The 144,179-nt window shown below is 41.1% G+C and overlaps 1 protein-coding gene across 4 annotated transcripts; it reads right to left on the bottom strand.

Annotated features, from left to right (window-relative positions):
• Positions 1-27,184: 27,184 nt before the first annotated feature.
• Positions 27,185-137,223, bottom strand: CHRDL1 (chordin like 1). 4 transcript variants are annotated; one of them, XM_046673562.1, is made up of 12 exons: positions 136,845-137,223; positions 133,124-133,272; positions 110,309-110,421; positions 107,606-107,699; positions 69,534-69,679; positions 68,021-68,114; positions 52,263-52,330; positions 45,048-45,216; positions 40,908-41,102; positions 34,597-34,764; positions 32,777-32,866; positions 27,185-29,552 (listed from the first exon to the last, which is right to left on the bottom strand). In XM_046673562.1, exons 1-12 carry the CDS (start codon positions 136,994-136,996, stop codon positions 29,422-29,424), a joined length of 1,569 nt encoding a protein of 522 aa, XP_046529518.1. In that variant the 5' UTR covers positions 136,997-137,223; the 3' UTR covers positions 27,185-29,421. The 4 variants fall into 4 exon arrangements, with proteins under 4 accessions (XP_046529518.1, XP_046529516.1, XP_046529519.1 ...); XM_046673560.1 differs by having other exon boundaries at positions 40,893-41,102; positions 136,845-137,222; XM_046673563.1 differs by having other exon boundaries at positions 69,534-69,676; positions 136,845-137,222.
• Positions 137,224-144,179: the final 6,956 nt, after the last annotated feature.

Here is a 144,179-nt window from a genome sequence, read left to right as displayed (position 1 = left end):
AACATCTATCACCTTACATAGTTATCATTTTTTTCTCGTGATAAGAATTTTTCAAATCTACTCTCTTAGCAACTTTCAAATATACAGTACAGTATTGTTAGCTGTAGTAGCCATGCTGTACATCACATCCCCATGACTTATTTATCTTATAAATGGAAGTTTGTATCCTCTGACACCCTTCAACCATCTCCTCTGCCGTACACCCACTGCCTCTGGCAACCACTAATCTGTTCTCTGCTTCTATGAGTACAGTTTGTTTAGATTCTGCATATAAGTGAGATCATACAGTACTTGCCTTTCTCTGTTTGACTTATTTCACTTAGCCCTCAGGATTCATCCATGTTGTCACAAATGGCAAGATTCTCTTTTTTGTGGCTTAATAGTATTACATTTTATATATATATATATATCTCACATTTTCTTTACCCATTCATTTGTTAATGGACACTTAGGTTATTTCTATGTCTTGGCTATCGTAAATAATGATGCAATGAACATAAAGGTGCAGATATCAATTCAAGATTACATTTCTTTCAGATACACACCCAGAACTGGAATTGCTAGATCATACGGTAGTTCTATTTTTAATTTTTTGAGGAACCTCCATACTGTTTTCCATAGCGTTTATACCAATTTACATTCCCACCAACATTGCATCAGAGTTCCCTTTTCTCTGCTTCCTCACCAGCACTTGTTATCTCTTGTCTTTTTGGTAATAGCTATTCTAATAGGTGTGAGGTGACATCTCATTGTAGTTTTGATTTGCATTTTCCTGATGATTATTGATATTGAGCACCTTTTCATGTACTTGTTAGCCATTTGAATATTTTCTTTGGGAAAATGTCTATTCAGATTCTTTGTCCATTTTTAATTGGATTATTTGTATTTTGCTATTGAGTTATATGAGTTCCTTTTATATATTGTGCGTATTAACCTCATCAGACATGTGATTTGCAAATATTTTCTCCCATTCTGTAGGTTGCCTTTTCATTTTGTTGATTGTTTCTTTTGCTTTGCAGAAGCCTTTTAGTTTGATGTAGTCCCACTTGTTTTTGCTTTTGTTACTTGAGCTTTTGGTGTCAAATCCAAAAAAATCATTGCCAAGATCAACATCAAGGAGCTTTCACCCTATGTTTTCTCCTAGGGGTTTTATGGTTTCAGGTCTTACATTTAAGTCTTTAATCCACTTCAAGTTAATTTTTGTGAGTGGTGTAAGAGAGGTATAGTTTCACCTTTTGGCATGTGAATATCCAATTTTCCCAACAGTATTTATTAAGACGAGATTGTCTTTTTTTCATTGACTATTCTTGGCTCCTTTGTCAAATATTAGTTGACTGTATATTCATGAGTTTATTTCTGAGCTCTCAATTCTGTTCCGTTTGTTTATATGTGAACATCTTAACTAAAGGCCTGAACTCTGAACCCTCCTGGATGACAATCATATAACAAAGTGAGCTTGAAAGCAGATCCTCCCCCAGTTGAGCCTGAGATGCTGCCATTCTTACAAGCAGCTTCTCTGCAGCCTAATGCGAGATCCTGAACCAGAACCACCCAGTTAAGCTTCTCCTGGTTTCCTGACTCCCAGAAATTATGAGGTAATAAATGCTTATTGTTTGCAGCCACTTATTATGTAGCAATAGATAACTAATACAGGAGTTAAACAAGTAAAGACTTATAGGTAATAATACGGAGAAATTCTCTAGAGGTGAGGTTGTAGGTACTCTCTCTCGCCCCTGAGTAGAGAAGGTCCAAACTTGGCTGATAGTAGGATGTGGGTGTCATCTGCCTTCTGGCTCCACTTGACTTTAGGTTGGTGTTATAAGTGTTCATAGTGCCATTAGGAAGTAATATGGTCAAGAGGAGATAGCTTGTCCAGGCACAGAAAGTTTGGAATGGGTGAGTTAGGTTTAGGGAGGCAGTGCATTGTTCCAAAGTTCTCAGCTTTCTAAACTATTCCTTCTGGGTAGTCCTCAAGACTTTGTGGACAACCTCATCAGATAAGGTAGACATATCATCATGTCAATAAACATATGGTCATTTTATTTCCTTTGGTTTCAATTAAATAGGGCGATTGATTTAACAAGAATTATGAACCATTAATAAAACTTTCTTATGAAGTCTCTTTGTATAGCCTTATAGAACGACATCTAATATCAAAATTCCTGGTGTTTTTAAGGCCATTTTGAGGTAACTCAAAAGTCCTTTGGGTCATTGAGCAGATGAAAACCAAGGCACAGCACATGCAAATGACTTGCAAAAGGATACAGACTCTGGGGGAAAAAAAAAAAAAAAAAGGATACAGACTCTGGAACCATACTGCCGAGTCCAAGATCTGTGACTCCTCATCCATAGTGAATATTGAATATATTGTTCACATGAATACATTGAATATGAATACATATGAATATGTTCAATATGAATACATTGAACATATGATTATTGTTCTTCAGATTTTTATCATTATTATTACCTTTTTCTATTCTAAGTTTTTTTAGTCAAGAGTGTGCTTTATACAAGCAGCAAATAAAACACAAGGGTAGTTTAACAATACAAAATCACCTGTGTAAATAATTTTTAAAAAGTACTTTCTCCCAAAGTGATCTACAGATTCAACGCAATACTAACAATGTTTTTTGAAGAAATAGAAAAACTTATCCTAAAATTCACATGAAATCTCAAGAGACCCTAAGTAGCCAAAATAATCTTTAAAAGGAAGAACAAAGTCGGATGTCTCATATTTCCTGATTTCAAAAGTTACTAAAGATATGGTAATGGAAACACAAGGCACAAGGACAGACATATAGATCAATGGCTTATAACAGAGAGTCCAGAAATACACCCTAGTATATACAGACAAATATTTTTTGACAAAGGTGCTGAGACTATTTAATGGAGAAAGGACAATCTCTTCAACTAATGGTGTTGGGAAAACTGCAAATCCACATGCAAAAGAATGAAGACAGAGTCTTACCTTGCACTATATATAAAAATTAACTTAAAATAGTCCAAAGACCTAAACAAAAGTGCTAAAACTATAAAACTCTTAGAAGAAAACATAAAGGAAAAGCCTTGTGATATTGGATTTGGCAATGATTTGTTGGCTATAACAGCAAAAGCAGAAGCAACAAAAGAAAAAACAGATAAATTGGACTTCATCAAAATTAAAAATGTTTATGCTGTGAAGAACACTATTAACAGAGTGAAAAGGTAACCCATGAAATAAGAGAAAATATTTGCAAATCATATGTCTGATAAGGGGTTAGTATCCAGAATATATAAAGAACTCCTACAACCTAACAACAAAAAACAAAATCCAATTCAAAAATGGGCAAAGGACTTCAACAAATATTTCTCTAAAGAAGTTATACCAATGGACAATGAGCACATGAAAAAATACTCAACATCACTAATCATTAGAGAAATGTGAACCAAATCACAATGAGATTCCACTTCACGTGCATTAGGATGGCTACAAAAAAACCCAGAAAATAATGAGTACTGACAAGTTGGAAGAGTTGTACAGTACTGGTGGGAATGTAAAATCATGCAGCCATTGTGGAAAATAGTACAATGGTTCCTCAAAAAAATTAAACATACAATTACCATATAATTCAGCAATTCCACTTCTAAGTGTATGCCCCAAATTAGTGAAAGCTAAGATTCAATGTTTGTACATCGATGTTCATAGCAGCATTATTCACAATAGGCAAAAAGTAGAAGCCACTCAAGTGTTTGTCAATGGATGAATGGATAAACGAAGTGTGGTGTATGCATACAGTGGAATATCATGAAGCCACAGTGAGTTATCTACATGTTTTTATAATGTGCACAAGCTATTCTTTTTGACCCCCTTCCCCAATCTTTCTGGTAAGCTTCTACTTCATCTTCTAGTTTCAGTTCAAGCAATATGCCTTTGAAGAAACTTCCTTCTGTCTCATCTGCTCCTGTTTCTCCCTTCCCAGACCAGGACAAGTACCCCTCTGTTGTGCTCTCCAACCCTCCGCACTGCCTTCCAGCATAAACCTTATCACAGTCTCTGAATGTCATGGCTCGTACAATGTGCCTCTTTACCCATAAGACTGTACATTGCCTGATGTCAGGGACTGTATCCCCAGAGCCTAGAGTGCTTTCTGGCAGATTGTATGTTCTCAATAAAGGTGGAATGAATGAATGTTTAGAGCTTCATCTCCTTGGTCCTAAGCCTTTTGGCATACCATTTGGCACAACAAGGTGCCTGGATCAGAGAAGGAGATGAAGCTGAAACCTGATCGCCACTGTGGGCTGAGAGGTTCTGGAACAGGCCTAGAAAGGGAGGGTATGGCATTTGAAACTTGAGCTTCATTTGTGAGATAATACTGGGACACATACTTCCTTGGGTGTGTTAACTGGGGTTAATGAGGAAAAAATGGCTATTCAGACAGTTTCATGTTCACTAAGTGAAGAGTGCCATGGAATTTAGACTTCTTCTACAAGCTCTGTTAAGGAGTTTCTAACAGCCAAAAGATACATGATTTGGAGGTAGAGTTGAAATTGATGTTCTGAACTCTTGTTGTTTTGGGTTTTAGAATTTCCTTTGCAAATTGGACATTAGACATCCTGACTGTGCTTGCTCTTAGCTAGGGATACAGATGTGCCCCTCAGGGCATTTGTTTGGGACTCTTTACTAGAACTTGATTTGTCTCTTAAGTAACAAAGAGCTCACCTCCAAAGGAAGCACTTAAATAAAATGAAATCTATGAAGAAGTGCTCAAACTCTTTAGTAATTAGAGAAATACAAGTTTAACTAAACAGCTCTCAGGTTGGCAAAAATTAAAAAGCTGATATTGTGTTGATGAGAATATGGGATATAAAAACCGTTACGTTCTGCATAATGTAGACTGGTTCAGCTGTTCTGGAGAACAATTTGATACCACTGTATTCATTCAATGAATATTTATTGAGTACCATCCTTGTGTCAAGTGTCGCTCTACATGTTTGGGATACAAACAGTGAGAAAACAAACAAAAATCTGTTAAAATCTTATTTCAATAATTATTTATTATAAGATAATAAAGATAACATAAATTAATTTATTGGATAGTTATAAGTGCTAAGCAGAGAAATTAAATCAGGAAAAGGGGATATGAAATGTTACATGGGTTGAAAGTGAAGAAAGATTTGCCAAGGAAGGCCTCACTGACTTGAGGATCATACAACTAACTTAGACACATTAAATATACACATATCCTATGACCTAAGAATTCTGTTCTGAGCATATATATCTAGGAAAATCCCCATACAAGCCTATAGGGGGACATATATGAAGATGTTTGCAGACGTGTTATCAGTAGTGGTGGAAAGTTAGCAGAATCCTAGTGGCAAACCCTGACTGAGAGAGTAGATCGGTAAAATATGGTGGATACATGCCATGCAGTAGTATGCAACAGTTGGCAGTAACAGATTAAATATACACACAGCAGTATGGATTGAGCTAAAAACATAATGGCGAAAAAAGTAAGAAACAGAATAAGTTATATAACATAGTACCACTTATGTAGATTAAGAATGTATGCACACAAAACAATATACAGTTTGAAAGAACACACTCAAAAAAAAAGCTACATGTTAAACATATTAGAATGGCCATGGAGATGGGGAGAAAAAGAGGAATGAGAATTGGTTATGGAGTTAAAAAAATAAGATAAAATGAACACAACCCAATATATGGATTGGTGTCTAAAGAATCCAGATTTCTACAGCCGGAGAGTCAATTATCTCCAACACTATGCAACTTTGCAGACTTATCCAATTCACCTGACTCATTTGAGCTTCAGTTTCCACAGCTATATGAGAACAATATTTCCAGTCTTAGCTACCTTCCATGGTTTTTGCAAGGTTCTAGTGTGCTAATGGACAGGAAAGACTTGGAGAAGTTTAAAGTGAAAACCCTTATCTAGTATAAGCAACAATTACTGTTGCACAGAGTCGGCCTTTGTTGTTTGCCTTCCCGCCATGCATTTCCACTTTGTCTTTTCCCACCAATCCTGATTCCTATTTTGGGCCTCCTGTAGTTTTGAGGCAACTGACTCTTTTCCAGGTAAAACACATGGCCTAGGATAAGCCAGTCACTCATTTCATCCCCTGGCCATAGTGATTGGTTTGGGGTGGGCAAAATGACCCGAGATGCTGAAATCAGACGAAATCTCAAGACTTTGGCTGGGCATACTGGGGAAAAGAGGCTTGCTTCTTCCTTGCCTGATATGAATGGAGTAGTATGTGGCCCTGGAAGTAGCAGCCAAATCCCTCTTTGGACAAAGAAGGGAGAATCTACCTGAGACTGGTGCCCTCATCAAGGAAGTGGAGCTGAGAGATGGAGAGAGAAAGAAAGTGAGAGACTGGGTGAGCAGAAGAAAGCTCACCCGAAGCTGGATTTGCTCTTGAACTAGACAGTTACGTTGGCCAATAAGTTCCCTTTTTGAGGGTTAAGACAATTTGGATTGGGTTTTCAGTGGCTTGCAAACAAAGAATACTATCCTAACTGATATATTGCTGTAGTTTATTTTCATCTGGTTCCTTACAAATGCACGTGAAACCTCTTAAAATCCTACAAAGTGCTTAGCAAATTAGTGGGTCCTGAGGTTGGATTGGTACACATCTCTACACCAGATGGAAATGTTCCTCAGAAAGCGTCCTGAAATGGATTGTTAAGGTTTTCAGCAGTTCCATACTGCAAGTGATGTCATCTGCTCCTACTTCGAATGAGAAAAAAAAGATATCTGCTTTCATACATTTGTTTCCTGATCCATAATTGACAAGAGAAAGAATCTTGGAAATAAAATTGTTTCAGGTGCCTGATGGTTCCAATCCTTTAGCCACACGTAATGAAATGGAGATAGTTTGTAATGAATGTCCCACTGGAGGATCATGGCCTTCAGAATTGAACACCACAAGAAAGCATGAGAAGCCTCAGCCCACAGCGTCCTCTGCTCAGCACAACTTCTTAGATTCCCAAGACTGAGTCTGTGGAACAAATGCTTTTGAAGTGATACAGCAGCCAAAATGCTAACAAAGAGAGTTATATTCATCATCCAAACTGCCGCTTTCCCTCAGTGGCCTTGACTTCTAGACAGAATGCTTTAACACCCCCAAGCATTCTTTGTATCGCTGGTTTGTGAAGATTTTCTCTGAAGTGGGGTAGCCAGGCAGAAGGAGGGAAGAATAAGCTTCAAGAATGGCAGTTCTTGCCTGTCACAAACATCATCAGACTTGTCCAGGATGCCTATCATGCTTGCCAGGCATGATGGAGGATACAGAAATTTAAGACTTGCATCATGCCCTCATTCAACAGAGTGCTTCATTAGTAAGACAGGAAATACAGACTAATTCATCATGCTCCTTCAAAAACATAGGTTCTGCCTAATTTGCTCCTCCTTATCCTCAGCTCAAATATCATTTCCTCAGAGATACCTTTTCTGGTCAAATCCCAGTAAAACAAGCTCTCATAGCTCCATGTAAATCTGCTTTGTAGCGCTGATCACAGTTGCATTTTGCATTTACTCGTTTTTACATTTACTTGTGTTTTAGGTTAAAGTCAGTCTCTCCCACTAGACTCTAAGTTCCCCGGAGGCAGAGATGGTCTAAATCTCTGTTGTTTAACAAACACACATATAACTTTTACTATGTGTCAGGCAATTTGCTCAGCAGTTTATAATAATTAAATCATTTAATTCTCATAGCAACTCCATGAGGCATTATTATTGCCATACATATGGGGGAAACTGAGACCAGAGAGGCAGAGTAGCTTGCCCAAGCTCACAAAACTAATAAATGACAGTGCCAGGATTCAAACCCAGGCCGGCTAGTTCCAGGGTTCATGCTCTCAACCATTTTGCTATGCTGTTTTGCTCACCACTGTATCTCCAGTACTTAGCACAATGCCTGACACATATATGCTCAATAAACACTTTTGGGATGAATTAATGGATCTTGTCCTTTGTAACCCTAAGTCAGGTAACCAAAAAAATAGCCTAATAATCATACATTGACCTATAAATCATATATATCAAATTTATACTTTCTTTATGACAAGATGGTTCTAGCCCCCTTTGTGATTTTGTGGCGTTCTTTTAAGTTTTTTCTATTTCTTCCTTTTTCAATTTCATTAACTTGAATTTCTTTCTATTTAGTCAATTAATGTGAAGTATCCTAAAATGAATTAAATAAAACAGGCAATATTATATAGAGGAATTTCAACTACCCGTGTGGCCAATTAAGCTTCTATTAGACTTCACCCTCTTGGAAATAATAGACTACAGTTTGGCAAACTGGCCTATAGGCCAAATCTAGCCTGCCACTTGTCTTTGTAGATAAAGTGTTATTGGAACACAGCCATATCCATTCATTTATATATTTTCTATTTCTGCTTTCATGCTATAATGGCAGAACTGATTAGTTGGGACAGACCACATGGTCCACAAAGCTTAAAATATTTACAATCTGGCCCTTCATAGAAAAAGTTTGCCATCACCTGCTCTAGAAAAAATGCAACAAATAATGACACAAAGGCACTGGTGAGTGAGCCAAAGGTATTGACACTTGGAAAAAGGGAAGATAGGGAGTAGGTTTCCCATTTTTTACCTATTTTAACTTAAGCTTAGGCCAAAGAGAGGATTGTGTGAGGCAGTTAACACTCTGATAGAAAGCCAGCAGTCTTTCAGCCTGAAGAATTGGAGGACAGAGTTCTTAACAACCATAGCCACTGGAAAGTTAGGGGGAAATTCCAGCAAGTAGAGAGCCAGAGATGAGGAGCATCAAACTCTTCCCAAGTCTCTGACTTATCCTTGAACCATGCATGTAAGGGACAGATGCAAAACAGCCCAGCTAAATAATCAGAGTTGGCAGTTTGAGTTAATTTACTGACAACACAAAAATATCAATAGTCTTCAGGGGAATATATCAGAATCTCAGAGCCTCTACAATCTAGCATTCAGAATGTTGAGGTTACAATAAAAAACTGCTTGACATATGAAGAAATAGGAAATGTGACCCAGCCTCAAGACAAAGAGATAAGAATGAAAACCATCCAAAAGATGACCATGATGTTGGAAATAGTGGACAAGAATTTTAAAACAGCTATTACAACCATGCTCAATGAAATGAAGAAAAATATGCTTGCAATCAGTGAAATGATACAAAATGTCAGCAGAAAATATATATTATAATTTTTAAAGAACAAAGTGGAAATTCTAGAATCAAAACATACAACATAAAATAAAAATTCACTGGATAGGCTTAATAGCAGAACAGAAATGGCAGGGGAAAGAATCTGTAAACTTGAAGATCAAGTAATAAGAATTATCTAATCTGAAGCAAAGAGAAAAATGAGATTTTAAAACTCTACAGAGTTTTAGAGACTTGTAGAGCAATACCTACAGGTCTAACATAAATGTAATTGGAATCCTAGAAAAAGAGACGAGAATGGGGTAGAAAAAATAGTTGAAGATATAATGGCCAAAAATGTCCCAAATGTGGTGAAAAATTCAAGAAGCTCAGGGAACCCTAATTAGGTAAATACAAAGAAAACCATGCATAGACACATCATAGTCATATTTCTGAAAACCAAAGATTAAATCTTGAGGTGGATAGGAAATCATACCAAAGGGAAATTGGGATCTTTGAGGAGGAAGGGAGAGCAACAGAAATGGTAAATATCTGGGTAAATATAACAGACTGTACTTCCCTTAAGTTTCTAAAATCTGTTATGATGGTTGAAAACACAAACTCTAACACTGTCTGATGGAGATCCCAATGTGTGTAAATGTAATACATATAATAATGGCTACACCACACAGGAGGGAGTGCATAGGGACCCACATTGTGGTAAGGATTCCACATTTCACTGGACTTGAAAAAATATTAACTATAAAACTAAAGTTGGGAAAAGTCAAGGATGTATATTTTAATCCCTAGAGCAACCACTACAAATATAAAGAAATTTAAAATTCAATAGATAAGTTAAAATGGAATACTAAAAATATTTAAATGACATAAAAGAAAGCAGGAGGGGAGAAACAGAGGAACAAGCATAATTAAATAAAATTGTGGACCTAAATCCACACAGATCAATCATTACATTAAACGTAAATGGTCAAAAACACACTAATTAAAAGACATAGATTGTCAGAATGTATAAAAACACAAGACTCAACTGTGATGTTAATTTTATGTGTCAACTTGACAGGCCACAGGGTGCCTAGATTAAATGTTATTTCTGGATGTGTCATTAATGGTGTTTTCATATGTAATAAGCATTCAAATAAGTGGACTCAGTAAAGTAAATTGCCCTTCACAATGTGGGTGGGCATCATCCAATGAGAGAAGGCCTAAATAAAACAAAAAGTGAAGGAAGGAGGAATTTGTCCCTTTTTTCCTGGCTCACTGCTTGAGCTGAAGCATCTTATCTTATTTTCTCTGGCCCTCATACTGGGATGCACATCACTGGCTGCTTTAATTCGCAGGCCTTTGAACTCAGACTGAATTACACCACCAACTTTCCTGGGTCTGCAAACAGCAGATTTTGGGACTTCTCAGCCTCCATAATTGCATGAATCAATTCCTCATTTAAATAAATAAATAAATAAATAAAATATCTCCTAAGAGAAAAGTGTATATCATAATGGTTCTGTTTCTCTGGAGAATCCTGGCTAATACAGATTTTGGTACTAAGAGGGGTCCTAGAGAAACAGAATCTTAAGGATGTGTTTCTGGATTGGTTCTGGGGTTCCTAGAATTGGATCCCTAATATGATTAGATTTAAAGATCCTGATGACTCTATTTCCAGTAGTAAAGTGAGCACTGATAGTCCATATCTGCATGGGATAGTCCTAATCAACTACTTATAAGAGGCAAGGAGCTAAGTGACTGAATATAGTACTATCAAATATTTTTGGGAAACTAACAAATATAGTGATGTTGGTTGGTTGCTCCTAATGTTGCTGGAAAAAGTAGTGAAAGAAAAAGATGAGTTCAGGGATTTGAATTCTCAGCTCACTCACCACATAAATGACCTAAGAGCTTCTATGTATGCCGTGAAAGATACCCTTAACTCCTGTAGCCACGGGGCTGAAATTGCTGAAATCAAACATGGAACCTTATCCTGCAACTGGCTGAATTACAATTCAAGTTGAACTCCAAGCCTCACAAGGTGTTTACTACTAAAATGAGGGCATTGATCAGGAAATAATTAGATCCTATAAGTTGGGTTGGGGACATGTGACAAGACCCTGATGAAGCTGGAGATATTGAGCTCCTAAATTCTGATGATTCTACTTTACCCGTGGAAGAGGTCTCCCTACCCCAGTGGAAGTTGCCTCCTCATCCTTAAAGGAAGTGTCCTCTCCACTCAGAGAATTATTGGCCTTTCCACCTCCATCTGAGGGGGTTAACCCTGAATTGGAAGAGGAAAGTATAATGGCCTCGCTTGAGGCAGTTGCCATGCAAAACAATGCTGATTCTCCTCAGAGTTCACCCCCACTACTCCTTTTAGACTTATAACTAGACTCAAGTCACAGCAGGTTCCTAAAGGTGAGGTACTATGTGTGACCAATAACGAGATGCATTACACTCCAAAAGAACTACCTGAGCTTTCTGATTAAATATACATAGACAGATATCTGAGGACCATGTGTGGGAATGGATTCTAAGAATGTGAGATAATGGTGGAAGAAACATAAGGTTATATCAGGCTGATTCTATTTATATGGGCTCACTAAGCAGAGATTTTGCATCTAATGTTGTAGCTTGGGGAGTTAGAAAGGGTTCTAACAGCTTGTTTGGTTGGTTGGCTGAAACGTGGACCAAAAGGTGGCCCACCATGAGCAAATTGGAAATGCTGGACATGCCTAGGTTTAATGTAGAGAAAGAGATTCAAAGGCTGAGGGAGATTAGAATGCTAGAGTGGATTTATCATTTAAGAAATACTCAATCACAACGGGAGAGTGCGGAAGATCACCTTTTACCAATACTATGAGAAATAAATTTGTAGGGGGAACCCTGGCATTCTTGAAGAGCTCTGTGATTGTTATTCTCTGTAGACCAGACCTTACAGTGGGAAACACAGCCACTCAATTGGAAAACCTAAATACAATGGGAGCAGTTGGATCCCAGTGTGGCAGGGGTCAAGTTGTAGCCCCCAACCAGCAAAGGCAAGGTTGGCATGTTTACCATAATAGACAGCACAGTCAAAGCAGCAGTCAGCATAGTCTGACTCATACAGATGTATGGTATTGGCTGATTGATCATGGTGTTCCTGGAAGTGAAATATACAGGAATCCTACTAAATTCTTGCTTGATCTGTGTAAGTAGAAATATAGGTCAAATGAACAAAAGTCTAACCTGAATCATAAAAACAGAGTCACTGCCTCTCAATCAATTCCCAGACTTCAGCCAGCTTACAGACCCAGAACCCCTTGAATGCATGGGAAGCTTGGTACCCTTGAGTAGGGACCCAGTACACTACTGCGAATTTATACTGGTAATCTTTCTCCCAGCCTTCCTCAATGGGATCTATGGCCTTTTACCAGGGTAACTGTACACTGGGAAAAAGGAAATAATCAAATGTTTCAGGGACTACGGGCTACTGGTTCTGAACTCACACTAGTTCCTGGAGACCCAAAACATCACTGTGGCCCACCAGTGAGAGTAAGGGCTTATGAAGGTCAAATGATCAATGGAGTTTTAGCTCTGATCCAACTCACGATGTGTCTTGTGGGTCCCTGAACCCATCTTTTGGTTATTTCCTTAGTTCAGGAATGCATAATTGGAATGTGTGTAGTAAGGAGCTTGTAGAATCTCCACATTGGTTCCCTGACTGGTGGAGTGAGGGCTGTTATGGTGAGAAAGGTCAAGTGGAAGCCACTAGAACTGCCTATAGACAGTTTTAGGAAAAAAAAATAGTAAATCAAAAGTAAAATCCTGGAGGAATTGCAGAGATTAGTGCCACCATCAAGGACTTGAAAGATGCAAGGGTGTTGATTCTCCCCCATATTCCAATTCAACTCTCCTATTTAGCTTGTGCAGAAGACAGATGGATCTTTGAGGATGACAGTGGATTATTGTAAGCTTAACCAGATGGTTACTCCAATTGCACCTGCTGTACCAGATGTGGTTTCGTTGCTTGAGTAAATCAACCCCAGTACCTGGTATGCAGTTATTCACTTGCAAATGCCTTTTTCTCCATCCCTGTCAGTAAAGCCCACCAAAATCCATTTGCTTTCAGCTGGCAAGGCCAGCAATACATCTTCACTGTCCTACCTCAGGGGTATATCCTCTTCAGGCCTATGTCATAATTTAGTTTGCAGGGATCTTGATCAACTTTTCCTTCCACAAGTTATCATACCGGTCTATTAAATTGATGACATTATGCTGATTGTATCTAATAAGCAAGAAGTAGTAACCACTCTTGCCTTATTGGTAAGACTTTTGCATGTCAGAGGGTGGGAAATAAATTGGCTAAAATTCAGGGCCTTCTACCTCAGTAAAATTTCTAGGGGTTCAGCGGTGTGGGGCATTTTGAGATATCCCTTCTAAGATGAAGGCTAAGCTGTTGCACCTGGCCCCTCCTACAACCAAGAAAGAGACACAATGGCTAGTGGGTCTCTTCAGATTTTCGAGGCAACATATTCTTCATTTGGGTGTGTTACTCTGGCTCATTTACTGAGTGACCCAAAAAGCTGCTGGTTTTGAGTGGGGCCCTGGACAGGAGAAGGCTCTGCAACAGGTCTAGACTGCTGTGCAAGTTGTTCTGCTACTTGGGCCATATGATCCAGCAGATCCAATAGTGGTTGAAGCGTCAGTGGCAAGTAGGGATGCTGTTTGCAGCCTTTGGCAGTCCCCTATATGTGAATCATAGTACAAGTCCTTAGGATTTTGAAGCAAAGCCCTCCCATCCTGTAGATAACTGTTTCTCTTTTGAGAAACAGTTCGTGGCCTGCTACTGGGCCTTAGCAGAGACTGAAAGCTTAACCATGGGCCGCCAAGTTAACATGCAACCTGAGTTGCCCATCATGAACTGGGTATTGTCTGAACCACCAAGCCATGAAGTTGGGTGTGACCAGCAGCATTTAAAATGAAAGTGGTATATATGTGATTGAGCCCAAACAGGCCCTGAAGGCACAAATAAGTTATGTGAAGAAGAGGCCCAGATGTCCATGGCCCCCATTGCTGTTACTCTGCTTTTTCTCTCCCAACCTGCACCTATGATCATAGGGGAGTTCCCTATGATCAGGTGACTGACAAAGGAAGAGAAACTTGGGTTTGGTTTATAGATGGTTCTGTATGACATGCAGGCACCCCTTGAAAGTGGACAGCTGTAGCACTACAGCCCCTCTCTGAGACATCCCTGAAGGACAGTGGTGAAAGAAAATCCTCTCAGTGGGCAGAACTTCTAGAAGTGCACCTGGTTGTTCACTTTTCTTGGAAGGAGAAATGGCCAGATATGCGATTATATATCAATTCATGGGCTTTAGCTCATGGTTTAGCTGGATGGGCAGGAACTTGGAAGTACCACAATCATAAAATTAATGACAAAGAAATTTGAGGAAGAAGTATATGGATAGATCACCCTGAACAGGTGAAAAATGTGAAGATATTTGTGTCCCATATGGATTCTCACCAATGGGTAACCTTAGCAGAGGAGGATTTTAATAATCAAGTGAATAGAATGACCCATTCTGTGGACACCAGTCAGCCTCTTTCTCTACCCATTTCTGTCATTGCCCATTTGGCTCATGAATAAAGTGGCCATGGTAGCAGGGATGGAGGTTATGCATGGGTTCAGCAATATAGATTTCTACTCACCAAGGCCTATTTGGCTATGACCACCACTGAGTCCTCAAATTCCCAGCAGCAGAGTTGAACACTGAGTACCTGATATGGCACCATTCTCAGGGGTGATCAGCTAGCTACCTGGTGGCAGGGTTGATTACATTGGACTGCTTCTATCATGGAAGGGGCAGAGTTTTGTTCTTACTGGAATAGACACTTATTCTGGATACAGATTTGCCTTCCCTGCATGCAATACTTCCACCAAAACTGCCATCCACGAACTTATAGAATGCCTTATGTACCATAATGGCATTCCATGCAGTATTGCTTCTGATCAAGGAACTCACTCCACAACAAAAGATGTGCAGCAATGGACCCATGATCATAAAATTCACTGATCTTACCATGTTCTTCCTCATCCTGAAGCAGCTGGCTTGATAGAATAGTGGAATGGCCTTTTGTAGACTCAGTTACAGCACCAGCTAGGTGGTAATATCTTGCAGGTCTGTGGCAAGGTTCTTCAGAAGGCTGTATATGCTTTGAACCAGCATCCAACATTCAGTGCTGTTTCTCCGATAGCCAGGAGCCACAGATCTAGGAATCAATGGGTAGAAATAGGAGTGGCACCGCTTACTATTAACCCTAGTAACCCACTTGCAAAAATTGTGCTTCTTGTTTCAGTAACTTTATGCTCTGCTGGCCTAGAGGACTTAGTTCCAGAGGGAGGAATGCTTCCAGTAGGAGACACAACAACGATTCCATTGAACTCAAAGTTAAGACTGCTGCCCTGTCACTTTGGGCTCCTGCTACCTCTGAATCAACAGGCAAAGAAGAGAGTTATGGTGTTGACTGAGCTGATTGATCCTGACTACCAAGGGGAAATTGGACTACTATTCCACAATGGAGGTGAGGAAGTGTGTGTCTAGAGTACAGGAGATCCCTTAGAGAGTCTCTTAGTATCACCATGTCCTGTCATTAAGATCAATGGAAAATTACAACAATCCAATCCAGACAGGACTACTAATGGCCTAGACCCTTCAGGAATGCAGGTTCGGGTCACTCCATCATGTAAAAAACCATGACCAGCTGAGGTTCTTACTAAAGGTAAAGGGAATACAGAATAGGTAGTGGGAGAAGGTGGTTATAAATACCAGATAGGACCATGTGACCAGCTACAGAAAGGAGGACTAGTTGTCATGACTATTTCCTCCTTATATCAAGGAGAAGAGCTATAATTGCTCAAGGACTTTACCTCCTCTTCTGAGAAAGAAATTAGTGCATTTTCATTGGTGTGTGAGATAGTTGTATTATGTTCTGCAGAATTGTGACTCAGCTATTGTTCTTATTTGGAGATTAAGTATGGTTTAAGTAGATGCATATGAACGCCAAGTTGACAAGAGGTAGACTTGTGATGGTTAGTTTTACTGGCAACTTGACTGGCCATGGATGGGTTCCCAGATTAAATATTATTTCTGGGTGCGGCTATGAGGGTGTTTCCACATGAGATTAGCATTTGAATTGGTAGACTCAGTAAGTTTCCCTCCCCAGTGTGTGTGGGCGTCATCCAATCTGGTGAGGGCCTGAATAGAACAAAAGTGGAGGAAGGAGGAATTTGCCCCCTTTTTCCTACCTCACTGCTTCAGCTGGGTCACCTCACCGCAACTTCTCTGGCCCTTGGACTGAGATTTACACCATCAGCTCCCCTGGTTCCCTCTCTCTCTTTCTATATACATATAGATAGATAGATGTATTCTATATATATTTATATATGCACTGTATATATAGAGAGAATATATATTCTCTATATATACATATATAAGTATTCTATATATATATTTTTATATATATATATATATATAAAATATCTAGCATCCAATATCATCTATCTATCTATTTGCCATCTATCTAATTCATCTATATCCATATCCTACTGGTTCTGTTTCTCTGGAGAACCTGACTAATACATCAACTACATGTATCTATATGAAAGCCACTTTAAGTATAAAGACACACATAAGTTAAAAAGTCAAAGGATGGAAATGATATTTCATGAAAACACTAAACAAAAGAAAGCTGGAATAACTATGTTAATATCAGACAAAGTTGACTTCAGAACAAGGAATATTATCAGAGATACTGAAAGACATTCCATAATTATAAAGGACTCAATTCTCCCTGAACATATAACATTTTTAAATGTGTATATATCTAAGAAGAGATCTTCAAAGATCTGAGCAAAAATTGATAGAAATAAGGAGAAATAGACGAATCCACAATTATTGTTGGACTTTAACACTCTTCTCTCAGCCACTGACAGAACAAGTATATATAAAATTAGGAAGGACACAGAAGACCAGAATAACACTATCAACAACTTGACCTAATTTCCATTTATAAAACACTTCACCCAACAACAGAAGACTACACCTTCTTTTCAAGTGCAAATATAACGTAAAGAGAAAGCATACTCTGGCCCACAAAACAAATCTTAATAAATTTAAAGGAATAGAAATAATACAATGATCCTAACAGAATTAAACTAAAATCCAATAATAAAGATACTTAGAAAAATCTCCAAATATTTGGAAATGAAAGAACATACTTCTACATAACCCATGGGTCAAAGAGAAAGTCTCAAGGGAAATTTTAAAAAGTATTCTGAACTGAAAAAATGAAAATAAAAATACAACATGAAATAGTTGTGGGATGCCATTAAAGCAGCGTTGAGAGAGAAATTTATAGCAATTAATGCTTATATTAGAAAAAAGTAAGATCTAAAATCAGTAATCTAACCTTATACTTTAAGAAACTAGAAAACTAAGAGCTTGCTTCCTTCAAAGCAAGCAGAAGGGAATGATAATAATAAGAGAAGAAATCAATGAAACTAAAAACAGAAAAGCAAGAGAAAATCAATGAAACCAAAATCTGGTTTCTTGAAAAGATCAATAAAATTGACAAACATGTCCAGATTGACCAATACGGAAAGAGGTAAGATACGAATGATCAATATCAGTAGTGAAAGAGGGGATATCACCACAGAACCCACAAGCATGAAAAAGAAAATAAAGAAATACCACAAAGAACTGTATGCTCATAATTCTGCAACTTAGGCAAAATGGACCTTGAAGAGTCCTATAAGCATTTAGGAATTGAGCACACAGTTAAGAGGGCATAGTCCAGGGTGGCCAGAGATAATTTATCAGAAAGAATTACACTATCGAGGTGGTGACTATGAGTCCTTCTGTTATTGATATCTCACTCAAGAACTGACATTTTGCTAACTAGCAGATTGCATGTCAAATCTTTTTTATTAGTGAAACTAATGTCATATTATTATGATGAATGTTAGAAACGGGCTCTTATAAAATTAAAGGTATTCAATATATGTGGATTAGCAAAAACAAATTGCAGACATACCCTATGTTTGCATGAACAGGGGATAAGAATCCACCGAGGCTTTTACCCTATACTCCATAGAATAGCATGAGTGACCTGATCTCAAATGGGTCCTGTGCTTAGTCATTAGGTTAGGAGGATTTCTGACTGTATGATGCCAACTAGAGGTTGTGTGCTGTATCTTTCATAAGGATGTGCTCAGCGCACTTAAAAGGACAGAGATCTGGGACTTCATCAAGCTTACAGAACAGGTATTATGATGTAGTGTGCCTACTTTGCTAATGAATAATACTTGTATGAGGCAGAATTTTAGCTAAGCCTTTGTTTTGATTATAATCTGTAGGGAGAGCATAGAGGAGTAGCTAGATCTCATTGTCTCAAGCTTCTTTGCCAGCTGTCATTATTTACCAAATAATAGCTGTGTATTACCAAATGGACTTAGGTCAGTTTGCATCAGCTAGGTATTATGCTAAGCATTTTGTGCTCATTAACTCATTTATTTCTCACAGCAATGTTAGGAGACAGGAGCAATTAGTACGATCAAACAGTAAGATGAGGCTCAGAGAGATGAAATGACTTACTCAAGGTCATATAACAAGGACAAGGACACGGGCTCTCTCAATTCAGTGCTGGTCTTTTAACCACACCACTTCACCACCTGATGCTTTTGATCACATCTGCTCAGAATGTACAAAGTCAAATAGATGATATCAAAGGAGTCAGCCTTCTGTGGAGCTGAGGATAGCCCAAATTCACAGACCCTGGATATTGGAGGTATGAGGGGCTCAGCTATGGGGAGCTTAATATAGCAACTGTGATGACCTCAATACTCCTGGTGACAGTTGTCATTGAGTTTTTTTTTTAAATAGCACCTCGAGATATAATTCACATACCATAAAATTCACCCTTTTAAGGTGTACAGTTAAGTGGTTTTTAGTATATTCACAGAGTTGTGCAGCTCTTCTCCATTAGCCCGTTTGGGGAAATTAATTTTTTTCTATTCATGACAGTAGTCAAACTTCGATTAATGGCTTATTGTTTGGCCATCTCTGCTCCCAAAAGTCAAACCCTGAATGTTCCATCAGCTTCCTCCAGCTTTGGTCTTTGTGGAAGTCATTCAAATGAGCATTTAGGGTGGCTCCCTGAAACATGAGCATTCTTTCATTTTTCTTTTGTCAGCTATTAACTAGCCCTGCCCAGACCTCCTACGGAAAATACATCTGTGAGGTACATGGGCAAGGCTCCACCCTACCCTGCTGGCACAAAAGCATCTTCAGTACGAAACTTTCAAAGAGATTAAACTTCCTGCTTCAATCACTTCTTCTAGTTAAGACAGTTGTTCTTAATCTGAGGCCACAACCCTCAGGTTAACCAAGGAGTTACTGTGAGGGACCTGCAAACCTGCTTGTGAACAAGGCGTTCCCTTTATTTTGAATAAATATGCCTTAAACATATATTTACTACTATTTCTCAAACATACATGGCTGTTGTGATTAAAAAAGCACACAACCTTTTAAACATGTGTCTGAATTCCTAGTAACTTTTTTCATTATATATTTTCTCAATGAGCAGATACTAAAAATACAACGATTATGTGAGATAAACAAAAAGAGAAAGTTTTGATTGACAAAAGAAGTCATGTGGACGCAAAAAAGTTTAGGAACCACTGAGTTAAAGACAGACCCTTCTACATAGGATACAAATTGTTCATTTGGTAGGGCATCAATTTATCAGCAGCCATTAACACAATAGTCTGAATTAATTGGATTGCTTCAGGGTAGGCCATTGAACAATTCCATACTAAAGGCAGAGTAGGGATCAGAAATGGTCCCAAGCAGGTCTAATGGGCTAAAAGGGTCAGCCTTTGGGGTGCTACATGTGCTTGGGGAAACTGATTCCTTTTGTATTTGTGACAGTAGCCAAACTTTGATGGATTATTGTTTGGCTGGTACCACTCCAAAGAGCCAAACCCCAAATGTTCTCCAGCTTTTTCCAGTGTTGGAAGAAGACACTCAACAGGAAACAAGAGAGTGCTGAGCACCAGGGATGGAGACTGAAAGGGAGGAGGGGGCTGCCAAATACATGAGCAAGACCAAATCTGCCCCCTTCTTAGTTTGTTGGGAGGACAATGGAATAGTAATGTTTACCCCAAAACTTTAGTGGACTACTTTAAACTTCCTTTCCTTTTGAGCTTCTCCCTCCCCTTTGTTCTTTCCCACAATCTCCTTCCCCTATACTTGCTTGGAAACCTTCCCCATCCCATCCAACCCAGAGTCCCACTTTCTATCCAAAGTCATTCAATCAGCTCGAATTGTCTTGTGTTTTTCTGGAGGGGTTCCCTCTCCAAAGTTGCCAGAATGTCTCAATATTCTTGGAGCTTGTCCTCAGTTTCCAAAACTTCAGGGCGTCCCATAGGCCGCAGCTCTGCCTTCAAATGCACACTGACCTTTTCCTTTCAACCAAACACCCTCCTCCTTCCATGTTGCATTGCATCAGAGCCTTCTCAAGCCTGTTGTCTTGCTCCAGGCATCCCCCTGCCTGCGGCTTGGGGTTAATATCTGGTCCTTTCCAATCCCACCCCATGTGATTGTGTCTTTGTTTCAGATCCAGGACAGTAATTATACTCAGACTGGGTCTCCACTAGCCAAAGCGAAAGAGACATTTGAGGAAACAATTGGCCAGTCCCTGCAGAAGAGGTTGAGTTGCCTGACAACCAACTGATTGCCTCAATTCTCCTCTCTGCCTGACATGACCTCAGGGCTCATAAGTGGCTACTTTCCTTGGCACTATCAAGGCAAGTGTACAATGACTTCAGTTGCTTTAGAAGAGGCGATATCCCAACAGGTACTCCAGAGAGCTGATTTTCTTAGAATTACAAGGCTCCTGAGAACTGGGCTGAAAATTTTGTGTCTGCTTTTCTCCAACTCCAGTCTGACTGCCAACTAGTGGCAGGGGTGGGTGGAGGGTAGGAGTAGTCCACAGGGTGCAGTCAATAAGTAGGTACATTCTCTGTAGAGAACTTAAAAACAATAGAACTCACTAAAAATTGGTCAGACATTTATTATCACCATGCTCTGGCAATTCTAAACAATGTCAGTCATAAGATACTTCTCACTTTGGTACACCACTGCCTCCACTCCAGCACCCAAGTGGTTGCCTCATCCCCTCTGGAGAGTCATACTTAAGGCTGACTTTTCAGGTTCATATCCCTTCCCTCCATCAAAATTTTCCGGTCTTGTGTTTGATCCCCTTAGGGCTCTGCTCTTTCCTTTCCTTGGTGGAATCTTTTTATAGGGGAAGACTTATCATGAGTACCCAGCTCTCCCTACCAGGAGCACCTACGGTGTAACAGGAGTCACCTGAAAAATCAATGCTTTGGTCAAATGCTTGTTCAAACTCTTAAAGCAGTGAAACCCTGTTTTCAAACAAAATATGGTGTGGAGTGCCAACTCCTAAGTCTTCTTTAAGCCTCATCTTCAATGTCATTTCCTCAGGGACATCTTCCTTGTCCTTCCATGAGGACAAGTCCCTATGACCTACACTCTCATAGCACCTTGGACTTGCCCTTTCATACCAATCACCACACTTGCAATTACTCATCCAGTGTCGGTATTCCCTGGGAGACTATAGCTTCTGTGCAGGCTAATACCAGGTCTGTCTTGTTCACCGTTGGAACCCCAGAACCAAGCATAGTACCTGGTTCTCTGTAGGTGTTCCAGAAATGAATGAATGAATGGAAGCCTTTCAGTTACTACAGCCTATAAGTAAATGAACATTGGAAATAGCCATGTCATATGTCACACTGTGAGCTTTTATTGAAATTATGGTCAACAACAACCCTCAGATCATTTTTCAGAACCAAAAAGGTGGTCACCCAGGTTTTCCCACCTTGTAGTCTTGTGATTGCATTTCAAAACTAAATGCAATGGCCACAATTCCCAGTTTCTAGTGGGTAGATTTATTCTTCCTCTCCTTGGCACTAAATCAGGTCCTCGCTCTTACTAAGACCCGGCTGAAGTCCTGTGGGGACATCCTCTCTCCTTTTTTATACTAGGACCTCCTGCTTTTAGTTATCCCAGGTTGACACTTCCTTCAAAACCAGGCTCAGGTACCACTTCCTGCCTGAAATAATCCAAGCCCAGACTGCTTTCCCCCCTTTTTAAACTACTAGAGTTCAAGAACAAACGGTTCACTTAATTAAAAAAAAATGGAATTTACTGTGCACTTGCTATGTGCCTGTCACTATCACGAGCCCTTTACATTATCTCATTTAAGTCTCACAACCACCCTATGAGGAAGGGGTTATTCTTATCACATCTTACAGATAAGGAAACTGAGATTAAGAGATGTTTTTCTGTGGAGAAAGAGAACGAAATGTGAATTGTTGGCATGCATTAACTCCCTGTCTTCTCTTGGTTTCCTGATGGGAGTGGACTCCTCACTAGGTTTGACCCCAAACTTATTTTATTTTGCTGATTCTTTGAACAGAGGTGAATGTCTTGATCACAGGACTGAAAAAGGCTAAAGCCCTTCCACAGTGTTTCCTCTTCCCCTGATTACCTCTTGATGAAGCCATTTCCCTACACGGATACATTCCTGAGTTTCAGAATGCCTTTCTGAGCCCCCTCCTAGGGCTAGCCCAGGGCCATGGCCAGGTGGGTGCCAATGCACAGCCGCACAGACAGTTCTCAACACTGGTAGACAAGCAGCCCCTCCTTCCTCACTAGGGCCTTTGCTGCCATGGAAGCTGCCGCTTCCCACTATAAACAAACCCAAACCTGGGCATTTTAGAGAGGTAGCAGGTTCGGAAGTGAAAGAAGGAGAAAGCTGGAAAAGCAGGAATGGCATTAGTGCTGTTTACAAGGGGCAGAGGCAGGGATTTCAGGTACTCAGGCAGGACAGGTAGGGATGGCTTGCTTACTTGGTGCTGCCTACTTCTTCCAGCTTCCCCAATAACAAACCCCACTCGCCACCCCCAACACACACACACACCCCTCCCTCCTACTGCCTCCATTGCCAGAGGTTGCGCCCTCTGTCTGTAATTTTGTAATTGGGGAATTCATTTTGAGGGTAATAAAGAGTAATAAAGTCTTTAAAAGTGAAAAGTATCTGAGGGTTAAGCAACTCTCATTCACTTCACTAAACCTGCTTCCTTCCTAAGGCCCAGAGAGCTGCCCCAAAGGGACTCAGGTTCTAATTGTTAAGTGAGCTGCAGAGCCTGGGGGTTTTGCAGAGCAACGCAGGCTTGGGTCTGGGAAAGCTGGCTGTGAAGGGTGGAATGACAGCACCAGGGACCGTAGAGTGCGTGATGAAATGGAGAGAGGAGGCTGTTCAGTACCAACTTTGTCTTCTTTGAGATTTTGCCTAGAGCCTACCCCTCACCCCTCTCCCACCCATCCGACCCAGAAAAGTGAAAGGAAACTCCCTGCCCACTCCTCTCTCCTCACCACCTGCCCTTGCCCCAGGACCAAGCTTAAGCAGGTAGTAATTAGTACTATTTATAACTTGGCTCCACTCAGGGTTCAAGAGGCTTGTGTGGACTGGCCTGGGAATCTGAGCATCAAATGGAATGATGTTTCTATAAGAAAATGTATGCTGAATCCTAATTTTTTGGCCAATACTTCATTCCTAGATTGGGGACTACTTATACGTGGGGACAACTCAGAACTCCTCTGATCTATATTAACATAAAGCCATGCCTTGGGTCTCTCATATCATCCACTTTGTGAAGGTTCCACACACACGATGTTGAAGCCTAATGATTCACACACACACACACACACACACACACACGGACAGATAGAGATATAAGTATTTTAATATGTACTACAGCTATTCTAAATATTACATTACAATATAGATAGTATATGTAGAAATAGAAATACTACTTATCATCCACAATGTTGAAGTCTCAGCAAGAACTCGTCACAGCTGAGTGTTGCTGTGAGACCTATGCCACAAACGCAGAGACACCGTGCTTTAAGCACACACAAAAATCTACGCGTAAACCCAATACTTATCAGTTAAAAGACATCTCATGGCAAATCATTTGCCAAGAAAACAAGCATTTTTTCATTTGTATTTGTTAACCCAGATTTTATTAGTTTTCCTTGGAGTGGGGTACAGAGAAAATGTCCTGAAGGACTGCCTAGCCCCTGGATATTTAAGTAATCCCTGAACTTCTTTCTTTCCCAACTTGAGAAAGAATCTCATCAGATTGACTATTCACTTGGAAAATATTTATTGAATGTCTGGCAGTGCTGGGCACTGGGTCCCTGCCCTTTCAGAGCTCTCTAATCCAATCAGGGAGACTGTGGCTGAGCAAATACTTCACATTTTTACATATAATGTCATGTAAAAGCCATTGTCGTCATCAATGTCCTCATCTCTAAAATAGGGTCAATAATGGGACCTACCACATAGGGCTGTTGTGAGGAATAACTGAGAAAACATGCATGTCAATTGATTACTTCAGTGACTGGCACAGGGTATGTGCTTTGGTTGTTATTTCCTAGGAGCATGGGGGAGAGAACTAACCGCACCTGAAAGAGATGGATGGGGTCTGAGATGAGCAATGTGAGTTTTAAAAAATGAGTAGATGTTCATTGAGTAGAGACATCAGAGGATGAAAATTCCAGGCAAAGGAAGCTGTGTGCAAAGGCAAAAAAGTACTAAGGACATGGTAAGTTCCAGGAGCACAGAGTTGGCATGGTTGGAGGATATAGTACATATGGAAGAAAGGGAAAATGGCCACAAACTCCGAGGGGAGGAGGCAAGGCTCCACAGAGGAGGTAACACTTGGACTAGGTCTTAAAGGATGAGTAGGAGTTTGCCAGGTGAAGAAAAGGGAAGAACATTCTAGTGGTGGGAGAAGCATATAAAAAGCAAAAAGTTGTGAATGCGTATCAAATGTTTCGGAGGCTGTGTGCTGTGGCTGGAGCTCTGCCTTCAAGGAGGCATCTTCTCCACTTGGAGGTTTCAGAAGTGTCTGAGCTTGTTTGGCAGACTGGTGGGGTGGGCCCCCTCAATTTGCATGAGGGATGTGGTGGGGAATGGAAGCAGTACATGTGCACCAAAGGAGAGAGGGATGAGGAGGACAGTCTCATGTCTGTCTTGGAGGCTTATAACCAGCACAGCCTCTGCATACTAGCAACTGAGCCCTGAGAAAAGAGCTGGAAGTGGAACCTGAAAAACTGGTTTCCACGAAAAACTCCAGGAGACTCTGGGGCGCAGGAAGACCCTGCTTTGGTGCATATAATATGCGCTCAAGAGCTATGTGTTAACTGGCTTAATGTAAGGTGGCAAAATGGAACAATATGGGCCGGGAGGGAGTACGGTATTCTCTCCACTTGCGCACAGGATACGGTGCCACGGGGGAACACTGAGGATTCCAGAGCACCACCACCATGGTGGCACTTCTAGGTCAGCAGAAGGAGCACTCACCAGCAATATCACAGCTGGCAAGAGAGGTGACTGTCAGAAGTGTGGTGATGGAGGCAGTCGATGGCTGTTTTTTCTACCAGTGCCTATCATAGAGGAGGGCCAAAGCAAGAAAGGAATAAAAGGGTGGGTAACATGTGGTAGCAGGCAGGACTTGTCCTTGAGCCCAAATGGGACGATCTTTGGGGCTTCCTGGGAATCACTGGGGGGTGGAGACCATAGAAAGGAAAAGATTCTGCAAGAGGGGATAAGAGCAAAAGCCAATAAACATGGTCTACATTTAGGAGACCAAATCGATAGGACTTGCTGAAATCTGGATGTGGGGGATCAGGGAAAAGGAAGAGTGTGGATGGCGCTGAGGTGTCTGGTTTGAGTTATGTGTGGTTCCCCCAATGGAGGTGGAGTAATATTGGGATTTATAGCCCACCATTCCAGAAGAAAGTATGCTGGGTGTAAAGGGGGACCAAGCTAACAGAGATGAGGGGAACTAGGCACAGCTAATTCACTGTAAGGGGTTGGCAACCGAAGGCCAAAATTCTGTCCTGGTTGTGGGTCAACTATTGTGTTTCAAGGCCTCAGCATGGGGGCACGGCTTCTCACGAATCTCACTCAACAGGCTAACCCTTTTTTCCCCATTACCTTCAATCTTTTCTTTTATGTAGGAGTCCTCCCTTCAGTATTCAGATATGGCCAAATATCTCCCATATTTAAGACAAAAACTTTCCTTTGACCACATATCCTCCTCCAGCTACTTCCTTCACCTCTCTCAACTCTCTGTAATTAAGCTCCTCCAAAGAGTTGTCTCTAACTGCTGTCTCCAATTCCTCATCTCCCCACTCACTTCTGGCCTCTGCTCCTATCACTCCCCCAACATTTCATCACCAATGACTTGTGTGTGCTAACACCAACGCATACTTTATTGTCCTTATATAATTTGACATTTCTGCTCTCTTGTATCAAGGCTTCTGTGATAGCACAAATCTAGCTGGTATTAGGGGTTTGAGGGAATTCAGTTTGGATCAACGTATGCGACAAAACTCTCACCCCGCCCCCTATACAAATCTGCCACTGAGCCGCAGACCAAAATCGAGGGCCTCTTGAAACCCAAGTCTGGCCTTCTGTCCCCAATCTCTTAAACGTTTTGGCCTAAAGGGAAGCCAGAAATCAATGGACATTTTCAGTGCCATGCCATCTTTGAACATCCATGGTCGTAATCGACCACTCACTATGCACCAGACACTATTCTAATGACTTTACATGCATTGACTAAATTAAATCTCACTGCAAGACTGCAAGCAAAAGGCAATAGTACCAGTAATTATCCCCATTTCATACTTGAGGAGACTGAGAAACACAGCTGGTAAGTACAGAGCTTGGATTAAAACCCCAGGTAATCTGACTGCAAAGTTCCCACTTTTAACCACGATGCTATAGTGTGAGAAGTGTGTCAGGCTGAGTGTCAAACAGTGAGGCCCCCCATCACCTGTTACTAGTCCAAGGTCCATATTGACCAGAGAGTCAATCACTCACACATTACTGCAGATGATTTTTCAAAATTAATTTTTTTATTAATTTAAAAATCCAGAAGTACAGTGACTACATAAATAAGTACCATATTTAGGTACATGTCCTGTAAGGAGAGTGAAAGGGTAATACTGTTATGTTACTCTTACTTGTTTACATGAGTTAACTACAAATGACTACAACTGCTAAATGGTGCTGATGGTCTTTGTTGTTCCAAGTGTTTATGACACAAATAAATACACAAGAAGAACCACATCCATTCCTTGCTACCAACTACAGGCTGCTTGGCCTCTTCTCCCTATGTCCTACTCCCTACACAACACCAAGCACTGGAGGGTTTCTACGTTGGCCTAGCACAGCTCCCTAGCTCCTGCTTCACACAGTACTTTGTAAAGGTGTGTCCTAGCACCTGGGGGCAGGAGTCTATCTAGGGAAACTCTCTGGGTGTTCCCTTAAGGTTGAGCTTTCAGAGAACACCTGGGTGGGAAGGCTTTGGGGTGAGTCATCTAGAAGGGGAAATCAGCTTTTGCTTCAGGATCCGGTTATTCCCACACTATGGAAATACTGCCACCTCGGGGCGGGAGGCAGCAGCTACTTAACACCCTTCCCCCCAATAATGCTCCGTAGCCTTTCAACCCTGGATGTCCTACTTCCCTTTCCCAAGGAGAATGGGTGTGAGGGAGTGAGAGGCTTGTCCCATGAAGGGCCTGGCCACAGGGCTCCAGTGTCTCCTTTATGAGAACAGACTCCTTTGTGCCAGGTTGCCATAAAGACTGTACCTTTTACATTTTTCCCTATTGGTGTCAAATACTCGAGGAAAAAAATGTTCCTCTCACCTATGGTCATGGAGTGGGAAATACAGGAATTCTGGGTCCTTAATATTTCTAAATACTAGACTTCATTCACGCTCCTCAGAGGAGATACATCTAGAAGGTAGGCTTGAGATCCTTGCTGTGGAAAATTTATAGTTGTCCCACCAAGATGATTTCTAAAGCCAGGCCACAGAATGAATAATTTATGCTCTGGTATTGGGCTGCAAATAGACATTCTTTGGAGCAGCCTTCTCTAGGATCCATGATTCAAATCTATGCTTGGTGGATGACAAGAGAATGGTAGGAAGGCTTAGGATAAAGATCTTCATCAGAATTCCCATCTCCCCAAAAGAGCAATACTTCTCCTAACTAAAGAGTCAACATTCAGAAGCTTGTGAGGACTGAGTCCCTTTGCAAAAGTAAAAATCAACTCCTATGCTTGGGGAAGAAGGGAAACTGCCCTTTTAAGGAGCTTCTAGAATTTAATCATTAAACCTAAGTGTTTGGACTAGAAAACTACGGCCCCAAGAAAATTAGTGAATATTGAGCTATTAATTGGTGAGTTTTATTGACTTGAAAACACAAAGATGGCCTTGTTGACTTCTATCAACTCCTTTCTTCAACAATTATTTTCTTATATGGATTCAGTTTCTGCAAGTTTCATCCAATATTAACTTCTTGATGGCAGCCCCATTGGTTCAGGAAAAAAAGAGGAGCGGTATCATTAGGGAAAAGTTATTTACCACTTCAAAGTGAATGCAGCCATCAAATGGTGTTCTTATTCTTCACCCTGCCACTATAGGTGGTGACTTCAACAGTTACACCAAGACCCCAGGGCAGAGCCTTCTGCTCACAATTACTTATTTATCTTCCTGGGTGCCAACAACCTCCAAGCTACTTGGGAGCCAGACAAGGGAAAGAAAGGGAGAGTCTACACTAGCCTTGCCTCAGAAGGAAGGCTGTAGTTTAGTGTGTGTCTGTGTATGTGAGGATGGGGAGTTAATTTTTTAAAAAAACACAAAACATTCTAAAATTCAAAGAGTATCATTTCATACAAATATTTTCTCTGTACTACAGAACTCCTACTAAGCAATTCCCTTCTCTTTCTTTCATTGGAATAACTTTCTAGAGAGAAACCCTGGGGTTTTGTTTACTCTTTAACCTGCAAAGAAATGTGATTCGCCCAGAAACTAGAGCAGTGTTGTGGTGTTCTATCCCTCTTCCTCCCACAAATAATTCAAGACTCTTCTAGCCTCTTTGGAGGAGATGTTTAAGGGCTGACACACCACTCCACATAAAGGAGCAAGTTATGCTGTGCATAGCGTGAATAATTAACTGCATTTGAGTTTGGGGTTTTAGGGCACTGTTGACTTAAGCAAAATAAGCCTGCAGTCCAGCTGCAGCTAGAGTTTTCTTGCTTTACCCTATCCAATACTGTCTGTCTCGTCTAACAGTGGCCCTTTTCAGACCTTTCCAGGTACAAAACCTTGACCAAATCTTCGAGCTCTGTTCTGCACACACGACTTGAACACATTTGGCTGATCTGAGCTTCTCCTTCGGTGAAGATCTTCCACTGGCCTATAAGGCAAACACAAAGTGGCCCAGAGATGTAAGAGGAGAACAGAGCAAATTAGGAGTATCACCAATATACCCCATCCTTATCCACCAACTCACGAACCCACCAGGGGAGTTGGAATACAAATATAAGGTGGTTTCAGCAAAGCAGCCCCCAAAACACTTTTCTGGGGACAGATATGGAAAATGGGCCATGGAGTTTTCATTTCAACAGACAGCAATTTGTAAGAATCCCAGGAATAATACATAACTGCCTCCTCATGAGTAAAACCTAAGCATTATTCTTGGAATTTTTAAGTATATTTAGCATTTGCAAAATGCTCCATTATCAGGTTGTTAGCTATTTAGGTGGCTCACTCGGCCCCAATTCAGAGAGGGCACTTTGGAAAATAGTACTTGCTGCATACCGGGGCTTCGCTTACTTTGGGGCGTCCAAATATTGGTTTGGGTTATTTGATTATTTACTGCTCTGCTCTCTTCCTGCTACCCTTTGTTAAAAACTGCTCACCTCTGCTTTCTCCTATGCCCACATACTGTCTTTCCACCCTCTTTAGCAGCCCTCAATTCCCTCCTATGGCTCCTTATAGAATTCCATTCTCATATCCCCAATGTGCTCCCTTTCTACTCTGAGTGAACACGGCTGTATCTCTTCCCTTCCCTGTCGTCTCTGTTCGTGTCCCCTTCCATTCCCTGTTTTCTCTTTTCCCGCCATGGACTCTCCACACTTCCAATGTGTCCTTACCAACTTCTCTATTCCCCATTCTGTCATGCTAACTGAGCATTTTTGAGTGCACACTCTGTGCTGAGCACTGGAAACCACCCCATGTCCCTGGACCATCCCTTTTCTAACTTTCCTGGTCCTTGAGTGGCAAGATCTTCCTTCTCCTGCCCTGTTAAATAACCTGCATAACAAACTGCCCACCCTAGATACCCTCTTTAGGCTTTTTATTCCTGCTCTCATGGTGTTGCAACCTGGAGAACTCCTAGTCCAAGGTCAGCAAGCTCCTCTTAATCCAGAACCTATTTTGAACCTCTTTTCTTTCTCTAGCCACATGAGAACATGACCCCCTTCCTTATGGACTCAATTTCTCTCCTCCTTTCTCCTTTGGATTCTTCACTTTCTCCTATTCTCTCTGACTCGATGGGAGAGGAAAGAAGAGTTGGGCAAAGAACCGGCTTTTACTGAAGCCCTCCTGTGTGCCAGGATCTGACAGGCACATTAGACAAACGGGTCAGGCTTCTTCTTCTTTGTCCCCAGGTGACCCTGAAAGATCATCTCATTACCCAGTTCCTTCAGTTGCACACAGTCAGAGGCAGACATCATCTACTTCTGTTACACACCCCAGATCCTAACTGCTATGGGCAGAGAGTTTGTTTAAATCATCTTTCAAGTCCCTGATGCCTAGAGCAGTGCGTTGATAACAGTACAAACAAAAATACGTTCTTTGAAATTAATTGTTAATTTAAAAAGTTACATCATTGATCCTGAGATTCTACACTCTGCCTCTTTTATTCTCTATTCACACGTAAGGACTCCTGACTCCTCTATTTGAATTCTCCTACTGTCCAGTTTATTGTCTATCAGTCTCCTGCAGAACAACTCACCTCATCAACCCTATTTTCAGCAGCTTATTGGATAACTCTGCTCAGATGGCCCTTAGGCATCTTAATCTAAACATGTCTCAAGTGAAATTCATTTTTTTACCAATCCCTGCTTATTCTCCAGAATTTCCCATCGGTGAATGGTATTACTATTCACCCAGTCTATAAAGCTGTTAATATTGGAGTCATTCCAAACTCATTTCTCTCTTTGATACTGATCTTGATGATTTAACCTCAGAGATGTGCCTCATGTCCCTCACAGTGACCCCTCCTCCCCTGTCTAACCAACTTAATACAGTAGAATAGCTTCCTAATTCAGACTATCACCAGCTGCCTCACTAATAATCCACCTTTCACTCACACAGCAAACACCTCTTTCTAAGAAACAGATCTGAATGCATCATTCAGTTGCTTGAAGACCGCCACTGGGGTTCCCTGGTCTGGAGATCAAGTCCAACTTCTTTGCATGGCATATTGGGCTCTTCCGAATATGGCTTCATCAAAGTAGGTGCTTAATAAATCCATCTGACAGCTGAGAGACATGTTTCCCACAGCACCATTTTGATATCACTACGCTGATTGTAAATTTGCAGCAAGTACCAAGGCTACCTGCCTTCTATCTGAACTTCTCTCTGGCTTCTTTCAGGCACTCTGACTACTTCCTACCTCCAACTCTTCTTCTTTCAGTGCACCCTATGTGGCCTTTGTAATTGTTCCTCACCCACACCCACCCACCCACCCACACCTACATTTCTTGTTTGCTCCTGTCTGAGTCTTCTCTTAGGCTGCACCCTCTCCCTGGACTGATTTCCTGACCTGTTGCCCAGTCACACCCTTCTCTTTCAAAACACACCTCCTCCCCGAAGCCTTCCCCGACTAAGCCCACCTGGCTCTCATCTCATTGTTCTTTGCAGATTCCCCTGAGCACTTAGGTATTTAAGTCCCCAGAACTAAACTAATTCATAGTGGAGGCATTTTCATGTTCTGTCTCGCCCATGAGAATTCCCTGTGGATAGAAAGTCTGTGCCTTTTATTCCTTCAGAAGTGCTCCCCCCACCACCCTCCAGTGCCTAGCAGTCCCTAGGCTCCATCTAGCGTAGAAAGTGGGACAGCTGCAAGTTATGCTTGAGTGCCTGAATGCTTTTAAAGAAACATGACCACCCAGGGGCAGTTTCAAAGAGGCAAACAGAACTTTGATACAGCACGGGAATTGATATGCATCCATTTTCTGTCTCTCATCCCCACCACCAAAGGACATATCCTTCCAGATATGAAGTCTCCACAAATGCACCAGACCTAGAATCTTGTAAGCTTTCTCCAACCCTCTTGAGACTCTGGGTTTAGCAGTTTAATTAAAGATGTTCAGGAAACTTTGACGTGAGGTGGCTTATGCTCAGACTACATCTGGATTTGTATTCACCAGGTCCAAGCTTTTAAGTTCCCATTCAGACACCCCATTCACTGCTAAGTCACCCGGAGAAGAGACAAAACAACCTCTAATGTTGATATTGAGCATTGATAATGTGCACTGAGAATACAGAGGGACTTTATTTGGGGCTACGCTATATTGAAAACTGGATGCATTTTCCAGGGAGGAGTAAAGAAAGAGAGGTGGTACCACTTACTCAGGGTTGTCCTGGTCACCAGCTTGAAGTGATGGAGCTCCTCAAACATCCTCTTGGAGATCTTCTCAATATGAAAGTGCTGGAGGATGCCTAGGGCCAAGCAAAAAGTGGGGCAGGTGGTCAGGCACTCTCTATCTGGAACCACCAACTCTTTTTTTCTGCTTGGGCTGAGCATATCATCTCATTACTGGGGCTTAGGAGTATCGAACTGGGCTGTGTAATGTGCTTAACCAGGAACTTGGATGGCTCAAGGGTTATAATTGACTCCATTTGTTTCCTTGGCTCACTGGCCTCCCCCTGGTTCTCCAGAGGATGGAGATAAGGGAGACAGTGCTCCTGACCATGGAACCCACTCCTAGGGAAAGCCACATAGAATCAGGCACGGGTGCTGGCTGAAGCTTCTGTAGCCAAACACAGTATTAGAAATTCTGCCCTTGCCCCAAGTCTGGGTAGGCTATGTCCCTGCCAAACCACTGGGCTGCCCTCCTGGCTAGGCAGTGAGAGCCAGCAAGGGGATTGCAGGCAGGTTGTTTGTGTAAATGGAGAAGCCATCCCTGTTCCTGAACTCACCCAAAAGCCATATTTTCCTTTGGGAAATATTCACAGCTCCTTTAGCTTTCCCTTATAAAAAATGAGGAGAGTTAAAATGATGAGGCTCCCATAGTCTCAACTTTGCCTGAATAGCTTTTATCAGAATAACACAAACAACTGAAAACTGCCTTGTAGTTAAGGAGCAACATGTTACTAGCCCACTTCAATAATCCCCAAGAGGTCTACAGGGAGCAACATAAATGAAGCCTGGGTTTTTCTCTGCCCACCACGCACAGACCTGGATTACGCAGCACCATGAACAAGTGGCTATTTAGACGCTACACTAGCAAGTTGAAAAACATCCACACATCTCTGTGGGGTGAGAGATATGGGGCAATGAATAGTGGGCCAACTGCAAGGGAAGCCAACAGAAGAGCGCTTAGTCCTAAGTGACCAGTTACAGAGGAGCTAGGGAGTTAGAGATGGAAAATCAACATTCCTAGGCATAGAGCAAAAATAAACATTGTGAGAAACATATGTGTGTTCCAGCATATTTTTTAAGGGGTGGGGAAGAGCTCATTCTTTCGAGAAAGAAAAACTGTTGTGAAAAGAGATGGAAAATAGCCCCACAAATACTAGGGCAGTTGGTTCTCAAAGTATGGTCCAAGGGCCACCTGCATTAGAATCACCTGGCTATCCGTTAAAAATGCAAATATTCAGAACCCACCCAAGGCCTACTGAATTGGCATCTCTTGGCTAAGGCCAGGTAGCTGTGTTCTAAACCAGCTCCTTGTGTGATGCTGAAACATACTAAAGTTTGAGCTCTCTTGAGCCTTATGAGGGAGTCAGTAGAAGAGGATGTGCTTTATTTTCCAATTGAAATCTCACCTTGGATTCCTAGAAAACTTGACCAGACTAGATCAGCACTAGGCTGGTATCTATGGGATGGTTTGAACAGCTGTAGGGTGGCAATGAACACAATGTGCCCAGGCATTTAGTATTTTGAAAACCCAGATGATTCTGATGTGCAGTCAGGGTTGAGAACCACTCCTCCAGCCTTTGGTGGTATGAGAAAGAGAACAAACCCAAGGGTCAATACTTACTTTATAGCCCAGGCCATGATTAAAGTTAAAGGCTATAATAACAACTGTGTTACTCCTGCATTAGCTTCTAAGCAATCAGGAGAACTTCTGATGCAAACAGAGGAATAGGTGAAGCAAAATTAGGTGAGTCTTCTCCTCCTTCCCTGTGCCCCCTTACAAAAAAAAAAAAAAGAAATTACTGCTCACCCTTTCGAATGGTCCAAACATGGACCTCTACCTGAGGTGGTCTCTCGGTCTCCAGCGCTATTTTTCTGATGGTCTCCCCATCCTCCATGAACACAGACTCATATACAGGCATCGTTTCTTCTCCACAAAAGTAGCTTTTGTTGTCAAAGCTTTGTCCTGGAAGTTCTTCTGGAATCAGGAAGCAAGTAGAGTTCTGTCATGGTTTTCCAAAACTGGAAGCAAACTTCTGCATTTATGTATCTTATTGTTCATAACACCTCACACTCATCAAAAGTGCACAATCAACAAGAACATTCTTACAGAGATAGAAATTCCACCCATATTTAATTGGCTCAGCTTAGGCTGCTCCTATAACAGCCATCAAATCACAAAGGAGCACATGACCTTTATTTTAAGTCCATGTGATAAGAGAATCCATAGTTCTTCAGAACACTGGTCCACAAACTAAACTGGATCCACCCACCACCAAATAAGTGGACCTTCATGAGGAGGAAGAATGTGGCCAGGTACAAATCTCTTAGGCACTTAAGGGAACATGGGATTTTCCATACTGCATCAGGATCACGGTCTGTCTAGCTCAGTGTTACCAATAGAGACCCAGGGAATGGGCTGACAGAAGGTCTTGGTTAACTTCCCTGACATCACTTAGATATACTTTGAAAACATTTATAACACTCATTTATGCACATATACTTGCCCAACGGATCTATCCAAATTGGCTTGACATTTCTGAATGCTCACTGATATGTTTGTAAGGGGGACGATAATATCAGATCAACACCAGTGCCAAAACCTAGATGTCAGATTAGTCGTATGTATTCTATGCCAAACGAATGGTTGGGAGACACAAAAAAATTGGTCAAATCCCTCAACTATGGATCACTTAAATTATGAACTGTTGGATTTCACTTCCAGGTATAAAGGTACCAACCCCCTGATAGTCTCCACTCTGCTCCACCACCACCCCTTCCCTCAGCTCCCTACCAAAAAAAGTTTCTCCTGGTTTGTTATCCATGAGTTAAATTTCTTTGCTGGCCTTGTAATCAGCACCCTCTTCAGTGGTGTATTTAAAGTGGACACTCAAATCAGAAACAACAACGAGAAGCTGTGGACACCCTGGAGCCATCTGTTGAAACTGTTGAGTGTTGAGTGCTTTGGATCTGTGACTCTGATTAGGGAGACTCAGCGTTAGCCAATCAGATGCCTTGGACCAGATGTAATCAAATGGCTATTTCATGTCTCTTGCCGACCTGATTAGCCTTCAAACCCCCACCACCATTTTGGCACTGTAAGGACAAAATCGATGTCTTCTCTTCATGATTCCCAGTTGGATTACTCAATTTGTAGATTATCCTAGAATCAAGCTTCCTTTATCCTTTTGCCCTTCTTTTTAGTGATTTAATTACTCAGTGGGCCAGTCTTTTTTGGTGATGTGTTAGGTAACTAAGGGATGTGTGCTAGCACTTTTCAAATGGTTAGGTGGGTGGGAGGTCACTGAGTGTACCTCTGTGTATTTAATTATCACCTTTAGAATGAGAGCTGAGTTCATTTATAAAATTTTGCTCACCAGCTTAATATTGGCTATGGCTGTAACTACCATATGAAATCCATGATGGCACTGGAAGTACCTGTAACATGCTAAAAGTCCTCCCAGTGTCCTGAAGAGTTATCCTGCACCACCACCCTTTCCCTCTAAGAGCTTAATTTACTCACCAGAAGGGATCTACAAACGACAAAATCCAGTAGTGACTCAACCCTGGCTGGCACTTGAAAATATTAAGAGCAAACAAAGTGTCTTTCAAACTACCTACTTGGCAACATCCTCCTCATTCCACACCCTCCACCTTTCTGCTCACTCCACGTTCACCTACTTTCATTTCTCTTGGAGGAAGCATGCCATCCTTGAAGTCATTTCTGGCCATTCCCACTTCCCATGAGAATGCTCCTGTCCTGAGCCCTCTAGAACTAAGAAATTGAAAAATCATTTCCTTATGAAGTGGTGATGACTGATGAAAGAGATGTATTACCCCAGCCCAGGGAACTTTTAAGTCTTCACAGGGGCTTTTTATTATATAATCCAAAAGGAGTGTGTAATTATGGGAACTCCAAGTACTGGCGTGGTACAGTAGGGGAGAGAGGTGAGTTGGGGAACCTTCTGGAAGTGGAAGTCCTACACAACCCTATAAGTGGCCACTGATATGCAAGGCAAAGCCAGCCTCTACCAGAGCAACAGGCAAGAGAGAGAGGTGAGACTCATACCCTTTATTTTGGCCCTAGTTTGTTCCTGGAGGAGCCTGTAATCATTTGTTATAATGAAACTTTTGGCTGGATCATCAGTGAATTTTATTTCTCTCTTTTCCCTTCTCAACAAGAATAACTGAATTTACTGCTCTTTTTTTCCCCCATCCATCTTCTTCCCTCCTCACCTCTTTGTTCCTTTTCCTCTGTGTCATGTGTTATTTTCTAAGAGGCCGATGATGTCATGATCTTCCCATTTCTCACCCCTTCACATCGTTCAGGACTCTACCCAAATATTACTTCTTCAGAGACGCCTTCCCTGACCACTCTTTTGAAAGTGCCCTCCCCACAATTCACTATCATCTGATCCTGTTTGTTTTTTCTTCACAGTACTTATCACAACCTAAAATTACCTTATTGGTTTGTGTTCATTATCTTCTCCTACTAGAATGTAAGGACCACGCTGGCAAGTAGCCTTTGTCTGTCTTGCTCATCTCTCTATTCTCAGTGCCTGTAACCATGTCTTGCACACAGTAGGCACATAGTACATATTTCCAGATGGAATGCATAAGCGAGTGCATGTCGCTTGATGCTCGGAAGTTTCTGAGTACCCAGAGCAGGTGCCCGTCCTTTTTGGAGAGTGACTCTTGTTAGGCAATGTGACTATGAAGAGTCGTTAATTTTGCAGACACCCATGTCTGGCTCACTGAGAGACAAGTATACAGAATGGAACAGAAACTCTGTCCTTCCACGTTGCCCAATAAGTCCTCTATCTCCACACACCTGAGCAGGGTGAGGAAGCAGCTGTTCCAGAGAAACAGGTTTGGTCAATCAGACTCTTGGGTACATTGCCAATTGGATTCTGGAGGGCAGTTTTTTAAATAATAACTTTTATTATTTTTTTTCTAATTACAAAAGTAATATATATTGTTGAAAATTTAGAAAATACAGATAAACAAAAAGAAGAAAATAAGAATTACCCATAATTCAGTCACCCAAAGATTGCCACTATTAACATTCTGCTATATGCCTTTCCAGTCTTTTTTTTCTCTAAGTGTATTATGAACGCTGTCTTTTTTTAACATAAGAAGTGAGATCATAATATACATATTCTTTTGTAGCTTGCTGTTTGTACTTAATATATTGGAAACATCTTTACATGGCATTAAATCTTGGTCTGCAATGGCTTTTACTGGCTGTATAGTATACCACAGTACAAATATACCATAAGTATTTAACTATTCCCATATCGGTGGACTTTCAGATAGTTTTCAATATTGTAAACAGCATTACAGCAAAAATCCTTGTTTGTATATTTTTGTATCTCTCTGATTACTTTTTTGGGATTCCGAGGAGTGAAACTGCTTAGCCAAAAAGTATGAATGCAAAGGTTTTAATAAATACAGTCATGTGCCACATAATGATGATTCAGTCAACAAGGGTGGTCTCAAGATTAGTATCATCTAGCCTAGGTGTGTAGGAGGCTATACCATCTAGGTTTGTGTGAGTACACTCTATGATGTTCGCACAATGATGAAATTGCCTAATGATGCATTTCTCAGACTGTGTCCTTGTCGTTAAGTGATGCATGACTGTATAACCAACCTGAGAGGCCAATTATTTAAAAAATAATGCCATTTTTGGTGTCCTGTTCTGACACCTTTTTGGTTCGTTCACTTCTTATTAGAATCACTTGCATGAATAAAATCCTAAGCACACAATGAAATGGGATTTTGTCTGAAGGTCTGAGATTCAAATTGGAATATTATATAGTGGAAGGATTGATCTCACCTGGGGTAGTGTAGGTAACTTTTAGTTTTTGTCTGAAATTACCATGCTGTATTACTTATATGACCAGAGGCTTTAGACTCTTGACCAAAGGGAAAATTGTGTTTGTGGAATTACTCCTAAGGGTCACTAAAAGCTTTGAGGATCCAGTGAGATCACAGACTTGGAAGTGATGATAGGTTGTTGTGACTGGGTGGCCCCGTTGTTCATATCATCTTCAGAATGGGCTCTCTCCCTATTCCTAATGAGTACGTTTCCTCATCAATTTTAATGCCCCAATTCTATACTCCAGATCAGATAGCTCCTGTCCTTCCTATCCACACCCTGCTCCATGTTTACTCTGGAAGATGACAGTCATTACATTAAGAAAGATTTTGTTCATTGATCACTTGGAAACAACTGGTCCCAAATGATCGAGAGCAGTTGTTTCCAAATGTCATTCCTCCCTCAACAGAGGAAAAGAAACTTAGCCCACTTCTGTTTGTCTGCCCAACAAAAATGGGAATTATTTTCCAAGAAGGAGAGGGGAAAAAAGGCATTTTTAGACAACCCAAACTGAGTTTGCCACCAAGCTGACCACAACTCACTTCAGACAGAAGTAACAAGATCCCAGAAGAGGAAGATCTGAATACAAGAAGGAATGCTGAATATACACAATGATAAATATGTGGGTAAATCTAAATAAAAATTGATGGTATAAAACAATCAAAAACAGAAAGATTTTGTTTGTGCCATAAATAAATGCTTCTCAAACTTTAAGGCAAATTGGAACCAACTGGGGGATCTTATTAAAACACAGATCCTGCTGCAGGAGGTCTGTGGTGGGACCCGAGAGTCTGCAGCTCTAACTAGCTTTCAGGTGCTGCTGGTCCACAAACTACTTTGAGTAGCAAGACCATAAGCCACCCTGGGCCTACAGCAGTGGTTCCCAAACTTGTCTGCACATTAATATCACCTGGGGATCTTTTAAAACTTCCAAAGCCCAGGCCTACATCTCAAATCAATTAAATTATAATCTCTGGGGATAGGACACAGGTATTTTTAGAAGCTCTCTGGGGATTCCAATGTGCACATAAGTTTGGGAACCATTGGCCTACATGAAGATGCTCAAAAAATATACATTAACTAAGTTCACATTTGCCTGCTACTCATGAGGAGTTGCCTAAGTTGAAGGAATAAATGATTTATTTCTCTGCCTACATTTAAAAATGTTTGGTGTCTCGTCTGTGTTTACAAAAATGCTTTGCAGGTGGGCATATGATAAATTCATGTGCCTGGAAGTGACTCATTCATTCACTCCTAGAATGCTGGAACTGGAAAGGCCATAAGAAATCATCTCCTCTCACCTTCTCATTTTGCAGAGAAGGAAACTGAGGCTAAGAGAAGTGAAGTGACACGTTCTAGGTCACACAGGAAAGCACTGGCAGAGCCAGGGCTAGAATACTTGATTCCCAATCCCATACTCTGTCAACTCCAGTACTACCAACTATATTTTTATCTAGCTCATGTGCTAAAACTACCATCTAAATAATTAATTTGCCTTTTTATATCAGTTAATATTTTCTACTTTCCTGGAAAAGACAATGGGCTGCAAATGACCTGGGTTCCAGGCCTTGGTTTTATTATCCATTTATATGACTCTTGGCAAGTCATTCTACTTTATATTCCTCCATTTTCTTATCTTTCATAGAGAACTGAAAATATCATTATAGGATTTTAGTCTTAGAAGGGAGCTTGGAGATCAATTATTCCAAACTTTTCATTGTACAGATAAGGCTGATGAGGCCCAGAGCAGACCGCCACATTTCCAAGGTCACACAGCAACTTAGATTAGGACCAGAACACATTCTTCTTCCACTACACCTCACCTGTCTCTCATCCTGTCTCAAAAGGGTAATATATGTGATTGTGCTTTCATGAGTTAAATAACGATATAAATGAAAGGTGCCACTATTCTTCCTACTAATCATTATAACCTAATTTCTCTACCATTCAGAAAAGCAAGTTTTAAGTTTGGCACTTGGGACTACATGGGGTCAAAGGTGTGGTAGACACAAGCAAATCCCCAGTCTATTTCCGAGTAGTAAATTTCTTCCAAGCAACCATCTTATCAGCCTTTCAAGAGAGGAGAGAATGAAGTTCATTATTAGTAGAACTAGTATCATTACAATGATATGGCAGGTTGATTATGTTTCTGATGTTCAGAGAGCATTGAGAATGACTATGTGGGGATCTCACTCAACCAAAGGCAGGGCTTCCAACCAACGCACCTTTTGCCTTTTTACCTGGACACACCTTGCAGCACTTTCCATCTATTTTTTGAGGATACTTGCAGGGGTATCGATTGGGGCAGTGGATTTTCTTACACTCTTGCTTGGTGACATTACAAGTGCACAGCACACACTCCACAATGCCAAATGCCCGGAGGTTCGGGTGCCAGGACTCCCCATGGGAATAGGTCTTTCCATTGGAAACACACACTGGAAGAGAACAGAGGACTGGAAATTAAAGGCTAGGAAGCTGAAAATGGGCCTCTGAGCTCAGAACCAAAGCCCTGAACCCCTTAAGACATCTAGGATCCTTTGTTCTTCTGATGGCCATAGAGATACGTTTACAGAGCAGCTTCTGTAACCAAAACAACCATTTGGGCCTTGTTAAACCATCAGCAACTACTCAGGTTCTTCAGCAGTGGCCTCTGGATGCTCACATGTGCCTGGCAGATAGAAGGCAGTCAATAAATAGTTTTTAAAATAGAGGAATGGGGGCCAGCCCCATGGCCGAGTGGTTGGGTTTGTGAGCTCCGCTTTGGTGGCCCAGAGTTTCACCGGTTCGAACCCTGAGCGCAGACATGGCACCACTCGTCAGGCCATGCTGAGGCGGCATCCCGCATGCCACAGCTAGAGGGACCCACAACTGAGAATACACAACTATGTACTGGGGGGCTTTGGGAGAAAAAGCAAAAAATAAAATCTTAAAAAAATGAATAAAAAAAATAGAGGAGGGGGCCAGCTCCGTGGCCGAGTGGTTAAATTCGTGTGCTCCGCTGCAGCGGCCCAGGGTTCAGATCCTGGGCGCGGACATGGCACCGCTTGTCAGGCCACGTTGAGGCGGCATCCCACATCCCACAACTAGAAGGACCTGCAACTAAGATATACAACTGTGTACAGGGTGGGGTTTGGGGAGATAAAGAAGAAAAAAAAATAGAGGAATGAATGAAATGCATGGGAGTATATCTGTCCTCGGTATATGATAAAGAACCTCTAGCAGAATGTAGCATTAATACCTGCAGTTCCATAGAGGATTTGTAATGGCTCAAGTGGATGTGCTTCTTGCCATGAAAATTTCCCAGAGAGATCTGCTGCTCAGGGAGGCTAGATGACAAAAGTACTGCTCTTTCCAAAGGGCCAATTTTTTCCCCAGATCCTGAAGCAAATCCATTCAGAATATCAAATGCTATGAGAATCTGATCCACCAGCATAGAGGAGTATAAAGCTAAATGGCGCTGGCCTACCCTTTGGCATGGGAAGGAAGGCGCTAAGACAAGATTGAGAGGGAAAGGACCCGCACTTCCCTGGTAAGTGGTGAAAGGTAGCTTATGCCTCTAATCTTCAGGCAATGTCCTCTGTCCCCCACCTCACCATGGCTGTAAAGATCGGGCTACGGTGAATCACTGCCTGCCCTACAGATATCCTTTGGTGGTTTCACATTTGTTGAGTGGGAAATAAAGTCACTGACTCCATGTTTCCTCAGGGGCCTTGCAAGAGCAAGCATTTGGGCTGCAGGCTGAGGGGCCTATGAAGGGAAGGGACCACAGGAACATCCTTCAATGCAAACCATCCAACACATATCTGGCTCTTACTGTAAGGCATAGAGCTAGGCTCCAGAATAAGAACTGCACAGGGCTGCGAATGGGGAGGTCTGAGAATGAATTCTCTCCTTTTGAAAGTGCTGAGACATTCTGGAGATTTCAAGCCATGACTGGGACGGGGTGTGTTTCTCATTATTTCCATCACCTCATCATACCCAGGGAGACCTGTCGACATCCCAGTCAACAACATCTCTAGGGTGGGTTGTATCACTTAAGGCGGGGCTAGGGTGAGGGAAATAGCCCCACTTTGGGCGTTTCTAGGAATAGACTGATTTGGCTGCAAGACAATGGCCGCAGAAGGATGAATCATTGGGCTATTTCTTTCTCCTCAAGTCCACTGGGTCACATTAGGAAATATGCATGATGTTGATTGCCTTTTCCTGTCCTTTGCAAGAGCTGCTACAGTACTAGGCACTCTAACAGGTCAATCTATGTAAAGATTTCCAAGAACCTGAGAACCTAAACAAGAGAAGCTCCCAACCTTACAGTGAGATAGAATAGGGACTTGATATCTAACTGTGAAGCTCAGGGCTCTGGATAGAATGACATGACAAGACAGGCCAGATGTGTTGTTCTTTCTCCTGCCGTTATCTCTTCTCTCTCCTCCCCAAACAGTGACACTCCTTTCTAGACAATGTGATTAAGTGGGTACATAGTCTGCTTCAAGACAATTTAGGCTGAACTCAAGTTCAAAATGGTGGAGTCCTATTGCCTCTTCTTGATTCTAACAAGGGACTAAGTAGACGTATCTCAGAGGAGCACATCATTAGCAGGAGAGCTGAGGAGAAGGGGAGACATGCTAAGGAGCAGTGCAGGCAGGACTCCTAGTGTATTACAGCTAGGTTCCCTCTCCCTAAACATTTGGAATAAGGGAACAATCCAGACTGGGTGAGAGACTGCACTCTGAAGTGCAATAGGGTAAGGTCAATTTTCTAGAGGGAAATGCAGCCTTCTCCCCACCAACCAATTCTCAAGATGATTTTGAATCATCCAGCTGGGGCTTCAGGAGTCGGGGGTGGGGACAAGTGATTTTCCAGTGAATGATAACAGAAAGGTCAGGAGAGAACTGCTGTATCCAAATCAATAGGGGCAAATGAATAAATGTAAACCAGCTGGCCTTTTGTAGGATGTGGAGAAAATCAAGGGACGAGCCTCTGTCCTGAAAATGAAGAGGCCTGTGGACATTATGGGATTTAGGATTTTCAAAGGCCATTTCCCCAGACGTTTTTTAAGGCTTTGAAATACTTTCAGAGCAAATGGAATCTATTGGAGGCAATTTAGGATTGCAAATCAAACTCCATCTTTACCTCACTCCTCCTCTTCATTTCATAAATTCATATCAGAATGCCTTGGAATTTAAAAATAATAAATTTCAAATCAAACCCAGATCGATAGTAAATATTTCCAAGTCTTCTAATACATCACCATTTTTTACTAAGAGTTTTATTTTGAATGTTCTTCTTTTAAGCCTGTTAGTTTCAAAAGCAATTTAATTTTTTTATCTGTAATCTGAAATTTACATCTAACTAGTAACAGATGTGATCAACTAGCTTTGGCTTGACTAGCTTTGTTGAGATTTATAGTAGGAGTCCTTTGTAACGGATTGTTTTTCACCCGTGTTATTCAATCATTTGGTTTAATAATTTATTACTTTTAACCCATTCAGGGAACTGCCTTTGATTTGTTTGTCCTTTAAAGGAAACAAAACATGTTTGTGGTTTCATACAAAGGAACCAGCTGAGCTCTTGCTCTGAAGAGCTGGTTGACACAATGCCTAAAAAAGTAAGAAGCAGTCAATTGTTTGATTGAATTTCTCCTCCCCTCACCCCCGCTACTGGGGGGCGGGGAGTGGAGGCCAGAGAACTCTGTGCAGGAAGGACCAGGGCTGTGGACCTGTGTGGGTGCCTTCTGCAGCCAGCTGGTCGGCTGAGTGGGCTGCATGTTGGTGTTAACCTAATCAGTCCTCCTGGTACTCAGCCAGGTTTCTGGAGTTCTCACTGGATCACTCATTTCTAAGGACAATCTCCTCATGGGAATTACAATCTCTGAGAGAGGAGCCTGGAATATGTATCTTTAAGAAGAGCCCCAAGAGACTCCGAAGTGTGAGCATGGCTATTTCTAAAGTATGTATAAGAGCTTCAGAAGCATTTGGCACTGAATACCTTTGAATATTGGGTGCCCTGCTGGAAAACAAACAACCTCTCATTCTGTTAAAGACCCAAGGAATTTTCCCAAGGACCTCCAACTCCCAGGGGCAACTAAGAAAATGCTGTAGGCTGCATTAGATTTACTCCTTTCTTGTCTTTTGTCCTAAATAAGGACAGATACACCTGAAACATAACCTATGCTCTTTAGTCTGTATTTAAGGAAGTCCTAAGAGGCCCCTGGAGTCACTCGTCCAAGTCCATCACTACTTTCTAGACTTGATGGTGAGTGATCCACATGTGAATGTATGATATGCATGGGAGAAAGGGTCCTTTCTCAGCTCTAGCCCTCCGATGACCAGGGCTGCTGAAGCCCTGACGTGGATGCAATACAAAAGGAGCATGTCCCTTACCTTGTCCATGCTTGTGTTTGTTATTGATGACAATTTGCACGATGGTTCCCGATGCTTGCTGGGAATCCATAAGAGCTCCCCGGTGACTTCTGGCCCCAGGAAAGCGGGGCAGACCTCCAGCCTGTCGGCTTGGTGGAGAATCATAGTGAGAGCGGTGGTAAGAATGTCTCTGTAAAATGACAAGGACAAATTCAGCCCCCAAAATTCACCAGTGAGAAGGCAGAGATAGACTTACATACATTAGAAGCTATTTGATGATTTTTAGTCATGAGCTCTTCTTAGCTGCAGGTCCACCCACACCAAAAGAGAAATAGGGACGTGAAGTAAGAGCAGCACTGGCGACGTGCTGAGATTTCTCTCTCTCCCTGGAGAAGACTGGGTTAGATTCACAGACAAACTCCTGAGGGAGAAAACAACCAAAATGGGTAAAGTGTCTTTCCTGCCCCCAAGAATCTCACATTCGGGTTTAAGAATTAAGGCACTAGCCTGCAACACAAGGCAGAATATGACAGCGGCCACAGGAAAAGTGTAAAATGTTGTGCAAATTAGGACGAGAAAGAGAGCTTCTAGTCGGGGAGGGTTTGTGATCTTGGCTATGAAGGGTGAGGAGACTTTTTACAGGCAGAGTTGGTGAGGAATATTCCAGGCAGAGATTTCCAAGTTAAGAAGGTGTAGCAGAGAACATAGAGACCATAAAAGGGAACAGTTGAAGGATAACATTCCAAAAGTGGGTTGGAGCCAGATCATGGAGGACTTTAAATGACAGGCTAAAGGGTGAGGACTTTATTTGGTAGGCAACACGGGCGAGGGTGTAGACGTCTTTGAGGTATTTTTTTTTTTAAATAGAGAAAAAATCAGAACTGTGTTTCAAAGCAATGAACCCTGATAATGTGTAGTGTGAACTGGATAGGAGGAAGAGACAAACCAAGCATAGTCTAGATAAGATGTACTGAGACTGGAAATGCAGGCAATGACATGAGATCATAGAGCAGATACCCTAGACGTTTTATAGAGCACAGACACCCTCGACATTTTAGAGAGAGAAGAACTGACTGTGCATGACAGTACTAGAACGTCAGCTCTGCAGAGGTGAGGACTTTGTCCTGTTCACTGCTATGTCTCCAGTGCCTAGACCAGTGTCTAGCATCTAGAAGGTGCTTATCAAATCCTTGTTGAATGAATGAATGAAAGCTGTGATCCCTAATGAAAGCTTGGAGTCTTGTAGTACAAGTAATCCAATCATTGCTCTTTCAGCAAGGGCTCAAGACACATGATGAGCCCACTATTCTGCTACCCACCCCTCTCCCAGGAGCTGAGGTAGAATAGGGGCAGAGGGGGTTGTAATTAATGAAGAATAGAACCTCAAGGCTTAAAGCCAAGTGACATTATGTTTTAGGGGCATTTGTTAGGGGTAAAGGAGGGGTGAACCCATTAAAAAAATCTTTCACAGGCAATTAAAAAGGAAGATCCTTATACTCAGTGATAGAAATAACAGGGAACAATGAGAAGGTAGTTATAGGGTCCCCTGAACCAACCATCCCATAAAACATTTATTATAGTTATGTTCCATAGACACACATGTTGCAAGTTTAGCTTTGGGAATTATTATCACTCTCTTGGTCGGGTAGAGGCATTGCTGGGAGGAGAGTGAACAGGAGCTGGGGTAAGAGAAAGAGAACATTATTACCTATACTTAAGAAGAGCCCAAGCTGGTGCACCACTATAAAACCTCACACAAATAAGAATTTGCATCAATTTATTATCATGCACACAGATGGGATTCTCAGTGCAAATATTTTTCATTCCCACAATGGCTCATATGTCTTTTTCTGCCATAATCACTCACATTCCACAAAGGCCAATACAGATTGTTCTGTCCTTTCTGGAGTTTGGCAAAATTTTGCCAAAGGAATACAGAGAGGACAGTTTGGCTGGTGGGTGTCCTACTGATGCTAAAAGGAAGGAGTTTAACAGGGCTAGAATTTGAGAGGGAAGCTTGCTGACCCATGATAAGCTGCAAGTACAAGAAGTTCTCTGATTCATGATGGTGAACACAAACTAAAATGCTGTTTTTTGGTACCAGGGACTCAGACTCTGGACATATGGTAAGGGTAGAAAACTGATTCAAGACCAAAAAAAAAAAACCACACAAAAACTCAGGGATTTTGATCAGAGGCCCTATGATACACCAGTCAGCCCCTCAGAACCTCATCTTATTTAGGTCTTTTGTTTTACAGACAGAGAAACTGAAGCTAGGGAGGAGAGTGGTTTTATTCAGGGTGACAGTGAAGGCTGAGTTTTTGGAGATGGCAGGAGAGTGGGAATGGGGGGAAGGAGAGAGGAAGATGAACAAGAGGAAGAGAAAGTAGGACAGAAAATGTCTGGTCAAACTCAGTGATTCACGAACATTTGGCTAAAAGCTGCTCCAAAGAAAAGTTCTTTCAGATATCTAAGTTTGCTACAGTGTTCACAACCACACATGCCACTTGTCTCTACCTCAGCTGCGCAAAGAATCACCCGCGGAGGTGTGAAAATACTGATTCCTGGGGCCTACCACAAGGAGTCTGATAGAGTTGGTCTGGAGTGAGGCCTGGGCATCAGGATTTTTATATTCTCCTCAGGGAACTCTAATTTGAAGCCACTGTTGAGAATCACTGACAAAGGATCTTCTGTTTGGGCCTGGAAGTGGGGGTGGTGATGTGTGATTTTGGCTTAAGAGTAAAGGCTCTTTTGGCATACTACCCTCAAGGTCTATCCATGTTGTCGCAAACGGCAAGATTTCATCGTTTTTTATGGCTGAGTAGTATTCCATATATATATATATATATATATATATATATATATATATATATATTTATACCACATCTTCTTTATCCATTCTTCCATCAATAGGAAGTCAGACAAAGACAAATACTGTATGACTTCACTCATATGTGGAAGATAAACAAACATATAGATACAGAGAACAGATTGGTGGTTACCAGAGGGGAAGGGGGTGGGGGGAGGATGAAAGGGGTAAAGGGGCACATGTGTATGGTGATGGATGGAGACTAGAGTTCTGGTGGTGAACATTATGCAGTCTATACAGAAGCAAAAATATAATGAGGTACACTTGAAATTTACACAGTGTTATAAACCAGTATGACCCAAGTAAAAAAAAAAAAGAAAGAAAGAAAAGAATAATGGCTCTTTTAGAGTTGCTCCCCTAAACAAACGGAAAAAGCTTACCAGGGGCCATTCTGACCTTGTAACTTACAGCAAAGGAGAAAAAGGCATTAACGCCTTGGAGTTGTAAGTGAAATTGGAGCTCATCTTCAAAACCAACTGTGAATAGCCTGCTTGAGAGAGCAGGTCAAAACTAGTTAGGTAGGAATGATCACATAGCTATGGTTTATTTTATTCTGCTCAATATTTTGGTATTATTTAATTTAGTGACATGAAGGACTGACAAATATCTCAGGCTTTTGAGGTGGCTCTTACACAGTTCTTTTCTGGTGATGGAAAATTCCCACCATTGTACAAATTCCCCAGGAATTTCTTCCTTACTTGTTCTAAGGCCTAATATATAAGCATTTTATTGGCAGAGACAGGAAAACATGAAAGTTCAGAAACGGCCTTAAAAGTGCCTTCATGGTTGTTATCCTGTTTTATAGTTTTGCAAGAGGTTACCATTGGGGGCAACTGGTAAAGGGCAGACATGATCTCTCTGTATTATCGCTTGCAATTGCAAATAAATCTACAGTTATCACAAAATAAAACGTTTAAGTTCAATTAAAAAATAAAAATTTTAATTTAAATTAAAAAGGTTAATTTAATTAAAAAAATTTGTTCTAATCTACAAAGCCATGAGTACATTATATTGTAGTCACTGGTAACCTACATCTATGCCTGTCTGGGAGACACTTAGCCCAGTTTCCTTCCCAAACCACTGTTCTTACAATGTGAATGAGACATGCGTTTTTATCTGTTTCATATTGTTTTTATCACAAACTCCTCTACTTTTCTAATGGTAAATCTCTGAGTAATCTATTGGGGACAAAAATCAGTTTGGGTGTTGTCCAAAACAAAATTATGGTTGCTTTCATGTTTTGGCTTTCGACCCTGCTCCTACTTCTCTCTCCCAACATAACACACACACACACACACACACTCACACACACACATATGATGGTACTAGGATCAATTCATGTGAAATTATGATATAAAAATCAAACGGAAACCATTTCACGCTTTTACAAAGGAGTCATAATTGAACCACTGGTTCTCCTTTCTATGCACTTCATAAAACTTGGTAAAGTGATGGTTTTCAGCTCACTTGGCAAAATAAAACAATCATCTGTGTTTCTGTTGAACCGAGATTTTTGATGGTTCCCTGTAAAAAGGAACAGCCTACTAAAGGAACAGTCTACTGAATAGGAAATGTGTTGTTAGGGCTGCCATTTTTCTCCCATGCAGAAAGCTGGGCCTATGAAGGATATTAACAAGGGATTCTCCCACCTCCTAATTTTTGGCTAGTCAAGAGAAAACAAGTTTGAAGGATTTCTCTCTTATTTGGGGCAAATTCCTGTGCATTAATGTTAATGAAAAGTCCCCCCCACTCCCCACCCCCCTATTTCAGTCCACCTTCCACACTCATTCACTCAACACATATTTACTGGGTGCCTACTATGTGCCAGGTACATAGTTCTCCATTACTACAGATGCTATTTATTATTCAAATCATATCCCACAATATCTACCCCTTTTAGAACAAAGGAAAATATTTATTTATAATAAAGTGGAACCATCTGGAGATTTGGTCTACCAGGCCCAAACGTTTGTTTCTAAAGATAGGTCTTTAACTCCTTTGAAAATCAATAACTATTTCAAGGCCCTGCATTCTGTATCTGACCTCTTTTGCTACAGGAAGTACTGGATTAAGTCCAGCCCTATCACCAGCAGCTTAGGAAGAACGATGAGGCTTACACAAGGGATGGAGTTGGGAGCAGCATAAGACAAAGTCAGGAAGGAAGTCTAATTAATGGCATTACCAGCAAAACTGCTGAGGTGGCCACAGTGCTAAGTGTTGGGGGCTAAGAAACCCAGCTTAAGTAAGGCACACAGCTTAAGGTGACTGAGACCTGAATTTGGTTTAAAATGGCATCTGGTTGACAGCAACTAATTTAGCTACTCTCAATTTCCTACCACAATAAAAAATTGGGGCTGAGAAAAAGGAAATTTACAACACAGAAGATGGAGACTGACATCATCTCCTGTTAGGATCTGGAAGGAATCTCACTTATTACAAAGCAGATAGAGCTGGATGGAGAAAATCTTTCCTCAGGGTCTATATTACTCTGAAAACTGAGAAGCCCACCCTCTCTTGCAAGAGAGCTCCTTTTTTGAGACATCCAGAGTATTATTCTCTACTCTACCCACAATCCTTCTATGCTCACTCAGAAACAGCAATGTCTAGAAAATAATACGACTAGAGAATAAAGAAAATATGAGGGGCCGGCCCGGTGGCACAGCGGTTAAGTCCGCACGTTCCGCTTCTCGGCGGCCTGGAGTTCACCGGTTCGGATCCTGGGTGCAGACATGGCACCGCTTGGCACGCCATGGTGTGGTAGGCGTCCCACGTATAAAGTAAGGGAAGATGGGCACGGAAGTTAGCTCAGGGCCAGTCTTCCTCAGCAAAAAAGAGGAGGATTGGCAGATGTTAGCTCAGGGCTAATCTTCCTCAAAAAAAAAAAAGAAAGAAAGAAAATATGAATCATTTCACCTCACTGCTGAGGGTGTTGGCAAGCTGGGGACAATGCAAAGCAAAAGTGGCACATGTGATAACTGGGAAGCATGGCCTAAGCAACACTGTGATGTTTGTATTGGTCATTTTATTATGTCCCCTATCAACACCTTCCTCATACCCTCACTATCCTCGGGCCTGCCCTATAATTTCCTAGACTCTTGCCTTATATCCAAAGTGCGTTTAAAACTAACTCAAAAGGTTTTAGAAAATCATTAAATGTTATTTATTACAAAACTAATTCATGTTCATTGCAAAACATCAAATAATACAGAAGATATAAAGTAAAAACTCAAAATCAACCTTTCCTCCTGCCCATTTTCACCCCTCTGACATTACCACTCTTAACATGTTGGTATGTGACCTTCCAGACTTTTCATATGCCTTTACATACATGCACACACACAATCTTTACATAAGGATATGACAGGATAAATTGTATCCTGCACCTTGTTTTGTTTACATAATATATCTTGGAGATCCCTCCACTTTACTGCACTTTGATGCACTGCATTTTTTTTAACACTTGCACAGTGCCCCATAGATTGGGTGTATTTAACCAAGCTCCTATTGACAGACATTTAGATTGTCTCCATTTGTTTTGCTCTTATCAAAATAATGCTGCATTGAATGCCCCTGTGCGCTTTTTTTGTACAAGGGCGCAATGAATACCCATTTATGTGCAATGAGTGCCTTTGTACATTTTGTATACTTTTCTTAAGTTCTTTAATATGATATATTCTTTGAATCGGAACATCTCCTTTTCAGATTTTAAGAACTTTGAAGTGTTGCTGTACTTAGACACAAATTTGTTAGAGAGAGATTCTATTTTGTTAATTACTTCAAAATACAAAGGAACAAGAGATGCTATTACCCTATGTAGAGAGATGTCTACTCATAAAGCTTTTTCTGAAATTAGTGCTGAGAATGGAAATGAGAAGATGTTGCAGGCTGAGGAAGGAGAATCTGGTCTGCTGCCTTTCCGCTCTTCAAGCTGTATGACTAAGAGCTAAGGCTTAGGATAGAGGTTAAGTGGACATGTCTAAAGTCCCTCTGCCAAAAGGATGGGCTGCCCTGCCTTACAATCCCACAGAAAGTCCTTCCTGTTGAGGATAGGGGTAGCGATCTGCCTCCCTTACAGAAGACAAAGTTTTGGCAAGTCATCCTGAAAGGGCACCAACATCTGATCTAGATGAAGGGCTCCTAAGGGCTAAGGCTATGATTTCTCTGTGTCCTGGCCTGCTTACCAATTATACAGTGCATTTAAAAGGTTATAGGTTGGTAATGATGCCATTCGAATTTCTGAGGAAAGGGAAGAAAAATGGTTTTAAAAATGCGCCCTTTTATGGAGTTGCTGGGATAGTAACCATGGAGAGAAGAAAGTTTGGCCTGATGCTGTGGAGCGTTGAATTATTTGAACTATTCACACTTACTGCTTCTCTGTTGGCAGGTTGCCGAAAGATATCACCATCAGAATGTTCCCACGACAATTCTCCTTCTCCTGTTGATTAAAAAGAAATAAAGAAAGAATCATCCATACATAGAAGGAAAAAATATCACCCTTGTGACCCAGTAACATTTTGGTTCTATGATCTCAAAGTTCTCCAGATGTTTTAGCTGTTGTGGCAGTCCTTCAAAAAGCACCACTGAAAGATTTCTCTTTGGGTGTGCCTCATTTTTCAAAACAACTCCCGAGAAAGTTGCCACTTTCTAAAATAGACTTTCCAGCAACATTACACATAATTTGGAAAATAAAAGGGAAAATAATCACTTTCTAGTTTAATATAGCCATCATTTGTCACTTTTGCTTATTTTATTCCAGTAACAGTTAAGTATTTTGTAGGCATATTTAACTTGTGTTTAAACTACCCTTAAAAAAGTGAGAGTTTTGAGGACTTGGTCTGTCATGATTTGTTAAATTCACCATTATGTCTCTGAGAAGTTATGACCTGATAAGTTAGGATAAAACTCGCTATGGTTGGAGTGTTTACATAACCAATATCCAAGATGTACTTCTGTTTTTGCCTGCCACAGCTTTCTCTAGGTCTGTAAGTCCACTCTTTGAACAGCGAACCCCTATCATTGCCATCTTCCAAAGTAACTCTTTTTAGGAGCAGGATTCTACTTTTAGCCTGGAGGGCAAAATTCACAAAACAGGTACAGACGTTCCTCAGCTTCCAAGAATATTACCTTGTATTATCTAGGACCAAGCAAGCTGATGAGAAGAGCTTGGTCTTAGAGATGTTTGCGTCACTCTACATGAGTACTATTTATATGTGTGTGTGTTTCTGTGAATATATGTCTTATATCTATCTCTACGTCTATCTATCTATCTATCTAATCTGCCTGAGGATAAACCCAATATAGAGTCAATCATATATTTCATGGGATAACAAGGAAGAGAAAAAGATATAAGCATTAAGGATTTTCTGTTCTAATGCATCTCTGAAACTTTCAAAACCTAAGTCTAAACAGTAACATGTTACTGGTTCAATCATGTGTAATACTGTTAGGGAAAATTACATAACATCTTTGGCTTTTAGGGCTTGAAAAAGACCTTAAAATTAGTTTGATAGCAATATTATCATTAGACAGTGACATACAACAAAGTATGGCTTTAACTCTCCATGATTCAAAGGTCATCTTATGGAAAAAAAATATGAATTTTGAAGATTTAACTGGTTGCTAGGTTAATCGTCCTAAAACACCACTTTGATTGTATAATTGTATCATTTCCTGATCAAAACCCTCAGTGAGTTCCCAGGCAAGACTCTCTGTAATTAGCCCCCACCTCATCTTTGCTGAGCATCTACCTCCTACCCAACTATCTCAGCTATTATACAATGGGAACCCTTTGACCTCCTTGTTCTTCATTTAAAACTTGGCTCCCATTCTTGCTTGCATGCTTTTGCTCACGTTATTCTTCTTCTGAAATTACCTTCCCACCTCCCACCCCCCAGAACTCCCCATGCCTATGAAAACCATTAAGTTTTTCCTCCTTTACTAAGTCTTCCTCAAGCACTCTTACATATTTCTGATCTCCTGAAGGACTTAGCATTCTATAGCCTTAGAGATGTACAAGCATAACGTTGTCCAACTGCTCCATTTAACAGATGGAGAAACCAACGCTCAAAGAGGGTGTATAGCCATTCACAGTCACATAATGAGTTGATGAGTGTTAATACCCAAAATACCAGCTTACCTGGCTCCCAAATAAGTGTGTCCATTCTGCAAGGACAGGGTTTATTGTTTGCGTTATTCATGGCTGTCACCATCATCTATAACAGTGCCTGGCACATAGCAGTCACTCAAGAAATACTTGTCAAATGATGGAATTGGGAGGCCTTCTCTGACCACCTATCTAAAATTTCAATCCCCTTTTGGTTTTTCTTATCCTTCTTTTCTTTTCCTTCTTTGCACTTATCACTATTGTACATTTTATATATTTTATTTATTGTCTGTTTTCTCTCACTAGAATTCTCCTATGAGAACAAGGATTTTTGTCTATCGTGTTCACTGATGTAACTCCAGTGCCTAGAACAGTGCTGGGCATGTAGATAGTGTCAATATTTGTTGAATGAATGAATACTAAAACACTGTACAATATTTTTGGCTGTTAAATGTTTCCTAAGCTTGCCTTGCTTCCCTAAAGAGACTGTAAATCCCTTGAAACCAGAGACCATGTCTTAGACGCCCCCTCCGTACTGACTACATCATTGGTTCTCAGAGTGTGGTGTCTGGACCAGCAGCATCAGCATTACCTGGGAACTTGTTAGAAATGCCAACTTTCGGACCCTACTCCAGACCTACTAAGTCAAAGATTCCGGGGTGGGGGGTCAGTGATCTGGGTTTTGACAAGCCATCCCAGAGATTCTGATGTGTGCAGGAGTTTGTGAATAACTGGGCTGGAGCACTTTAGCATATTTCTGGGTACACATCAGGTGCTCAGTATATGTACTGATTGAACTGCAGTCAAAAATACAGAATTAAGTGCTTGGGCAATAGTATACTCGCCTCTTCCTGGTTATTCCATGTCTGAGTAAAGATAGTAGACACAGACTGGATGCAGACTATGTGGAAACTTAAATGACCCTGTAAGAGTGAAGATGATTTCCCCTCTGTTTTTGTCTAGAACATAATTCCCCAAAGTCCGTTAACATGAACTGGATGCTTCTCGAGCGGAGAGCCTGATGTTAAGGCAGGAGGAGGAGAGAACAGGACATGCCCTTTCCCTCAAGACATATACAACCTGTGTGGAGGTGACAGGAAATCAATATAGGAAATAGCCTAAAAACACACACACACAGGGTAACAACTGAAAATACAAATGGAATATATGTGCTTAGGAGATACTGAACAGGTGGAGCAAGCGGCCAGATGTGGTCATGGAAAGCTTCCCAAAAGAACTGTTAAGTCACATTTTTAGAAGCAGATAAATGCAGGGTATAAACAGACAGTGATGTGGGCAGAGGGTATCTCAACTGAAGGGAATGGCATTTGCAAAGGGCCAGAGCTTGGGAAATAGCAAGTCACATACTGGAGACAGCAAGCAAGATGTGGCTTGAGTAGAAACCTCAGATGTGAAAGGAGAAATGGGGCTGGTGGAGAGAGAGGGGGAGAAGGAGAAGGAGGGTGAAGGAGGGAGGAAGGGAGGGGGACTGGTTGTTGAGGTAAGGGTGGTAAATAATTGCTGCATGGACTTCAAAAAGAGGCTGAAGAATTCACATTTGATCCTGTTACCAATCTTTATGTAGAGGTTCTAATGGTAAAAGTGATATTTGCGGAAGCTTATCTTGGCAATGGAGTGTCCGCTAGTTGGGGAACAACTGGAATTTGGGAGGCTGACTAGGAGACTGTCATAATAATATGTGATAAGCCATGAAAATCTATAAAATAATGGAGAAGAAGGGGCAAATCAGACCACTCCTGATCAAAAGGAAATGATAAGACCCTGATGGAAGATTTGATAATAAAGGAGGAAGGCAAAGGAGAAAACAGTATAAAATGACTCTGGGTTGCAAATCTGGAGAGCTAGGGAATGGCACTGCCCTTGACAGTGACTAAGTGGGGATGAACTTGGATTTACTTATTCCGTTTCAGGTGGCAGTGGTGGGTCTAAGCTTTGTCCTGAGCAAACATGAAAACATGGGACCCAAGAGATTTGAAATCAGAAAAGATTCACGAGCAAATGGCAAAACAAAATATAAAAGCTATAGGATGTGGTTTTAAGCCTAATCTAAGTAGGTAAAAAAGAACAAATTACAAAAGAAAACTGATAGAATAGCTGTCCGCATCAAATGTCCTTTTTTAATGTAAATTAATGATTGGGATTGACATGAAATGTTTACTCAGCACGGCCTTCTGAGAAGTTCAATTTATTGCATTTAGACCATGGAGTCTTAAAGGGCTTTTAAATGGTGTTTTAAAATACTCATAGTCCAGTCAGAATCTGGAAAGCAATATAGAAGCATATAATCCCTGTTAAATGAACAGAGACAAGATGGCAACGTGACGAGGCAAGTCAGTATCAAACGTGGGAGCAGACTATTAATACCCTGTAACACAAGTTCAGATAAATGTGTCACAACCACCTAAGCATTTTCAGACAGTCATGTGTACCTAAATTGAACTATTTCACTTCATTAAAAACTACTGAAGGGGGCCGGCCCCATGGCCGAGTGGTTAAGTTCCCGTGCTCCGTTGCAGCGGCCCAGGGTTTCGCCGGTTTGGATCCTGGGCGCAGACATGGCACCACTCATCAGGACACGGTGAAGCGGCGTCCCACATGCCACAACTAGAAGGACCCACAGCTAAAAAAAATATGCAACTATGTACCGGGGGGTCTTTGGGGAGAAAAAGCAGGAAGGGGAAAAAAAAGAACCTTCAAAATAAATCATAAAAAACAGAGAAAAAAAAACCCCACACAAAAAAACTACCACAGCTATTACTTCTGAATATATATTTTCAAGTAGGAACTACCAGTATTTTGTTGCCTTTGAGCTTTCAAAGTTAATAAAATGGCATTCTCTAAGCTTGAATCTGCTATAAATAGCTGCTAAAGGTTTCAACATTTTAGTTACTCCATATAATTTGAACCATAGTTAAACTGGAATTATCTTCTTGGATGTTCACATTTTCTATGGCTATAAGTGGTTCTCTAGGCCTGGGCAGGGTCTGTCTGGACAGCTGAAAATAGGTTTGTCCATTTACAATCTTAGATATTATACCTTAGATATAACTTAGATATATCTAAGAGGCAAAATCCATAAAAGAAGAAAGTAGGCACCAGTACCCTACAAAACCTGTTTCTTTGTTTTTTGCCCCTGATTCACTGGACAAGTGATCATGAGAGGGAGCCTCTTTTTTCAGCCAATGCTTTAAAAAAAAAAAAAAACAACAGTGATTCTAATGGAGACAGATGGATTCTAGTTAATTCCGAGAAGCAACAAGAGGTAATTTTAACCAATTTTTGAAACCAAAATGAAAAACAACTCTGGTGTACTGTATGTCAAACAATATTCATTTAACCTTAAAAGCCACATGTGTTGTTTATTCAAACCTCAATTATCCTCTGAGTGGTACCCTATGGAGCTGGAATGGCTTGGCTTTCTGGTAATGGGAGAAATGGAGAACAATTATTTGAAAAATGGTCAAGAGCTAGGCTAAAATTCAGATTGTTTATAGCTCCCATTGCTTCTATTAATCTCTGGTTGGCTTAACCAGGTCACAGAATTAAACCCTATCCTCTCAAAAGGACTAAATGTACAACGAGATTATGAGATACCCATGAAGATAAGCCTCAGACAGCAAAACTACGCCAGCATGTGGCCACTTCTGAAACACACACATCATAATAAATAGAGTGCCCGTAGGTCTTGATTTATCTGGGACAACACAGTTTTATGCCTCTTTTTCTGGCAGGCATAATTATTAAGATTGCCCCTCTCACTTTCAAAAGGGTCTCAGTTTGGATGATAAATTATACGGTCACTCTAATCATAAGGCAAATAGAAATTAAATGAATCCTCAAGACAGGGGGAAGTGATCTCTGCGACAAGACAAAGTGATTTCTGTATTTTCAGAAGAACAAGTTGAAATCAGCAGAATCAGGGAAAAGAGTTAAAAGTATTTTGAGGGAAATTGTGAGAGGGCAGAGAGGAAGAAAATGATCGTTCCAGGTTCTGTGGTTGGGCTACTTTATAGTTAGTACTCAATAACCAAGCTGGAGATGAAAGAGGGAGTGGAAGCAGATGACTCTGGGGGGGCCTATGCCAAACATCTAATTCTCCAAATTCTTTTCAGAGGGAGCAAGTGTGTTGAAATTTGAAGGAAGCTTTGAAGAACACTGGTATAAGGATTCTCCACTGGTAGACACCTGAGCTTCCAGTAGTGATCCATAAGACTACAAGAGGTCCTCCAGCATCTTGTGAAGTGGGCGGTCATTTTTCTTAGAAAATACTTTATTGTCAAATAAAGCATTTTATTGTTTGGGCTGTCAATACAAGCTCTAAGCACTTTAAACAAAATATCTGCTTGAGAAACACTAAGTCACAGACAAGGAAGGACTCCTGCCAACAGTAGCAAGCCAAATCTGAAGAGGAGTACAAAAGCATTTATCCAGAAAAATCAGAAATACGTACTTTTTAAAAAGTGCATTGTGAAAGTGCATGTGTTTGCAGGAGGAAATCATGGGAGAGGGAATAAAAAAACTGAGCTAGATGGTGCCCATGACCCATGCTCTGCTCTTTCAATGGAGATGTGACTACACAGATCCAAGTTTATGGCTATAAATGGGGTCTTTGCATCCCAGAGTAGTCCCGATGAATCTGCTGGAAGTGTTACCATATCTGGCCCCTGGGAGCAGAGTTGTCACAAAGTCTGTTCCTTCAGTAGCCTCAAAGTTAACAAGAGTCCCCAAAATTGTTTCACATCCCCAAGCTGAGATGCAGCATAGCAGTAATGAATAAGAGAACAGCCCAGAGTCAGACTGCCTGGGTCCAATTCCTGGTTCTGCCCCTTCTTACCTGTGTGACTTTGGGCAAGTAAATGAACCTCTCTGTGCCTCAATTTCCTTATTGCTAAAATGTAGACAGTAATACCTACCCTATAGGGTTTGAGGATGAAATGAATTAGTATATACAAAGAGCTTAGAATAGTGCCTGGCACACTGTGAGTGTTATGTAAGTGTTAGCTATTATTGCCTCTCCCTCTTTTCCCATCCTTTCCTTCCACTTCTTCCTCCTTTTCCTCTTTCTTTTTTTTTTTTAGATTTTTCAAATTTTTTTCCTTTTTCTCCCCAAAGCCCCCCAGTACATAGCTGTATATTCTTCATTGTGGGTCTTTCTAGTTGTCACACGTGGGACGCCGCCCCAGCGTGGCCCGATGAGCAGTGCCACGTCCGCGCCCAGGACCCGAACCAACGAAACACTGGGCCGCCTGCAGTGGAGCGTGCGAACTTAACCACTCGGACACGGGGCCAGCCCCTCCTTCTCCTCTTTCAAGGGTAGCTTACACAGGGGGAAAGCCCAACTTAGGGACTCCCACAAGTGTGCTAGGTATTTAACAAAGGAAAGGATCTAGATTAAACAAACAAATGAAGCCTAGCAGAAAAAGAAAATTTATGCTCACACATAGAAAGGGAATCATTTTATTTCTAAATCATTACATTTCTAAAGCCAGAATCCTGGAGATACAAAAAAAAAAATGGCTGCAGAAATTTCTTCAGCTCATTCCTTCTGAAATGGCTTAGATTCTTTCATAATTATGCTAGTCCTCTCCTTATTTTCATCTTTTTAGAGGAGGAGTTTGTGTTTTTCTCTCTTGGTTTAAAATGAGGTTGAAGAAGACAGATATCTGCTTCACTGGGAGGCAGTGCAATTTACATAGTCATAAAGCAGAGTGGTAAAAATCCAAGAACCCAAATAGAGTCCTGCGCTACCACATCCATAAATGGAAAATAACAAGCAGGGTGGAGAGGGAAACTCAGTGATCTACTGATGTTTACTGCCTGTTCAACCCGGGAATGAAAAGCAGCCAGTTTAAGGTCCTTCTTCTTTCTGTGACCATCACTTTGGCTTCCTGGCCCTATCCAAAGAGGACTGGACTACTTGGTGAGAGTAGAGGATGTGGGTCTGGTTTTAACAGCCAAAGCCAAAAACGAAAGTGGATGTAGTCATTCCAGCAATTCGCTTGAATCAATTGGATAATTATAGCAACTGTCCACTTTTTCTGGGCTATGGGGACCTGGGCTTTGCGAGTTCTTACAGTTGTAGTGTAGATAACACAGTACAGCCCACTTATCCATAGGGGATATGTTCCAAGACCCCCAAAGGATGCCTGAAACAGTGAATAGTACCAAACCCTATATAGACTATGTTTTTTCCTATACATACATACCTATGATAAAGTTTCATTTATAAATTAGCCACATTAAGAGAGTAACAACAATAACTACAGTCATGTGTTGCTTAATGACAGGGATATGTTCTCAGAAATGTGTTGTTACGTGATTTAGTCATTGTGTGGGCATCATAGAGTGTACTTACACAAACCTAGATGGTATAGCCTACTACACACCTAGGCTATACGGTATTAATCTTATGGTACCACCATCATATATGCAGTCTGTCCTTGACTGAAATGTCGTTATGCAGCACATGGCTATAATAATAAAGTTGGCTTTGGGGACATTAGTAAGTAAAATAAGGGTTACTTGTACACAAGCACTGCGATACCGAGACAGTCGATCTGATAACCAAGATGGCTACTAAGTGACTAATGGGCAAGTAGCGTACACAGCATGGATACCCTGGACAAGGGGATGATTCATGTCCCACCCAGGACCGAGTGGGATGATGTGAGATTTCATCATGCTACTCAGAATGGTGTGCAATTTAAAACTTATGAATTGTTTATTTCTGGAATTTTCCGTTTAATATTTTTGGACTGCCATTGACCGCAGGTAATAGAAACCACGGATAGCAAAACCGTGGATAAGGGGGTACTACTGTATTCAAATATGATTCCTCTGCCTGACATCACTCTTCCTTCTCATGTTTCTTTTTCCTCCGTTTATACTGTCAGTCAAGAAAGATTAATTTCTATAAATGTTGAGGTCTAAGCTCATGAAGACTATTCTAATGAGAGTAGCGGGCATATCCAGCGGTGTGTTTTTGGGCAGTCGCAGCGTCCCTTGAAGTAGTCAGAAGGACAACGCTGAAGGAAGGGTGGCTTTAACCATCCATGAAAAGAGCATTGCTTTGAAATGCTTCACCAGGAACTCCTTATTTTCATTGTAGAACCAGACTCATACACACATGAAAAACCCTCCAACACCACAACAGGATGGGGCATTATTGACCTTGACAGGATATCCCAGATGGCCAATTAGGAATCATTGCTGTTAATTTGTTAAGCTCAGTATGAAAGTCAATGCTGTCTCATCCACTGTCAGAAGGGGTTTCTGTCTAAGAAGAAACATTCTAGACATAAAAGACATGCCAAAAAGAAACATGATGACCTCAGAGGGGTGGGAGTCCTGGGACAGTCAGCAGGCACATGGAGATGAATTCTGAGTGCAAGGGATGGAGATAGAACAAAAACAACCTGGAAAGTTTCCATGGAAGAAGAAAGCTTCCAGTGGGGATTTCAAAGAAGAGGAGAGGTAGGCAAGGATAGACAATCCCTAAGATGGTCCCATATTCATGAACATGAATGATTCACTTTTGAAAAGGGATTACTAAGGATGGTCAGGCTTCCCTAGCCATGAAAAGATCAGTGTTTCAATTCATTTGGAAGTTTAGGTGAGAGCATACCAACTCAAAAATTATTGAGCTAATTTTTATTTTTTTAAGTAGTGCTTCTCACTAACAATGTTTCCTTTCTATCATTATGACCAGGAGATGGTAGTGTTTCTGCTGAAAATGAGGACAAAAACAAAAGCAACTCTAGACTGATACGTGAGGATCTATATTTGGAGTTGCTGGTATTTTCTCCAGTTTTCTTTGATTTTGAAAAATTTGATAGAATTTTAAGATATTAAAAAATGAAATATCTCACACACCACTTCCCTGGAGATCTCTGCATTGCAGCCGAGATGGCGTCTGAGGTGTAATTTTGCTGCTTTTTCGGAAAGAAATTGAAAGTCTTAGGTAAAATGGCAGTTGTCTTGAACACTGACAAATTGCTTTTAAGCAGTTGCTTCCAGTTTCAGTTACTTTGAAGGAGTTAGCAGAAATATCTCGATTTTATAAAGAGACTCAATTTTCTCCTTGGGCTCACTGGAGATGCGTTGGATAAAGGAGCTTGAGTTGAGTAAGTTGTGAGTTCAATCATTTCTCCTGTCTCTCCAGCCAGCACTGCACTTGGAGTGCTGTCAAGAGCTTTTCGTAACTGTGGCTCTCTTTCCTTTTAATAAATTCATCACAAGATATATGCTCAATACTATTCTAGTGGAAACAGAGGAAGAAGAAGACGGTCCTCTATTTATAGAACTTTCTAGTTGAGGAGCCAAGACCCAGGAAACAATGAACAATACAAGAAAATATTTTTAAATGCTGAACTCTATGAACCACACTAAGCCCTGAAAGTGGTCAAACAAGATCAGTGAGGATTAGAGGGGTTAGGCAAGACTACCTAGAAGAGGTGCGCCTTCAGCTGGGCTCTTGAAAGATGGGGAGGATTCTAATCAGTAGAAGAGGAGGGAGAGGCTATTCCAAGCTTGTGGGGAGTAAGAGTCAAGAGAAGCACATAACAGCGGTGAAGGTGGGAAGGAACATGGCATATTACAGGACAGAGAACGGCCAGCCTAGAGAAGAAGGTGTGCGTGTTGGTGTCAGAGAAAAGAGGATGAGCAGTAGGTTAAGGAAGGGTCAGACTGTTTTACAGAGGGCCTTTAAAACAAGCTGAAGAACTGAAATTGGATAATATGGTAAGGTATGGTAGTTACTTCAGAAGAAAAGTCCAGACTAGAGTATCATGCAGCATCTATAATGCAGGAAGGACAGTACAGACACTCCTACAGCATGAGGTGACTGGTTTCACGGTAAAATCAGAAGTCAGGAATCCTGGGAGGACAGGACTGCCACCAGTTATCTGCCTAACTTTTAAGTCACTCATCCCTGTGCACCTCCCTGGGGTGCAGAGAGTGAAGAGGAATGTGGTGTGAGTTGAGGCTGGAGAGACAGTCCTAGGAGTCTTCCTTCACCTCCCTGACTAGGTCGACCCCTCCCAATTATGGGCTTTTATAATACCTTTCCTTTGTAGCATGTGGCACAGTTGTGATTTTATATCTACTTGCATCATTATGTGATAAATGTCTGTCTTCCCCGCTAAACTCTGCAAGGGCAGGTTCCACGTCTGTTTTGTTCACTATTATGTCTTGAGCAACAGCACAGTGCCAGGTACTTAGTGATTGCTCGACAAATGTATGCTGAATGAAAGAAGGTAGATATTTACACTCGGGCCTCTTTAAGCCTAGAAAGAGAGAAGGGTGGAATGAGGGTGTTCCCCTGTGGTTGGGAGTGGGTAGGTTGAGACCTTGATGGGGAAAGACGGGCAGTGTGGTTACTGTCTTCTTAGGATTATCTGCCTATGCCAATGTGCCACACATGTCCTCTCTCTCCCTTTATTCTCCTACACTAGGAGAGGCCCTTGTCACACTCCTATGAATGGCTCCCACCAGATAGTGCAAAAACTTGGGACTCTAGAGCCAGGCTAACAAGGTTCAAATTCAAGCTCTGCCACTTACTACCATGTATCCTTGGGAAAATCACTTGACTTCTCTGCCTCAGTTTCCTCATCTGTAAAATGGGGATAATAACTGTTCCTCCTTTGTTGTGAGGATCAAATGAGATATTACACACAAAAGTGCTTAGACCAGTGCCTGGCGCATAGTAAGCGCTAGATATGTACACCATCTACCACATGCAGGTTTGGCTCTCAGTACAGTTGACAGCCTACCCCAAATACCTCTCCCTTGTCTAGAGTCCAAGTACACAGCCTTCCCCTTTGCTTTGGCAAGATTGGCAGGAGACAGGAAGCAGAAATGATAAACGGGGGAGGGAAGCTGGGTGTGGGTTTGGGTTTGAGGCCTGCTTGCCCAGAATGTGGCAGTCCTACAATCTCTGAAGAGATTTTTTCTTCTGATAAAGATTCCCTTAAGCTTCCAGTGGCTTTTTGAGCTACATTTCTAGTCCAGATGAGGTTTGCTGGAGTGCCAGCAATGACACGCACCCTGCCAACACTCTCCTGACTGTCTTGGCCTCAAAGACATGTCTAAACAACTGAGGCGGGGGCTGAGATTCAATCCACAGCTAAGATTGCCGTCTGACCCAGGAAGAAAGGCACACATTAGTGTTTGGTGACAGTGCAGAGAGCCTGTCTGAATGGGGCCCTTTATATTAAGGTTTGCAAGTTCAGCACTCAAAAGGTTATTTCTTCTGCAGTATTTTGCCTGCAATTAGGGTGGCCAACATAGGGCAGAAGTGTGTCTGGGTTCCCCACTGTATGAGTAATATGCTTATACAAGGTATACCTTTGTAAAAACATCATTTCAGCAGAAAAAAATAACTAGGTGCTTCAAAAATTAGAACTTCAAAGCAGATTCAATCACATTATATACAACTGAAAGATGTAAAGAAATTAAAAGCAGGGGAAAAAAGCAACAATTTTATGAAAAGTGTAGGATTTAGTCCTTATAGGAGAAGATGAAAGAGAATGGTTTATTTAGGCTGGAGACGAGATGGCAGAGAAAGAACTTAATGAATTGTCAAGGGACAACAGAGGATCAGTAATAGCCAGCTTTTATCTGTTGCTTCTGAGGACATAAGAAAAGAAAATAGATTTATTTGTGACAAGAGAACTCTTGAGAAGACGGTTAGTCCTAGGATCTGTTAGCACAAGAAGGACTAGAAACTAGGTTCGGTATATGGAGGTTCTGCATACGGAGATTAAGCAAATCAAAAGGCAAGACTGTCAGAGACAGAAGAGAAGGTGCAATTCTACTTAACCCCAGGGTAATAAATATAGTAATTATTATATGAAATATAATGATTATCACTCATTAAGGAATAACTCTGTACTGGACCTTCTCCTAGGACTCTATGTCAGCTCAGTTAATTTTTACAACCTTTCTATTGGTGGTAGAGCTTAGCATCCCCATTTTCACAGCTGAGAAAACTGAGGCTTTAAGTGGTTAAGCAGCTTGTCCAAGATAACATCACTAGGAGACGGTAGCTCTGCAACATCAAATCTATGTCCTTGTGGCTTGTGGCCTATGTCCTTTGCACCGTATTGCCTCTTGGATGCAATAATACATCTTCTTGCAGTTTCCTTTCTTTTATTAATTATTCTTCAGTTTGAATTTCACATACCCTTTTCCCCAAACAAAATAATCTCAGCCTAAAAATTGGATTATAGCAATTAGCTGGTTATAGTAGCAACCACGTGTGCACCTCTGCTCAGTACGGACTCTTCCCTTTGGAGCAGACTCAAGTTACATTGGAGCAAAGGTGGGAAAGGAGCTGAGGAACAACATACTCATCTTTCCTGGATGCAACATAACAGCTGTATTGAGGTACGGATACCCACACACTGTGAGAAACAGGTATGGAAAGATTCACAGCCTTACTGAAGCATAAATCAAATTAGGCTGCAAGTAAATCCATACTGACTTATGAGGGCTGGTACAAAACGCACATTAAAAGGGATGAGAATATACTGGTACTCAGAATAAGTTAATTTCTTTCGAAAAATATTAATTATAGCGTCCTAAAGTAGGATGGGGGAGAAAAACAACATGGGGCTCAGGAACGACACCAGGTAATTTCCTATTGACCATGAACCAATGTATAGTCAGTACCATCTACCACAGGCAATCAATGATTCAAAGGAAGAAAACACAATCATAATATTTTAGTAGCATCTAATTCAAACTATGACTAACTTTCTGGCAATATTTCCAAGTGTGCGTTATTCAAAGAGCACCTATACTCTGTGTCTAGTGCAGTGGGGGGGGCCGGGGGGGGAGATGAGACACAAATAGTTTCTGCCTTAAATAGCTTATACATTGGTAGGGATGACAAGACATGAGCACAAATAATAAAAGACAAACATGACAAGGTGATAAATGCTACTGGAGAAGCACAGATTAAGTGCTGAGGGGTCCTAGAGCAGAGGGAAGGTTACTCCCAACTTGCAGGATTAAAAGAACACTTCATAGAAGAGGCGGCATTAGGCTGGCTTTTGAAAGATAAGGAGGATTTAGGGGTGGAGAAATTAAGGATGGAGGTGAGAAGGCAGAGAAGAGAGAAAGGCCTTCCAGCTAGTATTTATCAAAACGTGCCTGAGGACTCCCTGTGTTTGAATCTGGGGAAGCTGCATTTGAGCTATGTCTTGAGGAACTGGCAGGATTTCCACAGGCAGAGATGGAGGCAACGGATATTTCAAAAACAGGCAACATTCCCTCCTCTCAACCCTTACTGCACATGTACAGATGTGACCTAAGCAGCCATTTGTCTCCTTTTCCTGCCAGTTCCTTATGATGAAACAGCTGCCACTCATTCACTCCAAATTTGGTTGCCATATGGTTGGAATTAGATGCTTTGACCAATCAGACACTGACATTGGTTACTTTTCTATTGGCTTCCTCAGGTTCCAGACTTTTAATAGGCTCAATTTAAGTGCACTAAACTCAGATGTAAAACATTCCTTTCAAGCCACCCCCAGTCATCCTCACAATCTTAGGAATGGTTTCTCAAAGAATCAGAATGGACAGTGGGGGTTCGTCTAAATGCATATCCTGGGATCCTACGCCAAAGCCACTGAATCAGAAACTCTGCAGCTGTGGCCCAGGGATCAGAATTTCAACAAGTTCTTCAGGTGATTCTGAAGCACACTAAAGTTCAAGAAGTATTGAGGGGCAAAGGAGAAAGCAAAGCTACAAATGTAAGAGAGCATAAGAACAACGTGAGTGGAAGCTGAGGTGCATGAATGGAAAAATGTGGGCCTATAAAGGCAAGTTGAGGCTTGAACATGGAAGGCCTTCACTGTCAGAGTCAGGGGGTTGACATGTATTTTCCTGGCAACAGGGAGCCGTCCCCTTCAATGGCAATGAAATGGTTAAGAGCCTGGAGTCTGGAGCCAGACTGCCAGGATTCAATTCTTAGCTCCTTGACTCACTAGCTACATGACTTCTGGCAAGGTTCTTAACCTCTCTCTGCCTCAGTTTCATCATCCATAAAATGGGGATAATAATCGTACTCACCACACAGGGTTGTCATGGGATTAAAGTGTTTGGAACTATAAACTGTGTAGAACTGTGACTGGCATATTATAATATGTGAGCATGAAGACTTTTGAGTAGGGGTGCAGCAAGGTTAAGGCTAACTTTTTGGAAGATTAAGCTGGCAGTAATGTATAGGAAGTCAACTACCCATCCCCTACCAGCAAATCCTTTAATTTTTTCCTCTAACTCAGTGGTTCTCTTGGCTGCCCATTGGGATCACCTATCCCCACCTCCCCAGCCCTGGTCTGCACATAAATTTACCAAGGTCATTCCAATATGCACCCATGTTGGGGATTTATGGAAATGAGGATTTGTGTGGTAGCCACTTTTTATGACTCTCACTAGAGTCTCCCATCCAAACGAAGGAGACAAGCTCACTGGGGTAACACAAAACTATACAAAATGATCTTGAGAAGATGACGATTCCATTTTGGATATAATTTGAGAAGATGATGCCTTCCATTTTACTTGTATTGAGTTTGTCACCATCTTACTGTGGGATTTTAAAAAATGCACCTAAATTTGCCCTGCAGTCTTCAAAATGCTCAAAACACTCTGCAAGGCCCATTCTTCCTTTTAAGGCTGTGCATGGAAATGGGCTGTGTTTTATAATACAATAACCTGGGGACAAGCTAGAAGGGGTTAAGGAAGGAGAGATAGATACTCACTTCCACTTAAGATGACTCCCACCCCCTCTCCTCCGCTGCTCTCCAGCATAGTTTCTTTCAGGCAGTGGCCCTTAAAATCAGAGCTTTTATTGTTTCATTTTCCGAATGAAAGCACTGGTAGAAACTATGGCTACCATAGAAAATTCCCTTTCCCAAGAACCCTGTACAGGTATTTTCCTCTCTTCTAAGTCCTGCTCAGGATGGCAGCACCCTGGGTCTTGGGATATGGGACACCTACCTCTGCACACCCGGCAGCAGGAATCCGGAACAGAGACTGGAAATGCACAGGTTAACTTGGGGCAAGTCTTGAGACCACAGTACACATTTCCCTCCTGCCAAGGAGAAACAGAATTAAGGTCAGAAGGATCTGGGATAAGAGTAAAGGCTTAGCTCAGTAACTGAGTTGAGCAGGGGCTTAAAACATGGCGCGTCCTTTCCTGCTGCTCTCCCATAGTCGGTTCTAGGTACTTCCTAAATTTTATCATGTATTGTTTGTTTGATACTTCCTACTTCTCCACGCCAGGGACTAAGTCACAGAAGAGCTGGCAATCCTAGTTGGGCATACTGATCTAAGATGGTACAAAGTAGTCAGTGTGGGGGCTGCCACAGGCCTCCAAACCACCAAATATAGTCTCGCTCCTCTCTTCTCTGTTCATTGTCTCCCTTGGTTCCCACACGCCCCAGCTGGATGTTAGGGATTTATGGGAATGAGGATTTGTGTGGTGGCCACTTTTTATAACTCTCACTAGAGTCTCCCATCCAAACCAAGGAGACAAGCTCACTGGGGTAACACAAAACTGTAAAAAATGATCTGAACTACAGTTCAATTCAGCACGAGGCAAAGGAGAGGATCACATTTACTTGCTGTTATGGCTGTCTTTGCAGAATCTTCATTCTTTAAAATTCTATGTTCCAAACATTATTCCTTAAACCTGTTCTTAATTCTTAGATGCACATTATTCTGGGGCTAGAAGGGCTCCTGAAAGGTCATTAGGAAGGCAAAGCCACAACCAAATTCTCCCAAACTATTGAGATAGTATATTTTTACTAAAAATCCCTAAAGGAAGAGATTCTGTAACTTCCCTTGGCAATCCAGAATTTAATGCCCCTTACAAGCACAAAAGTTGTTTCTACTTCTAACTTCATTCCCTCACACTTCAGTGTAAACACTCATTTTACTCTCCATTTTCTGGTTCAACCTATTGCAGTCTCCGGACTGTACAATTAGATGAGGATATAATCCATATACTTTATTCCTGAAGTACACACAGTTCTTTTGACAAATAAAGTCACAGGAATAATCATGTTTTGTCGAGACACTTGTCACTGCAGGGCACCAAGAACGAACTGATTAGTAGACTACTTCAGAGATGGGAACTAAGAGACAGCCCATTTTCTTACAAATTGGTTCAGTGACCCTAGATAGTGCCAGTAGCTTTTCCACCCATAGCATTCCCAAGGCTTCAAATAATCGTGTCCTTCAGATGAAGGCTTTGGTGGTATAACTACTGTGAAAAGGAGTGCAGATCAACACCACCAGCTCTTCTTTGCCCAATACTACTGATCTGACCTCTTCAACACAGTTGTTCAGGGCAGATGAAGATCGGGGAGTCCAGATGGGCAGGGAGGCTTATGATTTAGATGCAGTTCACCTTCCACTGAAACATCCGACAGTGTAGGCTCAAACTAAAGGTATAAGTACAGAGGGAGCTCTCTTATTTGGGTAGGGGCATTAAGATGAGGGGTCTTACCGAACAGCTGCACTGGGTGCATTGATTGGGTTGCCGGTTCTGAAACAGCCCTTCGGCCACGAATAGCTCACCATGTTGGTAAGTGGTCCCGTTGTACTCACACGACTTGCTGGTCACCCTATTGTTCGCTTGGGGTAAGGAGTCTTCTGGGACAGGGTGGAGAAAAATCACACCGAGTATTGCCATCATTGCAAAACAGTCAAAGAATTTCAAAGCCCAACAGCAGATGGGGCTGTACCACATATAGGGAATTAAAAGACAGTCCCTAATTCAGTGGCTGATGACTTTAGATAATATTAAGGCAGCCAGACAAGAATAGCAGCTGACATGACCATCCATCCATTCTTTCAGTTGTTAAGCATTTAGTGAGTATCTACTATGTGCCAGGCGCTGTGACAGGCACTAAAGAAAGATCAGAGAAGAAGGACAAGGCCTCTGCCTTGGTGGAGCTAACAGTCCTAGACAAATAAGATATTAACCTGCCTGGAAGGAGGGCGAACTTTCAGAAGAGGAACCATCTATTATAACTATTCAGGTAACTTTACCCCTTTCTATGTTTTATATCGCTTGGTGTGTGCTTATATGCTTATTCCAGCCTCTGGGGTTCTGGAGTCTTTGCTTATTTTTAATCCCTCGATCAAGACTGCCCCTCCCCTCCCGCTCTTTTCCATGTATTGAAGTCCTATCTGATTTTGAAGGCTCAGAAAGAGTCCCTTTTCCTCCACGAGGCATTCCTAATAGCTGCAGCCCATGATCTGCACCTCTCAGGGTACCTGATGTCTGAAGCACACAATTTACAATCGAATATTATTGTAACACATATTTGTCAATTTTATTTACCTAGCCAACAATTTACAAAGAGATTTCTCATACATTATTACAATGAAGCCTCATAACAACCCTATAAATTAAGTAAGATCGATTCTTATCTTTATTTTCCATTTGAGAGTAACAAGTACCTGAATTTGAATAACTTATCTAAAGTCACAAAGGTAGTGAATGATGAAAAAGGGAATTTAAATTTGGTCTCTTGACCCTAAATTCCATCTTCTTTCTATCAACCTATGTATACATGCATATGTATTGCTTTTTTAAGACTTGGAATCTGCCTTACACATCTCTTTTCTCCATGGAGTCTAGACTGGGTTGCCATGTAGCAAAAAGTCAATGCACTTAGAGAGTTGACTCTAAGTGAATGGTCTCAAGAAGTCTTCTCATTGGTTTTCTTCAAAGTGCATGCTGCACATGTATACACACACACCCCCCCAAACAACAATGAGCAAGCCCCCAGAATAAACTAATCACTGATGTACAAATTAACAACAGATACAAGCAGAGCTTTGAAAGTGCCTACTGTGGGATAGTAGAAGAAGAGAAATCAGGGGAGTTGTGTGTTTTATTAGAGCGGAGGCTTAGGGAGTTAGAGCATCCTTTCTTTCCCATCAGTCAAACCTATAATGAAAATGAGTCCAATTTATGGTGGGTAAATTATATCTCGATACAACTGTTTTAGAAAAACAGAATAAAATTATTCTCAGGATATAGGCGAAAATAATAAAGGCTGATAATAATATCCATCACTATCAACATCATCATCATCATCAAACAATAGCTAACACTTATTGAGCTCTAAATAATATGCCAGGCATAATGGTGGGTGCTTTTCCATACATTATCTCATTGGTTCTTACTAATTCTGATGCAGACATTATGATTATACCCATTTCGCTGATGAGGAAACTAAGTCTTAAGAAATTAACTTGCCCAAGGTCACGCAACTTGTAAATGGTAGCACCAGGATCTGAACTGATGTCTGACTGATTCTAGAGTCTTCCCTCCTACCCACTATCAAAGGAGGGTGCCAATCACTTCAAACCTGTAACAAGGAAGGGATCATTTAATTTAAAAACAAAACAAACAGAGTATGAAGGCTGTGTTGTCCCTCTAGAATGTTTTGGTCTAAAATCCCCAGGGGCCAGCCTGGTGGTACAGTGGTTGGGTTCGTGCACTCTGTTTCAGCAGCCCAGGGTTTGCAAGTTTGGATCCCGGGCGTGGACCTAGCACCACTCATCAAGCCATGCTGTGGCAGCATCCCACATAAAATAGAGGAAGACTGGCACAGATGTTAGCTCAGGGACAATCTTCCTCAAGGAAAAAAGGAAGATTGGCAACAGATGTTAGCTCAGGGCCAGTCTGCATCACAAATAAATAAATAATAAAAGAAAAAGAAAGAAAAAATAAAATACCCAGAAACCTGGGGCCAGCCCCATGGCCAAGTGGTTAAGTTTGTGCACTTTACTTCAGCAGCCTGCAGTTCTCTGGTTCTGATACTGGACATGGACCTAGGCACCACTCATCAAGCCATGCTGTGGAGGCATCCCACATAGAAGAACTAGAATGACCTATAACTAGGATATACAACTATGTACTGGGGCTTTGGGGAGAGAGAGAAAGAAAAGAAAAAAAGAGGTAGATTGGCAACAAATGTTAGCTCAGGGCCAGTCTTCCTCACCAAAAAAAAAAAAAAAACCCCACCTAGGAAACTGATATTGCCCTTTCTCTAGCTTCAGTGATTTTGGTAAGTACCTCAATTCTATATTTTGCCATATAAGTTGATCTAGCTTCAATTTATGAGTAACTCACTCACTATTTATTAAGGACTCCTTATAGAGTAAAGGAGAAGTTCCTTAATTTTGCCTTAAAAAGAAGAAGCCTTAGCTCCTAGAAAGAGTTTAAGTCATACTAACTGACCCTTTGGTCTGGGCTATGAGTCCCTGCTCCTGCCCACAAGTACACACAACCAGACAGCTGCAGCTGTGAGACACGAGTGAAACCCACTGGAGAAAGGTCAGGAGCAGGGCCATTTGCCCCCTGGGCTCTAATTATACCAAATCTCAGTTTTTTGTGGTGAAGGAAAACTAGGATGACCTACAAAATAATATTTGCCATGACTCTTACAGGAGCTGGCAGATCTCTAGAATACCAAAAGAAAAAAAATGTTGGAATTATTTTGCCTTAAAAGAATGTGGATTGATTTTTTAATTCGGCCCTCAACCGAGGGTCCAGTGGTGAAGCAACTGCAGAGTGAGGTTTTCCAGTGGAAGCATGACCTTGAGAGTCTTTCTTGCAATACTCTTTAGAGGAACCTGGCAGGGGAATCTACTAATCCACTCAACAGGAGACGGAGAGAAAACAAAGGAGAGGAAGACAAAACAGAACCAAAGAAAAAGAAACCAGTTATGGTCATGCTTAATACTAGTTTTATGCAATAAAATTACCTTAACATCTTCCCATTTATTTTGATTTCATTCTTCTAACATCCCTAATGGTGTGGTGGGGGGTAGAATTATGAAAATGAGGCTACTGATACCCCAAAAGAATTTGCCCATTTCACACAGCTATTTAATAGGAGAGCCAACTTAGAAATATAGTTTTCCTGCCTTGAAGTTTGTGTACTTTTCACAGAGTGGGTGCTAAAACTTGGGGCCAGAAAGGAAACGAAATCAGTACCTTGAAGAGAAATTTGTGCTCCCATGTTCATGGCAGCATTATTCACAATAGCCAAGATATGGAAACAATCTAAGTGTCCATCGATAGATGAATGGATAAAGAAAATGTGGTGTGTATATATAAATGGAATATTATTCAGCCATAGAAAGAGATCCTGCCATCTACAACAACATGGATGAACCTGGAGGATATTATGTGAGGTGAAATAAGCCAGACACAGAAAGGAAAAAACAGCATGATTTCACGTATATACGGAATCTTAAAAAGTTGAATACATAGAAGCAGAGAGTAGAACTGTGGTTACCAGAGGCAAGGAGGTGAGGGAAATGGGATGCCAGCCAAAGGATACAAAGCTGCAGTTACGTAGGATGAGTAAGTCTAGAGATCTAAAGTACAGCATGGTGCCGACAGTTACTAACTGTACTGAACACTGGAAATTTGCTAAGAGAGTAGATTTTAGGTGCTCTCATCACACAAGAAATGGTAACTAGGTGAGGAGATAAGTAGCTTGACTAGTAATCATTTCAACGTGTGTGGGTGTATATATATATATATATATATATATATATATATAAAATCAGCATGTTGTATACCCTAAATATATACAATTTTTATTTAAACAAAGAAATTAAAAAAAAACTGGGAGTCAGGATCACTGAGTCATAATCTCATATGACTCCCCATAACCTTACACAAGCCACTTTACCTCTTTGGGCCTCGATTTTTCTATCTAAGAATAGGACATGGGACTTAAATCTTCCCCTGCATCTTTAGAGGGCCAATGCAAGGAACCACAGAAGCAAGGAAAGCCACTTCGTACTCTACCCTCTCCCTTCTCAGATTTTTGAAGGTGGCTGGGCTTCTAACCAACTATCCTTGGAACACATTCAGTGTTCCTGGCTGAAAACTGGCAGAAAATCAGTCCAAAGCAAAGCTGGCTTCAAGGCCTCTCAGGGGAATGCTACAACAGAAATGACCAGGATGCATGGCTTCTAGCCTCTGCTGTCTCCTGTTTCCAGTCAAATCCCATACAGCACTCTGAGGAGGAATGGAGGAAGGACACTGTGGGGTAAGCAGACCAGCACTAAGCCATCTGACTACAGTTGTGCTGGGAAAAGAAACTGTTTCTTCTCCCATGGTGAGGGATGGTCTTATGTCAAACAGAACTATGATTTCTGGGGTGCTCTGAAAACACTCCCTTATCCTAAATATTTCTTACCTCCTTTTCTCTCACTAGTGACTAAACTGCCATCATTAGAAGTCCAAACCCTTTGGGGTAAATGGTTGCCTTTTTGCAATCAGTTTATAATCCCAAAACTTCTGTGAGTGGCTAGACATTGTTACTAACATCTTAGTGTGAATAACTTTGCCAAAGGCTTTTTTTTTCCTCCCTTCAGAGAAACTGGCAAATTTTACCAAGAAGTCTGTGGTCCTATCCCACTTCCTTTGGTTCACCATTCTTTCCCCTCCTGGCACTACCCTTCTTCCCATCCTCTGGAACCCAAAGTCCTCATGCTGGTTGCTCTCTTCTCCACTCTCCCTACCCTCAAATTTCTGTTTTCTCAGTGGAGCGGTTCTTGGCTAGTCAGAAAGGTTGCCTGTATGTCAGGAGACAATCAGCTCCCAGTGTTTATGAGATAAATGCAAACCTCTCCAGAGCTCCCAGGGATAGGTTGCTAATCTCCTCAACTCCAAGCCCTCCCTTCTTTTGCCATGGCTACTGTTACCTGGGTTCCTACCTTACTTTTGATGGCTGAGCCTGATGCTAATGTTTCCAGTCTGGTTCTCTGTCATTCTACTGGTATAGTCCCAGCACATTAGCAGGCCACTTTGGAGGTTGTGGTAGAGAGGACACAAGGAGATGAAGGCAAAAAACTCGAAAGAAGAGGTTAAGGTTATGTTCCCTTTAATTACCTTGAGAGACAGACACACACACACACACACACACACACACACCCAATAAAACAGAACTGTATAGTCCAAAGGGCTCGGCCCCAGGTCCCAGAAACATGAGGACAGAACACCAAAAGGACTAGGAAAGGAAGCCCTGTGTTGGGTGCTGTTTGTACACAGTGTTTTTCAGCTCTATGTCTCAGTGATGCAAGTGAAAAGAATTGAGCCTGGTCTCTGGGGTCTGTAAACAGTAGGTGTAAATCTCAGCTTTGGCCTGTCTTTGCTCTGTGACCTTGGGAAGGCTACCTAATCTCTTTGTACTTCGGTTTCTTCATCTTCAAAATGAGTATGCCATCTACCTTACATGGCTGTGAGGTTTAGAAATAATTAATTTTAAAAAGCCCAAAAGTATCTGGTATATAACAAAGTCCACAATAAATGGTAAATAATGTTGGTCTAGAAAGAAGGCACATAGGAGAAAGCTATAAATGTGAAGAACAGAAGGGATTTTCCTTGTTTCCATGGATGACTGGATAATTAATTAAGAAGCATTTAGGGCCGACCCCGTGGCCGAGTGGTTGAGTTCGCGTGCTCTACTGCAGGCGGCCCAGTGTTTCGTCGGTTCGAATCCTGGGCACGGACATGGCGCCGCTCATCAAGTCACGCTGAGGCGGCATCTCACATGCCACAGCTGGAGGGACCCACAACTAAGAATATACAACTATGTACCGGGGAGCTTTGGGGAGAAAAAGGAAAAAAATAAAATCTTTAAAAGCATTTACTTTGTTCTTTTGTGTATGGTAGGTGCTGTGGGATAAAGACAGTTAAGGCACTGTTGCTCTCTTGTTTCCTTTTTTATTCAACAAACACTTATGGAAGTCTTTGACTACACCTGGCACTAACAGGTCCTTGACTATACCTTGACAATAGCTGGTACCATGCTAGGTTAGAGCTACAAAGGTAAATAAGACATGTCCTGGACTTCAAGGAGAATCCTGCTATCATTGGAGGGGCTGGCACAAGAAGGTGTTAAATGATAACATATTTAAATAACACATAAAGGTTAAGAATGGAAGAGAGGTTAAATTATCACAAATTGCCCAACTATGTCAAGCAGGAAGGAGTACCAACTGTATCATGAAGATTCAGATTAGAAACTAGAAAGTATTCCTGGCTGAAAGGATTATTAGAACTGAAATCACAGGCCAACCAGCCACGTGGGGCAGCCATTTTCAAATTGTGTTCCAGGCTGCTTTGGGATTCTTCAGAAGTGTCAGAGGGACATGAGCCCCTTCCTCACTTCCACTTCACAGAACAGCTCCAATTTTATCAATGCATGTGTTTTTATGATTTTTATGATTTCATTCTAAGAAAGGGCTTTGCTGCTAAAAGACACTGTAAAAACAACTAACATAGAACCTCTTCAGAGATTTGTTACTTTTGGATTAAAATTCTATTTGCCCCTAATATATAAAGAGCTCCTAGAAATTGATAAGAAAAAGACTAATAACCCAACAGTAAAAAACAGGCAAAGAATATAAACAGAGAGTTGACAGAAATGGAACTACAAGAGGCTCTTAGACATTTAAGAAAATATATTCAACCTCACTCATAAGAGAAATGTCAATAACTGCACCAAGACACCATTTTTATCAGATTTGAAAAAACCCAAAAGTTTGATTAATATACTCTCTTGGCAAGCCTGTGAGAACTGATACAAAAACTACAGAGGGTAATTTAGCAATATCTATCAACTTAAAAATATACGCATTTTTGACACAGCAATCTTACTTTTTAAGAATTCATTCTACACATACACTTGCACATGTGTGAAACATACATAAAAGTTATTCATTGCAGCAATGTTTGTAATGGCAAAAGATTGGGAACAACTTCTATGTCCATCTATAGCTATCTGGTTAAATATGTGATGGCTCACTAATATAATGAAATATTATGAAGTTGTATGAAAGAATGAGTAAGCTTTCTATGCGCCAATATGGAAAGATAAATTATGAAATGAAGAAAATCACAACATGCAAAATGATATGCATGGCATGCTACTTTTATGTAAAAGAGAGTATATCTTTAAAAGAGTACATATTCATATTTGCTTATATTTTCATAAAGAAAATCTAGAAAGATACATAAGAAAGTACTGAAAGTTATAGGGGGAACTCTGTTTTGGGGGGAAGGTAAGAATTAGATGGATGTGGGATGAGGTGAACTAGACATTTACTTCATACCTTTATATATGTAAATACATATAATCATATATACATATAAGCACTCGTGTTCTTTTTTTTTTGCTGAGGAAGACTGGCTCTGAGCTAACATCTGTTGCCAATCTTCCTCTTTTTGCTTGAGGAAGATTCTTGCTGAGCTAACATCTGTACCAATCTTCCTCTATTTTGTATGTGGGATGCCACCACAGCACAGCTTGATCAGTGGTGTGTAGGTCTGCGCCCCGAATACGAACCTGCAAACCCTGGGCCACAGAAGTGGAGCACTCAAACTTAACCATTATGCCACTGGGCCAGCCACTGCACTCATATTCTTGAATGATACAAATTTCTCATTCAAAAACTAAATTGGAAGAGTATGTTTGAAAAAATCCTACTTGAAGGCCAGTGGCCAGACTAGGTGATCATTTTGAGTTCCTTCAAACCATAGCAAATCGATCCTACAAAGCTGGGCATAGAAACCCAGCACTACTCCTGCTAATGGGACAGACCCTAGCTAGGATTCTGTGCTCCTAGTTGACTAGAAGGAGATGGTTCTCTCCTACTGACACTATTCAGCACCTCTGTTTGGGGACAGTGGGGGCTGTTACGTTACTTTCTTAAACAAATTGTTTTAAAGTGCATAAATTTCACCTGGTTTTTAGGCCTTGGCCCAGATGGAAAGAAAGCAGACAAATAAGGGGGCTGGTGGGAAAGTAACTGTGGCCCTCGGAGGAGCCGTGCTACAATGAAGGGAGGGGCAGCTTGGCAGTGCATCTTGGTCAGGCCAGGTCAGAGCATACAGCAAAGATGCGGTACATCTTGCAGGATGAATGCATCCGAAACAGTGGCTCCCTTCCAAAAGGGGAACAGTGCTCACCCTCCGAGGCCATGTGGGTTCAAATGAGTTTTCCCTCGGGATGCTCACTGAAATCAAAGGTACTGCTTCAAATGGGTCCATCAGCTAAACTAGTGATGCCTATCATTTAGATTTCTTCCTTTCAGTGCTACAACCAACCACCATCACTTCCTTTTGCCCTGGGCCTCTCAAAGTGATGACTTAGCTAGCCCAGCTTTCCTTGGGCAGAAACTTATGATTTCCAGATCTTTCCCAAACTCTCCTCCTCCACAGAAACTTAACTCTTCTGTGGCCCATCACATTGAGGTCCTGCTAGCGGGGCTTAGCACTCATCTCATTAACAAATTGATACCAAGGTGCCAATGGAAGACAATGTTTGAAAACAGGTTCTTTTTCTAGATAATTAAATTGTAACATGTATACAGCCTATCCATAATGAGGCTGTACAGCGTAGGGCAAGGATTCTGAAACTTTCCAGAACTTAGTTCTTCATGGGGCAGCTAACTGAAAATACAGCCTCCAAGATCCATCTACTGGGAAAAAAGGCCTTATTTCAGGGTGTCCAAATTGGGCCCAAATTCCAGCTCCACTGATAATTAGTTACCACTTATTAGCTGAGAGAATCACTTAACGTTTCTGAGTCTCAGTTCCCCCATCTATACAATGGGGCTGATAATAGTACCTACCTCATAGGTTATTTTAAGGATTAACTGAGACAATACACATAACGTGTACTGGGTGCATATTAATCCTCAGTAAATCCTGTTGTTGTATTACTATTAGCTAGAAACAATAGGATTTCTGGAAGGCAGAAAGCAAGCTGGTAAAGGAAGAGAGGTGGGGCAGCCCAGTCCTTATAGTGCCTGCCATAGACTGAATGTTGAGGTCCCCTCTCCCAAAATCATATGTTGAAACCTAATCCCCAATGTGATGGTACTTTGAGGTAGGGCCTTTGGGAGGTGATTAGGTCATGACGGCAGAACCCTCATGAACGGGATTAGTGCCCTTATCAGAAGAGACAGGAGAGAGTTGATCTCTGCTCTCAACATGTGAGGACATAGCATGAAGTGGCTGTCTACAAGCCAGGACGTGGTCTCTCCCCAGACACTAGATCTGCGGGCACCTTGATCTTGGACTTCCCAGTCTCCAGAACTTCGAGAAATAAATGTTTGTTACTTAAGCCACTCAGTCTATGGTATTTTTGTTATAGCATCCTAAACTGGCTAAGAAAACTGTCTTTCACTGCTCTGCAGAACTTCTCAAAAATTCCCTGATTCTGAGTGAAGACTAGAGTCACTTCTGAGCCATCACATTCACTCAGAATCCTTTTATGCCTCAGCTCTCAGCTGACACCATCTGCCCCATCCCCCCATCTCGGGGGGAGCCCACCAGGTGTGATTTCTTTAGCCAAAGATCTGAGTCTGTCCAGAGCCATATACCAAACCCGTAATCTCCTCGGATTTCCTGAGGGCCCAGACAGGTGGCTTTACGGGTCAGAAGGGTCATGAGTGTATTTGTGATTATGAGTAGTCCTAAAGGGCAAAGAATAAAATCTGAACTCAGCCAACTCTCCCACTGCATTTTAGCCACTATTTCCAGCCTCCTCTCCTGCTGCCTGTTTTCCAGAGCTACTAAACAAAAGTAATTGCTTATTGGTTTGAGTTTCATCTTTGTTTTGGGTCAGTATCTGAGCTGCTCTTCGTATTTTTTTTTCAGTCTAGCCTCTCCACTTCCCCCTTCACCCATTTTCCTTCCCCTCACCCTTCATGGCCCAACTCCAGTCTCACCTCTTCCAGGAAGCCTTGTCTAGCTACTTCCGCACTCAAAGTCTCTTTGGTGGAAGGGAAAACGACTGGTAGTGCAGACTGCTCCTGCTACGGTAAAGATTCCAAAAGTGGCAAGTTTGCTCTGTCCCTAAACTCTCTTCCTCTCTGCTTTGCCAGAGCGCCTGACATGGCCCCAGGTTCAAGCATTAGTTAGAGAGGGGCCCTGCCTTCCCCCGAATTTAATAAGTTCACAGTAATGAGTACCAAAGACTGGAACAGTCCCCAGTAAAGAGTAAGGCCTTGTGAGGGACAAGAAAACACAGTGAGATACCACTTCACACCCACTAGGATGGCTATAAGAATAAAGACAATAATAACAAGTATTGGTGAGGATGGGGAGAAAATAGAACCTTCACACACTGCTGGTGGGAAAGTAAAAACGTAAAATGATACAGCTGCTTTGGAAAACAGTTTGGCAATTCCTCAAAACGTTAAACACAGAGTTACCATATGAACCAGTAATTCCTCTCCTTGGTATACACCCAAGAGAAATGAAAGCAGGGACTCCAACAGATACTTGTACACGAATGTTAACAGCAATATTAGTGACAATAGTCAAAAGGTAAAAACAACCCAGTGCCCATTAATGGATGAACGGATAAACAAAATGTGGTATATCCATACAATGCAATATAATTGTCATAAGGGATGAACCCTGAAAACATGCTACGTGAAAGAACCAGACACAAAAGGCCACGTACTGCATGATTCCACATTTATGAAATATCCACAATAGGCAAATTCATAGAGACAGAAAGTAGATCAGTGGATGTGAGGAGCCAGGGGGAAGGGAAAATGGGGAGTGACTGCCAGTGGGTATGGGGCTTCTTTTTGGGGCGATGAAAACATTCTGGAATTAGATAGTGGCGATGGTTACAATACCTTGTAAATACACTAAAACCAAATTAACTGTATTCCTTAAAAGGATAAATAGTATGTGAATTATATCTCTATAAAGCTGTTACCAAAAATACTAAACTGCTAAACATCTTGCAATGCAGACACAAAGGCTGAGTATCAGAGTAGGGCAGGTCTGGACAAAGCGAAGGGGCTTTGTACCCTGGTGACGGGGAGGCAGGTAAAGAAGGGAAAGGTAAATGAACAAGAAAGGGAAAACCACAAAAGGGTCAGGGGGTCAATCCCAAGTCATAATTTTGTCCAGTGCCGCTTGGCCCTGCCATGGGCTACCCGCCTTGGGAGATGTGGAGGGTCTGCCAGACAGCTGAGCTAAAGGAGGGGAGAGAGGGGACAGGATTTTCCTGCTTGGAATCTTCAAGGAGACTCTGTGTGGGCTCATACCTTCCGTACAACCAGTGGCCTCCCTACTCCCACCCCTTGCCCAACCCCCAGTGGGGTCCCAGGCCGGGAAATTCTTGCAGCAGATTTAGCAGATCACTCTGCAGCTAAACAGACAGACACAACACTCTGTCCCAGCCAAGAAGGTGCCGAGTGAGAGGAAACAGTCATCTGCCGGTCCAGCTGGAGAGAAGAGAGTGGAAGAGGGCGCTGAAAGCTCACACCCCGGGGTAATCCCAGTTCTTCCCCTCCTCAGCCGGAACCCATCTGCGGGCTGTTTTTCATCCCACTTCCGTTAATGTTTCAGCTGCTGTCAGTCAGTAGCTGACCCTGCCTGAGTATGCCTTCTTGTCAGACAGATGCTGTGAAGGATGGCTTGAGGAGAGGATTTGTGTAAGAGGAGAACATGGCTCTATGAAGCAAGGGGCGCTGGCAGACTGGGCACGGGATTTCGGGGGGCAGGGAAGCAGATGTATCCTTGGCTGGGTTGTGCCACTGACTTGCTGTGTGATGGGACTGCTGTCACTTTGCATCTATGGGCCTCAGTTTCTAAAGAACTTCCTGCATCTGTGAGTACGTGTGTTATTTGCTGGGGGTAATCATTTCACTTGCTCCTACTTCACAGGGACATAGAAAGAACAAACAGGATTATATTTTTGAAAAGGTTCAGGGAGAAAAAGAGCTGTATGCAACACAGGCAATTGATTATGATTATCTCCAGCTTACCAAGTGCATTCCATCTGAAGGCAAAAAGAGATTTATAATTGAGTCTGCTCCAGCGGTCCGGTATCCAGAGCATACTACACCCCTGAAAGGTTCTGCCAACTCAGAAAAGGCCCCTCAGCTTGTGATTTGCTGCCTTTCAGATAGCAATTCTAGCCTTGCAGTGTCAGTCACCTGCCTGTGGGCGAGCATCTGGAGCTGAAGCCCTATGTATGGAGCAGCATCACAGCACAGCTAGGGTAATGAAGCGCATCTCAACGATGCATCCCCTTGGCTAAACAACACTCTACTTCAGACCAGCTGGTTCCTGCCCCCACTATGCTCCTTGCCAACTCTGCCCTAACTAATGCTAGACCCAACTGCAGACTCCCCTTTGCTTACCCATACCCTACCCAGCCCTCACCATCTATCAAATACACTCTGATTTCCTGCAGCAACTATAATGGTCTGACTGTACCCTACAGTCTAGCACCTGATAACAAGTGTACTGCCTGCTAAGTGATCAGTAAGAGCAAAGGAGGCAGGGCTTATGTCTTGATTTCTCTATCTCCTCCTGGCTCTAGCACTGGAATGGAGGAACAATCATTGAAATAGTGATATATGCTTGAACGTTGAGAGTCTATTATTAATTTCAAGATATAAATGTGAATATCCAAGGGTGAAGTGTTTTTTTTTTTGAGGAAGATTAGCCCTGACCTAACATCTGCTGCTAATCCTTTTTTTTTTTTTTTTTTGGCTGAGGAAGACTGGCCCAGAGCTAACATCCATGCCCATCTTCCTCTACTTTATCTGTAGGACGCCTACCACAGCATGGCTTGACAAGCAGTGTGTAGGTCTGCACCCGGGATCTGAACTGGCAATCCCCGGGCCGTGGAACGTGCAAACTTAACTGCTGTGCCACCGGGCTGGCCCCAAATTGGTTCTTGATTTAAGTCCTAGAGAGCTGGAGAAAAATCAAGTATGACTTTTGAAGTGATTCTGAAGTGACTTAGAGAAATTTGAGTGTATGAGTGTACATGCATTTTTCTGGGAAGAGGGTCTGCAGGTTTTATCAGATTCTCAAAGTATTCCATGACCCAAAAGAGGTGTCCCTACTATTTTAATACAAAGTGAGGGTCCTGTGGGTTTCCCCTCAGCAGCACCGGATCTCTGCAGGCAACTCAGTCTAGTTTCCAGGGCTCTAGGGCTATGCATGCTCATTTTCAGCTTTCTGTGTGCTGAGAGCACGTACTGGTGAAAGCTTCCCATAATCCAATCTTTAGAGGGAACTTCTACGTTCTTTCCTGTCAAAATGTCTTCTTCCACTTTACTGAACAGCTTTATCATCAGCTCCATTATTCAGCTCATGGACCATTTCAATCTCATTACATAAGCCTTCTAGAGTTTCCCATGTATATTTCCAAAAGCAAACTGGAAATAGCCTTCTCTCCTGACAGACGAAAATGAGGACCAGAGCTGCCAAGGCGACACCATTATTTAGTGTCGAAGCAAGGATTCAAACTTAGGTCTCTTAATTTTTGCCTAGAGCCACAGAACATGAGGGCTAGGGAAGCCCACTAAAATCAAGTCCTACAATTGAGGAAGAAGACAAAACACAAGTCCTCTGTTGTCAGGGGCCAATTCCCAAATCTCAGGTCTTCATCTGAACTTAGACTACATAGCCCAACGAAAAGAACCTCTTCTGCAGTGGATCTGATAAGTTTGTCTTATTCTTTCACTACTATACTATGGGCTTTTAAAATTTCTAATTACCGAACACTGTAATAAATGGACTTGTAGTTGAAATGAAAATGTTAAAGCAACTATTCCACATGTCACCTAATTATTAATGACAGGTTTTGTTGTAACATGTGTCACTCACTGCCTTCCTCTTCTCCCTAAATAAATTAAGAATGAGTTCTACTATTACTTGGTTAGTTCTAATCCTTTGGGAACCAGGCTTTATTTTTGAAGGTCAATGACCCTTTGAAATGGACAAATTAGTCACTACCCTCAAGCAGCATTTACAGAAACAATGCGAGGCATCTGGCCGAGACAGTGTGGAGGGCAGTCAAGCATTCCTTTGTATTGCCTACACCAGCATTTCCCAAGTCTGCTCTGCAGAGCACTACTAGTCCACAAGATGCTCTGTGAAAACAAAATGCTGTGCTGCAAATAAAGTTGGGAAAAGATCCATATTCTATGCTCACAATAGCCCTTTCAGTGTGTTAAAGGATCGCAGAAGTCCCATAGTAAAGAAATCTGCTTAACTACAACCCAGCATTTTCTCTGACTGACTTTACTGAACCACCAGACGTCTTTTTCATCTATGTAACAGCTATGAACATCCCAGGAACACCCTTTGGGAAGTACTGCCCTGCACCTCATCTAATAACTAGATGTTTTAATGATCTTGATATTTGCCATCTCATGGACACTATAAACTACTGAATTCAGGACCCTGCTCCCACCCTCAGTCACTCAACCTTCAGCTACAATCTAACATGTTTCCTCTAGGCAGCTGCATAGCATCTCTTGCATCTTTTCCTTTCTTTTTTTCTTTCATTAGCAAGCCCTGTAAACCAAGAGAAAAATGCCCCCTGTGAAATACTGTATAGTGCTATTAACTTGAACCATACAGTTTGGCACATGGAACAACAACCCAGTGACATCAGACACTGGGGCTACAAAGAAGTCAAGCCCTGGAGTTTGGATTTTTTCTGTATATGATGAGAAGCCAGTGAAGTGACTTCAACAGTGAAGTTATTTGATGAGATTTACATTTCTGAAAGACTGTTCTGAGATGACCGGACAAGAGACCATGAGGTTGGAGGTAGGACCCGTTAGGAGGCTAGTGAAAAAACCTAGGGCTATCACATTACATACTTTTAAAGGAAGAAAAGAGGTATTCAGTACTTGAGGGTTAATTGAGAAAACTTATCCCCAAACACGCTTTCTGTTGTGTTTGGAAAAGTGTTAGCAGCAGGTTTCAGAAAGTCGTCCCTGGAGGCCATTGGCAGAGGCTGCGGGGAAGGCAGTGGCAGATGAAGCGCTCCAGGCTGCTGGAGCAGTCAGAGCTGTGAGGAAAAGGCAGTCCACCTCTTCCTGGAGACCAAAGGAGGCAGTTCATCTGCCATGTCACAGAATTACTAGAGGAAAAGAGAAAGTATCATGTTTCTCCTCCTAGGAAATCCTTTAAGATCTGAAGCCAAAGTCCCTGCTGGGCAAAGAGTAACATAGGTAAGAGGATACAATACAGAGAAAGGAAAGGAAGTATTAGGGGATTGAGATTTAAAAGAACTCCAACACTGATTGCCATCGGATGGTGGCTATTCTTCAGGAACTGGAGGCGTGAATAGTAAAGAAATGTCAAAGATTAATGCAAATTTCCCCTTTGAAACTGGGACTCATCTTTTGGCAGCCAGATGCTCATATTATGGCCACTCTCCTCATTTTGGAGTAAAGTTATTAGGGAGAAAGGTGATTGTAGAGGTCAGAAAGTAAGCAAGTAAATAAGGTTTGTTATCATCTTTGGATTTACCAAGTCTGGAAATGTAATATGAGGATCAGTCATTGCTTTGGACCAGTAATTCTCAAAAGGGGACCTCGTAATTCTCAAGAGGACCATGGACTCTGGTGGGAGTAGTTCCAAGCTCCACACATCAGCCCATCCCTGATTGGGACTCACTGAGCATAATGAGAGACATCACTGACAGGAGTATGGCATATTAGACACTCTTGAGGCAGAAAAGAATTTGACAGCCACAGTTCCAATAATTACAGGGACAGCATCAATACCATTAGCAACTGACAGTTATTGACTAGAGCTTACACTGAGCAGGCTCTGTGCTCAGCACTGTATCTTCCTGTTCATTACCTCTATTCTCCCTACAGCCACCCTATGAGGTAGATATGTTATTATACCTGTTTATAGATGAGGAAACTAAGATTAGGAAGTGGTCAAACTAGAACTTGAACCAAAGTCTCTGGCCCCAGAAGTGGAGCTATCTACTATACTGCTCTTGAGATCTAGGCATTATATGAAACTACAGCTAGGATAAAATAGCCACCCACACAAAATCTTTTCTGTCACTTTAATTGCTTTTCCTAAATTCTGTTTCCTCTGAAAAGGAAACCACTTTCTCTCTCACATACTCACAGGCATATAGAAGGTCTAAAAAATATAAAGTAGCTCATCAAAAGGAAGTACTTGACTACTTCACCTCCTATTAGCCTCAAATGGTTAGGGAGAGCGAGAGAAAGAGGGGGAGGCTATAGACTTGGGTTGTGCCTTCTTGAGAGTGGTAGGAGGGAATGTTTAAAAACTGCAGATTACCTTCTTAGTTACTGGGCCAATGAAATCATCTTGGAACAGAACAATTCCCTTGACAGAACCTGAAAACGGCGTTGGACGGCCAGCTCCTCTTCTCAGAGACCAACCCTCCACTCTTGTGGTATGGGGACCGGCAGCACTAGTGTCACCTAAGAGCTAGTTAGAAATGCAGAATCTCAGACCTCCACCCAGACCTACTGAATCAGCATCTGCATTTCAACAAATTCCCAGTGATTCATGTGGACAGTAAAGTTTGAGAGTCACTGCTTTAGGGCTTCTGGTTCTAGAACTCATTTTATTCAGAACCTTCAATGATACCCTAGAAATGAGTCAGCTTCTCAAAGCTTAAAGAGTGTTGAGGAGGCTTTTTACTCCAAGTTCTAGACATATATATGCAGCGTTTGTTCTATGCCCCACGGGGGTATAAGTGCAGGCATTCTTAGAACTGTGTCTCCTGCCACCCATAACCTTTGTCTCCAACTCCTATCTCTACAGGAAATGGCAAAATACATATAATTAAAGACCAGGATCCTGGGCAAGTGAGGGTATCTATGCAAGATCACAAATACTTCAGGACGACAGCAGTGGTTCTCAACTGAGGGTGATTTTTTCCCCCAGGGGACATTTGTCAATATCCAGAGACATTTTTGGTAGTCACAGGTTGAGGAGGGCGCTATTGGTATCCAATGGATAGAGGCCAAGGAAGCTGCTAAACATTCCCAATGCACAGGACAGCACCTGACAACAAAGAAATATCTGGCCCGAAAGTGGTTAAGAAGCCCTGGACTAGAGGAAATAATAAATACAAATGATCTGATCCTCAAATATTCAACATACAGCTAGGGAGAAAGGGAACCTAAAAATGTTTTCTCCATTCTGACCTACAGCTATGGGTTGGACATGAAAGCTCTAGCTGCCCTTGAAGGAGTGATATACTCCTTTGGCTTAGAGAGTTGAGCCTTTCTTTGACCTAAAGTTCTTCTCTAAAACTATACCATGTAAAACCAACTGCTCAGGAAGTCATGATACACACAGAAAACCTTTTCCACAAATACCAATTTTCAAACTTAGCATTAAATAAAACAAGAAACCATGCTTTCAATTTTTCCTTTTTGCAACAAAAGGCATATACCATGAAGTAATTAACAATCAAAACAGAAAAAACCTGAACCAAGAAGTAGCTATAAGAAATACCAACCAGGGGCCAGCTGGGTGGCACAGCGGTTAAGTTCACACTTTCCACTTTCATGGCCCAGGGTTCGCTGGTTCAGATCCCAGGTGTGGACCTATGTACCACTTGGCAAGCCATGCTGTGGCAGCTGTCTCGTGTATAAAGTAGAGGAAGATGGGATTGGATGTTAGCTCAGGGCCAGTCTTCCTCAGCAAAAAGAGGAGGATTGGCAGCAGATGTTAGCTCAGGGCTAATCTTCCTCAAAAAAAAAAAGAAAAAGAAATACCAACCAATAGAGTTAACATAATTATGATGTTATATGAGCATTAAAGGATTCTGAATGTCCTAGTAATCAGGGCAAGAAGAGAAAGAAGTTTACTTCTATAGTTCCCCTTTTAATTGCTTTCTTTTAGTTTCTAAGAGTGATTTATGAATATTTAGGATTCAGAATGAGTTGCCCAGGGTCACTGATCATCATTTCACTGAATGTCAACTCTTTCACTTTCCTGCCCCTAGGACGCACATCTTAAGTCACTGTACAAGCAAGAATGTAATTGCTCTTACCTATGGGTCCAAAGGCCATGTGAAGTACAAAGCAAAATATGAGGTCTAGGGGAATTACACTTATCTTTATTTATAATACAAGTTCTCTGAGGGTAGGACCAGTCTCTTACTCCATCAAGGCTCATAATGCCCGATGAGCGTCAGACATTTCAATATTGAGAAGATGTTGGTGAAGACTTCAATTTAAGACTCAGCAGTTTGCGCCCTTCCTACAAAAACATCACCTTTGCTTAAGACAAGTATACAGTGGTGCTGTGTGCTCATCAAACCCATTTTCCTCCCACCCTCTACCCCCGCCCCTCAACTGAGTGAGCTCTCAGCTATACTACATTTTACAGCCTCACTGCAGTTAGGTCGGGTTATGTGAATAAGTTCTAGTCAGTGGAATGTGGTGAGAAATGATTCAGGATTTTGTAGTCTGACCTGTAAAACCTCCTGCACAACTCTCCTTTCTTTCTTTTCCCTAGACAGAGGGCTACACGCAGAGGATCTAGAGGAGGACTCTGAGGTCGTAGAGGATAGAGAGGCCGCTACAGTGAAAGGGGCCTGGGACCCTGAATGACTGCATGGAATAGAGCCCTCCCTCCTCACAGCTACCCACCCCCCATTGTGTTTTGCTGCTGAGATATTGGGATTTTTAGAGTAATTGGCTTATCCTATCCAAGTCTTGTGTATTTACAAATATACTCCTTCCTCTAAAATCATGGGCCATAAGTTTCACTTTAGCCCATAATATTGCATTAATATCACCTACACTTTCTACCGTTCACTTTCCACCTCCTTCTTCCATCTTGACAACTGCTCTCCAAAGCACTAAGAGCAGAAACTGCCCAGAGTCAATATGTTTAGAATTTCCTCTCTAGGTCAAATTCCCATTAAAAGCAAACCAAAGTAAAATAAAACCCAGAGGCATGGGAGGTCCACTTGTTCTCAGGCCTGCCGCCCAATGGCAATCAAGCCTAGGATCCAATGGCATGTAGGACCTGGCTCAAAGGCCTAACTTCATATTTATGGTTGGTTTACATAGCATTCTAAGGAATGACTACTATCCCAATGCTTTAGTTCCTAAGCTATTCCCCCATGTCCCAATGTCAATGACCAGCAGGGCTGAGGAAAGCCAGGCAGGGTTGTGCAAAACAGACAATTAGGCCAGATAACCTAAGGGCTAGGCAAGGAAGGACATGAAGAAGAAACCTGGAAAGCGGTTCCTGGAGTGTGTGATAGTCATTAGGGCTATTCATCAATACTCCAGTTTTCCTCCTACCAGGCACATGGCAGCACTGCACTTCCCTGTCCCTGAGAAGTCAAAGCATGGCCATGTGACTTGCTCTAGCCAATGACATATGAGCAGAAGTAATCTGTGTCACTTCTGGGCAGAAGTCTTTGAGAGCCAGCGCATAATTTGCTACATTCCCTTCCCATGCCACTGGAACTGAATTCCAGATAGCAAGGCTCTATGAGCCAGGGTCCCTGGATGAGAATGACACATGAGATGGACATGCAGTGTGAGTAAGGAATACACCTTGGTTGGTTTAAGCTGCTGAGACTCGCGGGTTGTGACTGCATAATAATTTAGCCTATTCTGATTGTTATAGAGAATCCAACATTCATATTCAAAATGGGAAAGATGAAAAATATTCTAATTTTTACACCTCTTCGCCCAAAGAATTGAGGGTAAGAGTGGTCCCTTCCCCAAAGTGATACTTGCAGGCACTCTTAACAGTTAAAATTAGGTCTCACCTACTAACTGGACTTAGCCCATTGTGTCCAGAACGGGCAGGGGTCGTGGACCAAATCCGACATGCAATTTGTTTTTGTAAATCAAGTTTAATGGCAACACAGCCATGCCCATTTATTTACATACTGTTTACGCCTGCTTTCACAGTATAATGGAAGAGTTGTTGCAACAGAGACTGTATGGCTTGCAAAGCCTAAAATATTTACTATCTGAACCTTTACAGAAAAAAAAAATTCCTGACCCCTGGTCTAGAAGAAGCCAAATGAAAAAGGACCCATGGAGTATCTGGAAAAGAAATCCAACATGTACTGCCACTCAGAGTAAAGAGTACATACTCTTGGTAGTTATGCAGCCAAGAGCATACACATAGCAAGAATTGGTACTGGCAGGATTTTAATTAGTGCTTCAGGCCTTTTAGAAGATAGAGAGGCAAAGGGAACCCTGATACAAATGACTCCCAATAAGCACGTCTTTAAAGCTCTGTTGTTTACAATCTTGTCTCCCTCAGTATCAGGATGGGAACAGGATCTGAACAAAGGATATACACAGTATATGTCAGGATTAATGAACCTGACAGTCCTCAGGATGACTCAGTGGAAAGTTGCTTAAGTGCTTGCTCAAAATGATTCACCGCCTGGAGATTCCATGGCAAATGAGATTCTTAGGCTAAACTGGGCGGTACTGTTTGTCCACCTCCCTGAACTCAGCACAGGGCAGCAGTCAGGCCTAAGCGAGGGAGTAGGCTCTTGGAGGATCTGATGGGGGTCTCAGCCTGCTGGATGTAGCCTCTGATGTGGCCACTGGCTGCCTTCTGGGGGTGGGGGTGTATATGGCGTGGCTGGAATGCTAGGAATGCTGGGTTGGCTTAGCAGGCACTCCAATTGGCTTGGTGCTCCTACATGCTCCAAAGACTTTCTCCAGTGTCCTTGGCATCCAATGACTATACTTGGGCTTAAGATTTTTAGGGCTGGGCGGGTCCCTGGAAGCCTTCTATCTCAGTACCGGACCACTCCTTCTTTAGGTGGTACCAGCAAACGATCTGGCCATTCCACCGCAGATGGGATGCAGGCCATTTGCTCCTTTTCCTGGGCCTGGCTCTTGGCAGGGTTGCCTGGAGGAGCCAGCTCCTTGGCTGAAACTCAGCCTTTGGTGGCTGTTAACAGGTTTTGCTTCAATTAAGCTATTGCTGAGTTACTGTGGGTTGGCTCTGGGTTAGGGGCAAAGACTTGGAGTGGCAAATAAGAGAGAGGAGAAAGGAGATGAAAGCATACTTTATTCGGACCTGAGTTGAATTGTCTTCCTTTTGGCAGTTGATTCCAAAGTTAGTTTGGACTGGGTTTTTTATCTCAATTTCTAAGTGACCAGTAAGATATGGCCCCCAAGTCCTACTTGTGGTACCTTTAGTTGTAGGTGATTGTGTTTTGCCAGAGAAAAAGTGGAGAGGGCAAAGAGTTATGCCTGATGTTCCTGGTTACCATCAAGTCTACAGAATTCAAACTGCAGATGAGGCCTGGAGCCCAAAGCGCTATAGCATTTTTATCAGCTTGCTAGGCAGCTGATAAACTAGGTTCTCTAGTCTATACCCAAATAGCTGCCCAGGCCATGGCCACATCTTCAGAGGCCCTGTCTCCCTGAGCTGAGACAGCGTGAGCACTGGCTGACTCAAATGCACTGAGTGAGACAGAAACAGATTTTCTTGGAAAATATAACATAAAAGAGAACACACAACAGGAAAGCCTCAGAGAATTAATTCATTCCGTAAACATTCATCCAGAGCCTACGTTGTGAATTGGCACATGAGCAGATAAAGATACTTGGGTTCCAAATTATTTTCAAATATCAGGGGATTAATCTCAGAAGCAGTGAAGAGAGTGGAAAGGAAGAGAATATTTACTCTTTTGAAATTTATCTGCAAGGGAGATGTGGCGAAGCACAGTCTAGGAGGCAGGGAGACGTGGGTTCCAGGTTCAGCTAATTATAATGAGCGCTGTGGCTTCAGGTAAGTGAGAGAGTCTTTCTCAGGCTCTGCGTTTGTCAAACGTGAGGGGAAGGAACTGGACGAAAAATCTCTTCAAGATATAATTTTCTGTGGTTTTAGAATAATATGATTCCTGCCCTCAAGAAGTTTATCATCTAGTTGCAAGACACTGAATAGACGCATGGAAGGTACAAAATTAAATGCCATGCCGCAGAAAAGTATCCAATGAATGGTATAAAGCCGTGCCATCCACTATAGGAGCCACTAGTCACGCGTGTCTAGTTACATTTAAACTAAGTGACACTAAAAAAAGTTTAAAACGCAGTTCCTCAGTCATACCAGTCACGTTTCAAGTGCCCAACAGTCACAAGCGCTAGTGGCTGCCATATTGGACAGTGCAGATATAGAATATTTCCATCATTCCAAAAACTTCTATTGGACAGCACTGGTATGGATGACATACACCAAAGATGTCCAGAGAACACAGAACTTCCCCTCCACGCCTCCTAGGCCTGGGCTCATCATAGCTGTTCACCACTGACCAATGCTGACCTGCCTAGAGTGTGGCTCTGCTGCAGCCACCCTTACTGCCTTGCTTAGGGAGCTCAGCAGCTTCCCACTTCTCCCACTGACTGGGCTCCTTTGATCTTCCCCCAGGGCCTTTGGGAAAGCCAGAGCCATCCAGTCCTCTCATGAAAAATTCCCTTTTAAACAGACCTATGAATAATCTAGATAATCCAGCAATTCATGCATCATTTAGAGGTTCCTGGGCTATCTGCCCAAGAGGTATGGTATGCAAAGTCCGACAAAGACGACTTTGATTGATCAGTCAGCATTGTATTTAGTAGTTGGGAGAAGCAAGCATGGCCAGGACTGAGGAGAAAGTCCTTACATGCTCCCTCCACAGCACTATTAATACCATGAAAAAAAATTATCCAATTTAATCCCAAAGACTGATTTCAAAACAAAGAAAGGAAAACAAAACAAATGAACAGCAAGACAGGCACAAGGGCTCCCCAGGATTCCTCTAGTTTGTGGGGTGGGTGTGAGTGTGTGACGGTGCACGTGAGAGTGAGTGTGGTTCAGTGTGTGTTTGTGAGAGTCACATGTGTGTGAGTGGGGACAGTGCGGGGGTAGGCAGACTTGGAGGCTTTTGGGGTGAGGGCTAAACAAACGTGCTCTGACTCAGAGGAGGACTCTCCGTCTCTCTTGGTGGGGAGAGTGGAATTTAACTTTTGTCAAACAACTTTCTACCCAATTCCTCTAAAGGCGGTCAGGGAGGACAGTGTCATAACACAGATAGTGTTAATAGCTGCTATTTTAACAATCTAAACTCACTGCCCCAGGGCGCCAGGAGAAGCTAAACAATCTTACTGCAAAGGGTGCAATTTTAAAAAATCAAATAAATAGCTGAAGGCACACTCACACTGAACTCGTGCCCAACTCAGTGTCAATCAACAAGTTTCCATTGAATGCTGGACAAACCAACCCCTCTTCCAAAGAGAACACAGAAAACATTGTAAGTTCAGCTTGGGGGCAGCTGGATGATCTTATGTCTTCTGTCCTTCCCAGTTTTTTTTTCCCGTTTGCTCCTTCTTTCTCCAGCTAAGACTTTTGTTCCCTCATCCAGCCCCTCCCAAGTTAATTTCTTTCTAATGCATCTCTTTGGCTCTAGCCCTAAGTGCTGCAGTTCTTCTATTTCGTGTTCCCACACATGAGGACAGAACTGCTGACCTGGGCCTCAAGGCAGGTTTGCACTGTCCGTAAAACAACAGCTTCCCACCTGCCATGTGCTCCGAGTGGAGACAGAGAAAGTAAACACAAATGTACATAAAATATTGCTATGGCTCCACTTGAGAAAATTTACATCTTGATCAGCCACATGCTAAAAAATTATACTGTCCCAGTGTTAGGATGTGGCCTAGGTACATACTGAAACTAACCAGACACGGCCACTAAGGTCTTAGCATAAAATCCTCATCTCCATCCTGGCCAGTATGTCCCCACTTCCCAAGACTGAACTCTGGCCGTGCATTCTAAAATAATAAAAAAGAGCTTGCATTTATTGAGGGCATACTATGGGCCAGGGATGGTGCTAAACCCCTTACATGTATTAATTCATTTAATTCTCATAACAGTCCTTTGAGGTAGGAACTATTATGATCCCCTCACATATTGGCTCGTACATACACAATCTCACCCACTCAGACACACACCTCATGTATGCTCACATGCACAGTGAGTGTGTGTAAACTGATCTTAGCCCCTCTGCACTGTCTCCTCAACACTCGGTTCTTCCAAGTCCCCTCCCCAAAGTCTCTCCACTGACACCTGGAATTCTATCCATAGTGAATTCTTTTAGTTAAGCATTCACCTCTCTGTTGATAAAGAGTGAAAGCCCCTAGAAATGGTAACCCAGCCTCATTCCCATCAGGTGTCAGTGTCTATGTGAAAGCTGAGTGGCTGAGAGAGAGGTGAGGATGCAGGGGACTGACAGAGAGGAAAACGGGTGCAAAAAGATGTCTGGGAGCATGAAAGACAAACTTCACCTACTCCCAACATTTGCAGTGGGCTGGCTCCACCAAACAATGTCTAACTGTAGGGAGGATGAGGTCCTTTGAGACTGGGCCCCCATCAACCTAACCTTTTGAGCCTCCTCCCACCAGCACGGACCACACCCACTGCAGTCTCGGTCCCACACATGCCTTTGCACATGCCCTCCCTCCTCCTCCTCCTCCTCCATCTGGTAAAGTCCCATTTGTCTGTCAGAACCCAGCTCAAATGTTGGCTCCCCTCTGAGGACCCTGGCTCCCGGCTCTTGTAGAGTGTCTCTCTCTCTCCCCTCTCTGCCTGCCCAGCCCCTGTCCAAATCTCTACCAGAGTACTCCTCACATTACGTTTTAATGATGTCGTTATGCCTATCTCCCCCACTAGACTGTGAGCAACTTGAGGCAAGGACTCTGAAACCTCAGCACCATACATGGGACCTGGCCCAAAGCTTGTACTCAGTAAATGCTTGTGAAGTGAACAAATAAGTGAGTGAGTGAGTGAATGAATGAATGAGTAGACTGTAGCACCAACTTCTGGTTGGGAGGAGATTCCCTTCCAGGCATCTCTGGGTAAAGCTGCTGTCCAGTGTTTCTCAATAGGGTCGCTACTGGAATTTGGGGTGGGGCACTTCTTCACTGCATCATATTCCTACTCACTGTGTTAGCATCCCTGGTTCCTGCCCACTAAATACCAAGGACATTCCCCAATCACTGTGATGATCAAAACAGTTTCCCAACATTTCCAAAGCCCTGGGAGACGGGGGGGGACTGATCCTCCCAGGCTGGGAAGCAGCACTACAGCAGTGGCTCCTTTCCCTGATGCCAGTGGTCTGAGACGCTCCCTGCAGTAGGGTCACGCTGTGCTCCTGCATGAGGTGCTGGATGACAGGCTCTAGCCAGAACATGAATTCAGAACAAAGTAGAGACTCACGCAGTGCTGGCCTGCTAACAGGAATTATGGCAACTTAATCAGTACACAACAGTACAGAGCAAAGAATCCTGCTCAACGTTTTTAGGATTCAGGGCAGGGGAAGTGGTCAGGCTTAGCCAAAAAAAAAAAAAAAAAAAAGAAAATCCTCATCAAGCTTTCAAGACAGCTCAGAGACTGTTACCTGTCTCTGAGTACCTTCTCAGCATTACCCCATGTTTCTGCTAAGGGCTCGCTCTACTTTGAGAAATCAGCTTTACTGGGATGCACACCCACTCAGGGAACCACTGAAAACCTAATCAGAAGGAAATAGAAAGGAAAGGCAGAGGTAATGTCATTTATGTCATGCCTTCTGCCTGACACTCATTAAACTTGTCACCTATTTCCTTTAGACCCCAAACAACTTTTCCCTGAAGCTGGAGACATATGGTCAGCGCCTGGTTATGGGGCTCTGTCATTGGGATCTACGGGAACAAATAGTGAAATGCCAGAGTTTCAGGCTTTGCCCACATTCTCTCTTACTGATGCAATCTGATGACTCGAGATTTAAATTCCTTCTTTCCCCTGCTATACACTGCCTCACTGATAGATACCTCTTTATACTTTTCAAAGCATTTTCCCATATCATCTTTGTTTTCACTGTCAGTACAAACTTTAGGAGAAGGTAGGAATTATCACTCTCATTTCACAAGTTGAGAAAACAGGCACAAAGAGGCTGGCAAGCTCTATGAAAGTCCCACAGTGATCTGAGGGAGAGTAGGGTTAGACCCCATCTCTTTTCTGGCCCCATGCCTTCCTCTCTCCATGATAGCACAATACAGCCTCACCTGGGGGGGGGGGAAGGGAATGCATACTCCATAGGACCAAAGCTCTCTCTCCTTCCCAAATGTAGTCCTGATTCTGGAAGCCAAATGGGCCCTCTGGTCAATGATATAGACCTGAAGCCAGAAGGCTTCATCCAGATGCCAACATACTGGTACATTCTGCAGCTGGGAAGCTGGAGGTCAAAGCCTCAAATGGCCCCAAATGCCTTCTTACTAATTCCAACGAGGAATAGAAAGTACATAGCTGGAGGACAGAAAGCACATCCTGCTCTAGGCTTGGGTACTGCTCTGCTTTGTGCAAAAACAAACAAACAAACAAATTTAAAAAACAACCCAAACCAGACCAAACCAAACACCATGAAGACCAAAATAATATAAACAACAAAAATAACAGCCCCTAAATAGCCATATGCACACTTTTCCTTCAACATTGCCTCATAGATTTGATAGTCTGATCCTTTAATAATCTTTCTAATAAAACCATACTGAATGGCTCCAGACATGATTTCCCTTGCAATCTCAGAGGAGGCTCTTTTGGAAATGTACTTCTCCAGATAAAGGAAAACAGGGACACAGTTCTACCTCTATGGATTTCTCCAAAACATGACAAAATGTGCCAGTAATCAGCTCCCAATGGATGATGCTCCCTGAGAAAGGTTAATAAAGAATATGCCTGTCTTTCAAAACCCAGCATTTCACACAGTCATTACTGATAGTTACTGCTTGTCATGGCTGTCACTGTTCAAGACAGCATGGTCTCTGGAGTCTTCCTCACCCTATGAAAAATGTGCTCTGAAAACCAATATTTGTTAGATATTTCTAAGATTCCTTGGTTGACTCCTGACTTCACTTTCTCATCTCTAGCACTAGCGTCTTCTCAAATTTTTTTTTCCATTCTCATCCTCATTTAAAAAAGAAAGACACTACAAAATAGATGAACCTTGAAACATTATACTAAGTGAAATAAGCCAGTCACAAAAGGACAAATATTGTATGATTCCACTCATATGAAGTACCTGGAACAGTCAAATTCATAGAGACAGAAAGAAGAATGATGATTGCCAGGAGCTGGGGGAAATGGGGAGTTGGTGTTTAATGGGTACAGAGTTTGAGAAGATGGAAAAATTCCTGAGATGGATGTTGGTGACGGGTGCACAGTAACATACACGTACAAAACTGTACACTTAAAAGTGTTAAAATAGTAAAGTTTATGTTATGCATATTTTACTGCAATAAAATTTTTTAAAATAAAAAGAGATTAAAAAAGAAGAAAAGGAGAGAAGGGAGGGAGGAAGAGAAACAAACAAACAACGCAAGGAAGAAAGCAAGCCAAATTTCCCTGCCCCTCCATCTCAAGCTCCATTTCCCTCCTATTAAAATAATAAAGGAATACACTACATAAAAGGTATGATGGTGAGTGTGGACTCTGATTTGGCCCTAGATCCCTGAGGGCATGATCTTGTGAATGTGGAGAAATCAAAGCTGCCCAAATTTGCTAAAGAAAGAAAACATAGCTTACAGGGACACTTCCCTTATCTTTATGTTTTAAAAGTAACCTCTACTACCAAGTTTGAAGTCTTTCCCTTTCTCTCCAATTAAAAAAAAAATCCAACCAACCTCTTCCTTCCCCTCCTGCAGACAACTTTGATTTATCCCTTTCTTTAAAAATATAGTACATATACTTCATAGCCTCTCTCCAATTCAAGGAGTACAACTCTAAAAAACACTGTCTCAGCAGCCACACATCTGTTGCTGAACCACTTCCCACTCTCTGGGTCTTAGTGTATATGTGGCAAAGACAAGAGACAACACACCAAGACATTTATAAAATAGACTACTTTGATGGTCAAAAATGGAGTCCTGTGAGGAGGTGGATTTTGGCACAGATTTCAACAACTGACACCCTAAGTCTGCCAGTTTCTAAAATCACTTTCAGGGAATAGCTGACGGTGTAAAAATCTAGATACGAAAATCATACAAAAACCATTCTAATAAAGACTGTTATTTATCTTAGTCGCTGCAAATAATCTGGTAAACCTTTTGGGTTATAATCACTTTGCATCCAAAACCCTGGAGTGAAACCCTTTGGCTCTAGGCAACAGATAGCAAGGATATTTGGTTACTTCTGGAAAATATTGGTTTTAAATTAACAACCCTGAAGTGAAAAACTTGCGAGCTGGCAACTGATCCTAGAAATCATCGTGTCCTCTGCCACGAATAAAGAACTTCTTCTTGATATTATGGAGGAACTTGGTACTCCACAGGACTGTGGGGAAGGCAAAGCCTGACTCCCTGGGCCCCTTCTTCAATGCCCCCAGAACTCTTCCAGATACCCAGGCTTGTGGCCGTGGGATCTCCCCCACCCACCCATTCAGCCACACTCTCCACCATCAAATTCCACTTTCTAGATCCTGTGTGTAGATTAAATTAAAAATGATTAATAAGAGTTATCACTCTCAAAGATAGATGAATGTATCAGAAGTCAAAGCTTAAATTCACAAGATGAAGCTGTAATAATGATAGCATTTTGGCTATCAGGCAACTTAGCAGGGAAGTGGGGTGGGGGAGGAGGAGGCTGATACAATGCCAGCTGAACAGGTCTAGGAATCACAGGTCACAGGAAATCAAGGTAATAATCTCCTGCTCTACTTAGTCTGAAAGCAGGCCCTGGTTTAAGGGTCATCCTTGCAACTAGGAAGAAAGCTCACTAAAGGACATTTTAGTAATTCTTTCCTTAAAATACCCTAGATGTGACTCTTATTTCAAACTAAGTTGAAAACAGACTAAGCCGAAAACATTGATTTTATTTCAAACTATGTTGATTGCTTTTCCCTTTGAGAGTTTCATTTGTTTATCAGCAGAAATTCCTGGGCTAATTCCGAGAAATGTCATTCATTTCTCGCCAACAACAAGTCATGGACAATGGGCGGGGGTAGAGGCGGGAGCTCCCTACGGAGGGTCCTTCTTTCTGGACACAACAGCCAGGGACTCCAACTGTGGAAGATGGCAGAAGAGAAAGACTTTGGGTGGGAGCTCTGAGAAAGCAGGGAGGCAGGCCAAATGGAACAGTGAGCTCATGTTACTGCAGGGTTGGTCCTGGGGAAGTGTCACACAGTCAAAGTATGTTTCCAGGGAGCCTATGCTCCCCATTATCAGAGAAACAATGCTGTCCTGATGCCCCCAAGTCCTCTGCAGATGCACAGGGCCTTCTACTCCAAGATCCCACCCAGGACTGCTCTGTGTAGTCAGTGCTCTTGAACTCCTTTATCAAGCTCTCCCCTGCGTCCTATTACTATAGTGCAGTCCCCAGTCCAACTGCATCAGAATTAATTGGGGTGCTTGCTTAAAATACAGACTATCCACTGCCACCCAACCAAATCACAATTGTCAGTGTAGGGCCTGGGAGTCTGCATTTTATCAAACCCCCTAAGGTGATCCTTCAGCACACTAAAGTTTGAATAACACTAGTTTGGAGTCTTGTTCTAAAATGGCCTGCTACACTAACGAACTTCTCCAAATTAAGATACTGCACATACCAATAGCTTATTGTTATCATATAAATAACTTCTGGAAGTTGAATGGCATCATCCAAGACTTTCTAAAACATATTAAAGAACACTCATCCTGCCAAGTGCTCTACAAATAATCAGGCCTATAGCTCAATAAGTTCGGAAAATACTGCATCCCATGCTCTTTTATAGATTCATAATGCACATTAATATATCGAAGGCTCTGAGAAGTCCTGCATTAAAAGAAACCTATTTAGCCTTCTCTAATCCAGAAACTCTCACATTTATTTGACTATATAAATGTTTTCTCTAGTAAATCCTATTATCATCCCATTAAATTGTGTTCCTTGCAACAAACTTTTGGAAACACTGCCTTAACCCAGAAAAGTGATTGTAATGGTAGAGGTTTCTTAAATATAGAAAGCAAATGGAAGACTTATTTGGGACAACTGGGACTTCTTAGTATCCCTCAATGAAGTGCCACCTTCTTCACCTTCATGTGGGGCCAGCTTTGGTTAATGTCCATTGAAAGAAATAGAAGAGTTCTGCTCTACCATGACAGAAAGCCATAGTCCTCCTAGGAGTTTTGTCCTTACATGACATACAGGCCTCTAGCATGCTAATAGGAAATCACATTCTTTTAAAAGACCAACTAAATCCCCAGGGTTCACCAGAGACAAAGATCACTTCACCTGGCAGGAGGCAAGTTGGGTGCCACTTTCCTACAGAAGGTTTTAACCCTTCACACTCTGCACAGTGTTCAAGGACCAAGTGCATCAGGAAAATAATAGAAATGAAGCATGGAAGACAGTGAATGGGGTCTAAGACGTAGGAAAGCAGACAGTGTGGACATGGATGGTCTAGTGATCAACGGTGAACACCTTGTGGCTACCTCTCAGCAATCAGTGTAAGAATACTAACAATGATAAAATAACAACAAGAATAATAAACTAAAACCTCTGCTATGCAGAGACCATCATTCCAGAATCCTCAGGCTTTTGGATAGCTCTGGACCCAAAGAGTTTTTTCTTTTTAATATACCAATCTTCAGCAGGCAAAGATATGGCCCCCAATTGATCATCTTGCATACTATAGCTATTGTAGTCACCTTACCAAAGGAAAAGAATATGCTAATTGGCTGTTACTGTTTAAAGAATTGAACTTTTTCAATAAAATCCAAGAGGCAAGCTAATACTGAATTCAGAAAAGAACAAAAGAAGAGATGAGAGAGCAATGGAGATCAGACGTGGATGATCGCAACAACAGCAATCAGCAGCAACCATGAGGATGACAGGCAGCAGATAATCAAAGAGACGAACCAAAAGAAAATAAGGAAGCTTTAAAATTTGAAAGAGATTCCTAAATAGGTTAAACATAGAATTACCATATGACTCAGAAATTCCACTCCAGATATATACCGAAAATAACTGAAAACACATGTCACACAAAAACTTGTACATGAATATTCACAGCAGCACTATTCACAATAGCCAAAGGTGGAAACAAGTCAAATGTCCATCAGCTTATGAATGGATAACAAAATGTGGTACACCCATACAATGGAATATTATCCCGCCATAAAAAGGAATGAAGGACTGATACAAGCTACAACATAGATAAATCTGGAAAACATAGCTGAGTGAAAGAAGATAGCCACAAAAGGCTACATATTGTATGATTCCATTTATATGAAATACGTAGAATAGGAAAATCCATAGAAACAGAAAGTAAATTAGTGGTTGCCAAAGGCTGGAGGGGGGAGAAGGTAATGGAAAGTGACTGTTTAATGGGCACAGAGTTTCCTTTTGGGGTGGTGAAAAATTTCAGGAACTAGATTAGTGGTGATGATTGCACAACACTGTGAATGGTCTTAATGCCACTAAATTGTACACTTTAAAATCATAAATTTTATGTTATGTGTACTTTATCACAATAAAAAATAAATAAATACCCCCCCCCGAACTTCTGCCCTAAAAAAAATAAACTGGAGGGAACAAAACAGGCATACCTACTTGATTACTCTAACAATAGAAGTCACAGACATGGACACAGGCATAGAACCAGATCCCCTTTTCATATAAATGTACGGGATGGGAGGCAAGGGAAAAACAATGTGCAGATAGCTGTGACAACACACCAAAAAACAGATTCAGAGTGATCCAGTGACTTGCAACCCTCACTCTACACTGTCAAAGGCCAAATGCCATATATCTGCCTCATCTTCTATAGTCTGTTTCTGCTATAGATTTGTGTAATCCAAACTTGTTCATATGCAAGTGGTAAATAAGAGAATGATGTTGGTATAAAATAGAAATTCCATTGGTTTATACCTGATTTTTCCCAGCAAATTAATATTTTGCACCATCACGTGACAGCAGGTGAATGCCAAGAACACTAACACAACTGAAATCAGCAAACCATGAAGGAATACACTACTCTATCCTATTCCCATTCAACCCACATTCTTCCTCTTGGCTCAGTTTGGCCGTATGCTCTGTCTTATAAGTGCTTATTACATGATTCTCTCAGATCTTTGTGTATTTTTCTCATCTCTATAACTCTGCAGGCTCAATCCTTCCTTATAACCTCTTCCTTCAAGCTAATGTCACCATTTTAAAAGGTAGTGAAGTCTATACTTAATGTAATATTCTTGTATTTATTAGAAGTTTAAGATGCCTTTTTAAATCATGCTAGTATTCTATTAGTATAGCTGTTTTGTTAGTACTCTGGTTACAAAGTTGCATAAGTTTTGAGTTGTTTTCTCCAATCCTGCTTTTTTTCTTAAGCCCTGTTATTTTTCAGCGTACAGTTTTGCAGAATGTGAGGATTTTCAGAAATGCATATGTTACACTATAGGAGAAATGCCTGAATTCACTAGCTAGCTCACAGCCCAACTACTGTCCAGAGAGAAATGCCACAGGGCTTCCAGCTTCTTCTTACAGGAACACAGACTACAGTGCATCACTAGAAAGGTCCTTTCCTTAACCTACCTTGACTTTGAAAGGCTGGGGTGAGGGGTGCCTCTCTTGGCAAAACCACACTGTCACTGTCCCTATTAAAACCATACCACAGAACTAAACTTTTTCACACCTAGCCGAAAGGGAACACTGTGGATTAGGTCTCTGGTAACAGATCAAATTAGATATTTTGGCAACTTTATAACAGCTCTTTAATGACCCATGAATGCTGCAATATCTGTAAGGGAACCCAAATTTATTAATTCTGAGTAGCAAATTCATTAAGAATGGCCATTAAAGGGGCTGGCCCCGTGTCCGAGTGGTTAAGTTCACGCGCTCCGCTGCAGGCGGCCCAGTGTTTCGTTGGTTCGAATCCTGGGCGCGGACATGGCACTGCTCATCAGACCACGCTGAGGCAGCGTCCCACATGCCACAACTAGAAGAACCCACAACGAAGAATACACAACTATGTACCGGGGGGCTTTGGGGGAGAAAAAGGAAAAAAATAAAATCTTTAAAAAAAAATTAAAAAAAATAAAAAAAAAAAGAATGGCCATTAAAAAAACTCTCAGATAATATCATGATTTAGGCTCCTGGTCACTATATAAGTCTTCTTTTGGTGATAAAATTATATATAAAGAACAAAAGAAAAGAAGTCATAGTTTTTTCTCTCCTCTCCCCGTTTTACCACTCCACTTTCCCAAAAGAGAAGGTATTGAATTTCATTTCTAGAAATCTCGCATTATCAGGGAATATAGAGAGTCCTGCTTAGAGACTGGGATGGATTTAATGACCTTTCTGACTTCTACGCAGTCTTGACTTTTCTATTAAGAATGTTCTAGCCTCCATGTAGCACCAGCCAATTTGGGCCCAGGAGAGCCCTTTGGTATGTGACCAAAATTGACCTCTGCCATAAAGACTTGGGGAAGCGCTGATGAAAGAATTTTCATTTGCTCTTCACGGGCATCAGTATAGATTTCTCTGTGGTGACTCTGGACAAGCAGTCTGCATACTCTGACTTCCCTGGCTCAGCAGGAGCTACAGGAGACAACCTAAAATGCAGGTGGGAACCTTGGAAATTGCAGAGGTAGGGAGTTTAGAAAGCAAGCGCCATGGGAAACACAGAAACAAAGGGGGAGGCAATGGCTCCTCAGTCTCCTCCACTGGAAGAGGAGCTCTAGGCATGGCCTGCAGGCCCCTCCCATCGAGTCCCTCACTATGCAGGTGAACGGTCCCCGAGGTCAATACTGCTATAAGACAGTATGTACAGCCAAAACCTTGGGTATATGGTTTCCTTGTTTGTTTTTTCTTTTTGATACAGAGCTTGTTCATCATCTTGGCTTTAAATCTTCTATTTTTAAGTGAGGACATTTTGATCACAGTGCCTTCCACTGGGTTAAGACAGAAAATTAGAGCCCCTTCCTTTGACCAAGCATTCCTGTGGCCCTGAAGGCATGAGTTTCCTCATGCCTAATAATCACTGGGGTGGAAGCAATACAGAGGAGTCATCACAGCCACTGCCCTGTCTCAACGCAGAACTGTGCCAACTCTATCTCACATGGGTGGCTACTTTTTATTTCCAGAAATATGCAGTAAAGAGATCAAAATTCTCCTTAGCCATTTATTCTAGGATTTTAACAACCAATATGTCCCAAAGTTCATCCTTTTATCAAACTAATTCTTCTCCACTATGGTTTAAATCCATTTACTCTTGTTTTATCTTCAACAGAAAGAAAGAATAGCTGGTTCGCATTCTGGTTTAATATGACAGAGAGAGTATGTGAGAAAACTCCCTGCTCTTTGCCAAAATCAAAGAAGAGAGAGAGATGAAATGTAAAACTAAGAATAAATAAATAAATAAATCTTTAAAACTGCAAAATCATGCTCAGATACGAAAGGAGACCCTTCGTGGAATAAAACATAGACGGAAAGTGCAGCAATAAATGGGGGCCAAAACCATATGGTCCACTGGCATCTGGGACTGGATACAGACAATTGAGGCCAGGCAGCTGCGCAAGAACTATGGCCTGCAAGTGGCTCCCTATGTAAAACTGGGGACTAGAGTCACATTCCTCATATGTAAACAGGGGCTGACACAGTTCTGCCCACCCAAGGTGGTTACCTCAAATGGACTGATTGCCCAAGGTAGGCAGCTGCAGCTGAGGTCCCAGTCCAAGATCACTATCAGGGATTACCACCGCACAAGAAAACAGACGTAGGAATAGATCATCCAGGCCTGAGGGAGCCCAAGCTGAGACAGTAATATATGACCTGGTTTAGAGCTAAGTGATCTAACAAGGCCTGAAACAACCTTCTCACCAGGAAGGAAGGGTTTATGCAAGAGAAAACCTCCAAAGACGATGAGCTTCTAAACAAAAATTGTAGAAAATGAGAGGAAATTCAGAACTAACAAAAGCTGTCAAGAAATCCAACAAAAGTGAGAATTCACACCAGAAAAAATATAGATATTTGAACAATCTGAAATGGGATTATAAGTAAATATTTAAATACTTCAAAGAAATAAAGAAGGGAATAAGATCCTAAGAAAAAATAACAAGGGTTTATAAAACAGCAACATGTAGATATTTTAAAATATAATTCAAAACTTGGAGGAAAATAGCTATTGAAAATAAAACAATAAACAAAACCCAACAGATGGCCTAAATAGTGGGGATGAAAAGGCTGGAGAAAGAATTCAGGAATTGGAGGACAGAATTGAAGTAATATATCATTGAATATCAAGAGGGAAAAAATAAAAGAGCAATTAAGAGACACAGGATAAACTAAATGAGCTGCCATAACATACACCAAAGACAACTTTGAGAATGAGAAAAAAGATAGAAGGGGAAGAGGTAATTTTCACAAAAATAATGACTAAAAATAGAAGAGAAATTTGAGTACTTTGGCTGAGTAAGATAAGTAAAAATAAATCACACATCTATACACCTCATTGTGTGCATCAAAGAAAAAAAGAAAATCTTAAAAGCTAGAAGAAGGAGAAAACAGGTTACCCACAAAAGAACTATAGTCAAACAGCAGACTTCTTATCCACAAACAAAGGAAGTCAACAAACCATTTATTAATATCTTCTAAGTGCTGAGGGAAGATAAACATGCACCTATAATTTTATACCCAGCCAAATTATCATTCAAGAATGAGGGCAAAATAAAGACATTTTTGCATATAATAACTAGGGAACTTCAGTACCACTACCCACAGAAAAAACTATTAACGGTTATAGTTAACAAGAAGAAAAATGAACTCACAAGGAAGTGACCTGCAAGAACTACAAGGAAAAGAAAATGAACAGCTGGTTTCTATACTCCACAAAATGGGCTTTTTAAGTCTTCAAGACAATGTGTTTATTTCTTTCAATTTTCTCTTTTCTGAGATTTATGACCTCACTTATTTTAACACTTTCTTTTTCTCTCAAAGTAATTGCTAGCTTATACTCTCTCCTCTTCTCAATACTTGCTTCCTGTTATGCAGCTGGGGTAAATGGCAGCCATACTTCAGTCTATGCTTTTCCACCCTATGCTCTGTGTCTGGGTCATGCCTCAACCTCCTTCCTAGTGAAGAACAATCACTACATAGCAGTTTAGATAAATTCCTATGACATTAGACCACTTTGGAGGCTTCTGGATAAAAAAGCTTTTATAAGGCTATTTGACAAACAACCTGGCAGATTAAAAAAAAAACTCTCCAGATTAGCCTCTTTATCAGAAACTGCTCCCATCTACCAGAACTCCTCCCTTACCACACCGTTGCAATCCAGTTTAAGTAGAAGAAGCAAATAAACACGTATGAAGATAGTAAGCCTCATTTAGGGATTAATTCCAAAAAACAACTTTTAGGTTGATCATATGCCAAGTCCATCTCTTACATCTTGAAGCATGTATTATCATCACCAATACTCAGGATGACAGACCTGTGGCAGGGCGTGATCTTTTGCCATCTGGGAAAGAATCCCCTGTTTTCATATATTTATATTCAGTATATTTACTGGTGCAGGAAAGTATACTTTATAAAAGTGGTGACAAAAAGGTTTGGGGTTTTTTTCTCCATTAAACAAAAACTCCATTCATGTAACATTTAAGTTAACTGAGTTTTCAGTGAACTTCATTCCTAGCCCCATTCCTATCATTTTTGCCCTGACACCTTGGGTTTCTCTCTTATAAGCTCTGGAGGTTCCTTACTACTTAAAGCACCATTTATGCCCTAGACTAGTGGTTCTTCACATCTTTAGGGTCATGTACACGCCCTTTAAGAATACCAATAAAGCCATGGCTCCTCTTTAAAGGAATTCACATGTATACACAGTTACACTAAAAAGTGTGAACAATTTTAAAGGGGTCACTGACCCCATACAGCTCACCTAAGGACCCTAACTCAAGAACGTCCATCCTAGAGGGAAATAGAATGGACTTACAGGACTACAAGGCTTTTAATGTCCCAACCCGAAGACTGTCACTTAGCTTTTCCTAGGACAGCTGTCAGGCCCACAGGCATTCTCTGAATCATTCCATGCTTGCACGCTTCTGGTGTGGGAGCCAGGCCTCAGTCAGATGTGAACAAAGTGTCATTGACAGAGCCCCTGCCTCAGACAAACACCCTAGCCGCAAACCATGAAAGCAGACGTCCTAACAGCCTTGTGAAAAAGTCTCCGCCTGCCTCCCCTTAGAGTCGCTCTTAACAATGTGTACATAATAACTCTGCAGTCTGGAGGAGGTGACCATTCAGCAGGCAGGCAGCTTTATACTGTCATAAACCTCACTGGTTCAGCCCCTTTGATTTATGAACAGCCCCTCATCATTTAGAGGCTATGCTTGGATGCAACTCCAGCACTAATTGCGTAGGACACGTGCCACCATGCTACAACTCCCCTGGTGCCCGCTGCTCATGGCAGGAAGAGGCTGTTTATGGCAGAAAATCTCTGGGCCACGATTCCCTTCCCCCAACTGACATCCACCTTCAAATGATTAAAAGCCAATGAAAATCTGTTACTGGGTACCCAATAACTTATTAGAGCCTAGAATGTGCCCTTCTTGGGCTATAACCAGTATTCAGGGGCCATTGCAGGCTGCCTAAAAGTGTCCTATTGTTATTTCCGTGTGGGAGTTTCCTTTCTGGGGAATGAGGGAGATGGAGTGGGTTGGGTGGAAGAGGAAGGAAGGAGAATCGCAACTGGAGAACAAAGATGTGAACTGATTTACCTGGGCAGTGAGGGCAGCACAGATGGGGAATATGCACAGGAGACAGGCAGTGAAGGCTGGGACATCTGACTCGGCTGCAAAGTACATTCCCGTTCTGAAAGAGAGGAGATAATATGAAAAAAATAAACGTCTTTCAAGGGTCACTGGGATCATGCCAGTTTGGGAAATAGTCATGCAGGAACTCACCCAGACAGTGAATAACACATTCCCGAGAAGCTGAATGAAATCAGCATTTTCTTTACTTTTCTCATCACTGGCACCTCCACTGGGTTTGTTGATAGCTTACTAGCATATTTTTCTAAGGCTGGGATCACTATTGCTCCAGTTTTCAAAGCCTTCCACTAATTGTGGGAGGCTTCTCCTGGCCTGGCTCTGTGGCGTTTCTACCACTCCCCAGTTCTAGCTGCACGTCTTTTGCAAGAGCCTAGTCTGATTTCATAATCACCTGCCCAATGCCATGGAAGGGAAGGAATAATGAGTGATGGGTCCCCTGAGTTGCTACCCACCCTTGGGCAAGGAAATATCCCTAGCACATGGATCCTGGATTCCGTATGCCTCTGCCCTGGTCCAGTAGGCTGAGTGCCTCCTCTCCTCATTTCCCTTTTCAGTCAAAATTTTTTAAAGAACAAGCTACGGTTTGGAATTGAACTGATTAGCTAGTATGCCTGGGTGGGGCAGCTGGGTCCCTGCCTGATTTACAATTATAAGATCCCTAGCTCTGACAGCTCTCAACAATTGCTAGAACAAAGGAAGACTTTGGAAATCAATTTTGTATTAACATTTTCCATCCATAATTCATTTGAAGCAAGGGTTACTTGTATCTGTCAGGTTCTTGTGGGGGAAGAGGGTGAAAGGATGGAGAAAGAGAAGATGCCTAGTGCTTGAGCTGTTGGCATTGGGATCATATTAACATTTTCACTGCCTTGCAGAAAGCAAAGCCTCAGCCCCCAAGGGTTAGCTGTCCATTTCCAATGTGTTGGGTCAAGAATCTAACATAATCATGCCATACCAGGCAGTTAATCAGTCCCCAGATGCTCTATTTAATACCTGCTCTGGCCATTTAAAGAGGCAGGCTTCTTTTATCCAAATCTGAATCATCTTACCACAAACCTTTTTCTTTTCTCGTGCACTTTCTAGGATAAATTTTGGAATGTTACATTTAGAAACACCACAGAGCCTCCTTATGTGTCATACTCCTCAGAGCCAGATCTTGAAGTGAGATCACCAAAGCACATCAGAAACCACCCCTCCTGGCTGAGGTCTAAACTGATTCCTCCTTAATGCTTTATGCTGAATTCTGTTCTAGAGTTAATAGATTAATAAAAATAATGATAACCATAATGAGAGTGATGATGATGATGACATCAGCAGTTAATATTTCTTGAATGTTGACTGACCCAGCACTGTTTCAAGGGATTGAAATGGATTAGAGAATTTAATCCTTACCACAACCATATGAAATAGGTAAATATCACTATCCCATTTTAAAGAAGAAGCTGATAGACTCTCAGAGGGGTTAGGTAACTTGTCAAACATAACATGGCTCACAGGTGGCAGAACCAGGGTTGGAAACTTGGTCTGTCTTGACGCTAGAGACCTGCAGCCATTTAACACCACTTGATGTTGCCTGAAGGTTAGGTTTCCACATGCTCAAAATTCCGAAAGCCCAATTTTCTGTTCAAATGGCAAAAGAATCAGGCTCGCAAGTGACTGCTCCTGTTCTACCTGGGGACTAGCAAGGAGTAGCAGTTTTTCCATGAAGTCTGAAGTGAGAGGCTGGTCTTGAAAATTTTCTCTATGTTCAGAATTCTCAAGGCCTTCCTTTCCAACTGGCCTAGGGTAGTGGTTCTCCACCAGGGGTCATTTTGCTCCCCAAGTAACTTTGGCCATGTCTAGAGACATTTTTGGTTGTCACAGTTAGGGTTGGTGGTACTGGCGTCTAGTGGGTAGAGGCCAGGGATGTTGAAACATCCTACAATGCATAGGACAGACCTCACAACAAGGAATTATCTGTCCCCAAATGTCAATGATACAGAGGTTGAGAAACCCTGGCCTAGTATATGATGGTAGAGGCTTGTTCAGAACGATGGACCATAGCTGTGGTCCTGGAGTCAAGGACATGGAAAGAAGATGGGACTACCTGCGTCGTCTATTGCAAAGATGGCATTTAAGCCATCAAAACGCCTCTCTGAGTGACCGGACAGGAACTAAGGCCAAGCCAAGAGAACTCTAATCCTCACCAGGTAAAGGCCAAGGTTTCACAACCTCAATCCTAATTACAGTTATTGGCTGTGATAACATATAATACACTCTCCCAATAAATCAGTGTATAATCTGTCCTAACCTCTTCTCTAAAGGCCAGCCTTGAGAATGGTTTTCAAAAAGGATTTGTCTTGTCATCCAGGCATTATATTGAGCTTTTTCCCCCATTCCCACTATCAAGCTATTCTGCCTCCTCCCACCATGTCCTATATTATATAGCTAAGAGACCATAAGTATCTGTCCATAGGAAATACTCAGAGATCCCATGAAAAGCAAGCCAAAAGGCAATAGATGAAAAAGGAGATATGTATTTTTCGTGGTGATCTGCTTCTTTACCTCTTTTAGGCTTTTGGCACCCATGCTCCCTGGCCTTCTGGGTACTGAAAGCACCTCTGCATGCTGAGGAGCAAGCTAAGAAATCACACGCATGAGGGACTGTACCTCTGAGCAGAGGCAGTTCACGCAGTAAACCAACCCATAAGGTTCCAGGTAAGGATGCCATCTCTCACCCACTCTGTACTTCTTGTCTTGAAACACACAATATGTCTCTGAATCTGTGAGGAAGGAGATAGAAAATATGCCTGTTAGAAAACAGACCAAGTCACAAAATCCAAAGGCAATCACAGGTTCCATCTGTTTCAGTGTACATCAAGGAAAGAGGCATAGCGAATATTTACAGAACTCCTGCTACAGGCTCAGTGTTTTACATGCTTTGCTTATTTGATTCTACAGTGACTCAGTAAGTTAGGTACTACCATTCGTCTCTATTTATTTATTTTTAAAGATTGGCACCTGAGCTAACATCTGTTGCCAATCTTTTTTTTTCTTCTACCCAAAGCCCTTCAGTACATAGTTGTATATATTCTAGTTGTAGGTCCTTTTGGCTGTGCTATGTGTGATGCCACCTCAGCATGGCCTGATGAGCAGTGCTAGGTCTGTGCCCAGGATCCGAACTGGTGAAACCCTGAGCCGCCAAAGCAGAGCACATGAACTTAACCACTCAGCCACGGGGCCAACCCCTATTTGTTTCATTTTATAGATGAGGAAAGTCAAGGGTCATATAACCAATAAGTAACTGACATGAGACTCAAACCCAAGTTTGACAGTGAAGCCAAAATCTTGACTACCATTCTGTTATAATGGTAAGATAAGGGAGCATGTCATGTGTCCTTTTGGAAAAGATTGTGCTCCCTTGCTTTGGAAATGCAAGCTAATGTCTAAAATGCTGATCTATGAGAACATTCTCAGAGCTGTCTTGTGTTGGCATAGGAGTGATGGACTAAACACATTGTATTAGGTCCCTATATACGGCTTTGCCCACACGTGCTAACATAATTCAATCATTAAACAAATATTTGGGTACTTACTCTTTGTCAGGCAATATGCTAAGTCTGGGAATAAAATGGCAAGCAGAATTACACAAAGTCCTTGTTCTCATTCAACTTACAGATTTCTTTCTGCGTTAACAACTCCCAATTAACTCAAAAGTTATGTCTCCTTCTCTTCACTAAATCACGTGGTTTGTCTTCTAATCCCATCCTCTTCTGTCTCCTGCTTCCCATCACACAAGGTCAAAATAAACCAAGACCCCTTTTGTAGCAAACACATTAATTTCTCCCACACTCTCCAACAGACATTTCCCTGATGATCAAAATTGAAAGAATAAAGAAAAGGTAGGTAAGCAAGAAACTGGGAGAAGATATTTCCAACAAATAAAGTATTAGTATAAATAAAGCATTAGTATCTGGAACATTTTTAATCATTCAAATCAATAAGTAAAGAATCAACCAATCCAATAGGAAAATGGTCCAAGGACGTGAACAGCAATTTAGAGAAGAAGAAATGGGAACAGGCAATTTATGAAAAGATGTTCAACATCACTAGTAATCAGAGATTCAAATTAAAACTACACTGAGATAATTGTCTCAAATCCCTAACTGCTTGAAAGACCCTCAATGATTCTTTCCAAATACTCACAAGATAAATTCCAATTTACTTTTCAAACATTAATTTCCAACTTATTCAGGATGAGGAACTAGGAGACAGAAAATCTGGGTTTGAGCCTTAACTAGCTTTACCCGTCTGGCATTGAGCAAGCCGTTTAAATTCTGCCAATCTCAGTTTTTAACATCTGTGAAATATGGATTAAATGTCTCTTAAGCAGATGTTGGAGGATTAAACGAAGCTCTTTGCAAATTATAAAGTGCCACAAAATGCAGAGTATTATTTTATACTAATTGATTATTTTCTAATTAGAAAAGCAATGCATACTTAACGTAGAAAATTGGAAAACACCTACAAATACACAAAAAGAACAAAAATAAGAACATAAACGTATACAGAGGAAAGAAACATTACACACAATTCCAGCACAAGAAAACAACCACTTTTAATATGCTGGTAACTTATAAGTAGCCTGTGGGTTGAAGAAAAAAATCAAGAGAGAAATTAGAAAGTATTTCATACTAAATGAAAAGAAAACATAGCATATCAGAATCAGTGGGATTCAGCTAAAGAAGCACATAGAGGGAAATTTATATCACTAAATACCTAGATTAGAAAAGGAGAAGTCTCAAACCAATACCTTAAGAAACTAGAAAAAGCAGAGCAAAATAAACCAAAAGCAAACATAAGGAAGGAATAATAAACAACAGAAATCAGTGAAACTGAACACAGAAAATCAATAGGAAAAAATCAATGAGAGCAAAACCTGGTTATTTAAGATCAACAAAACTGATAAACTTCTAGCAAGACTAACAAAGATAAAAAGAGAGAAGATGCAAATTACTGACATCAGGGACAACAGAGAATAATTCAGTATAGATTCTGTAGATATTAAAAAGATAAAAAGGGACTATAATGAATGACTTTATGCCACTCAATTTAACAACTCAGATGAAATGGATGAACTATTTGAAAGACACAAATTACCAAAGTTCACTCAAGAAGGGATAGATAAACTGAATAATTCTCTATCTTTTAAAGAAGTTGAATTTGTAGTTAAAAAGTTTCTCACCAAGAAAACAACAGGGGCAGATGGCTTCACTGATGAATTATATCAAACATTTCAGAAAAATGAAGAGGAAGGAGGGCTTCCAATTTGAATCTTTGCTGTAAACATTATGCTAGCATCAAAACCAGACGAAGACATTATAAGAACAATACCCTACAGACCAATATCCCTCATGGATGCAGATACAAAAATTCTCAATGAAATTTTAGCAAATTAAATCCAACAATATATAAAAAGGATAATACCTTAGGAGCAAGTGGGATTTATCTGGGAAATTCAAGGCTAGTTCAACGTTCACAATTCAGTCAAAATAATTCACCATATCAAGAAACTGGAGATGAAAAAACAATGTAATCATTGTGATAGATGCAGAAAAATCAATTGACAAAATTCTACATCCATTCATGCCAGAAACTCTCAGCAAACTAGGAAGAGGCCTTCCTCAATCTGATAAAGGACATCTACAAAAAACCTACAGCTAAAATCGCACTTACTGGCAAAAGACTGAATGCTTTTGACCTAAGATTAGGAATTATGCAAGGACGCCTGCTCCACCACTCTTAGAGATCCTAGCCAGTGAAACCAGGTAAGGAAAAAAAATATATATATATATACACACACATTAGAAAATAAAAAATAAAACTGTTTCTATTTATAGATGATGTGATTACCTACATAGAAAAATCCCAAAGAATCTATTAAAAAGTTACTACAAATAGTAAGAATTTAGCAAGATTACAGGACACAAGGCCAATATGCAAAAAAACAATCACATTTATATATTCTATAATGAACTACAAATTGAAATTTGAAAAAGTACTATTTGCTATAGTTCCCAACAAACATGGAAATACTGGTGTATAAATCTAAGAAAACATGTGCAAGATCTGCACTCAGAAAATTACAAAACACTGATTAAACAAATCAAAGAAGGCCTAAAAAATGGAGCGATATACCTTGTTCGTGGATTGGAAAACACAATATTGTTAAGATGTCAAATCTCCCCCAAAGTGGTTTATAGATTCAACACAATCCAAATCCAAATACTAGCAGGATACATTGTAAAAATTAATAATCTAATTAATTTAATATTATTCAAAAATTATATGGAATGGCAAAGGAAGTAGAATAGCCAAAATAATTTTGAAAAAGAAAGCTCCTGAAGGATATATACCACATGATTTCAAGACAATGTAAAACTATAGTTTTCAAGACAGTGTGGTGTTGGCAAAAGGTTAGACAAACATATCAATAGAATAGAAGAGAGAGTGAAAAAGTAGCCCTACAGGGGCCTGCCTGGTGGCATAGTGGTTGGGTTCACGCACTTCGCTTTGGCAGTCCAGGGTTCATGGTTTTAGATCCCGGGTGCAGACATACACATTGCTCGTCAAACCATATGGTGGTGTCCCACATACAAAATAGAGGAAGATGGCACAGATGTTAGCTCGGGGACAATCTTCCTCAAGCAAAAAGGGGAATATTGGCAACAGATGCTAGCTTAGGGCCAATCTTCCTCACCAAAAAAACCCTAGATGCACCTTTATGTGGTCAGTTGAGTTTCAACAAAGGTGCAAAGGCAATTCAATGGAGAAACAATCTCTTCAACAAAAGCTGCCAGAACATTTGGACAATCATAGGCAAAACATAAAATAAAATGAATCTTAATCCATATCTCATACCATATGCAAAAATTAACTCAAGATGGATCATACTGGGGCCAGCCTGGTGGCCAAGTTGTTAAGTTTACGCACTCTGCTTCGGCGGCCCAGGGTTTCACTGGTTCGGATCCTGGGTGACGTGGCACCACTTGTCAGGCCATGCTGAGGTGGCATCCCACATGCCACAACTAGAATATACAACTATGTACTGGGGGGCTTTGGGGAGGAGAAGAAAAGAAAAAAAAGAAGATTGGCAACAGATGTTAGCTCAGGTGCGAATCAAAGAAAAAAAGAAAAAAGATGGATCATAGATAGACTTTAATGTAAACCCTAATATTTTAAAACTTCTAGAAGGAAACATAGGAGACTATCTTTGTGATCTTGGGTTATGCAAAGAGTTCTTAGATATGACACTGTAAGCACAATCCATAAAAGAATTATTGTAAAATAAGACCATCAAAATTAAGAATGTCTGCTTTTGAAAGACAGTGTTAAGAAAATCAAAAGAAAAGCCGTAGACTGGAAGAAATTATTTGCAAACTACATTTCTGATAAGGGACTTTTATCAAGAATATATAAAGAAATCTTAAAACTTAAGAATAAGGCAACAAACAATCCAATTTTAAAAATGGGAATACTGGGGCCGACCTGGTGGTGTAGTGGTTAAATTCACACACTCCACTTTGGAGGCCCGAGGTTCACAGGTTTGGATCCTGGGTGCAGACATATACACTGCTCACCAAGCCATGCTGTGGTGATGTCCCACATACAAAATAGAGGAAGACTGGCACGGATGTTAGCTCAGGGCCAATCTTCCTCACCAAAAAAAAAAAAAAAAGAAGATATCCAGACTGCAAACGTATCACTAGTCATCAGGGAAATGCAAATTGAAACAATGATGAGATATTATTACCTACTTATTAGAATGGCTAAACTCAAAATAACCTGACAATATTAAGTGCTGATGAAGATGTGAGGCAACTGGACTTTTCCTCATACATTGCTTGTGGAAATGCCACTCTGGTAAACAACTCAGCAGTTTCTTATCAAGTTAAACATACACTTACTATACAACCCAGCAATCCCACTCCTAGGTATTTTCCTGAGTAAAATAAAAACGTATATTCAAACAAAAACCTGTACATAAATGTTTAAAGTGGTCTTATTCATAGTCAGCAAAACCTGGAAGTAACTCAAATGTCTTTCAACTGATGAACTTACAAACATCCAAACAATGGAATATTCATCAGCAATAAAAAGAAATGAAAGACTAAGACACACAAACACAGGTGAATCTCAAAGGCATCATCCTAAATGATAAAAGCCAGATTCAAAGTCTACATACTGTATGACTCCAATGATTTTCACTCTGGAAAAGGCAAAACTATAGGGACAGAAAACAGATCAGTAGTTGCCAAGGTCTGGAGTGGGGGAAGGATTTTACTATAAAGGGGTACAGAGCAAATTTTTGGAGTGATGGAGCTATTTTATATCTTGATTATGGTGGTGCTTACACAACACAACGTTATTTGTCAAAACTCACAAAACTGTACTCTAAAAAGGGTGAATTTTTAAATTTTAATTATTTATTTTTTGAGACACAATTGACATATAATGTATTAGCTTTAAGTGTACAGTCATGTGCCACATGACATTTCCGTCAACAACAGACTGCATATATGATGGTGGTCCCGTAAGATTAGTCCCATACAGCCTAGGTATGTAGTAGGCTATACCATCTAGGTTTGTGTACGTACACTCTAGGATGTTTGCGTAATGATGAAATCGCCTAACGATGTATTTTTCAGAATGTATCCCTGTCATTCAGCGATGCATGACTGTACTAAAAAGGGTGAATTTTGCTACGTGTAAATTATGCCTTAATAAAACAATAAAGACGAAATATAGAGAGGAAAGAAAAACCACACATAATTCCACTGCTGGAAGATAACCACTTTTAACATTCTGCTAATGCCCCTCCAGTCTTTTTTTTCCTGTTTTTGGATTAATAGATTTTATTTCTTAAAGCAGTTTTAGGTTTACAGAAAAACTGAGCAGAAAGTGCAGAGAATTCTCACATATCCCCTCTTCACCCCACCCTGACTTTTCCCATTATTAGCACCTTGCATTAGTGTGCTATGTTTGTCATAATTAATGCATCAATATTGATATATTAACTAAAGTACGCAGTTTACATGTGAGTTCACTGAGTTTTGTGTAGTTCTAAGTGTTATGACAAATGTATAATGACATATATCCACCATAATAGTATCCTATGAAATAGTTTCACTGCCCCAAATATCCACTATACTCTGCCTATTCATCCCTTCCCCCCTCCACTCCCCTAACTCCTGAAAACCATGGATGTTTTTACTGTCTCTATAGTGTGGTCTTTTCCAAGATGTCATATAGTTGGAATCATAGGGTACGAAGTCTTTTTAGACTGGCTTCTTCCACTTAGCAATATGCATTTAAGATTCCTCCATGTCTTTTCATGGCTTGACAGCTCATTTATATTATTATTGAATAATATTCCATTGTATAGATGTACAGCTTGTTTATCTGTTCACCTATTGAAGGACATCTGGGTTGCTTCCAATATTTGAAAATTGTGAATAAAGCTACTATAAATACTTGAATGCAGGTTTTTGTGTAGACATAAGCTTTCAACTTATTGACTTAATACCTAGGAGCATGGTGGCTGGATCGGACAGTAAGGCTATGTTCAGCTTTGTAAGAAGCTGCCCAACTTGTCTTACAAAGTGACTATATCATTTTGTATTCTCACCAGCAATGAATGAGAGTTTCAGTTGCTCCACATCCTCAGCAATATTTGGTGGTGTTTGTAGTTTGTGTATTAGCCATTCTAATAGATGTGCAGTGGTATCTCATTTTTGTTATAATTTGCAATTCCCTAATGACATATGATGTAGAGCATCTTTTCATATACTTATTTGCCATCTGTACATCTTCTTTGGTGAGGTATCTGTTTAGCTCTTTTATCCATTTATTAATTGGGTTGTTCATTTTCTTGTTGTCGACATTTAAGAGTTCTTTGTATACTTTGGAAACAAGTCCTCTATCAGATGTGTGTTTTGCAAATATTTTCCTTGAGTCAGGGGCTTGTCTTTCCACTCCCTCTCTCTTGTTTTTTTTGAGGAAGACTAGCCCTGAGCTAACTGCTGCCAATCCTCCTCTTTTTGCTGAGGAAGACTGGCCCTGAGCTAACATCCGTGCCCATCTTCCTCTACTTTATATGTGGGACGCCTACCACAGCATGGCTTGACAAGAGGTGCCATGTCCGCACCCGGGATCTGAACCGGCGAACCCCAGGCTGCCGAAGCATAACGTGCGCACTTAACCGCTGCACCACTGGGCCGGCCCAATTCAATTTCTTTAACAGATATAAAGCTATTTTGACTGTTTCTTCTTGTGTGAGTTTTGGTAGGTTGTAACTTCCAAGGTACTGGTCCATTTTTTCTAAGTTATAAAATTTGTGGACATAGAGTTGTTCATAATATTCCTTTATTATCCTTTTGATGTCCATAGGATAGTGATGGCCTTTCTTTCATCTCACATATTAGTAATTTGTGTCTTCTCTCTTTTCATCTTAGGTAACCTGGATAGAGGTTTATCTATTTTACTGATCTTATCCAAGAATTGGCTTTTGGTTTCACTGATTTTTCTCTATCATTTTCCTCATTTCACATTCACTGATTTCTGCTTTAATTTTTAAAAATTTCTTTTCTTTGGTTACTTTGCATTTGATTTGCTCTTCTTTTTCTAGTTTCCTAAGGTGAAGCTTAGATGGTTGACATTAGATTTTTCTTTTTTCTAATATTTTAATTCTATGCTATAAATTTCCCCTAAGCACTGCTTTCATTGCATCCTATGAATTTTGATAAGCTGTTTTAATTTTCATATAATTCACAATATTTTAAAATTTCTCTGGAGATTTCTTTGACCTGTGTGCTATTTAGAAGTATATTATTTAACCACTAAATATTTAGAGATTTTACAGCTACCTTGCTGTTATGGATTTCTAGTTTAATTGCTGTGTGTTCTGAGTATATACATCATATAATTTATTACACTATTCTTTTAAAACTGTTAGTGTGTTTTATGACCCATGAATGTGGTCTTATCTTGGTGAACGTTCCATGTGAGCTTGAAAAGAATGTGTATTCTGGTGGCTGGCCCGGTGGCACAGTGGTTAAGTTTGCATGCTCCACTTTGGTGGCCCAGGATTTTCAGGTTTAGATCCCGGGCATGGACCTAGCACCACTCGTCATGCCACACTGTGGCAGAATCCCACATAAAATAGAGGAAGATTGGCACAGATGTTGGCTAGCGACAATCTTCCTAAAAAAAAAAAAAAGAATGTGTATTCTGTTGTTGGATGAAATATTCTATAGATGTCCGTTAGATCTGGTTGTGCTGTTTAGGTTAATTATATGCTTACTGATTTTCTGTCTGCTGGATCTGTTAATTACTAATCAAAGAGGGTAAAAGTCTCCAACTATAATAGTGGATTTGTCTGTTTCTTGTTGCATTTCTGTTTTTGCCTCACATATTTTGATGCTGTGTCAGATACATTCACATAAGTTTCCTTGCTCTGAAGTCTGCTTTGTCTGAAATTACTATAGCTACTCCTGCTTTCTTTTCATTAGTGTTAGCATGCTATATCTATCTCTCTCTACTTTTAATCCATATGTATTTTTATAGTTAAAGTGGGTTTCTTGTAGACAACATATAATTGGATCTTGTCTTGTTTTCTTTATTCACTCTGATATTCTCTGTCATTTAATTGGGGTATATAAACTATTCAAACTGATTATTGATACAGTTGGATTAAGGTTGACCATATTTGTAATTATTTTCCATTCATTGACTTTTATTTCTTTTTCCTTTGTGTGTGTCCCATTCTTTTTCTGCCTTTTCTGGCTTTAATTAAGCATTTTCTATTATTCCATTTTCTTTCTTCTCTTAGCATATCAAGTATACTTATTTTTAAAACAATTTTAGTGGTAGTCCTAGAGTTTGCAATATACATTTACAACTAATCTAGGTCCAGTTCAAATAACACTATATCACTTCACAGGTAGTCTAGGTACCTTATAGCAGAGTAGTCCACATTCCTCACTGGCATTCTTTATGAGATTGCTGTCATTCATTTCACTTTTTCATAAGCTATAATCGCTCAATAGATTGTTGCTATTACTATTTTGAACAAACTTTTTTCTGTTAGCTCAATGAAGAATAAGATAAACAAAGATTTTATTTTACTTCATTTATTCCTTCTCTAATCTTCTTCATTTCTTTATGCAGATCTGAGTTTCTGACATATATAATTTTCTTTCTTTGTAAAGAATTTCTTTTAACATTTCTTGCAAGGCAGGTCTACTGGTGACAAATTCCTTCAATTTTTGTTTGTCTGAGAAAAATCTATTTCTCATTTACTTTTGAAAGATAATTTTGCTGGATACAGAATTCTACGTTGGTGAGGTTTTCCTTTCAACAATTTAAGTATTTCACTCCACTCTCTTCCTGCTTGCATGGTTTCTGAAGAGAAATCAGATGTAATTCTTAATCCTGTTCCTCCATAGGTAATGCGTTTTTCCTTTTTTTAAGATGGTCTCCGTCTTCGATTTTCTACAGTTTGAATATGGTATGCTAGGTCTAGATTTTTTCATATTTCTCCTGCTTTGCTTTTATTCTCTGAGCTTCCTGGATCTGTGCTTTGGTGTCTGTCATTGATTTTGTAAGATTCTCAAGCAGTATTACTTCAAACATTTATTTTGCTCCTTCCTTTCTTCTCCTTCTGGTATTCCTGTTACATACATGTTAAACCTTCTGTAATTTTCCCACAGTTCTAGGATATTCTGTTGCATTTTTCTTCATTTTTTTCCTTCTTGTTTCAGTTTGTGAGATTTCTATTGGCATATCTTCAGCTCACTGATTCTTCCCTCAATCATGTCCAGTCTACTGATGAGCCTATCAAAGGCATTCTTCATTTCTGTTACAATGTTTTTGATTTCTCACATTTCCTTTTGATTCTTTCTTAGAGTTTCCATCTCACTGTTTACACTACCCATACATTCTTGCATATTGTCCACTTTTTCCATTAGAGTCCTTAGCATATTAATCATAGTTACTTTAAATTCCTAGTCTGATAATTCAAAATTATCTGCCATATCTAAGTCTGGTTCTGATGCCTGACTTGTCTCTTCAGACTGTGTTTTTTGCCTTTTAGCATGCCTTGTAATTTTTTGTTCAAAGTTAAACAAGATGTATTGGGTTGGGAGTGGCGCAGCGGTTAAGTTTGCACATTCTACTTTGGTGGCCCTGGGTTTGATGGTTCAGATCCTGGGTGGGGACATGGCACCACTTGTCAAGCCATGCTGTGGCAGGCGTCCCACATATAAAATAGAGGAAGATGGGCACGGATGTTAGCTCAGGGCCAGTCTTCCTCAGCAAAAGGAGGAGGAGTGGAAGCAGATGTTAGCTCAGGGTTAATCTTTCTCAAAAAAAAAAAGTATTGGGTAAAAGGAATTGAGGTAAACAGACCTTTAGTGTGAAGTTTTATGTAAATCTAGCTAGGAATTAGGTTAATTTTACTGTTTTTTGTAGCCGGAGTGTCAGAGGCTAAAATCTGCACTAATGTCCTTGTTTATTTCCCTCCTGCTGTTTTTAGGATTCCCTAGATACTCCTTCTTAAATAGTGTCTGAAGCTTGCAGTTCTTTCAGTGGTAATCACCTATGATTATATAGGGGCCCTATTGATGTGGTGGTAAATTGTGAGGGAAGGAGAAGCCTTCTATAATTGTATGATCAGCTCTCAGTCTTTCAGTGAGCCTGTTTCCCTGAGCTACATACAACCTTCAAAACTTCTTATTAGCTTTTCTCCCTCCCACTAGTATAGGTGAGACAGGAAAGCTAGTGGAGTTGGGTATCTCTCTCTCCCAGGTTGGTTAAGCTCTGATAAAATATCAATCAGTTAGGCTGTGGTAAAATCATTTCCCTTGAGGGCAGTCCTTAGTTAAAGAGAACAAAAAGCTCTGGGCTTATTTTAGAATGGTTACTTTTTCCCTCCCCTGCCTGAAAAAGAAAGGAATTTTTCTCCAATCTCTACCTTGAGAACCTGTGGGGCTCTAAGAGATAAAACTCAAAATACTCACAAAAAGGACTTTTCCTCTCTCAAGCTAGTACATGCTTCTTCTCCAGCAATTAGTGAATTACCCTCTAAGTACTCCTACCAGGATCCAGCAGTGGTGATTCTTTGAATTCACCCATGTTTCCAGTTTTCAGAATAAAAAACACAGGGTGGTTTGCCCTGCGACCTCAATATTCTGATGGATTTAAGAGGATTAAGACTGATTTTTCAGTTCCTTCAGCTTTTTTCTTGTGACAATGGGAGTGACAACTTCTATGCTCATTACATGTCAGGTCAGAAACTAGAAGCTCTTTCTAGTCTTTTTTCTACACATTGTGTATAAAAAGGTTTTATTACAAAATTAACAACATATAGTACTTGCACTTTGTAAACTATATTCTAAAATTAACATATCATGAAAATTTTTGTGCCATTAAATATTTCCCCATACCTCATCCCCAGTGACATGATTCTATACCAACACAGTTGAACCATAATTTATTAACCAATCCCCTATTTGGGCATATTAGGTTGCTTCTTTTTATTTCTTTTAAAAAAATCCATGATAAGCATCCTTGTATATATAAACCTCTACATGAAACACTGGTTATTTTCTTAATATAAATTCTCAGAAGTAGATTTATTGGGTCAAAGGTTTTGAATGCTTTCAAATTCTTGGGCTATATTATCAAACTGCCTTCCAGAAAAGCTATGCTAATTTACCATCCCATTAGCAGTGGGTGAGAATGCCTAACACTGAATATTTTGTTTAAAACTTTGCCGATTTGGTGGGGGGGAAATGGAACCAATATTTCTTTCTTTATCAGGAAGGTTGAATATGTACTCATTGTTAGTAACTATTCTTATTTCCCCTTTTATGACATTACCATTATTGTTAACATTGTTATATTAATCTATATTTCTCATAGTAGATGCTCAAAATCATTTATGAAGTGAAAGAACTCAGGAAATAAGAATTACTTTTTAGGTAGAACTTGTATGTTTTTCAGCCAAGTCTTAGAAATACAATTTTCTTGGTATATACACAAATTAGACTTCTGCTCCATGATATTCTAGAATGGAGCAGGAAATATTTTAACAATTCCAGCATCTTTAATTGATGAGAGACAATCCTGAATTTCCCAAGACAAACATCTAAATGAGGCAGCTTTCACTACATTCCAGATGTTGGTGAGAGGAGAGTGATTTTCTCTACAAGTTTATAATCTTACTGATAAACACCTGAGTGATTTGTATTTCACATATACAACTTATCTAGACATTTCAGAAATAATTTGAAATTCTTAGAAGCAAATCCACAAAGGGCGCTACTAACATGTTGTTATCAGGCTAGCATAAACAGCCTACTCGTATGAGTCTGCAGCCACTAATACTTGAATGGAGGTAAACTAGAAGTTACTTTGCAGATTTAAATCCACACTGCAAAGTAAGATGGAACCTTGTGTATTATGCATTTGATTCTGGATTATTTTGCTTGCTTGGATTAGCTCCTCAGAGATTGACATCAGATCTACCCACTTAAAATATGAAATTGGATGAGCTTTCACTATCAGCTATGTGATCTGCATAGTTGGGTGATTTACCCCTTTCTTACTTGATGAAAAAGAAATGGGATGATAAAAGATAAAGACCTCTGAAAGACTAAGCAAGCACTAAAATAAGACAAGCTATCAAAATCTGAGTTTCAAAATTTACATATTTTTAAAACTCACATCCAAACTGTTAAAGATTCTAACTTGCGGGAAAATCTCTTTCCAATGGAGCAGTATATACTGATGCCACAAGGAGAGTATTCTTTATCTATCACTTTTAAGCAAGTTGCTATCTCTTCTCTGAAATATCTTTAAGACAGGTTATTTCTTGGACACTATTAAATGGATCCTTTCAATACATCTGAGCTCACCATTATTCATGAAAACCACAGACAATCCAAATAACTTGTTTCAGTCAAAAGCTTCCATTTCTCCCAAATTCAGCCTCTTAAAGAGCATTCTTAGAAAAAGTGTGAAAATTGAGTGAAATGAATTTTCCCTGCTCCAAATTTGCCTCAAAGCCTAAGATGTAGATGATAAGTGTAAAAAGCAGCCAGGAACCACATCCTAAAAAACATGGAGCCAGATAAGAATGGTGATAATAACAATTAACATTTGTCGAGCACTTCCTCTGAGCCAGGTTCTGTTCCAAGAGTTTTACAGATATGAATTCACTAAATTCTCACAAACACCCTACAAGGTAGGTACCATTATTAGCCCTATTTTACAGATTAGGAATCTGAGGCACAGGGAGGTTTGGTAACTTGCTTAAGTTGGCATGACTGGTCAAGGTATGGAGCTGGGATTCAAAGTAGTCTGGCTTCAGAACAAAGGACTGTAACCACTACAGAATTCTGCCTCTCCTGCTACAAAATTGTAAGGTGCAGGTCACCCACTTTTAGAGCTTGGAAAATAAAGGGCTTCCACACATCCTTGCCTAAACTTTTCTCAAATTACCCTTCTGCTCTATTTTTGATATGCAGCTTTGATTACCTTTTAAAGACTGATTCTTTAAAATTTTTAATTTTAAAGACTGATTCACTGTTGGCTGTAGTGAAGTCAAGTCATACTCAAATAGACTATACAAAATGGTACAGCTGGCAGACGTTATTTTGCATTTTTTTGTATCCATCGCAGTGATAAAGCATAAAGTATAAAATAGTACCCATGCTGTCAAGGGGTATGAAATCTAGTTGTGAAGATAGATTACACCAGCTAAAAGCTCTTTTTCACTCTCTTTAAACCTAACAGCACTTTTCTCATAATAGTCACATGGCATTTATCCCATATTCTGGTACCAGTGTCTTGTAAACTATGCTTCTTGAGGATAAAACTATCTTACTCAAACACTAACTTCTGATAGAAATCTGACCCTAAATGCAAACATAATGGTCTTTCATCAAGTGCATTGGTCCTATTATCTCAGCAATATGAGATTTGGCCAATTATGCCCAAACAGACAGACTGTAGACAGAAATCTACAAACTCCTGGAAGGAGCAAATTCAGGAACTGGAGGCAGGCAAGGAGATGAACAGTGATGCCTTTGGAGATATTAAACAATGCGTCTGCAATTGCTGACTGTTTTTTTTCAAGTACATATCAAAAGTAAACACTATAATCTTTAAGATCTGTTTTACAACGGTTGTCCAAGATTGGTTAGCACAATTATAGCTGATCGTTCGATGAGTCTGCTGAACAATTATCAATTTTCAGAAACTATGATAAAGTCAATTTCAGTACATGCTAATTCTGAACATTTAAAAAGTTTTTGGCATCACCCAGGAGAGAATTTAATGAGTTACGTGGCATAATCAACCACACTTAAAGTCTCAGTATATCATCTGGGACAAGCACAAGTGAGCTGATCTTATTGAAACAATGATGCCTCCTCAACTTCTAGGAGATACAGGCAAGAAAAGTAAGTTTATCGCTTGCCAATAACTGAGAGATACCAGCTGGAGAATGCATGTCTTATCACTAACTAATGGCATCTGTGAGTAGAACTTGGTCCCAAAGGAATTCCAATTAACATTTGAGATGGATCTTCAACCTGCATCACTGTAGCTGTTTTTCAAATGGTTCAGCTGGCCCTAATTCGAAGTGGCAATTCCTGGTACTTTAGGGGCCGCTGTTAACCAGAAGAAAGATGACAAAAAGTAAACAACAGAGATGTGCCACTATGCCACCAATGTTTTGCCCAATCATTACTGTGTAGCACCCAGGACGAGGTCAAAAGGTCAGTAGTTTCACCACCAGTCTAAAAGCAAGAAAGCATTCCCATGATTGTTTTTGATAAGAGCTATTATTGTAGACACATCATCATGTAAGTATCACAATAATATTTATTTTATTATAACACATACATCAGTGCAAAGGGAGAGATGAATCTTTGCTGTCCATTATATGAGTGGACAAATCAAGTCAACAAATTCCTTTTTAACTATTTTTTTAAAAGGCTGCTATAATAATGAAGAAAAAATTAAACTCATAAGTCCTTCTTTCATTTATTAAACTTGAAACAGAATGGAAGAAGGGCAAGATATAGTAGTTACAGGGGAAAAAAGTCTCCTATATCTCCAGCAATTGGGCTTCTAGAATTGAAGTCTCCAGTAGATTTCCTCAGGGCTTTAAGACTTCACTTCCAGGCTGTGGAAGCCAGTGAAAGAGGAAAGCTAGGAAGAAGTCAAATTCTCCATCCTGTGCATACAGCTTATTCCTTTTTATCCAGGAGCTAATTATCTTATTCCTACTTGTTGGATCATTTGCCCAAAACTAATTCAATTCAATACATATTGAGTAGCCTATGCACAGCATAGCCCTCCCACTACCTGCCCTTTCTACTAGCAGGTGGGCAAACCCAATGAGAAGAAAAGGGTCCATATTTCAAAGAGGTTTGATCGTCGAGCAAGGCGACATAATTGGCTAAGATGAGAACTGGAGATTTTTCATGAAATTTCAATTTATTGTGCCCTTCTATCTTCCATCAGCACTGATAACTGGGATTTGATGGTATTCTTGTTAGTCTTTACTATGAGGCCATGGCGAGATCCTTTTACAGAAAGGCTGCTCAGCTGATGAAACCTGACCTGAATCTTTTTCTGGTTAAAACCGTCTCTTAAATGTCATTTGGCATAGGACTTTGGGCAAAAATCAAAGCTCTCGTTTGCAAAAACAAATTGTTCTTCCTATCAGCACCTCAGTGGCACAAGTCTCTGCTTAGACGTTCACTGTCTTTTTTTCTTTAAGATTGGCACCTGAGCTAACAACTGTTGACAATCTTTTTTTTTTTTTCTGCTTTATCTCCCCAAATACCCCCTGGTGCATAGTTGCATATCTTAGTTTCAGGTCCTAGTTGTGGCATGTGGGACGCCATCTCAACGTGGCCTGACGAGCGGTGCCATGTCCACACCCAGGATCCGAACCAGCGAAACCCTGGGCCGCCGCAGCGCAGCACGCAAACTTAACCACTCAGCCATGGGGCCGGCCCCAAGGTCCACTTTCTGTTTGGTCAAGAACTCAAGTTCTGCTCTTGAACTTTTCACAACAGAATCAACTTGGCATGCCCTGACACTGGTATCTAAAACGTCCAGCTTCACTTCAGACAACATGGGATATATCTCCCCTACAGGTGCGTTTTAGAGAATCAACTGTGAATTGACATAATAAACCAAAGTGGTTGTAAGACAGTGCTTCGTCTTATAAAGCTTGCTTAGGGCATCTGATAATTGACAATCTAGTCTCTAGACATATTAAACACCCATTTGTTAAACAATTCCATGTTCTAGCCTTCAATTAACTTAGATCATCCAAAAGTACCTGAACCACATTTCCTTAGCACTTATAAAAGACCTTTACTGAGTTATAATTTAATACTTGTCCTCTTCCTTTACAGAGGGTCAATAAAGAAATGCCAAACAGACAATTCTTCTTTCTTCTATGGAAACAAGGTTATACATGGTGTCCTTATACCACCCACAAGGTGCTTATTCAAACATCCCATGATCAATACTGTTTGAGTGGGTAGGAGAGAGGAAATAAATCTCTGTAGATGAAACTGTAATTTTCTCTTGCCAACAAACTCAAAGTTTCTCTTTCTATCCTTTCAGGAAGCATAAGTCCAATTTAGAGTGCGAATATTATAACGTACTAAACCAAGTATTAAAAATATTTACTCTTTCTACTTTCTTCAGATGGCCTCTATTTTGTTTCATCTTTAAAAATGTTGTCTTGCAACTACTCTTTCATATATAACCCGTTTCTAATCTTTTTAGAAGCAGGCAAGCTATAAATCTTAAGTGAATAAAACACTCTTTGCAACGAACTTGTGATAATGATAAAAGTCCAGGTATGCTCCAAATACCTAAAGCCAGAGCCTTGGTTTCCCTTGTCCTACTTCCCAATTCCCTATTCTAGCATCCTTTCGTTTGCTGTCCAGAAAGCAAGAATTTTTCTCAGTTTATAAATGGAGAATCTTTAGTTCAAAGAGCATGAATGATTCAACCAATACCACAAAGCAGGCAACAGAACTGACCAGAAACCAGGTCTCCTGACTTAAAGCACAGTCCTCTTTCCATTAGACTATGAGGACATTCCAATCCTACTGAGAAGTCAGGGAAATCTAAGAAGCATGGACATAAAGGCACATATTTTTAACCTTCCTCACAAATTTCCTTTGGCTTAGCTTATTTAGGTTCATGAATAACTTTACTCCTAATCTCTGTCTTTTAACTCTCAAATAGTATACTGTCTCTCTCAGGAATTCTGGTTACAAAGTTCTTTATTCATTCACTTGGATCATCTCTTATGTGTTAAGTGGCTGCCATGTGCAAAGGACTGGGCTTCTATTCAAGAGAATGAACTGGCTTTCTCAGAGAATTGCTAGAGGCAATCTGGTGTAGTGAACGCAACACGGAATTTGGATACCTGGGTCTTAGTTCTGGCCCTGGCTTGGATTTGCTGTCTGTCCTTGTACAAAATCACTTGACCTCATTGGGTTTCAAGTTTCTCATCTAAAAATTAAGGTGATAATATCACTTGACTTGCAAGAGAGTTACTCTAATAGCTACCACTTATTTAAAGCTAACTATGTGCCAGCCACTGTTGCAAAGCACTTGATATACACAATCTCATTTATTCTTCAAATGACCATGTTGATGGCCACTGTGTTATTATTTCCCCCTTTGTACTAATAAGAAAACTAAAGCTGGAGAAGTTAAGTAACATTCTCAAGGTACATAAGAAAGTCATGGAGCTGGGGTTTGGATCTAAGCTGACTTTGGAGCCTCCATACTCAACCCCACTGGCTCCCCCAACATAAAAAATAATTAAGAATGTACCTTGAAAACATTAAGCAATCTAATTTTAAGGTATTCTTCCTATATTCTACTTCTACCTACTTAAACTTCTAAGATGTGAATAGGTCTACTCTTTTCCTTGCTTCTTCCTATTGTCAAATAATCACCTCAAATGTCCAAGTAAGAATCTGGAGGAGGAAAACTCAAGCCTTTCTTGTTGGCTTCCACAATAGAGAGGCTCTAGGTAGGCTCCATAAGGCCATGCTTCACATGTCTTAACTTTTCTAAGTATCTTCTTCCTTCTCTTCAATCTTTTGGTGACTCGCCCTTCCTGAGAAGTTCAGAGGCCCATTTTTAGCCAAAAATGAATGTTGGAAGCTTTTCTCCTGAGGATAAAAATGAGTGAAATCTAGTCCCTTGGAAGATCCAGCTAACTCACCTTATAAAGCAGGAATGGACTCCATAAAACACACGAATGATTTCTCTGCCCAGAACCTTTGCCAGACTTGGCACAGGCTGGTCCATTCAAAATACATAATTGAATATTTCTAACAACTCAATTCTTCCACCTTACTTTGATCAAGAGTTCATTACCAAAGTTAGATCTGCCAAAAGAGGCAAACTCTTCAGCCCAATTGTCTCATATTTGCATGAATATTATGCACTGAATATTACGCTCCTTTGAACTTCAAAAGAGCTTCCTGGCCTCTTTGACTACAACTTTAACAACAGAGCATAATGGAGTTACAGAAAGACCTTTTCCCAGCTAAAGACCTCAAACCTTGCTGATTTTGGACAGTAACAAACTTTTATATAAGCCACAAATGGCTCATTCATCCAATGCAATGCACCATCCGTATTTCCTGGGTTCCTGAGCCTGTCTTCCCTCCTGTGAAAGTGATGGACTATGGCTAATTAGCTACTAGCAAGTGGCAGCACACACCTCTACCTTTTCTTGTGAAAACAGCTTTCCACAAATAAAGCATTTTTGCCAGACCTCTTCGGACTGTACATCAACTAAGTGAGTATCTCTGACCACAACAGCATACTCCCTCATTCCACTCTGATGCCCACGAGGAGAGCCAGCAGGCTATAGAGCACCCTCCTTGACCTAGAAGCTTACATTCAAGTCAGCCAGTGAAAGATCAGAATCTTTGGCTTCCTTGGGTAAAATGGTATCAGACAGCAATGAGAAACATGAAGCTTGATTACCCTTATAACTACACGTTTCCTAAAGTTTTCCCAATTTTTTTAACTCTTTTTCCTTTTTCCACATCCATATCTACCCTTCTCTAGAACTGGACAGTAAAAATAGGGGAAATTAGATGTCCTTTTACTTTAAAGGATGTTTCCCTTGCTGTAAAAGTAATACTTGCCAATTGTGGAAACTTTGGAATGAATAGAAGCAGCACAAAGATGAACAAAAATAACAGTCATGAACCTACCACTCAGATAAAAAAAAATTAGTTTCCTACTACACACCATACATGAATATAAATTTCAGATGGAATAGAGAATTATGGGTAAAACTCCAAATTATGGAAGCAGTAGAAAAAATCTAAGAATATGAAGCGGGAAAGACCTTCCTAGGAATGAGAAGAAATCCAGAAGCCATAAAGGAAATGAGTGACAGAGCTGACTACACAAATATTTAAAACTTATGTATGGGAAAATACAACTTAAAGTTTAAAGCGAAATAGCAGACTGGGAAAATAAGATTTGAAATACAAAAGGTTAATAACATTTGAAATAACAAAATGTCAATACATAAGCTTTTATAAATCCATAAGACAAGCAACCCAACTGAAAAATAGGTAATTCAGTGAAGAAATACAGCTGGATTAAAAAATAATTGAAAAGATGCTCCAGTAATAGGAAAATACCACAGTAAAAGTGAAATATGATTTCCCCTAATACTGGCCCTAAAATACAAAGATTAATAAGACTTTTGGTGAAGGCATTAGAAATAGACACTCATACATAGACGGTGGGAATCTAAATTGATACAACTTTTTCGAAAGACAATTTGACAGTAGTTACGAAGCTTAAAACAGAACATATACTTTAACCTAACAATTCCTCACAAATATGCTTAAGTGCCTAAAGGTGTTCATTAAAGCCTTACTTATAATAGCAAAAACTGAAAAAAACCTAAAGAGCTACAAATAGGGACTGGTTAAACAAACTATGGCAAACTTATATAACTGGAAACTATGCAGGCATTAGAAAGAATATGGTAGTCACATTGCAATGTTCTGACATGGAAGGATGTCTTAGATACACTGCTGAATAAAAACAAGTTACAGAAAAAAATATATAATATCCCATTTTTGTAAAAGGAAAAAACCTATAGATATGTATGTATCTTTTTATAACAAACAGCAAAGAGTTTGGAAGAACACATAGCAAACTGTTAACAATAGTTACCCCTGGGGAATAGGATGGGCGTTGAGGGATACACATTTTTTATAAAGCTCAGATAAGAAATTTAAAAATAAGTTAATACATGCATTTTCTGGGGCTATCAGAATTTTCAATAAGCAGTGTTTTTAATGGAAGCATGATGGTACATTACATGGATCATTTATGTAACCATTCCCCAACGGATTGACATTTCCACCACTTCTAACTTCTCACTGTTAGAGCAGCAATATAAATCTGTGTGTGTGCATTGTGTGTGTGTGTGTGTGTGTATCAAGGCAACGTACATAGGGCATATACTTTGAGATTTCCCCTTTAGTGGAGATAACTTTGCACACATCTTCAAGACAGTTAACTTTGGGCACGGTCACAGACAATGATGCTAAGCTGCTCCTTCAGAGAATGACCATGACATTAGCCTCATTATCTGACTACAAGCCTGAAACACTAGACCAGAACTGGTGCCCTAGGCTATCTGTTACATAATCATTTCGACACCAATTGAATACCAAAAGGGCTTGGGACAAATTCATAGGCAGTAGGAAAGGTTAGAAAGTGATAGTTTTTGGTCTGTAAAGAGTTTTTAAGTCATATTTTTCTTTGGTTTGTCAATTAAGCTTTAAGTTGCATAGACAATATTCCTCAAGACTTCATAAATATGGAAGGCTTCCCAGAAGAGACGGTCTTCTAAGAGTTGCAAGCTTCCCCTAGGATGCCATCAGTAACAGGCCATAAGGGCAGTTTCCTCCTAGGAGAGGAAGGCTTTTAAGTCCAGCTGATTGTGAAGTGAGCTGAGAATGGATGGTCAACTTTTCTACTACATCCCCTTGATCAAGAAGGAGTTCTGAAAGAGGAGGGCTCTGAAATGGATGACACATTCAAATGGAAGGAAAAGGAGGTCCTTTGAACAATACAAGGGAGAGGCTGATCCAAGCTTCTCTGCTGATATTGTGCCCTGCTAAACTTCCTCTCATGGCCCAATCATACTAGATATTGCCACAGATCACTCGTGCTTAAAAACCTAATCAAAAGCACTATTTCTCCAAGGAAGAAGACTAAGTTTACTATGAAAATTGTAGTGGGACAGAAACACACGCAATGATGGAATAGGTTTGACACTGTTCTCTGTCAGCAAGACTCATGCCTGATATATTTAACTTATGCTGATAAAGGAGATAAATGTTTAAGTGATGGGCTTCAGATACTGCTTCAGCTCCTACCAAGAATATTTTCACAGTTCCTTCTCATGAATAAGTTCAGTGGAGCAGAGAATGCCCTTCTTGGACCAGTTCCACTTTGAGCTTCTTTTAATGCAGCCAAAAAGGGGAACTAGAGCTATGGGTTTTCCTTCAAATTTAGAGCAAGTGTCCACCTCAGAGGTGACTGCAAGTGGCCCAATGAAGGTGAGGCTCATACTGTGTGAAGGCAGAAGAATGCTCCCAACAAGAGCAGAGATGTCAATGGTTACTCATAAATCTCCCAAATGTCGCAGCAAGGAGGCTTAATTATCTCCCCTTCTTGCCACTCTGCTTTCTCCAATGTGTTAGCCCATCACACGGATCACTGACTTTCTAGAAATATTCCCTGGCTTTGCGGGTACGTTCCTTTCAATAAATGGCATCCAATTTGCTCATGGTCCCTGGAATCTCAATTTCCTCAAAGGATTTTTCATCTGAATCCAGTTCCTGTGAAGGTTTTTTCCTTCTTCGTTTTTCCGGCATAAGAGAACAGGCAGAGCCGGCTTTACTTTTTCTTTTTTTTTTTCCTTTTCTGTGTTATTCTTTTTCATAAACTGAAAACCTTTGCTGAAGAGTCTGAAATTTGGGAAAAAATCCAGCTCATCTGTCAGATATTTCTAGAGTTACGTAAAATGGAATGAGATTTGTACAGTTTAGAACAGGAAAAGGAAAATAGGCTAATGTGTCATGTGTTCTATGAGATGAAAACTATATGATAATCAGAAAAACAGTCCCAAATTTAGTTGGCTCAATTCAAAGCCCTCATTCTTTTATCAACTCATGCATAAACCAGTAACATTCACTTTCTTCCCTTAGAATAAGGGCATGGCCACATTTGGGCTAAATCACGATCCCAACAGATTATAACCAGATTGTCAAAGAAATTACAAGAAAGTATCTTATTTTTTAAACTCAAGACACTTACGTTTTACTTGTTCTGTTTTGCTTCCTTCTAGGAAAAGAAAGAACAGCAACAAGGAAAAGATGTATTTCATGCCTCCCATTTTCCACTTTTTTCTCATTTTGGCCACTGCAAAAGGCAACTCAAAACTTTCAGGGCCCAGTATACTCAAGCTGTTGGGAAGAAAGGAGAAAAAAGACTTAAAACAGATCCTCTGGAACTGATGGAGATCATTGATGCTTAAGCTTGTAACTTGCTAAGGAAAAAAAAAGTGCTGGGGATTTTACATAAGTGCAACCATTGTTTTCCTGCATAAGAAAGAGAACTTGCCTCTCCTGTCTTGCAAAGATTGTGAGGGAAAATTCAAGCGGATGAACATGCATTCCTATCCGACGCTCAGGCTAAATCCTTACAGGCAAGTCATAGGAAAATAAAAATAAATTTTGAAATCCTCCTTTTTAAGGGAATTAAAGTTGATTTCTCAAGAGATTTTCTTTGGGAGAAAAGGGAAACTGGGGTTTGCAAAACGGCTACTTTGGCAAACAAGATAAAAATAACAGGCATGAGACCCAAACAATTTCTGAAATGAAAGTTAACTAATCTTAGCTTCAAGACTACTATTATTATTTATCCTTCAGGGATGAGGCACAAATTGATCAGTGTTCCTCCTGTGTCTTCTGAGATCTATAAGGATCTTCAGTTTGGCTACTGATGTTGGAAGAGAGCGATGTAATTAGCAAATGGCTGCAATTAAACACCTGAATGATTCAGACATATTTCTCTCACATGAAGCCCATTGTGGAATGGAAATTTAAAACGAGCCATTTTAAGGGAAATTAGGCAAATTTACATAGGTAACATGCTCACATTGGGTCACCATGAAAAAGACAATCAAAGCAACTACAATTCTTAAAAATATGAGACTTGCATTTCCAGTCTCAGGGGTGAAAATCTTAAACTTTTTCAGCCTTAGAACACAGCAACTTTGCCATAGCTCATATCCAGTCACAGGTCATTTCCACAGACTTTACAATTTGCAAAAGTCTTCCAATGGGTGATTTGAAAATATTTAAGTATTCGAAAAACACCACATTTCAATCTGGGGCTAACCCTGGATGGGAACTGAACTCATTGATCTTTTCAGAGGGTCCAACCTAAATGCTGTATAAAGAGCTGAAAGGAATGCAAGCAAGGTGACCATTCTGGAGAATTTAATTGTCTTTGGGCAGTGATGTGGATGACACAGTTCCAACTTTAAATGCTATGGATAATTTGAAATCCATTGTTTCAAATTATGAATATGTAACCGAAGAAAAACTGATTGCAGAGAATAATTTGCGCTATCAGCCAGGATTTGCAGCATCCGTCTGCCTTCTCTACCTCCTCCCTGCTCCTTAAACAGGACTAAATTCTCCTAGGACATGTTCCTAGCTTTCCAAAGGCCTCAGTTATGACGTCTTGGTCCGCTCTGTAAGCTTGTGGTCCACCTTCAATCACTCAGAACATCACGGTCCTTTGAGGGCTACCAGGATCCCTTAAAGCAAATCATTTCCATGAACAATTTAACGCAGCTACCAACCCTAGTAGGCTCTTCCTGAGCCTACTTTAATAAGCTTATCCCCCAAGCCTCCAAATGAGAAACGTTTTTTAATCACGGAAATCCAATTCATCACAATCACATATGGATCTCAGGGGGTATTTCTGAAACCACAGTTTTTGGGTCTCCCCAGGCAAGAACCAACAGGGTTGTTTTTCCTGTACAATGGTTGGGTGATTTGGTGAACAGTAGCATTGCTTCATAACTCAAGCTGGCAAGAAAACAGCTCTGAGGATTTTTTTTTGCTTTTCTTGGGTCCCAAATAATGTTATGAGCAAATAAAAAAGTTGGTGACGAGAGGGCTATCAATCTCTTTTGGCGTTCCTGTCATCTGTGTGGCCTCCCAGGCTGTGATGGAGAACATCAGAAAACGAATCGCTTTATAAATAATCACTTTTGATTTCAAGATCCTGAAGTCCTGCCTTTGTATTCTGAGCAGAAACATAAACTGAGAAGAGTTCCCTCCCCAGGTCTCCTCCCTGTTCAATTTCTCTTTGTCCCTTTAACTTTTTCTTTTGGGGAAAGGGTTCAAGACATTTGTTGGGACTGCAGCAATAAACACAAGCAAGCATTGCTCAGCAAACATGCCGACTCTTATACTTGCAAAGAGCCAAACTGTCCTTAATTTTTCAAATTATACTTTGACCCACTTAACTGGAGTTATTTCTGCATTAACTCTCTGTCTGCTTCACACAGGCTGTTGTGCCATTGAACTTGGCTCTTTTATAGGTGACTTAGAAATGTAGCCATTGATGTGTTTTGGGGGGATCCAGGCTCCAACAAGAAAGCCACAAAGAAAACAAAACCCTGCAACTAACACTGGGGAGGGGAGGAGGGAGAGTGGGCTTTACAAGAGAACAAGAAGCATGTCAGAACCTAAGGAAATGTATCCATTAAGGTGCCTCCATGAAACAAGCATTCACATTGTTCATTTGCATCAAGCAAAGGGACCAAGGGCTTCCTGCCCAGCTGTAAATGCAGGGCAATATGGGCCCTAAGTGTCAGGAGTCCGACCAGTCTCAGAAGAGGTCTCCTGGGTAGAACAAATCCGGAGACATTCCCAAAGGAAGGCTAAAGGATGAGCACATGTCAGCCAGTTCTTCACGCCCCACAGTGTCTCTTTAATCCTCCCTAGAGGCTTGACTGACCTTGTAATCTCACATTCAGTATCATCTGTGGGACAGCCCCCAGGGTAGCAATTCTTTTTCTGACAAACAATAAGAAGATACTGGATCTCAGGCCGTGTCCATCAGTTAAATCCTCTCCCCACTCTATCACCCAACAAGAAAAGCTCAGTTCACTGGTGGAGGGTTACCACCGAAAAATGGCAGTTCTAGCCCAGGGTGTCTCTTGTCAGAGTCGATGCCTTCATTACGGCTTATGCCTGACAAACAATGCCTTGCATTTGGCTGGCAAAACACCTTGCTATCTATCATTTCATTTTATTCCCAACAACAACTCCACCTTCAAAATGGGCACCCTGGAGCCCAGAGAATTCAACTGCCTGTTCTCACACAGTTATTGCCACAGAGTGAGTGGCAGGGCCGGGAGGGACTAGAAGGGAGGCTTTCCAGGCCCTAAGCTCAGGCAATAGTGCGTTGCTTCCTGAGCCTAGCGTCTCAAATTCTGACCCCAGTGGTCTGGGCTGGAAGACGAGGCAGACGTCCAGAGGATAGAGGAGCCTGTCGCTTGTCTGCCCTGTTTCATTAACTTTAGCACGCATTAATTACCCACTGGTCCAGAGCACTTCAGCAAGCGAGAAAAGAGGCTCCGGACACACGCGATAACTAAAGGGACTGCAAAACCCATTAGTTAGCAGCTACCCAAGTGGCCTCCCCAAAGCGCCAGAGCATAGAGATATGCAGGCCGAGCGGGGAGTGGCGAGTGATGAGTTCGAATCCAGAGCCCCCAAGTTGCCTCTGACCGGCGCCCTGGGCCCCACCTCCAGCCGGGCCGGCCGCTAGCAGCTAAACCCGAGAGCGAGTTGGAATGGCAGGTCCCGAGAGCGAGTTGGGGTGGCAGGTCGGGGGAGTTCGAGGCGCCCTGGGGGAACTTCCAGGAGCGGCTCCAGCCAACAGAGTATACCCCACCTGTGCAAAGGCTGGAAAGGAAGGCAAGGAAAGCGGGCACCCGGCACTGCTCACTGACCTGGCCACTGGCCTCCTCCGTCTTCCAAGCGTGCACGCGCTCCGAGCTCCCCGGGGCGCTCCTCTGAGGTCTGGGGCTCGCAGGTTGTGGCGAGAGCTAGAGTGCGTGCGAGGGGGGAGGGGGGACTCAAAAGTGGGTGGGAGGAAAAACATCACCGCCCTCACACCACGAGGGAGCTGCGGCTCGTTCGGCTCCCGGGGGGCAGAGCCAAGGCGCGGGCGCGGCGGCCCGGGGCCACCTGCCCGCCCGGCGCCCGCTCGCTCGCCACTTGGCCCGAGAGGCCGGCTGCTTGGGGCAGGCGGGAAGTCCGCAAGCACGCAGCCGCTGCGAGTACGCACCCCCTATCCGCCCCGGCACAACGGCTTTATTCCTGCTCCCCCGGCCCGAAAGTTAAGAAATCGGGAGAAAGTGTGAGGCTCAGCCGGCTACTTTCCCATCACGCAGCGCCCCCACTGCACTCCCCCTTCTCTGGCTAAGTGAGCGTTGGGGTCTTAAAGGGACCGCACATCTCCTCCAGCCTCTCCTCCCCCTCTGCGCTGGATGCACCCAGGAGCTTCCAGCACTTGCTCCCTCCCGGAAGACCCCGGCTACTCTCCCACTTCCTTGCCTGCAAGGCCGCAACCCATCTCCTTAGACACAACGGCCTTTCTGGTTGCACCTGGTCTCGTCCTGAGCTGGTGCAAGGGAGGCGAGATGAGCTGGCCTGGCAAATTATGCCCTAGCAAGCTGCTTATCATTTTGTGGCGTTTCCCAGATCCACATTGCTGCTAGAAAAGGGACAAAGCTTTGGTGTCCTTGAAGGCGGGGTGGAGATTGGAGATGGGTGTCTGTGTGGAGGGAGAGAAAACGACTTTCAAATCTGCCTTCTCTCACAAAGAGGGCTTCCCAAGCCCCACAGAAAGGGGAAAGGGCTTGTACTAACTGTTAAGGGTCTTTAAAGAAAACTTGGAGGGGCCCGCCACAGCCGCCACTGTTCTAGTAGTCGCTCTGATTCTGAGTTGGGCCAAGAACCCAACCTCGAAATCACAATAGCAGTGCTCATGCTTTGGTGAGCCTGAGATAGACTGGTTCAAATTTGTGTCTATTGGAAGAGTGATAGTTACAAAGAATTATCAGAATCCTCCAAGAGCACAGATGCCTTGACAGACAGTGTCCATTTATATTTTAAGCCCCTAAATTTGGAGTACAGCTGCAGGGAACTGGATAATATTGATATTCCTAACATCTGTATACTACTGTATGGCTTACAGAGTACTTGCATATACATCATCATTGCTTTTTAAACCCTCACAACAAACTGTGAACTGTCTGTGGCCTGAAGTGTCAGTGTTGCTTAGAATCTTCTGGACCATTCAGCTCAACCTCTTCGTGTCACAGAAGAGAAAAACTGATGGGGAGAAATGTTGTATCCAAGGTCACACAGCTAGTAAATGATAGATTTGAGATTCCAATTCAGATTTCCTGACTTCCAACCCTCTACTCTCTAATTGTTATCTCCAGTCTATAGATGAAGAAGTTGATGCTCAGGGAAATGGTGGCTTGCCAAAAAACAACATATCAGGAACAGAGAACAAAGGAAAATTAAAACAAGAATGATTGTCCCTGGAAGTTTTCTCCTTTTTCTTTCTTCAGAAGTGTTAATATCATGCACCTAGCCCCTGCATTGCTGGAGATGTTTATTTCACTGTTAACAAAGGAAAGGGGGCCCTTTCTGAAATGTTGCCTTCAGGGCCCAAAATGTCTAGCTCCATCCTGCTGCTTGGGTAGCCATACATTGCCACATGCATTCAATTTGTGCTGTAGTATATTAGTTTGAACTTGCTGATTTGTTGCCTTATAACTCTTCTTATGCCGTTTAAGGCACTGATGTTTTGTCTCACTAGATTGTGAGTTCTTCAAGGGCAAGGACTGGTTGTTCAATTTCCTTTGTATCTGTATACCTCAACCCCCATCATCACTCCCAACATGCTTAGAGAGTGTTCAGGAAAATGGGTTTCAGGGAACAGCCTTGGACAAACATGGGTCCTAGCATTTAAAATCAGTAGACTCGCTGAGATTTAAAAACTTGTCTATTTGGCTACAACCACTCGCTCCCCTTGCTTGATGCAATATTCTGATTACTGCATAATAAACCGCCCCAAAACGTACTGGCTTAAAAGCTTAAAACAATTTATTATGATCAAATGGCTCTTTTCAACTGGGCAGTTTTTGCTCAGGATCTCTTATACACTTGGCAACTGAGAATTTCAGCTGCTGGAATTCTCTGAAAGATTCTTCATTAGCGTAAATACTGGTGGTCCTTGTATACGTTGCAGTCTTGATTTCTGAACTGGGAGCTCAAATGTGGGTGAGTCTTAACCTAGACTTCCTACCAGGTCTTATTCAAACTAAACTGATGATTATCTCCATGTCTTCTTTTTCTCTATTTATTAAATGGGGATTAGAGCATAGATCATCTCATATCCATTTATAATAAAAAATGATTTTATTTATAGATAATTGTAGATTTACAGGCAGTTGTAAGAAATAATTCAGAGGGATCCTGAATACCCTTTACCCCCAATGGTAACATCATACATAATTATAGTACAGTATCACAAACAGAAAATTGATATCGATACAATCCATTCACCTTAGTTCAATTTCAGCACTTTTACATGCACCCATTTGCCTATGTGTATAGTTCTATGAAATTTTATCACATGTGTGGGTTCATGTGACCAGCGCCATAGTCAAGATACTGAACAGTGCCAACACCACAAGTATCCCTAGTGTTAAGCTTTTATAATCACACCCATCTTCTCTCTCCCTCTTCCTATTCCCTGGCAACCACTAAACTTGGTTCTCCATCTCTATAATTTTGTCATTTAAGTATATTACATGGAATCATACAGTATGTAACCTTTTGAGATTGGCTTTTTTCACTCAACATAATTCTTTGGTGATCATTCAAGCTGTTCCAGGTATCAAGAGTTTGTTCCTTTTATTGCTGAGTTGTATTCCATGGTATGGATGTATCATCGCAGCTTGTTTAACCATTCACCTCTTGCCGGGCATCTGCTTTGATTCCAGATTTTGGCGGTTACAAATAATGCTGCTGTGAACGTTTGTCTATGGATTTTGCATGAACATGAGTTTTCATTTCGCTGGGATAAATGCCCAACAGTGCAGTTCCTGGATTGTATGGTAAGCGCAGGTTTAGTTTTGTAAGGACTGCCATATGCTTTTTCAGAATGGTTGTACTATTTATATTCCTACCTGCAATGCGTGAGAGACCCAGTTTCTCTACATCCTTGTCAGCATTTCTTGTTGTCATTGTTTTTAATTTTAGTCATTCTGATAGGTTTATAGTGATAGCTCATTGTAGTTTTAATTTGCATTTCCCTAATACCTATTGATATCTCCCATCTTTTCATGTATTTATTTGACATCTGTAAATCCACTTCAGTGAAATGTCTCTTCATGCATTTTGTACATTTTCTAATTGAATTGTTTTCTTACAGTTGAATTTTGAGTGTTCTTTATATAATCTAGATACTAGTCCATTACTGCTCATGTGATTTGCAAATATTTTCTCCTAGTCTGTAGTTTGTCATTTTATTCTCTTCCCATGGGATTTCATAGAACAGATGTTTTTAATTTTGATGAGGTCCAACTTATTAATTTTCCTTTTATGAATCATGTTTTGATGTTAAGTCTAAGAACTCTTTGCCTAGCCCTAGATACCAAACATTTTCTCCTGTTTTTGTTCGAAAAGTGTTATAGTTTTAAGTTTTACATTTAAATCTCTGATCTATTTTGAGTCAATTCTATATAAGGTGTGAGGTTTAGGTCAAGGTTCCCTCTTCCACCTATGGATGTCCAATTGCTCCAACATATTTTGTCGAAAAATCTGTCTTTTTCCCATTGAATTGCTTTCACACCTTAGTCAAATATCAGTTGGGCATTTTGTGTGGGTCTACTTCTGGTTTCTCCGTTCTGTTCCACTGATCTATGTGCATATCCCTCCATCAACAACACATAGTCTTGATTATTCTAGTCACATAGAGGCCTTATGTCAAGTAGTATGATTCCTCCCACTTTATTCTTCTTTTTCGATTGTTTTAGCTCTTCTAACTTTCTGTATAAACTTTAGAATAAGCTTATCTACGTCTACAAAAAATCATGCTCATATTTGGACAGGAATTGTATTAAACTTATAGATCAATATGGGGAGGATTGACGACTCTAATGTGTTGAGTCTTTCCAATTGATAAACACAGTATGTCTCCCCATATATTTAGGTCTTCTTTGATGTCATTCATCTGTGCTTTGTAGTTTCCAGTATATAGACCCTGTGCGTGTTTTGTTAGGTTCATACATATGTATTTTATTTTATTTGGAGAAATTCTAAATGTTTTTGTTTTTTTAATTTCAGCTTCCAACGTTCATTGCTAGTATACGTTAATACAATTGATTGTTGTGTGTTGATCTTCTATACTGTGTGTTGCAGAACTCATACTCACTTTATTTTTTCCAGCTTTATTAAGATATAATTGACATATAATGTGTAAGTTTGAGGTGTACAACATGATTTGATATGTGTATATATTGTGAAATGATTGCCACGATAAGCTTAGTTAACATCCATCACCACACATAATTACAATTTTTTTTGTGTGGTGAGAAGATTTAAGATCTACTCTCTTAGCAACTTTCAAGCATATAATAGAGTACTGTTAACTATAATCACCATGCTGTACATTACATCCCTACAACTTATTCATCTTTTAACTGGAAGTTTGTACCCTTTGACCAACATGTCCCCATTCCCCCCCAGCCCACCATTGCCATTAAAAAAGCAAGATTTGGTTTATAGAAAATTTCAGGAACATATTTATTTTAAAAACCAAGGTAAACTCATCATAGTGTGCAGGATTATAGTAAATATCTAAAAGATGAAAAGGGTGCATTCCTTGATCCAAAATTGTGGTGTGCCCACAATTGCAATGAAGGAGTCAAATGGGCAGAGCATAAAATACACCCGCTTCTGATGGAAGATTTGTTTCACATAGTTGAACAACATTTTTGAGCAGTCTTACAAAGGTGTGGAACACGTTAACCAGGGATGTCATAAAAACAAACTGGGGATATCATATGTCTAAGTGTTATACTGCGCATAGAAAAATGCAATATGGCGGGATAGAAACTCCCTTCATAGAAGCTCTATGGCCATAGAGCATTAAAGCAGGTTAAATTGCATTTGCTTAGATAGCTTGCTATAGGGCCCTAAGCTACCCGCAGTTCCCTAGAATCACCATGAACTTCCTAAGGTGTTTGCCTTTATTCCAAAGCTAGGTAGCAGCAGTATCCACTATTATGTTTCAGCAGAATGAACAGAAGGGACTGTCTCATTGTCTTAACCACAGCATCTAGCTCTCCTTAGGGAGGTAGCATGATCCACCCAAGGCTTTGGAATCAAGTAAACCTGAAATTGAATCCCAACAAGTCATTTAACTTTTCTGAGCCCCTTTCCTTATATATAAAAAGGGAAGGATAATAATGTTGCTGTGGAGATTCGGTGACCTAATGTGTGTGCAGTGCCTGGCACGATGCCTGACGTGTAGTAGGTGCTCATTAGTTGTTTCCATCCTCATTTTTCCCTCCCTGCCCCCATCCACTTAGTCCAAATGTGAGAGCTATTCCACATTCAGTAAAATCCATTACTAGTTACTCAAGCTTCAGTTTGCCTGTCTTTAGAAGACAGTGAGGATAAAAGCAGGAAGAGAAAACCAATAATTAGCCCAATTTCCCACCCTATTCTTCTAGGCAGGGAGTGAGTTGGAGAGTAGAGTGCCAACCTGCCTTCACGTGGAACAGTAAAGAGACTGATGCCAAAATGGAAGTTACTCTCTCCTCACACCCAGGTGCACAAGCACCAAATATTGTCCTGATGCTGGGAGAACATCATAAAATGTTAGAGGCAGATTTAGGCCTATGATCCTCTTCTCCAGCTTCATGGCACATGGACAAGAAACAAGACACAAGCCAGAGTAGAATCATAAGAAGCCACCTGGATATTCTCAGCTCCGAATTCGCAGTTCTTTCAGTTCTCAAGGAAGGCAAGTTTGCTTCTGATTAGGAAACGATGCCGACAAGTCAACATCGGAGCTATAACCCAGGGAATAAGAGCAGGAAACAGAGGATCCAAAAAGCAAGATGGCAAACTGCTGACCCAAAGGCTGAGGAGAGCCTTCCCACATGTTTTGCCCGGACTGAACAGGGATCTATTTTTTCAAAGCTTGAACTGGTAGCAAACAATCTTGATTTTTTATTATTAGGAGATTTCACACAAAGTTCTTGATTTTTAGTTCCTCTTGAAAAATTAGAATTGTTGGCAGTACTGGGCTGACAGCTCTGCATGGTAACATAGGCTAAAACAGAGTAGTGGCTGCTGCTTTTACACAGCAGACATGCTCCCCAGTTGCCACTGTCCTCACCATTTCCTATTGTGTCCCTATTGTTACACTCAGGCCTGTTTTTCTCATTCAGTTTACCTTTCTAGCCTCTAGAGGCATTTGAGTTTGAACCATAGGTGTACAGTGATAACTGTTTAACAACTGGCTCTCTAGGGAGAAAAATCATCCTGATTTGTAGCAGTTTCCAATTTCTGTTATGTAAATATCCCCAACATGCCCAATTTCAAACTACCAATGTGTTGTCACTTAATATGGAGTTGGTGAAAGATGTGCACAATTGCTTCTCACAAGCTGGTAAGAGCTGGCTCCAGAGCACCACTGGCTTGAATCCACTCAAAAAAGCTTCAGCAAAGTAAATGGGCTGGTCAGGGGTATGAGCCAGGATATCTTATTCACAGGCTAAGAGTCAGAAATCAACCAGAAAGAGTCAGATTCAACACCTGACAAGGAACCCATCATTAAATCAACACTACTTCCTTGTTTCTTACCTCTTTTTAAAAATCCTGCAGGCCAATTATCCAGCCGTTGGGTATAGGTAATCTGGGAGGGAGGTGTGGACTGATGAAGGGTTGGCACCAGCTTGATGAGGTCAGATGGCAAAGTACAGACCCTCTGACAGTACTGCTGAGTCCTTCCTGTCAAGTGAATACTGAACTCCTTTTCCCCTTGTGAGAAGGAGACTAAGGCAGGGGACCAAGGGGAGCAGTGAGCTGCCTATTTGGAAGCCAAATTGGGAGTGAAATGGAAATAGGTTGTGAATTACATCCAGAAATCTCTTTTCACACTAGAACAGTGGGGCTGCTGACCTCATATGCAGATGGCAAAGACCATAAGCAGGGACATCATCCTCTCTCATCCCATACTAGAAAATAACTGA

This window comes from Equus quagga, chromosome 10, assembly GCF_021613505.1.
Source record: "Equus quagga isolate Etosha38 chromosome 10, UCLA_HA_Equagga_1.0, whole genome shotgun sequence".
Classification (NCBI taxonomy): domain Eukaryota; kingdom Metazoa; phylum Chordata; class Mammalia; order Perissodactyla; family Equidae; genus Equus; species Equus quagga.
The sequence above is the reverse complement of the archived record's forward strand: the minus strand, read 5'-3'. Positions and strand labels throughout refer to the sequence as shown.

Bases quoted from the DNA above. Each gene is read 5' to 3' on its own strand.
- CHRDL1 (XM_046673560.1), bottom strand. From the start codon at position 136,996: ATGTTTTTCCTCCCACCCACTTTTGAGTCCCCCCTCCCCCCTCGCACG. The intron at 52,331-68,020 runs GTAGGTGTCCCA...TTTAATCAACAG, and splicing joins CTGCTGCCGGGTGTGCAGAG to GAGAAGGAGAATTGTCGTGG. The intron at 34,765-40,892 runs GTGCGTTGGTTG...TCCTGATTCCAG, and splicing joins TCCAGGTAAAAAGGCAAAAG to AAGAACTTCCAGGACAAAGC.